The following is a 129270-nucleotide window of genomic DNA, read 5'->3' as shown; positions in this document are numbered from 1 at the left end:
TTGAAAATAATTGGAGAAATGTATAGAAATCATTAGAAATGAGGCGATTTTGACGCTCTACAAATCTCCACTTACACTCCTCCTTTGATTTTTATGTTCTTTATATTATTTTAATAATTGATTTTTCAAATTCGCCCTTGAAACATTTACTTTCTTGAATGCATTTATGTTAATTTGAGGACAAATTTGAAACTTTGGTTGATAAAAAAAATTAATGATGGATTGTAAGTGGGGTTTTGTGCAGTGTCACCTGATCTCATTAGAAACGTATATATTATATATAATCCATTAAAATTAAAAATAATATCTTTTTAATTAAAACTGTGGCGAACAATGATTTCTTTACTATATAGTATATATACTGAGTTTCATTATACAAAAAAAAAAAAAAAAACTTTGTTTACTGACAGTGTTGACCCTTGAAAGATAATTGGTGAGAGGAAAATGGTGGCAGATAGGTTGTTGGTTTGGGCTTATGCTCTGATCTTTTTTTGGTGAAGTGATCTTGGGTTGACTTCACTCCCCTCTCTCCCTGCTTGTATTGGGCCTTTTTTTGGTTGAGGATTAGGGTAGGTAGGCCTTGGGCTATGTTTAGTTGTTTGCTATGTTTTCGCTTGGGTCGTTACCCCCCACCCCAGTTCTCCCCAAACGAGAACAATGTTGACCAAGCTCATTTCGAACTGTAGTGGACGTGCCATTTAGTGTCAAAATTATCAATATATATGTTTTTGAAAATGGTTTCTATAGTTGTTAATTAGTTGTTCATTTTAATCACCATCTACATCAAATTCACTTTTCACTCATAAGGGGCGAATGATTCTAGATAAGGGCGCAATCCTATTGGTGAGTCGTGCTCGAATCCGTGTCGTGTTATTGACATGTTTATTATTCGTGGCAGTGGATTGTGTGTGTGTGTGTGCGCGCATGTATATATAGAGGCAGTTTCTACTATGAGATCTCTTATGTAAATTTATTTAAGAAATCCCTTATAGAACCTATTTCATATTGTAGTTTAATGACAAATTGTTTGTTTATACCTCTCTCAAAATTAGTGATGGCTCACATAAATAATGTTTGAGTTCAAAGAGAGCTTGCTGTGGGGGTTTAGAGTCGTAGTGTATGATGCTAAATTCAACATTTTACCTACTTTTCTAGTTGGATGTCAACAAGTTGAAATAAAAGGATGGTTATTAAGCATTAATCCAATTGCAGTATACCATGGTTGGACCATAGTATAGATATGGAAATCATTTTTTTATAAGAGGATAACGTCACATATGAGAGAAATATTTGAAAATAAATGATTGCAAGAAAGTTTTTTAGTGCCCCTTTTAGGCTCAGTTTGGTATTGATATCATGTGAGAATAATAATTTTAAGTTGTGCTATGAAAATAATCAACTATGTTGTGAAGCTGTTGAGTGTTTAGAAAACTCTGTTTTCGAAAGTTTTGTGAATATAAAAAGCAATATATGAGTTTTTGGTAAATTTTAGTGTTGTAGTTGTGTATAATGACTATAAGGGCATATTTATTTATCTGTAATCGGAATGGGAAGAATGAGAGTGATTCCATTCATGTGTTTACTTACATTTGAGAGTCATTCCCAAATGGATTCCCTTGTTTACTTACACATATTGAAATAAGAAAGAGTATGAGGTCCACATGAAATAATGAATTGATCGAATTCCTTCACTTGGAGGAATGGAATTCCATAGGGGGTCCGAATTAGAGAAGAGGGAATGAGAATAGATTTTTTCATGCCAAAACTACCCTCACCCATTTTTTTAAAATACAAAATTGCCCTCAACCATAAATAATTTAAATTTTTTTTCTTCACCATAAATAAAAGTATGAAAAATAAATTTTTTTTTTTTTTTTGCAAATATTTGAGGTAAACTTTATTTTTAAGCATTTTAAAAATGGTGACTATCATAAAACATATTTAATTTTATATAAGGGCATTTTAGTAATCAAACTGGTTTTGATTCTGATTCCTGCAAATAAGTAAACACGTACGTGTATAAAATTATATTGTTTCTTATTCCGATTCCTGATAGTTAGTAAACACATTAATGAAAATGTCTGACTCCGATTCCTGCTCACTCTGATTCATCCTCACTCCGATTCATTCTCACTTTGATTCCGATTCATCCTCACTCCGATTCATTTTCAACCCTACAATTTATGTCTATTCCAATTATGGGTAAGTAAATGTGCCCTAATAGACATGATGTTGAAGGTTCTTTTTACTAATTTGTTTAATATATAAAATAAAAAAAAGTATTTTCAATTGCATTTATGCATTTATTTTGGAAATATTTTCTTTAGAGAGTGTAAATCTTGCATTCCTTTGTTGTTAATAATGGTGGGGAATAGAGTTCCTGAGCAACTTTCATGAGCTTGCTTGAGCTGCATCCACTTGTGCTGCTTGTTTATTTCACTTATCCAAAAAGAAAAATATCAACCATCGAACAAATAATTTCTTTAAATATATTTTTAGAACAAATTTTAAATGAATTTGGACCCATCATTTATGCCTTGTTTGATCTTCAATATACATGATGAGATAGTTTGTCCTACTCACATTTAAGATGTAAGTAGAGAATTATCATAAACTACTTCAACCTTCACTTCTCTTTTTTTTTTTTTTTTTTTTATCTTCATGAGCCACAACCTTGACTTTACTTTTTTTTTTTTTTTTTTTTTCTTGATGAGCTTCAACCTTCAACTTAAGCTAAATAAATTGTTCAAACTTCTGGCAATGAGCCTTAAAAAAAATGTTGAACATACAATAAAAAAAAAAAAATCATTCATCTAAGATTTTTCTCGAGCCATATATGACAACTTTTACAAATTCATTAACGTGTTGTTCAACTTTGTAATCTTACAGTTTTTAACATATATGCATGTAACAAATGAGATGATAATGATGAAACCTTCTACCAAGACTCTAAAACAGGTTTTGGTAGAGGGAATTTCTATTAGAAGAAAGTAATCTTGATTACACAAATTAAGCATGCCTCCAAATGCACAATTACCAGCTCGAATGCTCGATCATATAGCTTGGTTTGCATGCTAGGCTTCTGTCTCGTAAAGTTAACATATTCCTAACCGTTAAAACTAACTTCTAATTGTTTCCTTACTTCTTCACACACTTCGATCTTACTGACCTGCATCATTACATCATGATACGACACCTCATCTTAGCGTCGTATAAGTTCCAAACTCAAAGAGAAAGGCCTTTTCATATTAGCACATGTCAAAAAAGAAGCAAGAGCAGTTAATTTTAAAAATTTAAGTGACACACACACTCAGCCTACTTGACACAAAAATATTTGCACACAAAGGAAAAATAGTTTCATAGAGAAAATTTTAATTGTGTAGAGTGTAGTTTCATAAAGAAGCTTGGGTTTTACACAAGACACACATGCTCTTTAATTAAGGGAGACTTAGAGTTCAGTCCATTTTATGAGTATTTCTTAGACTAAGGCCCCGTTTGGGATTGCGGTGAAGAACCCAAAAGCTGCTGTAGATGACAATTTTCAATCACCTACAACAGTTTTGGTGTTTGATAAAAAAATAAAAAACTGCTTTTCTCCACAATTCTCAACTCCCTACAGCAAAAACAGAAAGCAGGTTTCTAGAAGCTTTTGAAAGCTGCAGTAACTCACAACAACAATGAATATTTTATTTTACCTATAATACCCTCATTGATTTCTATAATCTTTATTTTTTATTTTAAATTAAAAAATATGTCCATTGTTAGTTATATTTTATATTATGATAATTAATTATGATATTTTATTTATACGATTAAAATGATAATATACCTAAAAAAATAATAGGCATACGTATTTAATAATGTTGTTCTTAGAAAAATTAATGCTAAAAATTTGTAGCCAAAAATTTCAAAAACAAGTAAAAAAAACATTTTATTTTTACCAAACAAATAAGTGAATGCATTTTCAGCATCATGTCTATTTTACTAATTATACACAGTCACAACATTTTTCTATAACATGTACCAAACACTTTGACACTGTTTTTTGCATTCACAGCACTTTTGAAAATATAGTTTATCAAATACTCAACTGCTTTACTTTACAGCTGACTTTACTTCACAGCTGTTTTTTCTCACAGTAATACCAAACTGGCCCTAAAACCGATAGTGATTTAGAGTTTTTAATCAAGTTTTTTTATTTTTCTTCTTTGACGGCTTTATGATTTTAACTCCGGAATTTTGGGCTCCGCCCAAAATCCCGGAATTAAAAGATAACATACAGCTTCTACAAAGCCCACTCTACATCTTAGGAGAGGAAATACTCTTCAAATCGGGGGAGGATTTTATGATGAATTAAAAAGATTTTCTTATAAATTAAAAAGACTTTATTATGAATTAAAATAATTTCTTATAAATTAAAGAACTTTATTATGAATTAAAAATTTTTTTTTATAAATTTTGAAATACCCCCAATCTTCATTTAAAAACTATTTTTTTAAAAGAATCCAAGTCTAATTATCTTTTTAATTAATCCACTAAGAGAATGAACTTATATGTTTGGGCTAAGAATCCATCCTTTTCATTTAACAAAGAGGTGTAATATAAGGATATGTGATCATGTTTAGAGGTCTTATCTTATGGATGCATTAAGAAATATTACTATCTTTTATATATTTTAACTTATCTACTGACGATCTTTTTCATCATAATCTAACGGGCTAATGAAGTTTCTTCTCTTGTTGGGTTTAAGCTTTAAACTTAGATGCCTCATATAATCGAACAGTTGTTTATAAGAAAATGGCGGAGGAATACAATTTTTTTGGTGGATTGACAGAGAATCTGCAATCCCAATGAAAGTCCAACAAAGCATAATCTTTGTAACCAAGAATAGTCAGAAACCGACCTGCTAAGTTTCAACACGTGTCCATAGATGATTGGCCACCTAAGAAAAAAATATCGGCATATATATACAAAAGTTCAATGATCAAAAACTCCCAAATGGGTGTCCCTTTCTACCTCAATATTGGTCAGACGATTTTATCAAATGAAAACTTGCTTCTAGTGGGTCACCTAACAATATCATAATGAAGATAAAGTGGGGGCTACCAAAGTAACTTTGTGCACATAATAGTGACATATCTCAAGGCATTGCTAATTTGCTATGCCCCAAAAAAACCAAAAACAAAGTTCCACACCTTATTAGACTTTGAATAGCCAAAATGAAGAAAAAGAGGGTTGCCAAAATTTCCATAATTCACATAATTAATGCATTTCTCAAGGCATCACCACACTCCTCCCCATAAAAAAAGGTTTCATTAATCAATACCTTCTTAGACTAGACTTGTGGTGGTAACCAACACATACACATTGTAATTCTCCTAGCAGCTACACACACACACAGATAGATAGATATATATATATATATATCGTGATTTGCGCGAGGGTTGCCATTGGATTCTTATGTTATCAAATGGGTGCTAACAAACATTTGACCAAAGGCCTACCTACAGGTGTCTTCATAGTCAAGCAATTCTTTTAGCTAGCAGTGGCTTATAATTGTATACATCTGTATCCCATGTTCTTGCATGTTGACATGCAATTTTCAATTTTAATACACACACACACACACCAACTCTCTCTCTCTCTGACATACAGAACAAAATTAAATATACAAACTTATATTCTGTACCATTTCTATAGGCAACTAAGGCAAGCTTTATCTATAGAAAAAGAAGGAATAAAGAGCAGGGTATCAAGGAATAAGAATTTTTCTTGTCTTGCACAAAGCTCCACTCTGCAAGAAAGGGGCATAATTGGGGTCCTTGTTAACGTACCTTTGCCTAAATGATAAATAAATATATCATCTTTTATCCAATGGCTTGGATAAAGAGCTTCCCCAAAATCTGATTTAAATTCTTGTGTCATAGAGCTTTTTTTTTATGACAGAATTCGTCACTACATATATGGTACGGTCCACAAAGAGTTTCTTTCTGGTCTGTGTTTGTCTCTAAGTAACCTAACATGCAACCTTGGTTTTTTCTTGATGTGCTTAAATACAAGTATTAGAAACCATAAGATACCAACCACTAGCTTTTCCACTTCACTTGCTTCAAGGATCTCCTACAATAATTAATAATAATGGGATAGCTTTGTCTATACTACAATCAATTGGATTATTTTAAGACAGATGTGGTTCATGACACATGTAAATTTTATGCCTTAAAAGAAATAAAAATTGTTAATTGTGTATATCTGGTTTGTTTAAGTTGGTAAAATTGAGTGCTAAGTAAGCTTAATTAAGGATTATCCTCTTGACGACCTCCCACCCTCTGCCATTGGATTTATGTATTGCTCATTTATCGATTTCTTTTTCCTCAACATGACAAACCCATAAACGAAAGCTTTCAATATAAAAGCAATGCCACACTAACCACATTATGAGGCAGCTTAGGTTGACTGCTACATCAATAAAAAAAGATTTCTGTTTGTTCTTCTTTTTCAATATTCTTTCATTAATAAAAACATTAAGACAAATTGAAGAAGCAAATGTCAAACTAGTTTTCTTCTATGAAGAACTTGGGTTAGGCAAAGCAAAGTCTTGGGATGCAAATTAATTAGCAGAGACAAAGTGGAGGAAACTTTTAAACTTGAGTAGGGATTTTAATACGACATCAAATACGACCTACTTGTGACTTTGTGAGAAGGGATTTTAACACCACCTCAGAAGTCTAGCGTTCATTCTTGTGGCAATGGGACGCAATGTGACTCCAATTGGTGGTAGTGCATGTATTAGTATCACCATGCATGTTGATTAAGAATAGAGTTATCTTTATTTCTTGTGCATGACACCTGACTGACTGGCTCTTTATTTTGGGACATGAAACTTGAAAGTACCTGTACAAGTTTACATACTTTTGAGCAAGAGATTCCGGCCGGGGACCAAAGTTACATAGGGTATGAGAAAAAAAAATATATCGTATGTTAAAAAATAGAAAAATAGAAATGAAGAAAATACTAAACCTCTTAATATAATAGCTGCTAGGAAATTGATTAATGAAAATTTGGATTAAATAAAAAGGGGGAAATTTTTAATGGGAAGGACTAGCTATAAAATTACCTTAAAGTTTAATGATTATTTTTTTTTTCTACGTACAATTATACTATGGTCTTCTAATTAAACTGTAATTCTTGTCATTTAATTAAATGGTTAAATGATCTCTCAATGTGTCTAATTGATTTGCAGAGATGATACTTGAATAAAAACTTTAAAAATAAATGGCTTCGATCATTGAACTACAATGCGAATTGACTCACACAAGAAATTCCTTAAAGAAACTTATTTAAAAAAAATTCTTAATGAAAGCCCCCTCTTAAGCATTTATAGATACTATGCAAATTAAACAAGTAGAAGTATGGCTATAAGAGAAATCAACATTGGGATAATATGATGATATAAATGATTTCAAAAATTGGATCTTAAACTGATCTTTAGTTAGTTACACTGGACTAGGTCTGACTGAGCTGAATTGAATTGGACTGAATTATGCTAACTTGTATTAAATTGTAATAAGTTAGACTGTATTTTATTGTGTAAAATGTTTTGAGCTCTCTAACACAATATTGTGATAATCTTTTAGAGTTGTGTATGGATATATATATATATTACAATTTTGCTCCAATAAAATACAATTAAGTATAGTCCAGTCATATCCAATACAAGCCAGTTCTATGTAATTTATTGTTTGTTTTATGCTTATATCATGTTACTCTAGATTTTTTATATATCGCCGAATCATTATTAATTAATTTATTGAAGCAAATAGGGTATTACATAGTTGTTTTAGAGTTTAATAGTTTAGTATTTAAAACAAAATTATAAAAAAGCCTATAATGAGAGTTTTAGATATAATTATATAAAGCACAAAAAAGTCAAGATCAAAACTCATTATTCCACTTTTGATTTCTTTTTTAACTTTTACCTTCAGTTTTTCTTCCAACTACTTCATGTCACATTGCTTTGCGTTCTATTCTTACTTAAATTCTATAGATAATAATCCAAAAGCTTAGCTTTAACTTTCAATTTTTTAATTAATTATGTTAATTTATTTATGTTAAAGTGTTCGTGACGTTGTTAAAAAGTGACAACCCGGTTCATATTGCAATATGTTGATTAATCGACTTGTTTTTTTTTTTTTTTTCCCCCTTCTTCTTCCCTTTTATGCATTTTAGTACCCGACAAATGGTGTACTCTCAAGTGTAGATTTGTCTTTTTTGAGCTTAGGGTTTAGTTTAAAGGTTTTGGGTTCAAAGCTAACACTAAATCCTAAGCAATGAGTGAGTGCCAATCGACTGGAAATAATTTTTTTTTTTCTCAAGTTTTGCTTCGTAGATCGATTGAGATACATTTTTCAATCAATTCATTTGTCAGGTAAGCTTGGCAAATCTGATTCATTGTATTATCGTTTATAATTGTAATTATGAGTCAATTATATGTTGTAAGTTGTAACTCACTAATAGTAGATCATAAAGTTACAATAAATGTATATAATTTCATATGCTTGTACTTTTGTGTTTTATATTGGTGTATTAATTTTTCATATGTATATATAATAAAAAACAAAAAACATTTTTATAAATATCATTTTTACGTGATTGTTCGGTCGTAATTGAAGGACAATAATTAGAGATTGTCACCGACGTCGGACAGTGACGGCCCTATAACAGGGTTGATCGATAAGCTGCCCTAATCCATTAGTTACCTTGTCAATCCATCAGCTGCCTTGTGATCAATCAGCTTGAGTGGTTCATCGATCCACCATTTAAAATGTGGAACGACGTGCTCCTTATTTCTCTATCTATTTTCCTATTTGTAACATGATTAGAATTTAACTCTATGATATGGTGTAGAAATTATATTACACACATTATTTTTTGAAAGAAGCTTTTATAATAATTGGTGGGTAGCTTAGTTGAAACCGGAAGAAGCCTTGTGTGCAAATAAATATGAAAGGACAGCCATAACCATTCAAAGCCAAACAAAAGCCGGTCAAGGCTCAAATACACACGCACAGACAGACAGTTTTTAGCTAAGTTTTTGTTAACTTGTTATTACTATGTTTGCATATGCAAGCCTTAGGCAACATATCTATCTTCGTTTTTAGGGATCAAAAAGGACAGGCTGGAAGGATCCAAAACCAAACCCCACTTCCATAATTATGATTATTATTATTAGAGAGAAAGAGAAAGAAAGAAAACAAAGAAAGCAAGAACAGAGTAACAGACTAGGAGAAACTCTCAGTCCTTCCCTCTCTCTATCTATGTAATGAAAGTGATATTGCCACACACAGAAACCATTAACGAAAAAGCTTACATAAAGTAGAAAAAAGGAGGCCTTGTGTTTTCCCTTTCCCTTTCTTTTCTTTTCTTGTTGCCTCTGCTAAGCATCTTTTTCCCCACTTTTTCCCTCTCATAGTCTCAATCTCATCTCATTCTTTTTTTTTTTTTTACCTCTTATTCCTTCCTTCTTCTTGGAAATTTTTTACTGGGTTTTCCCTTTGCTTTTGCTTCCCACCATCCTTTTCTTCTCTTCCTCACCTATAATTTGCTCAATTTTCTGGTGAATAACAGATGGTTCTCCTCTCTAGCATTGCTGGTTTAATCAGAAAAAGTTGCATTGCCTTTTCTCTTTAGCGTCTCAGATTGATTTTCCCTGTTGGGTATCTCTCTTTTGCTCTGAAAATTCCTTTGGAATTTGATTCTGGGACTCCATGCACTGAACCTTTCTGTGTTTTTTCTTCATCAACTCAGTTCTGCTTTTAGAATTCTCTTCCTTGAATATATTGTGTGTAATTTTCTTTCTTGAGTTTCAAATTCTTAGAATTTAGTCTCACTTCACCCTTCTAATGGTCTAAAAATTCTCTGCCTTTTCCTTTACACCCATCATACTTACTGAGCTGTTTGATTTCATTGTTAATTCCTGAATTCATGGGACTCTGTCATGGAAAACCCACTGAAAATCCACATGTCCAATCTCAAGACTCCACAAATCCCAGTGAAAGTGAGGCTTATGCACCCAATTCCCACACCACCAAATCCTCAAACTTTCCCTTTTACAGCCCAAGTCCACTGCCAAGTCTCTTCAAGAATTCTCCCGCCAACTCGAGCGTGAGCTCGACGCCTCTGCGCATTTTTAAGCGGCCGTTCCCGCCTCCGTCTCCTGCGAAACATATTCGGGCATTACTTGCTCGTAGGCACGGCTCTGTTAAGCACAATGAGGCCTCAATCCCTGAAGGAAGTGAATGTGATATTGGGTTGGATAAGAATTTCGGGTTTTCAAAACAGTTTGTAGCCCATTATGAGCTTGGTGAGGAGGTGGGGCGTGGGCATTTCGGGTATACTTGCTCGGCAAAGGGCAAGAAGGGGAGCTTGAAGGGCCAGGATGTGGCTGTCAAGGTTATTCCAAAGTCAAAGGTCTGAATTCATTTCTTGGTTCTTTGGTGATCTTCTCATTGTTGAACAAGTTCAATTCTTTTTGAATTATCATTTCAAATGCAAAATCATAATTGAATTGCTCTAGCCTTCATAAAAGTTTGATTAGATTGCGCATGTGCATATACATGTTTCATAGAAGAGTTGGTTAAAGATTATATGTAACTTAATATCTTGTTGGTAATGTTCTTTGGTCTTACCTCCTATAAGTTGTCTTTTGTTCTTTTACTAAAAATTTAGTGAACTCTGCTGCCATTTTTAGCATCTCCTGACGTTGAATAACCTTGGTTGTGTTGCTTTATGTTGGAATCATCGGAAGGTTATTAGGGGTGTAATATCTTCAAGAGGATCTTGCATACTCAACTTAGGTGTTTGTTAGTCCTTTGGGTATGATATAGACTGCATCATGTCAATCAGGTTTTAAGAGGAAGTAGTATTTTGCATTTTAATAAATATATTCTTGCCTACTCCTAATTGGTTTGTCATAGATGGCAGTTTATATCAAGGTGGTAAACAAATATGTATGATCCATGCTTTATTTTCATGAAGCCAGTGCAGCTTGGCGCTGTTTGGGTCGATGACTTTGGTGATTTTTCTTAGCTAACACGATCAGGTTCTTTTGGCTTAGTCTGAAGGAAATTAGTAAATTATGATATGAGTAATGATAAAGAAATTTTTTCATAACTTCAATGCAGACAAAATCCTTGTAAATTTTCTGTTGGTAATGTCATTTTCTTACAATGTAAGGATCTTTAGAGGACCCACTTTTCATTCCAAATCATTGGGGATGAAGTACACAAGTCTCTGTTATTACCAATACATCCTTTTTGCCTTTTTATTGTGAACACACTCTAATGAATGATGGCTTTTACAGTTGACAACGGCAATCTCTATAGAGGATGTAAGAAGAGAAGTGAAGATCCTACGGGCTCTAAATCATAAGAACCTAGTGCAGTTCTATGAAGCCTATGAAGATGATGACAATGTTTATGTAGTGATGGAGTAAGTTGTGATTGCTATTTATGTAGTGATGGAGCAAGTTTTGATTGCTATAAATTTCTGTGTGCATCTTACTTTGTTGCATTTGATGCTTTTGGCTTCTGTTATTCTCTCTGTTTTCTGTTAAGTTAATAAAGTTACTGGTTTAAGATTTTGAAACAAGTACCTGAATTTCTTCCTGCTCTTTGGTTGCATCAGTTTAGGTAGTGAATTTCTTACTGGTTTAGGTATCAAAGTTGTGTCTTGTTGTACATATGAGTCCCATTTAAACATCTTGGACTTGGTTTTAATGTGTGTCCTTGTTGATACCAAAACCATTGGGATTTAGATGCTATGTAATTATGGTGCATCGAAGCATAAATTTAATTTGACATGGCTGAGATACCTGTATGATCATTCTAAATATGCTTTGTAAGCAAATAGAGATGGACCCTAAAAATGTACAACTTTTATTGGGATAATGCGCAGTTCTAGTAATAAGTGCATAATAAATTAGGTCATTCCTTTTTCCTTTTTAGCTGGATATCATATACTGCTGAAGTAATGCACTAGATATATTACTAGTAAAAGTTTTCTAAATAGGTCAGCAAGTCATTTGATGTTATAATACTTTTAAGTTTTGGAGCTTACCCAATGTTATGTCTCCAGGTTGTGCAAAGGAGGTGAACTGTTGGATAGCATACTTTCAAGGTACCCATTCTTATAACTTTTAATTTTATTCCAAGAGAGAAAATAATTATTTCTTTATGGTAGGTAACTAGACTGTTCTATAAATTTCAAACTCGCTAAAATTTTAATTTCTCTTCTCTAGGGGTGGAAAATATTCAGAAGATGATGCAAAGGCTGTTATGGTACAGATTTTAAGTGTAACTGCCTACTGTCATCTCCAAGGCGTGGTTCACCGGGACCTCAAGCCAGAGGTAGTTCATTCATAAAGATTATCTTCTTTTATTTTTTGGGTATCAAGAGACTTAGCCCCGTAATTCATACTACTTTAGAAGTTTCGTAAAGTTAAAAAGAAAAGTTACCTTTCTTAGGTCGAGCCATCTGCATATGCTCAACAATCACAGTGGCACCAGCTGTTTATACCATTGAACAACATTTTGAATGCCTAAACAGCTACTTTCAACTTTTTCGGATTTTATGGATTTTTACCTTCCACTTTCTTTATAGAACTGGACTTTCATGTAGGGTCTTAAAGACTCTTAACCTAAAAGTTGGATATGTAGTGCTGCAATGCCTGTATTAGTGATTACGCTAAATTTTCCTGTATTAGAATTACACACATTGTTCTTTGCCCGACTTCAGTCAGTGATGCAATTACAAGTTGCTTTCATATTCAATTACTGATATCATGTTCTCACAAGCATATTTCATAAATTCTAAGTCTTAAAACTCTGCAAACAATATGAAGTTCCAGCAGAAATGAAATTGGGCTGAAGAATGATTTAGAAATTTTTTTTTTTTTTGTGGGAAAGAAATTATGCAATGGCCCATTTAAAATTCTTTGGCAATATTGTTTTGATATAATGAAGAAGGAATCACATATTTTCCTTACACTTTCTAAAGTCTGGAGATCCCACACTAATTGCAATCTGGCGATTTGTTATCTAATGTGGGAAAGAAAATATTACAAGCACTGCTGATGCTTCCTTTTTTTTTTTTTTTTTCCTATTTTAATTTTCTGGGATTGTGGTGGGGGGAGACTATTGATTGACTGTTATTAATACGACTCAGAGACATCTCACATCCTGCATCACCGAAAATTCTGAATACCAAATGATTCTTTTCTAACCACATCCATGCATGTTTTAGTACTAAATTCTTTATGGTTTATTTACTAACTGTTCCAGTAAATGTACCTACGTGTAATCTATTGATTGTTGATTTAATGATATGGCAGATATAACTATATTTGTACTCCTTTTGTGCCTTATTCTCCCTTTTCTTAACCTTGGTTTGGTATTTTCTGCTCCAGAATTTCCTTTTTACTTCAAAGGATGAGAAGTCCCCATTGAAGGCCATTGATTTTGGACTCTCTGACTATGTAAAACCAGGTTGGGACTCAGGACTACTACCTAAGATATATCCTGCTCTATTTAGTTTTGAAGACTAGATTGGGGTCTAACTATTAAGTTTCTGCAGATGAGAGGCTGAACGATATTGTAGGAAGTACATACTATGTAGCTCCTGAAGTTCTACATAGGTCATATGGGACAGAAGCAGACATGTGGAGTATTGGTGTAATTGCTTATATTCTTTTGTGTGGAAGCCGACCTTTTTGGGCACGGACTGAGTCTGGCATCTTCAGATCAGTACTAAAGGCTGATCCAAGCTTTGATGAAGCTCCTTGGCCTTCTTTATCATCTGATGCAACAGATTTTGTAAAGAGACTGTTGAACAAGGATTACCGTAAGAGAATAACCGCGGTTCAAGCTCTGTGTAAGTCACTATGGTTTCTTATTTGTTGGGGCCCTTTTTTTTTTTTTATCACTCACTAAGATTATTTTAGCAATGGGTACTTATGATTGACAACTTCCTTATGTTCATTCTTCGACCTTTCGTTAATCCTTTGTGAAACAAATTCTGGAAGAAAACAATTTGATAATCCGAGAGAAAGGGAAGGCAGCACTCTGACCTTCTTCCTTTGGATTCCTTTGGAAAGGGATCCTCTCCATTTGAAGTTCAAATGGAGAGGGCTGGTTGCTTATTTTAACAGTGACGTGCTGTGGGTCCTTCAGAATGGGAGTGTGCCTGAGATGCTTGAGCGGTGTAGATCAAATCCAGCCCTCTCCATTTGAACTTTAAATGGAGACAAGGCAGATCCTCTTCCTTTTTCTTTTATCAGTTTCATGGGTGGTGGGATGGATTTCATTTTCTTTAATTTTTTTGAATTCTGGATGCTGACACCAATTTTCGTATACAGGTCATCCATGGTTAGCCAATTATCATGAGGTCAAGATACCAATCGATATGATAGTGTACAAACTTGTTAAAGCTTATATATGCTCATCTTCTCTACGGAAATCAGCATTAGGGGTATGTAGTGATAAGTTTATTTATGTTCTCTTTTTTGTGTATGTTTTTGTTTTGATTGAAATTGAAATGTCTTCAAATGTTGCAACTGACCATATAAGTAGTGCCTCAATAATATGTTATTTTCCTTTTTTATTTTTCCTTTCTTTTTTTGTTGTTTTCCCTTTCATAGTATTATTTAATTGTCTCATGATGTCTCTTAGATTTTGCAGTTGCTTTAGTTTTTGATTGATTTGAAGCCAAGCTGTTCTTACAGTTGGATTCGAGCACCCAAATATTGTACTGGTTATCAGGGCTGACTTAAAATAGAAACTGAGGAATAACTAAAAGAAGAATAGAATCTCTGAGAATCTACTTTAACATAATTGTTTAGTATCTATCTTCATTTTGTAAGTTTAAAACAATAGTACCTTCCTTTGAGCGATGAGTGTTTTGGAATATTTTTGCACATTCATTTATCTTCTTTTCTGGTCATTTTCATCAAATGCTATTGATGTAAATTATCTGATGCTTCTTAAAACATTAACATATGGAGTGAAAATGTACTTCCATTGTGACAGACTCTTGCAAAGACGTTATCTGTAGCACAGCTGGCTTATCTCCGGGAGCAATTTACACTGTTAGGGCCAAATAAAAGTGGATTCATCTCTATGCAGAACTTTAAGACGGTCAGCGCTTTTTCTGAACTTATCTTTTTGCTATTTTAATAGTTTCTGAAGCCATTTAAAGTAACATTGGTATCAGCAGGGTGTAATAAGGAACTCCACTGATGCCATGAAGGATTCACGGGTTCTAGATTATGTCAACATGGTAATTTTGCAAAGTTGATATCTTTTTTCTTAATCAAAAAAATGTCTCCCGATTCCCAAGTCAAGTAAAATTTCAAGAATTTCAGTTGAGTGTGCGGTCTTATATATGTATCTTGCAGATCAGTTCTATTCGATATAGAAAACTGGATTTTGAAGAATTTTGTGCAGCTGCCATAAGTATGCATCAGCTGGAATGGATGGAGAGCTGGGACCAGCATGCAAGGCGAGCATACGAGCTGTTTGAGAAGGATGGAAACAGACCAATTATGATAGAGGAACTTGCCTCAGTATGCTCTCTTCTCCCTCTCTCTCTCTCTCTCTCTCTCTCTCTCTCTCTCTCTCAATAATAATAATAAAAATATAAGAAAACCATCTTCATGCTAAATCCTTATAAATTTTACTTTTCAGGAATTAGGACTTAGCCCATCAGTACCAGTTCATGTTGTTCTCCAGGACTGGATAAGACACTCAGATGGAAAGCTTAGTTTTCATGGGTTTGTCAGACTACTACATGGAGTTTCTTCACGCACATTTCAGAAGGTTTAAACTAAAACCCGGCTACATGGAGTTTTGCTTCTTCCATCCTTGCTCTCAATGACCTAAAACGTCCCAAGGGAACAAAATGCGTGCTAAACTGGAGAGATTTATTTTTTCTTGGTCCCAAGGAGGGTCTGCAGCACCTTGTCACGTCGGTTTTTTTACTTTTCCCCCCTCCCTTTAACTTATTACCTAAGGCTTTTCCTTCCCTTTCTTCTCTTCTCTCCATGATTGGTGCTGTTGAAGCTTAGAGGATTGTACAGGTGAGAGTAGATCACAGAATGTATGTAGGATAACAAAACTGTTCTAAACTGGAGTGAGTTTTGTGGTCGTTGAGGTTCATCCCTCGTGTACTTGCTGCACTTTAGTTTTCCCAATAAATTATTCCTGTGATCTGCTTGAAATAGTTATGAGATTAATAACTACATCAGATAGTTTCTTGTTGGTGAAAACCAGTTCGAAGAGTAGGCATTTGTATGTTTCATTGTCATTGTCTTAAAAAAGTTGAAGTAACAGTTGACAGAAAAAGAAAAAGTAAAAAGAAATAATGGGTGTTTATAGTTGGGTGTTTCATTGTTCATTGTATTCAATGACTGTTTTAAAGTTCTGCAAACGCGAGCAGGTGCATCCAGACATGGCGATCGAGCTTTTGGAAGTATCACGGTCTTTTGGTGGTCATATCTTTTTTTCAGATTTTTCTATTGGATAGACGAATTCTTTACCGTAAGATATTTAGACTTTAGTATTTCATGGAGATGGTGGCGAAGGAAAATCGTTACTTTGGCTCAATCTTGCAATGATGCTTTATTTCCTTCCTTCCTTAATTGTTTCTCCAAGGTTCATAGCATGAAGGTGAATTTTGGCGTCAAGAATCCATGATTGGTAGTTCTTGCCGGTAACATCAAGTGCGACGAACTCAAGCTTTATGAGATTCAACATTTTTCTTGACACATATATATCAAAGGGGATACAATATTTCAGAGATTTTATTTTCATATTTCCGAAACTTTTAAGTTTGGAGTTTTAAGATATGTAGGTCCAATAGGAACTTTTGTTTCCGTAGAAGAAATCAAGGACATTTAAATCCTGATTATATAATGAGGATATATCTTCTGGCCCCCTTTTTTTATTTTATTAGATTATAGATCTTCTGGCCCTTAATCAAAGTTTTTGGCTCAAGGAACTTTTAGTTCTGAGTACTGGTGATATTTATCACATCATGTCATAATTTTATAATGACATAATAAGAAATTAAAATCATGGTAAAAATTAAACAGAATCATCTAACTAAATAGAAACATAATATAAAGTGCAAGAATAAGAATGATCTCGCAGTAGTGCATGTATCGAATAGTAATATAAGATGCAAGTCTTTGAATAATATGTTAAGATGATATATGTTCTAAAATGTTAGTATTGAATAAAGAATTGTAAAATCTACTATTATTATATGTAGTCTATAGTGAAAAACAATAAAGTGACGTGAGTCTTGAACAATTGCAGAAGTATAGAATTGGCTTGGTCCTAGAGTCAATTGCCAACTCATGTTTATATTATTAACATGCATGGTATTAAAGATAAAAACCTTAGAAATGATTACTAGTATACCAAGAGCCTTGATGATGTTATACAATAGTAAAAGAAAAAGAAGTGATAAGAGAGAAGAGAAGACAGATAAGTGAGAAAAAAATAGCATGAAATTATAAGGTTGTATTTTCCTCTTACATATAACACCTATTTATAGGTGATGGATACTTGGAGGTTACTCCAAGGTGCTTGTAGAGATCATACTTGGGACTTGGAGACCAAGATTACTTGGTGACTACTCTTGGTACTTGGAAGCTACTTCTAGTATTTTACTTGTGGACATTCACATAATGTATGGTATTTACAACAGTTTATCAAATATTGACTTTTAATGAAATATCGAGTTTAATTTCTTTATTAAAATACACCGTAACCAAGGAATAAAATTTCAGATTTTGAGAAAATTTCGATGAAAATTTCGACAAAAATTTCAAGAATTTTTAAATTTCGACAAAAATTAGACGGAAATTACTATCAAAATACGAAAATTTTGAATGAAACTTTACCATATGTTTATTTAACATATTATCTACTACATTGATAAAACACATTGAAGAAACCAAATTATATGGTAGGTTTCATGTGATATGTGATAAATATCATGCGTGCTGGAGGCAAATATATAAATAAAATTAATACAATGAATAAATAAAATTACTATATTTTTTATACTCTATAATCTATACACTAAACCATATACTTTATATGCCCTAATATTACATTAAACTCTATATGCTCTATATTTTTTAGGATATAATATAAGATATTAGGATTTATGCTCTTTAGAGTATTTTTAATTATTTTTTATATAGAAATGTATTATGATTTAGAGTTTAAATATAATTAAACGAAATTCCAAAAGAATCAAACGAAACCCCAAACCCTTTTTTTTTCTTTCCAATTGCCCAAAGACCTCAAACCCTAATCAACCCTAAACATTTTGTTTTCTCTTTTTTTCTTTTGTTTTTTTTTCTTTTTCTTTCCTTTCCTTTTTTTCTTCTTTCCTTCCTAGTTTCCACTTCTTCACGTGACGGCGTAACCTTTCTTCTTCCCTTTTCTTTTTTTTCTTTTTCTTTCTTTTTCTTTCCTTTTTTTTTTTCCTTCCTGGCTTCCATCCCGTGACCTTTCTTCTTTAGTTCTTCCCTTTCATTTCTCTCTCTCCCAGCCGCCACTGTTATGCAACTCAACATATAGCATATAATTAATATATCTCTTTCTCTTCTGTCTCCTCCGGTCCTCCCTCTCCAGCGCCAATCTCTCTCTCCCAAGTCCCTCCCTGATCTCCCTTTCTCCCTCCCCGATCTCTTCTTTCTTCTCTCTATTCTCTCTCCTCCCTCCCCAATAACGCTGGTGGTTGAGTTTGTAACTGCCAAGGAGAAGACAAACAGAGAAAAATGGCTGGGTTTGTTCCTCGAAGCGAAATTTCAAAAAATTCGATAATTTCGGCGAAAAATTCATGAACTAGTGTTAAAATTTTTATACCCTCAAAAAACGAAATTTTCGGTGAAATTTCGCTGAAAATTTTGAAATTTAACTCCTTGACCGTAACTAAGGAATTAATTTTTTTTTATTAAAATTAAATTTTGTAGTTTTTAGAGATTCTGGTAAAGAGAGAACAACTAAATATATTAACTGACATATTAAATATTTGAAAAAAGATAGCTAAGAATCTAGAAACATAAATAGTTCTTAAATGAATAGTACGCGGCCGGGCCTTCAAATTTTCAAATCTTTAATTAAATTAAATTTTGAGCCCATTAATTATTAGGTACTGACAATTTTTTATTATTACTCAAACACACCTAAAGCCTCATAATTTTTTTGCGGGCCACCTTCTATATATCTGGGTGTTCTTGTTCTCGTTTGTATCAGACTCTTTCTCTCTCCCCCTTTCTTCTTCCTCCTCTATTCTTCCCTCTCTCTCCTTTTATCTCTCTTCTCTCCTCTGTCCATTTCTCTGCTATGTTGAAGAGGCCGGTGACGACCACCAATCTGGAGAGAAAAATCTAATTAATTGCGTGTGTAAATCTTCAACAAAGAAACTGGGTACCAGTGGTCCCTCCAATTAATTGAACTGGTTCATATATCTACAATTTCAGCTTTTTTTTTTGTTAACCTCTACAATTTCGGCTAAAAGGTTCAAATCCTAAACCAAAAAGCATTTATTTCAAGTCTTTTTTTTTTTTCTTTAGTTTCTTGTCTAACATTCTTCTAAGTCACTTAACACAACTGTAACTAGAGTTTCAGAAAATACCCATATTAAGTGTTCCACACCACTGAAACTGCAGTTTCTGCAGGTGAAACTGCAAGTTGCAATTTCATAAACTGAACTAAACAAAAAAAATCAAGAACTCATATCAAGTGTTTTATACCACTGAAATTGCAATTTTAGAAACTGTAGGTGAAACTGCAAGTTGCAGTTTCAGAAACTGACCTAAACAAAGAAATCAAGAACGTACCCATATCAAGTGTTCTACATCACTTAAACTGTAGGTGAAACTAAAAAAAAAAACTCAAGAATATGCTACTGATAAGGAAGGCATTGGGGTGGAGCTGGCTTCCCTAATCTTTGGGCGTTGTTATAGTGAGAAACTTGTCATGTTCTTTGGTTTTGGAGGGTGAGAGAGAGTGGAGTGAAGCCAACTGACCTAGATATTATAATAAACAGTAGTGCTAGATATACCACATTTTTATACCATAATTTCATACCACCTTATGTGGCAACTTACATGGCATTCATACATTGGATACTAAAAAATAAAAATAAAAACCCAAAAAAGAAAACAAAAACTCTGTCCAATAAAATAATGACATATGAGATGGTATAAGAATGTGGTAAGTATAGCATTATTGTATAATAAAGTGACCTAATTGTTAAATATTATAAATATGTGTATTACATATTACAAACAATAAATAAAGTGTAGCCCACAGTAATTAATTCTTAAATTTTATTCACAATCCTTTCCCAAACACAACGTACATGTTCAAATTCGAAATGTATCTACATGATGAAATTGTATTTTTGGGTAATTCATGATCACATTGTTGCATGCATTTAGAAGCCCCTAACACACCTCACCTTAGCTAGCCTTGATGGTCTCAGCCCAGCCCATTAAGGAAAAACCTTTCCACACTCAATATGACCCACCCAGGCCTGACAGCAGCCCATCCATGAAGATGTGAAGAGTTGTTCTTCCATCTCTCACTGTGACTCTGTCCGACTCTCTCTCACTCCCTCAGTCCCAATCTCGGACCCTTGTTTTGCTGATTTGCTACCAGAGAAAGAAAAGGTATTTGTTGTTTTGTTGCTCTAAATTTCAACAATTTGGAAATGAGACTATAAACATTGCAGTTTGGATCCAATACATTGTTTTGCTGTTTGAACAGAATATTAACCACTGGTCTAGCATAGCGGTTTCAAAATGATTAATTAGATCTAAATTTTTCTGTGATGACTAATTTTGATGGGTTTACAATTGTGGGTAATTTGTATATTCGTCAAATTCTTACCTCATTTATGTGCTAGTTTGCTATGCTAATTGCATTATTACTCTCTGATATTGCTCTATGTGCAAGCTATTTAAGCTAGAATTGCAATTTTCCTTGGGGCAACAAAGGGAGTGATGACTGGTAAACTCACAAGGAAGAGTTGTATAGCTTGGATGATTGACAGCATACACGATTTTAGATTATTGAAAAACCAGATTCTTGAAAAAAAATATATATTCAGTTTGAAGGTTTAGTCCACCCCAACAAACAATCCTATCCCCCCACCCTGTTCAACTCCAATGCCATTTCACAGAACCCCAAAGTCCAAACCAGGACCCAGATCCCCAATCATCTTCCTTGCCATTTGTATAGCTGCCATTGGATTCCTCTTCCTCTTTTCCTCTCTCATTTCCACAAATGGGTTCTCATTCTCTCCAAAAACCTTAGAAAGGGTGTCCGAATTCAAGAAGAAGAACCAGAAAAGCCATATTGGCCACGAGAAGTACCTCTACTGGGGTAACAGAATTGATTGCCCTGGAAAGCACTGCAAGTCATGTGAGGGTCTGGGCCATCAGGAGTCCAGCCTCCGGTGTGCTCTTGAAGAGGCCATGTTCCTTAAGAGGTACATTCTAAGTTTTTGGATAATTGAATTTATTTTTATTTGTTTCTTGTTTCTTGTTTCTGTTTTTTTGGGTTTATGCTCTGCGTGGTTGCTGGGAAAAGGTGGGAAAACAGAGAATTGTGGAAATTCAGATTTGTTATGATAAGGATTAGTTTAATGGGTTATCAATATGATTTGGAGAGCCAATTATCAAATAGTATCTAGGTGTGCTTCATAATTTTGGAATAGGTTCATCAGAGTATAGAGCTGCTCACCCCCATTGAACTTAGTGTGATTGCAAGCTCTGTTGGTTCTGGTTTGATAGATGGTGGTTTGTATTTTTATGTCATGGTCCTTGTAATATGTAATCAGTTATAATAATCACTAAACTGGCACTTTCATGAAATTCACCACCTAGCTGATATCTATTGAGTACCGATTGAGTAATTTTATGTAATCTTCTTTAGTAATTTACTGCTTTTGTTTGCAGAACTTTTGTAATGCCTTCCAGAATGTGTATCAACCCAATACACAATAAGAAAGGGATCCTTCTTCACTCAAATAATGCAAGTTCAGAAGAAATGTAAGTTTTTACCTCTTAATTGGGTTTCTGGAGAATTGTTTTTGTTTGTGGAGGGTTTCACTGCTAATTTTTGCCAAAAATGGGCCAATATGCTGCTTCAAGTTTGTGATCTTCTCAGAATTTGGAAATATAAAATTGAGACATGGGTAGAGTTAGATATGTACTTTACCTCCATATTCAATTTGTATATATATTTTTATTAATTGGAATGCATATAGCATACAATCTGAACTGGCTTCCTTTTATTTTGCAGGTGGGCAGCAAACTCTTGTTCCATGGACTCTTTGTATGATATGGACCTCATATCGAAAACTGTACCAGTAATTTTAGACAATTCAAAACTGTGGTATCAGGTGCTAACAACAAGTATGAAGTTGGAAGACAGGGGAGTTGCTCATGTGGAAGGAATTAGTCATGCTGATCTCAAAGAGAATAGTCGTTTCTCAAATATTTTGCTGATAAACAGAACTGCAAGCCCTCTTTCATGGTACATTCTTATTTTATTTTCTTTGTTGTTGAAAGCTTTAAGATTTGCTGTTTAGGGGGAATAAAACCTCTGCTTGTTGGTTTGAAAGGTGTGGTTGCGACTTGACTTCTGGAGATAAAAGTTGTGCATGTATTTTGGAACAAAGAAAAGTCAAATGTAGTTTTTGTTTAATGTAGATTAGCACTTTAATTATAGTTTGCAGACTCTTCCAGTACTTGTAGATATTTTATGAACCGTTGAATCAAACCTCTTGCAATGGCCCTAGTATATTTGTCAGATATGTTTTAAATAACAATCACGTACACTTCTAGGAAATTGCTCTAGCTATTAACCTATCGCCTTTGTAGCTTGGTATTTACTTTATTAACTAACTGAGTCAATTTATTGAAAAATTCTATTCGAGTTTATTTTGATTGCATTTTTTGTATATCTATTAATGAAAGCCAAGATATGTTTATTTTAGTTAATTTACGAGTGTTCATTTAAACTTCAATCTTGGTGGTATTCATAATGTTAGTCATTTAGGTTTATGGAGTGCAAGGATCGAAAGAACCGTAGTGCTATAATTTTGCCATACTCCTTTCTCCCCTCAATGGCAGCGAAGAAATTACGGAATGCAGCTGACAAGGTATGCAATATACGAATCCCATTAACTTTTTTTCCAAAATTGACAATTACATAAAGCTTCCACACAATTGCTTGTTCATCTGCTTGCTTATTGTGCAACATGATTCTGAGGTGTATTCGTGTTATTTATGACCATATTTAGGTACTAATATTTCAGCATGTCAATGACTATTATTACTATAGCCGAAATTGTGGTTGCGTAACAAGAAAATCTGGAATTATTGTAGGGAAATACATGAATATTTCTTGGCTCTGTAGTTACTTAAGTTAGCAGGTTCTGTTTAGAGTATGGTTATGAAATAGTATAATCAGTTTATAACAGCCCTCAAGTTTTCAATTTTTTAAGCTAAAGTGGCATATGTTTGATTGCTGCCCCAATTGTAGATTATCTGACTACTTGTACCTACCAAGTTACAGTGTGAAATTATTTTATTTGATCTATTCTTGGGTTTCATCTTCGTCAAATATCGAGTATCTTCTTTGTAAGATGTTTCGGAAATTGAAATGGATTAAGTTATAGTTGATCACATATTAAAGAAAAATGAATTCTTATGAGTAATAATTTCTCAGCACTTCCATTTTTGTGCATGTAAGAAGGAAGAAAAAGAAATCTGAATGAATCTGCAAACAAACAAAAACACAGGAATTCCTTTCAAGTACAGTTATGTAATAATTTTCTATATTATAGACTGCGTTGAACTCGCTTCAAGCATCAGGGTAATACAAGCTGGGTCTGAATTTGAATTCATTTATGTATTATGATTGTATTTTTCTTAAGTTTGTAACATGTAGTGTATAGTAAAGTTTGCAATAGCATTTCGACTTTTAAGAAAGAAGTTTATGTTTGTATGTAATTGTTTCTTAAAAATTGCTCTTGGTCATCCTTTTTCTCCTTAGATTATTTCCTGTGCATATCAGTGCTACTGCGGACTTTGACCAAGCCATTTCCACAGATTAAGGGACTCCTTGGTGATTATGATGCCATTCATGTTCGTCGTGGGGATAAAATTAAGACCAGGAAGGACAGGTTTGGCGTTGACAGGACCCTGCATCCTCATCTGGACAGGGATACACGCCCAGAGTTTATGCTCCACAGAATTGAAAAATGGGTCCCACCTGGACGAACCCTTTATATTGCTTCAAATGAAAGGACCCCGGGGTTTTTTTCACCTCTCTCAGTCAGGTACATCCCTCTCAGGCATGTTCAGGTTCTCTGCACCATCTACTTTAAAGATGAAAACCTATGTTTACGTGCCACAACTAACCATGTGTCATGCATGTTATGTTAAGGATTGCTCTCTCACATTGTTTCATGTTATTTCTTCTAGCAAGTACACCTTAATCTAGTCCCTCAAGTTTCACAATGGAATCTCAATTTTCATGTGTTTACCTTTCTTTAGTAGGAAGGGCAGAGGTTCTGTTTATCTATTTATTTTAATGGCAGGTGGGCTTACTGCATTTATTTTACCTTAACTAGTTTTTGGATTGTAGTGTCATTATAATTTTGCCAACCTGAAGGCCTTTTTGGCTCTAAAACAACTGTTCTAGGTAGGGATTCATACAAAGTCCCAGCTAACCTTGATTATTATGTTTGTGACCCATATATGCAGATACAAAATGGCTTATTCATCAAACTATAGCCACATCTTGGATCCCTTGATTGAGAATAACTACCAATTGTTCATGATTGAAAGGCTTATCATGATGGGTGCTAAAACATTCATCAGAACATTCAAAGAAGATGATACAGATCTTAGTCTTACCGATGACCCAAAGAAGAACACTAAGTTATGGCAAATACCAGTCTATACCATGGATGAAGAGGGAAGCTAACATTTTAACTTGTGGGAAAGGTTCCTAAATCTTTTGAACAGTATTGATAATCTATTACAGGAAATATAAGAAGAGGCTCACATTGCATCCCCCAAAGCTTTCCCATCGAAAAATCAAATATGGGTTGGAAGATAGTAGCAGGCTATTTTTTCAGTGTTGTAAATTGTGGTGTAAATTACAATGAGGTTGTGGGTCTGATTTTTTGTTACCCCTACATGTTTTTTTCATAATATTTATTGAAAACTAAGGTCCACATGTCCATTGTTTTTAATTACTTTTCCCTGCCATCCGTATTTTGGACTTTTTTTTTTGTTAGTTTAAAGACGATAGATGGAAACTTGTTTTATGAACTTAAAACGTAGCTTGAAGATCCAATTTTCTAGTAACTACAGGGAATTGGTTTTCCCTGTAATGAAGAAGCAGCCCAGAAGGTGAAAAAAGGGAGAACACAAAAGAGGGAAGAGGATCCTCACATTTGTTAAGAACATGGGATCAAATTGCAAAGCATAACAGACCATTTAGGAGAGTTTAGCAAGTTTTTTTTGGTCAGAGGCTTTGGCAAGTTAGCACTAGAACTTCTCAACTCGTCTGACCATGTCTAGACTGGAGCTATTAAGAACAAGCTGCTTCAAAGAAATTCTGATTTCAAGCAAATTTTGGGAAAATTAAACTGGCTTTGCAAAATTTGCAATCTTCCAACCAACAGCTCCTTAAATCCAGAGTGGATTCTAGGGAAACGGCAAAGCCTCACCTTGCAGTAGGAAGGTGTTCATTGTTGGGATGGTGACGCAGTGCGAAAGTTCAGATTTTGATTTTCAGTTTATTTATAATTTCCATTATGAAGTTTTTGTTTCATTATTAAATACTAGTATGAAAATATTTAGGTAAGAGAAATTCTATTCATACCCAACAATGTTCTTTTCTTATCCATTATCACTACACCCAACATTCATTTTATTTTTCTTAATTTTCTCATTATACCCAACCCACTTTACTATTATATCCTTATGTTAGTAAAACGTACATTAACATTATAATTTCTCTTCTTACCCAACAGCACTCTCACCCCAATATCCGACATTACTTTCACACCAATACCCACATCACCAAATACCCAACTTCTACAACCAAACCCTTTCCACTAAAAAAAGCAAGCTACAAATGATCAAGCCCAGCTGTGAGGACCTGCTGCCGGGGGCTAGCCCTCACTGCCGGTGCAACCACCCACTGCCACCTTCGGCCCATCAACCTTACATCTACTTCAAACAAACAGTGGCAGCCACACATATTCCCATTTTTTCATCAATTAGAGATATCAAACACATTTTCCAAGTTTTTTGGATTGATTTTTCATATTTGTTGATAAATATGTTTTGTATGAATTTTACAACAATTATTTGAGTTTTTTGCAAGTAAATGTGGTTTATTGGTATTCATGTCGGAGAAGTTCGTTCGGTATTAGTATGCCGAATACAATAACAATATTCGGTAGACAACTATCGAATTAGTTTAGTATTTTCGAAACACTCTCACTGAATAAATCAAAAAATGTTTGCTTCATATGTTTATTCGGTGGGAGGGTTCCGAATACTTGTGATTTTGTTCGGTGGATGGCAACCGAATGAGAGTATGTTGTTCAGTGACTGCCTGCCTAATGGCTCATTCAGTTGATACCCACTGAAATTTGTTATCGTGTTCAGTACAGGTCCATCAAACGGAACGCGAACCAGAAATTTTCTAGAGTGTCATATGAACGAAAAAGTGCAGATGCACATGCAGCACATCCCTAATTTGAAGGCTCCCAAAGAATGATTTCACTTTTCATTCATCTAAAAAATCTTGTTTGGATGATACGAGGACAAAAATTGTTTAGGGTTTTTAGAGTTGGTTTTGAGAGTGAGGTTGGAAGTGAGTTTGAGAGTTGGTTTTGAGCTTGCTTAGATCGGTTTGGCATGGTTTGCTTGGACCGATTGACTATTTCTGTTGGCTAACCAAACCAGACCACCGATGTTTTTTCAGGTTTTCTACCCACTGCCAAAATGGATTCGGTTGTCAATAAGGTAATTTCATCTTTACGCAATTTTTGCTTTCAACCCTTTTTCTTTTTTGTCAAGTTAAATGAATATTTTTCAAGATTTTCAATGCCCAACACAAAACCCAAACTGCAGCAAAGAAAGTGAGATGCCAATACTTGTAACTCCTACATTGCCATGATTTTCACCAACTCGTTCACTATATTCCTTCTGTAAGCTTATGCTGCTTCCTACCCATTGGTGACAAAAATATTATGACTTTAAATTAATGGGCTACCCAAAGTTGAGGGCAAGAATAGAGAGGAATAAGAATTTAGGACAAAAATGGCATATAAGAAGCAATTCACACATGAGAGAAAAAGATTGGTTGTTAGTCAGACCAACTTCCAACTGGCAGACCTTACCACTAGCCGGGCCTCAGGGCTTAAACAGAACACTAAAAGAGACTAGGTTTATACCTTCTAAAATACTTGAGATTTTTAGATGTATTTCATATGGTACTCCACTCAATATGGCTAAGAAGCTTTTAAATAACATTTTAATTGTCATTTAAATGAGCATGACATTTACTCCACTTGAACCTCATTTTGAATATCTTCCATCCTTTTGATCTTTTTGGTCCCTACATCATTTTCTATGTAAAAGAAGTGACAAATTATTACAGAATTTTTTTCATTTAAAACATAGAGTCCGATGAAAATACAAGGTTACACTCGAAAGTATCTATCAAGTGTAAACTAAACTTACATATTAACTTTTCAGGGATATCTTTGTTCCATTCGAAGGAAGAACCATACGAGGTCAAGCCTCATACCAGGTCCTCGCATACCCACAAGCACAAGCACTGTGAACCACTTGGACCATAAAACCTCTACCAACACAACAAACAGTCACTGCACCACCACCACCACCACCACCACAATCAACCAACCTGCAACAACTACCACACCAACAAACTTTCACACCCAGCTCTAAAGACCAGAAGAATCTACATGATAAAAGACATGAATTTCACGTGATGGATAAATAATAGATAACATATAGACCGATATCCATCGTTGTCAAAAGTGCAGTAGTTTCAAAGTTCACTGTGATAAATTAATGAGGAGGATCTGAATAAACTTTGAATTTCCAAAGATGCAAATCAACTCATGTTTTCAATGCCAACAAAGCAGGATCTACATTATCCTTAGACAATAAATCAACTATCAATTCCCCTTGATGCATCTGCAGAGAAACCCTTCTCCACCATTTCTTCAATAAGTCCCACCGCCCTTAATGTCTCATCATTGTTAAGAAACCCTCGAATAATTGTGTTATAGGTGCAACCATCTGGAGGACAACCTTTCGTTTCCATTCCTCTAAGCAACTTTTCTGCTTCATTTATTAGGCCCCCATTACAAAATCCACTAATCATTGCATTATATGTCCACACATTAGGTTCAAATCCCTTTGATGATAAACTGCAAAAGAGATCCCTTGCAGATTCAAGTTTTCCAGCTTTGCACAAACCTTCAATTAGAATATTGTAAATCAAAATATTCATATCCAACTTCTTGCCTTCTATCTCTCTAAACAATTCTATTGCCATAGAAAGTTGTTGGTTTTTACAAAGGCCATCCAGTAAAACAGCATAAGTTTGGACATTTGGAAGTTGGCCACAAGCTTGCATCTTAGAGAGCAAGTTTTGAGCATCTTGTGTTCTCCCCACTTTGCAAAAACCATACATAAGAGTGGTATAAGTAATGGTATTAGGAACCAGTCCTGTACGAGACATTTCTTCAAAAAGCATCATGGCCTCTTCGATCTTTTTATGCTTGCAATATCCGTTTATCAATATGCTATAACTATGAGCATTAACAATGGCACCTTTGCTACGCATTAGATAAAAAACTCTTTTTGCTTCCTTCAATTCTCCTCGCAAACAGTGACCATCCATAAGAGAACTGTAAGTAACCGTATTAGGTTCAATATCACTTTGAATCATCATTTCAACCACACTTTTTGCTTCCACAACTTTCCCCTCCTTACAAAGTGTATCCACTAAGACATTGAAGGTGTATACATCTGGAAAGATTTTTTTACTCACCATTTCTTTCAATAATCTCGTAGCTTCTTCCCACTTGCCTAATTTGCAAACTCCATCAATCAAAGAGGTATACGTAATGACGTTTGGAGCAATACCCCTACTAATCATTTCTGAGAAGAGATTCAATGCATCAGCAACTAGTGTGTCTTTACAAAGACTGTCAATGATGGTGTTAAAGACAACTACGTTAGGTTTACAGCCTTCTTGTTCCATCTTCCTAAGCAATTGAATAGCCGCACCATTATTACCCTTTTGGCAAAAGGCGTTTATTAATGCACCAAATGTGACCACATTGGGCTTACAACCTCCCTCCACCATATTTCTGTACAGTCCTGCAGCCTCAGCAACTCTATCTTCGAGAAGAAAGCCCCTGATTAGAGTGGTGAAGGTCGTGACATCTGGTTCAAAGCCAAATTTGAAGAATTTTCCCAAGACAGATAAACTATAGCCCATTTGTTTCAAATGACAAAAACAATTGATGACAATAGTAAGAGTATAAATATCAGGTGCAATTCCCAACAGGCACATTTGGTTATTCAAAGAGATGACTGCCGAATAATGTTTCAATTTGGCAAGTTGACCCAAGATTTGAGTGAAACGGACAACCGAAGGCAGAGGACGCATTTGAAGCATGGTATTGAACAAATTGAAAGCATCGTGGAGATTAGTGGGTTTGGGTTGGGGGTTTGTAGATTTTGTTGGGTTTGAGGATTGAGAATGAAACAAGGCAAAGTAATTGTTGAAGAAAAGAAGATGAGTAGAGTAGTGAAGACAAGGCAAAGGAATACCTCTGTGTCTGTTGCAAGAAGAAGAAGCACTTCTCCACATTGTCGTCTTCAGCATATCGGATCCCACGGTCAGAGAAAGTCGAGAAGAAAGCTTAAATGGCTTTCGTTCAGAAGGTCAATCAAGTCTGCGATTTTAGGGAGAGACGGAGAGAGGGCTTCACTCATACAGTCATACGCCCGATTTTTGTCATCTTTACCATTTGTTGTTTTTTATGTTGTGTCTCTCTTTTATTTTATATTTTTTATGGAGCTACTGGTTGTCTGGTACAGTTTTTAAACAACAAATGTTTTTTTTTTGTTGTTGTTGGTTTTTTTTTTTTTTTTTTGTGCGGATTGTTTAACTGTTATTTAACTGTTTTATTGTTTTAGGTGCTTTACGAAACATTAAATTTAAATTGGGACACTTGTGAAGTCTTATGTGCCTTGTAATCTTAAATTTTAGGAAAGGTGGGTTAAAAAAATAAAATTGCCAGTGAAGAAAACTCCAATTTAAGTTTCGTTTTTTCTCAGGTGTATTTTAATTTTAGATACTTAGACTTAAATTTTTTAAAAAAATAATTTTTAGATGGAGATCGATGATATTTTAAAATTTATAAAAAAATTCTTTTAATTCATAATAATTTATAAGAAAATCTTTTAATTCATAATAAAGTCTTTTTAATTTATAAGAAAATCCTTTTAATTCATAATAAAGTGTTTCCCTGATTTGAAGGGTATTTCCCCCTATTTGAAGGGTATTTTCCCTCTTAGGGTATAGAATAGACTTTGTACAGACTGCATGTTAAGTTTTAATTCATCAATTTTGGGCGGAGCCCAAAGTTTTGGAGTTAAAACCTAACATAAAGTTGTCAAAGAAGAAAAATAAAAGAACTTAATTAAAAACTCTAAATCACTATCGGTTTTAGTCTAAGAAAGACGTATAAAATAGACTGAACTCTAAGTCTCCCTTTTATTTTCCCCTCATCAACATCGTCACGTTCTTCCCCTCAACTGTAGTTTTCACCACTAAAGGCACTAACTTACGGTTTTGGTGTTCCCTTTTTTTCTTCTTCTCCTTTCAATCAAAAGCCCTCTCAGAGTCTTTTATTTTAGAAAAATGAAATGAAGAGCTCAAAGTCTGAAGGTGTCCTATATATTACCTAAGGAATTCATTTGGGTTCAAGGTTGCAATATGTAAGGTGTTAATTTGATAAAATGTTTGTCAACTTAAGGAAGATGGACGGATCATAACTTCGTTTCTTATGGTTAGATCATTTCAACCTGCACTTTGACCATCCAATAGTAGTTTTCTTTACTTTGCCAAGTACATTATTTATTAGATTTTTTTGCACTAATACTTTCCAGACTATTGGGGTGTGCACAATTAGCACCAATAAAAAAATTACAATTAACCATCCATACTTTCACATACGTGATAATGACACTTACCTTATAATTTCATCAATTTTTCAGTTAACTTTTAAGGATAATCCGTCAATTCATGTGATAGAGCATTTAAAAATCTAAAAAAAAATAAAAAAATACTTGTATACCCACCAATTTGCTTACTTGACCCCAAACAAGGTAACATTTAAAGTTTACTCAAATAAGAAAATAGAAAAAAAAAAAACACATATCCCTTCCGATTTCCGCCATGGAAGAGAGAGAGAGAGAGAAAGAAAGAGAGTGGAGGAGGGTTCGCCAGATCGCTGGAATTTGCCGGCGGTCGAGGTTTATTGCTTCAAAGTCATTGTAGTATTGCAAGCCATGCATTGTCTGCATTCTGCAAAGAACAAAATTTGCATATTTTTAGAGCAACTTGCATATTTTTACGCAATTTTTGCTTTCAACCCTTTTTCTTTTTTGTCAAGTTAAATGAATATTTTTCAAGATTTTCAATGCCCAACACAAAACCCAAACTGCAGCAAAGAAAGTGAGATGCCAATACTTGTAACTCCTACATTGCCATGATTTTCACCAACTCGTTCACTATATTCCTTCTGTAAGCTTATGCTGCTTCCTACCCATTGGTGACAAAAATATTATGACTTTAAATTAATGGGCTACCCAAAGTTGAGGGCAAGAATAGAGAGGAATAAGAATTTAGGACAAAAATGGCATATAAGAAGCAATTCACATATGAGAGAAAAAGATTGGTTGTTACTCAGACCAACTTCCAACTGGCAGACCTTACCACTAGCCGGGCCTCAGACCTTAAACAGAACACTAAAAGAGACTAGGTTTATACCTTCTAAAATACTTGAGATTTTTTGATGTATTTCATATGGTACTCCACTCAATATGGCTAAGAAGCTTTTAAATAACATTTTAATTGTCATTTAAATGAGCATGACATTTACTCCACTTGAACCTCATTTTGAATATCTTCCATCCTTTTGATCTTTTCGGTCCCTACATCATTTTCTATGTAAAAGAAGTGACAAATTATTACAGAATTTTTTTCATTTAAAACATAGAGTCCGATGAAAATATCGAAAGTATTTATCAAGTGTAAACTAAACTTACATATTAACTTTTCAGGGATATCTTTGTTCCATTCGAAGGAAGAACCATACGAGGTCAAGCCTCATACCAGGTCCTCGCATACCCACAAGCACAAGCACTGTGAACCACTTGGACCATAAAACCTCTACCAACACAACAAACAGTCACTGCACCACCACCACCACCACCACCACAATCAACCAACCTGCAACAACTACCACACCAACAAACTTTCACACCAGCTCTAAAGACCAGAAGAATCTACATGATAAAAGACATAAATTTCACATGATGGATAAATAATAGATAACATATACACCGATATCCATCGTTGTCAAAAGTGCAGTAGTTTCAAAGTTCACTGTGATAAATTAATGAGGAGGATCTGAATAAACTTTGAATTTCCAAAGATGCAAATCAACTCATGTTTTCAATGCCAACAAAGCAGGATCTACATTATCCTTAGACAATAAATCAACTATCAATTCCCCCGTTGATGCATCTGCAGAGAAACCCTTCTCCACCATTTCTTCAACAAGTCCCACCGCCCTTAATGTCTTATCATTGTTAAGAAACCCTCGAATAATTGTGTTATAGGTGCAACCATCTGGAGGACAACCTTTCGTTTCCATTCCTCTAAGAAACTTTTCTGCTTCATTTATTAGGCCCCCATTACAAAATCCACTAATCATTGCATTATATGTCCACACATTAGGTTCAAATCCCTTTGATGATAAACTGCAAAAGAGATCCCTTGCAGATTCAAGTTTTCCAGCTTTGCACAAACCTTCAATTAGAATATTGTAAATAATAATATTAATATCCAACTTCTTGCCTTCTATCTCTCTAAACAATTCTATTGCCATAGAAAGTTGTTGGTTTTTACAAAAGCCATCCAGTAAAACAGCATAAGTTTGGACATTTGGAAGTTGGCCACAAGCTTGCATCTTAGAGAGCAAGTTTTGAGCATCTTGTGTTCTCCCCACTTTGCAAAAACCATCCATAAGAGTGGTATAAGTAATGGTATTTGGAACCACTCCCTTACGAGACATTTCTTCAAAAAGCATCAAGGCCTCTTCCATGTTTTTATGCTTGCAATATCCATTTATTAATATGTTATAACTATGAGCATCAACAATGGCACCCTTGCTACACATTAGATCAAAAACTCTTTTTGCTTCCTTCAATTCACCTCGCAAACAATAACCATCCATAAGCGAACAGTACGTAACTGTATTAGGTTCAATATCTCTTTGAATCATCATTTCAACCACGCTTTTTGCTTCCACAATTTTCCCTTCCTTACAAAGTGTATCTACTAAGACACTGAAGGTGTGAACATTTGGAAAGATTTTTTTACTCACCATTTCCTTCAACAATGTCGTAGCTTCTTCCCACTTGCCTAATTTGCAAACTCCATCAATTAAAGAGGTATACGTAATGACGTTTGGAGGAATACCCCTACTAATCATTTCTGAGAAGAGATTCAATGCATCAGCAACTAGTGTGTCTTTACAAAGACTGTCAATGATCGTGCTATAGGAAACTACGTTCGGTTTACAGCCTTCTTGTTCCATCTTCCTAAGCAATTGAATAGCCGCACCATTATTACCCTTTTTGCAAAAGGCGTTTATTAATGTACCAAATGTGACCACATTGGGCTTACAACCTCCCTCCACCATATTTCTGTACAGTCCTGCAGCCTCAGCAACTCTATCTTCGAGAAGAAAGCCCCTGATTAGAGTGGTGAAGGTCGTGACATCTGGTTCAAAACCAAATTTAAAGAATTTTCCCAACACCGATAAACTACAACCCATTTGGTTCAGATGACTAAAACAATTAATGATAATGTTTAGAGTATAAACATCAGGTGCAATTCCCAACAGACACATTTGGTTATTCAAAGATATGACCGCCGAATAATGTTTTAATTTTGCAACTTGACCCATAATTTGATTGAAACGGACAACCGAAGGCAGAGGACGCATTTGAAGCATGGTATTGAACAAATTGAAAGCATCGTGGAGATTAGTGGGTTTGGGTTGGGGGTTTGTAGATTTTGTTGGGTTTGAGGATTGAGAATGAAACAAGGCAAAGTAATTGTTGAAGAAAAGAAGATGAGTAGAGTAGTGAAGACAAGGCAAAGGAATACCTCTGTGTCTGTTGCAAGAAGAAGAAGCACTTCTCCACATCGTCGTCGTCAGCATCTCGGATCCCACGGTCAGAGAAAGTCGAGAAGAAAGCTTAAATGGCCTTCGTTCAGAAAGGTCAATCAAGTCTGCGATTTAAGGGAGAGACGGAGAGAGGGCTTCACTCATACGCCCGATTTTTGTCATCTTTACCTTTTGTTGTTTTTTATGTTGCGTGACTTGCGTCTCTCTTTTATTTTATATTTTTTATGGAGCTACTGGTACAGTTTTTAAACAACAAACTTGTTTTTTTTTTTTTTTTTTTTTTTTTTTTTTTTTCTTTTGGGTGCTTTACGAAACATTAAATTTAAAGAGTGCTGCTATTTGCACACCCTTTTTTTCTTTTTGCACACCCCACTTAAAAAAAAAAAACCAATAAAAAAAAAGACCAAACACACCCTCCTCCCTTTCCCACTCTCTCTCGTTCCCACACCCAACACACCCCCCCCCATCAATTCAGACCCAAAAAAAAAAAAAAAAACACAAACCCACCAGCCCCTCCTCTTCCCTCACCGGTCACCCTGACCATGTCCCTCCCCCAGCCCAATCTATCTCATTCTCTCTTCTAAACCCACTCTCTCCCTCACCCTCTTTCTCTCTCCCAAGCCTCACTTTTCTTCCTTGACGCCGCCGGAAACAATGAACTCACCGGAGAAGATGGTGGCTGGTTCGGTAATAAAAAAATTTCCAGGTGGTGGCTGGTTTGGCACTGGCCCGCCGAACCAGCCACCATCTGCGTTTTTTTTTTTTTTAAGGTGGAGAGAGAGATAGAGAGGGGAAAGGGAGAAGGTGGTGGCAGTCGGAAGGGCAGAGAGAGGGTGGGCTGGGGTTGTTGTTGGAGCTGGACAGAGACAGATAATGAGGGAAGGGGTGGTCGGTGAAGGAGGGAGGTGATCAGGGGGTGATGGAGAAGGAGGGGCTGGGAAGGGGTGGGTCGGGTGTTGTCGTCGGAGTTGGACAGAAATAGAGGGAGGGAGGGAGGGAGGAAGGGAGGTGGCCGGTGAAGGAGAATGAAGGGCTGGGAAGGGGTGGGTCGGGGTTGTTGTCGCCGGAGCTGGACAGATTCAGAGGGAGGGAAGGAGGTGGTCTACTGGTCGGTGAAGGAGAAGGAGGCCGGGGTTGGGAAAGGTGGGCGGGGGTTGTTGTCGCCGGACAGAGACAGAAAGGAAGGGAGGGAGGGAGGTGGTCGGTGAGGGAGGGGGAGAGAGGGAGTAAGGTGGTCGGTGAGGGAAGGGGGAGGGGTGAGGGAGAAGGTTGGGCTCTGGTTTTTTTTTTTTTTTTTTGATGGGGTGTGTTGGGTGATGGGGTGTGTTGTGTTGTGTTGTGTTAAATTTTGTGAAATGAATAAAATAGGGACATTAGGGTAATTAGATGGGTGTGTTAAGAGAGTTTTTAAATTTTAAAAGAGGATAGAGGGTGTGTAGGAGAAAAAAATAGAAAAAATGTGTGCAAATAGCAGCACTCAATTTAAATTGGGTCACTTGTGAAGTCTTATGTGCCTTGTAATCTTAAAGTTTAGGAAAGGTAGGTTAAAAAAATAAAATTGGCAGTAAAGAAAATTCCAATTTACTTTTCGTTTTTTCTCACATGTATTTTCCCCCCATCAACATGGTCACGTTCTTCTCCTCAACTGCAGTTTTCACCACCAAAGGCACTAACTTACGATTTTGGTGTTCCCTTTTTTCTTCTTCTCCTTTCAATCAGAAGCCCTCTCAGACTCTTTTATTTTAGAAAAATGAAATGAAGAGCTCAAGGTCTGAGGGTGTCCTATATATTACCTAAGGAATTCATTTGGGTTCAAGGTTGCAATATGTAATGTGTTAATTTGATAAAATCTTTGTCAACTTAAGGTAGATGGACGGATCATAACTTCGTTTCTTATGGTTAGATCATTTCAACCTGCACTTTGACCATCCAATAGTAGTTTTCTTTACTTTGCCAAGTACATTATTTATTAGGTTTGTTTGCACTAATGCTTTCCAAACTATTGGGGGTGTGCACAATTAGCACCAATAAAAAATTTACAATTAATCATCATACTTTCACATACGTGACAATTTGATAGTTACCTTATAATTTCATCAATTTTTCAGTAAATTTTAAGGATAATTTGTCAATGCATGTGATAAGAGCATTTAAAAATCTTAAAAAAAAAAAAAAAAACTTGTAGACCTACCAATTTGCTTACTTGACCCTAAACAAGGTAACATTTAAAGTTTACTCAAATAAGAAAATAGAAAAAAAAAAAAAAAAAAACACATATCCCTATCGATTTCAGGCTTTTCAGCCATGGAAGAGAGAGAGAGAGAGAGAGAGAGAGAGAGAGAGAGAGAGAGAGAGAGAGAGAGAGAGAGAGAGAGAGAGAGAGAGAGAGAGAAGAAAGAGAGTGGAGGAGGGTTCGCCAGATCGCTGGAATTTGCCGGCAGTCGGGGTATATTGCTTCAAAGTCCTTGTAGTATTGCAAGCCATGCATTGTCTGCATTCTGCAAAGAACAAAATTTGCATATTTTTAGAGCAACTTGTTAACTCTTTCCTTCAATAGATTCCTAACTAGGTTTCCAATTTTCTGTACTAGTAAACTTTTAGAAAGAGGCAGCCTCTTGCGTCTTGACCTTCCGTGTGCATCATGCATCAGAATTCAGCCAACCAGAAAAACTAAAAACAAAACTCATCAAGCAGGCATTTACTTGCCTCTATTAACATATCAAATTAGCTGATCAGAAACTTCATACAAAACCCTCCACTTGATGTGCAATCCGTGACATCCGTCTCTGGTAACCTCAATGCAGCTTCACCATGGCTTCTTCTTTAGTTCTTTCTCGTTCATAACCCTCCTTATCTCTTGTAGTTCATCCCACTGCCCAACACTAGCTTGTGCATTACTCAACAGAGTATACTACCCAACATTGTCAGTTTCTAATTCCAGGAGCCTCTAGGCTGCATATTCCCCAAGTTTGCTTTGACTGTAAATTCTAGATCTTGAAAGTAGAGCACCCCAAATGCTACTATCTTGACAATCTATCAATTTCAAATGACAGAAAGGCGACCCAAGAGATCAACAATGCAAGTGTAATGATCTAAATCAGGTTTCTTAATACCGATTTTGGATGCAGCCAAACATCATTGCACCCCAAGTAATGTTGTTTCTGTTAGAGATTTCTGTTAAGAGTTTATCTGAGTTTCCCAATTCTCACAAAGATGTCTGCAAAACATAATCACAGAGCCCACTTTTGATTTCGAAACAACGCTGATTTAACCATAGTTAATGCCTCAATGGTGGGTGCTACTTCACCCTGCATTTTATTGAGCATATCTCTTACTTTTACAACATCCCTTGTTGAAGAATAAAAGGAAATTCAATTATTCCTGGAATCAACATCCTTTTATCAAATTCGTTGAAAAAAACATCAACTTGGTCAATGGTACCTAATTTGGAAAGATCCATCATTTAGTAAACCGCTCTTAATCACAAAACCATGAAGTTACTTCCTACAAATTGAACTTTCAATGTCACAACATCCTTGCAACATGACCAACATTGTCATGGAATTTGGTTCCAACTCCATCCTCTTTTCATTGCACAAATTAAACGAACAAACAGCATTCCATTCAGAAACAAACCCCCGAAAAAATCACGGACGTCCAAGAAACCAAATCTTTGTGGCACATCTCATCAAACAACTTAGGAGCGTAATCAAGATGTCTTCATTTCCCAAACACATCAATCTTTGTATTGCTAAGATATACATCCAATCCAAAACCCGTTTAAATTGCAACACAATGAACGAATTCCTGCATATGTAACATCACAAACAAGCAACAAAACAACCCTGTTTATAATAGGAAACGTAAAACAATCATTTGAAACGCCCAATTTACAACAACAAAGCTGAAGAAATCTACAATGAAAGAGGGGGTGCGAGGTTGTGATAGTGGTATTTTACAGAAGTTAGAGCTCTCAGTATCCCACATCGGAAATGTAGAGAGTAACGACGCGGGATATAGAGCTCAGCATATGACCATGGGTCACGACCTTACTTGAACAGGATCTGTTCTATAGAATCGTACCTCTGTATCCTTGAGTTCAAAGGAGACAGGAATCCCAACCTGGTGGATGATTCATGACCGTGCGATCAGAGCGTGATTAACAGCTTTGTGGTCTCTGGTCCATCTAAGCAGTAGAGGATCGTTCTCAGTCAGGTCTTCCTGGCTGGGGTGGTCGCAGGGTTGTCTGACAGGTTCCCCCTTTTTTTCTTTCAAATTTTTTTTTTTTAATTTGCAGAGATTTTTGTGTGCAGCTAAAATCAGTGGCGGAGCTACTATAGGGCCTGAAGTGGCCCTGGCCTCTCCAACGATTTTGAAGTTTCTACTTTTACACAGATTGGGTGACATATGAGAAGAAATTGACTAGAACAATACTTGTTAGTGTTGGTCACTTATAGTTATTGTATAACCTGATTAATACACATTAATACTTATAAAGACAAAGTATAGAAATCAATGAATATGTGAGTAGTGAAATTTTATGGTGTAGATACGTTGAAGTAGATTCCTACTTATTGCCTAATTCTAAAAGTAAATTAGCAAAAAACCAAAAAGAATTGTAAGTCATAAACTCATGTAAAAGATTTATTTATTTTAAAGTTATAAAGAGTGGATTAAAACTAAATTTTTTTTTTTCTAACGCCGTATGTAACCCTCATAAAATTACATTTTATTTTGTTTTGATGCAGTATGTAAAGAATTATACTTTATTTTGTTATGATGCAGAATGTAACTCTCATAGAGTTACACTTTGTTGAATGATATAATATTATTCTAAGGTTTAAGCAATTAGAATTTAGGTTTTATGACTTCATATTTAGGGTTTTAGGGCTTTAGTCCTAAATTCTAAAGACTATACCATAAACCCTAAACTCTCAAAAGAATTAAAAAAAAAAAAAAAAAACTAAAACTTGGGTATGCTTGAATACGTTACTTGGGAATATTGCTTTAGTTTGAATAGTATTGAATGCTCCATACTTGATTTTTTTTGAATTGTGGCTTAGAAATATTTTTTGTAGCTTAAAAATATATTTTGTGGCTTAAAAATAAATAAATTAGAAGTTTGGGTTTATGACTAAAAAATGTTGTATGTTTGTGGCTTATTAATAAAAAAAAAAAAAACTCTAATTCTAATTTTATTCGTATAGGTTGTTTAGAAGTTTATGAAAAATTCATATTTGAAATTCAAAAACAATAAAAGTTCAAAGAATAAATTATGAGCATTAATAAAAGCACCAAAGATTTAGAAAGCAACAACAGTAGTTACCAATACTAAAGAGTCAAATAATAAAAAATAAAAAAAAGTCTGACATGAGGTTGAGGGCATAAAAGAGATTTATAATATCTGAATTTTAAAAAACGCTGACTAGAAAAATATATACATATATATATATATGGAAAGTATTTTAGTTGGCAACTAATCAAAGAGGTTAATACATGAAAAAATAAATATGCGGGTTTTAATCAAAGAAATATAAATTTGATGGGGATTTTCCTAATTTTCTATTAAATTAAACATAAGTCTTCATCAACATAAGTTTTTTAGCACAACTTGAAATTAATATTCTAAAAGATCCACAATAACTACAAGAAAATAATTCCATAACAAAAATTTTTTACCATATTATTCTACTAAACTCTTTCTTTAATTGACTAATTAGTGGATTAGATAACCATTTCTCTCACTCTCTTTCAAAGGGCAAGTAAAGCATTACTATGAGAGAAAAAGAGAGATAAAGAGCTTTATTCGTTATTCTGTCATCGATCTCCTACCTCCAAACCCAACTCTCCCTGAGGTTTCTTTCTTTATAAGCAATTGAAGATGACACACTTCATTAGGGTTTAAATTGAACTTCAAGAATGCAACAAAGACATAGAGCGCTCAGGTATCAAAGTCAGCCCCAAAGGTGAAGGTAGTACGTGTAATGTATGCATATATGGCGTATATGTAAATTCTCAATATACATATCTTGTTTTAAGAACCTTAAAAAGTATATATAATATTTGTTGTTTTTTCATATTTTTAATGAGGTTAGAAACCCATGAGGGTCATCTCATGGTGGTGTTTCCTCCTCAACCTTAATGAGGAGGTTAGAAACCCACCATGGTAAGTTTCATCTCCACGAAATAAAATGCAAGAAATAAAATAAGGTATTACTAAATTAAAAAGAGCAAAAGAAGAAAATAAATAACTCAAATACCCATTAAATAAGAATAGAGTAAATGACTGCATAGACTAAAATAAAAGCATAAAAAAGACTCTCACAACTTTCTTAAATTCCAACCCCAAAGGGCTGGAAATTCCTAAACTTAGAACAGGAAATAAAAATGAACAAAACCAAAGAGATCCACAAAAAGAGGCTGAAAGTTCTTATTTATAGGCAAAAACTAGGGTAACTATCAGGTGCTGATCGGGGTAAGTCACGGAGAGAAGGAAAGGCTGGTGCTAGCTTTCTGCAGCCACGTGTCGCATTGGGAATGGCTGGGAGAAAGAGGGAACAACTCACAAAAAGAACTGGGCACAGCTGTGGAGGGACAGCTGTCCCGCGCGGATTGGAGATCAGCAAAAAAGTTGTTTTGGGCTTGGTTGGCTTGGCTGTGTGAGGGCACATAAGTAGAGAGAAAGAGAGAGAGAGTGAGAGAAAGGAAAAGGCACGGCTCGGCTCTAGCTTACTCGGAAAGAGAGAAAGAGAGAGAGCCGTTGGTTCTTGGGACGCGTGCCAACCTTCACCCTGAAATGGAAGAAAGAAAAGTGGGGAAAGCTTCCATGAAGCTTCCTTGTGGGCTGTGACCATTGGCCTCCCTTGGAGGTGGGCTGGGCCTGGGCTTTGACTTCCTTGGGTCTGGGACTAGAGGGCTTCTTCCTCTTTTCTTCTTTCTTCTCTCTTTTATTTAGGCTTTCAAATTTAAAACCTACAAAATTAAAATAAACTAATTAAAAATAAAAACACATAAAATTCTTAAATTTAAATCTAGTCTAAATAAAATAAATGCAACCTAATAAATTCTAAGAAATATGACAAAAACTAATAAAATCCACTAATTGACTAAATAATTAAAATAAGAAATAAAATACTAAAATTGCTAGAACACAAGAACTAAAATATAAGATTTAAGGATATGAAATATGTTATAAATTAAGCTCAACAGCGTAGGTAGGAACTTTACTCATTGGGACGAGTTTTAACTATAGTTTATTTTAATTTCTTCCAATATCTTAAATATATATATAACAATAATAAATCATTTCATATCAACTCAAGTTTTTTTTACATTGATAGTGTTTTTTTTTAAAGCACTTATATTGGTAGTTTTTACGCTATCTTATCACGACACACATTTATATTTGGTTATCAATTTATCATAAGTTAGAAAAGTAAGTTTATTATGACCAACATATCATGTAAAAGTGATTGACGATCACATACTTTTTCTTTAAGAAATCACATTTAAAGTGTTAACAAATCTTGCACAATTTAGTGGACTTATTGGCACATGTAATTGACACGACATTAAACTATAGCTGTTTTGTTTTAAAATAATTTAATGTATTAATTTATTATTAAATAATGCACTTTTAATAGTTTTATTAAACAAATGATATTTTTAGAGTTTCAAAAAATTTAACCAAACCTCATGAGTGCAACCTATAAAAAAGAGGCAAAATATAAAATTAATTAATACCTATTATATACTTAAAGATACGTAGAAAAAGTTATTGTGACAACTAGCACACTGACCTCTCTATAGCGTAACTTATATGAATCCATTGTAATTATAACATTTAGAGAGAAATTTTCCTGTAACAGGGATATGGCTGATTTGGTATCTCAACTCAATAACATGATGGCACAATGCTATTATACTTCTATCACATAAAATTTTCTTCAATTTCAAAACAAAAACCTATCTCATAGGATGCCAAGTTAGCCTCTATCCCTGTTATAGGTAAGTTTTTTCCTAAAATTTAACATTGGTATTTCAAGCCTATGTGAAATATGCAATTGTTAAAGTAGCTAAGTTAGAAGAGCCATATAAATACTCCCCATGCATCCAAGTTTAATCATCCCTTCCCCGTTTATAAAAAAACAAAAATCCACATAAAATATATGTCATGTTCAAAAAATCCATATACCTTTTTTAAATGGTTAAAGAGATCATCATTACCAAATAAACTTGGGTAAAAGCAAGGAATAAAATTTCGAGTTTCGAGGAAATTTCGATGGAAATTTCGACGGAAATTTCGATGGAAATTTCGACGGAAATTTCGAAGATTTTTAAATTTCGACAGAAATTAGATGGAAATGACGGAAATTGCTATCAAAATACGGAAATTTTGAATGAAACTTTACCATATGTTTATTTAACATATTATCTACTAAATTGATAAAAAACATTGAATAAATCAAATTATATAGTATGTTTCATGTGATATAAGGTGAATATAATGTCCGCTGGAGCAAATACTGTTAAATAAAATTAATATAATGAATAAACAAAATTAGTATATTCTTTATACTGTATAATTTAATTATACACTAAAATCTAAACCGTAATACTCTATATATTTTATATACTCTAATACTCTTTATACTCTATAATCTATACCTTAAACCCTATATACTCTATATTTTTTAGGATATTAGATTTTAAGCCCTTTAGGATACTTTTAATTATTTTTTATATAGAAATGTATTAAAGTTTAAGGTTTAAAATAACCAAAAGAAATCTCAAACTTTTTTTTTCTTCTTTCCAATTGCCCAAAGCCCCAAACCACCCCTCATTTTTTATCTTTCCTTACTTTTTTTCCCCGTGCATCTCTCTTCAGTCTTTTATTTGTATTTTTTATCTTTCCTTCCTTTTTTCCTGTGTCTCTTACTTAGCCAAACTTTGTCTTCACTAAGTGTAACAACCAAATTTTGGCTTACGGTAATTTTGTTACTTAAATTTTTCAAATTTGTTTTAAGGTTTTTTTAAAGGAATTAGAAATTTCTTTAAATTTATTTTAACTAACTTAGACCTTTGGTTGTGGTTCTAGAGCTTAGTTGTGTGGAAATGAATTTTAGAAAATGAAAATTCAAGAATTTGACAATTATTATTTTTTTCAGAATTAAATTATAAGAGTAGGATTTTTCATAATTTTTTTGAAATCAATTTGACTATTTTGAGGTTATAGGAAATTAGTACTCATCAATACGAGTTCGTAGAATTTTTCGGTGAATTATTTGGAGTCTCGAGCTATTTTTTGTGAATTTCTGAAGCTGGAGAAAATAGAAAATATGAAAATTTCGAAAATTTCAAAAAATTTCGGTAAATTTCGATAAATTTCGATAAATTTCGGTAAATTTCGGTAAATTTCGATAAATTTCGATAAATTTCGGCGAAATTTCGAAAATTTCGATAAATTTCGGCGAAATTTTCCCGAAAAATTATTAAATATGTGTTTCGATTTCGACACCCTAAAAAAACGAAATTTTCGGCGAAATTTCACCGAAAATTTTGAAATTTAATTCCTTGGGTAAAAGAGATTTTTTCTTTTTTCTTTTTTGATAAATAGTTAAAGAAAAGGGAACTCAAAATGATATGTGAGAATATATCAAATCTGTCCAAGTTTATTCTATATTTATCAACTTCATTGTCAATATATTCTAAAATAAAAAAATATATATTATCAATAATTATAAAAAAATGCTTCAATATAATTTTTTTTTTTTTGGGCCAATGAATGATACTCTTATCAATGATATATGTTGATACATATATGTGCACCGAGCAGAACTAATCCTGACAAGGAGACGAACACCCACCGACCGCAAGGTGGAGACCTTTAAGAGTGTGAATTTGGGTCTTCATGTTGTATTGGGCTTCTATGTTGTATTAGGCCTCTATATTGTATTGGGCCTTAGTTGAGCCTTACTTATGTAAAAGTCTCACACTTGGGCAATTGTAAGGGAATGACTCTCTATTCTCTATCTATAAATAGGGACCCTTACCCACATAGAAAAAGATCTTTCATATCTCTTATCTTCCATTTTTAGACCTAGCTCTCATTTTCTTGCTAGAGCTTTCATGCTCTCTTGTACATTGTAAACAACTTTATTCATAATGAGAACCCAAAAAACCTAAGTGGACGTAGCCCGATCACATGGATCGTGGTGAACCACTCTATACATCTCGTGTTTATTGTGTATATGTTGAATCGACTACCGATCCAAATTTGTGCATCAACAGTGTAGATAACAAAACTACCTTTATGATGATGATCTGCAGCACCCATGAAGTAATTTTTATCAGTATTCAACTTGTTAGCAACAACTCTTGATGGGTATGAAATTTTTTTCCTCACCAGAGCAGCTTTCTTCTGCCACTTCCTAGCCATTTTTATGAGCTTCTTGGGGCTGATCAGAAATGTGTCCATGAAGATATATAAAATGACCTCGGGCAAGAAGATCAACACTGCTATTGGTATTTGAAAATATGTCAAATTTACGTCTTCTTGTTTAAAGACAAAGGAGAAGGAGCTTATGAGTTAGCTACAAGGTCACAAGAGATTCTTTCAGTTGGTTACTAGGAAGTACAAAACAGATCTTATCAGTTGGTTACTAACTAGGACTTGCGTAAACAAGAAATCTTTAGTTCGAATGTTTAATTTGGCACATTCTCATTGTATTTACCTTCTTGTGTATTAATTTCCTACCCAAGTACCTATATATGTTTCCCACCAAAATATTGTTAGATCCAAAAATAAAATTGTGAAATAGTAAATGATAAATTGCTCCAATTGAGTACTGAGGCGTGGAAATCTCACTCTCTTCATTCTTTTTCAGAAGCAAAGAATTCATTCCATCAATTTTGTAAATTCGTTACCGGACAGTCCTTAGCAATACATTCCATTGACCAAGGAGGAGCTTCATCATATCTAAAGCTAGTATGGGCTACTTCATTACTCTCTCCTGGACTTGAATCTCAATGAAGATCATCCTACAATACATGTTCAAGAATCACCGCCTTTAATTTGGTTGTGAGAGTATGCTATGTCACCATGTCATGTCCAGTAAAAGAATGCAGGAGAAGAGCAAATTTAAGTTAATGGCCGCCCTCTAACACATCATACAAGTTCAAAATTCATCTCTAATTAACATGAAAGACAATGAAAGTTTTGAATGAATCTACACTTTGTATTCTATATTTCGGCCACTTTAGTCTCCAAAGTCTCACACATAATTTTAGAATTTCTTATGAATGATATTAAATAAAAAAAATTAGAAAATGTCATATGTCTTTTTTTTCTTTTTTCTTTTTTGAGAAAGAAAATGTCATATGTCTAGTACCAACTTTTTCTAAGTAGAAAATTTAATTTCATCGTCCAATTAAACACACTGCAAGATAACGGGGCTGGGGCTTGGAAGGGCCAATACTTTAGGCTCAATTCATGCCTACATACCGGCTTCAGTATTCTGAGCATCAGAAACACAAAGGGAAACACACTTGCAGTTGAGTTCAAATTCGACTTTGGGCAGACAATTTTTCAAACAAGGTTTTCCTTCATTTTTCATTTGACAGAGAAGAGCAACACTCTCGCGTAGCTCTCTTTGCTTCATTTAAGGTATTTCCCCAGCTTCAACTTCAAGACTGAATATTCAATACTAATACTCTTCCATTTTCAGCATTGTACATAATAGAACAATCAAGCTTTTACGTTTTACCTTGATGGTTCAGTGACTGAGTGTTGGGTCTTCAATATTTTTCATTTTTTCCTTTTTGGTGAAATGTATATCAGCCTACTAGCTGTTTGATGAAATGGGTCTGAGAATCTCTTATTCTTTTCTCTTTTTCTTATGCCAATTTCAAATGGGTACCCTTAATTCTTGTGTTCAAGAGAAAAATTCAAATACCCATTTTTGGAGACCCATCAAATCACATTACAATGTTCTCAATGATTTAAACATGATTAATATTAGTTTATGATGGTTTATAGGTGCCGTGCTCTTTTTGCCCTTCTTGTACTATAGTTTCTTTTTCCATTGTTACAACCTCAGTTCAATTCTCCACTTTAAGGCCCAACCAGGCATTTTTGAGCTGCTTGTATCCATTATATTATAACATATGATTGTGGGCAACTTCTTGAATGAATGTAAATTGAGCATACTCATAAAAACGTGCTTGCATGTGTGTGTTGATTTTTGGAAAAATTTTCTCAACTGCCTGGTCTTTATTGCAGAGCTACAATAAGTCTCTACGATAAAGAACGATGCCACATAGAACTCAACCTATGACTGCCCTGTTGGTGTTTACGGGACTGAATGTTGTATTAGTTTCAACCATTACTCCAGTCTATGATTTCGTCTGTTTCCTTCCTTATTGGGAAAGAAGGGTATGTTTTCTGTTATCATTTGTTAAGCAAGTTATTTTCAGAAAAAAAAATTGAAACTTTTTTAGGGTAGATGATATCTGGATCTTTCCGACATCATCAACAACGTTGACGACACATGCAGGATACAACTTAAAAGTTAAAACCTAGTTTTCTCTACTGTTTACTTGATATTGTATAACTATGTTTGTATGTCTTGTTATTATATTTCTTTACGACGTTGAATCTTGGTAAATATCATTTCGGGTTCTGATTGTATATCGCTCTTCCTTGAACCTTTCTCTTGAAATGCTAAATTATTGCAGTTGGGTGATTGCACAAACTTTTTCCATATACCACTATGCATGCAGAGTGTAACATGGAGTTATATTATTATATTATGCACACCACATAAATTGCTCAAGCTTTTTGAAATTTCTTCACAAGGTGCTTAGAGGTTGAACTGATATGATGTGAGTTGGGCCCAGTCTCTTAGGCTCTAATGCATCCTAGCAATGATATAAAAGTTAAAGAGTATTAAAATGTAAACCATATGAGGCCTTGTGCTTCCATCATATCAATAAGACACCAGAGTAGTGAAAAGAAAGTAACAAGAGGAATGCTTTGTTGGTAAATTCTTGTCTGACGAACTTAGGTTTGGGATACTCAATTTCTTAATTTCCATGAAATTCAGTGAGAGGGAAGCAAAATTGGAGAATGAGAAATAAAATTTTAATACCCCATACTGAAAAAGGGAGAAATGGAATCAGAACTTTTTTGGAAACTTGAGCCAAATTAACTTCCTCAGACTTGTAAATTCTTTTGTACCTTTGTCTCATCCCAGTATTCTCCTTCACCTTATATTGGTTATATATGGTTAATTGACAAGCTCAGCTGATATAGGAGCTTTACTATTGTATTTTCCTCTTCCAATTATAATAGGATGCAGTGAAAAAATCCCAAGAAAGTGAGCCATTACTGTAAAAAGAAAGCTTTATTGACTTTGTATAAGATTAATAACAGTAATGGCTCAATTAGTTTTGAGCCATTAGTGAAATCCCCTACAACACAGGGTGACCCTAGAAAGGGTGACTTGTAGTGAGCCATTACTGTAATAAACTTCTGAGCTTTATCCAGTTTGACCCTAGAAAGAAAGCTAGGAATTCACTAATTTCTCCAGCTTTGTAGCCTTGCAGTGAGCCTCTACTGTACATACTATTAAGAATTACGCTATTTTCCTTTTAATGCAAAGGTAGAATTATGAGCAGTGAGATAGGATTGTTCCCCTGAACAATTAATAGAGAAAATAACTGTTTAACATCTGTATAACAGAGATAAATTCTCATTGGTTGCTTCTGGAAGAAAAACCTAAGGTATCTTGATTTTATGTTTTATATTTAAAGTACTAATACAAGAAAATCTTATGGTTTGGTCTGACCTCTAACAGCCAGTTTATGCGACACATAATCAATTTCAATAACATAGCACTTTTCTGAAATCTGAAAACCAGTGTTTATTGTCCAGATTGTACCACTTGACATCCATGCTTTTGATAAATTCTCAAGTCATGCTATGCAAACATCACTTTGCTTTCTGCATTTAGTTCCCAAGGGTGGTGTATTTTGTCTTGTTGGCACTAGTCAAACTATTCACAAAATGCACCAACCTCAATGTCTTATGAATGTGTGAAAACTGAAAACTTTATAACATGCATATCTTTATGGGTTTTGAAATACAAATGCAAAATTTTGTGTGCATGGCTTGGATTGGTCAGTTTTGGTGAAGGTTTTGCATAGAGTAGTGCTAGAGGTACCACATTGTGTATCACATTTCTAATATAGGTGAAGCCCACCTATACAAAGGAATCCCACCTCTTGTAGAGATGTGATACCAAAATGTGGCACAAATAGTTTGTTTTATCCTTTTGCATGTCAGTTTAAGTGAGTTAGTCAATTCGGATTGGCTTTGATTATTGAGCTTTTTCTAGTTTTTGTAATTGCAAGTTGTTATGGGCTTAGGTTTTTAATTCTAAATATCATTTTCTCTGGTATGTCCACCTAGAACCGTCTATGTTACTAAAGAAAATCCATTGCGTCTACAGAATTTTGATTTAATATAACATCATCCATAGTATCATCAAATTACAATTCTGGCTTCTAAATGCAACCATCCATAGAGAAAAGTGTTCAAGCTTTTAAGAAAAAATTAATTATTTAAAACAAATAAAGACATGTCATAAAATAGTAGGATACTAACTAGAAGACAATTTCATCAAAGACACATAGTTTTATCGAATTGGAGTGGTTGTGTTATTCAGTTCTTTAAAAATTAAAAATATGGTAATCCCTCCAATCCAATGCAATTGGTTATTTATTTTCATATATAATACAAACTAAAAAGATAACCAATCCAAACCGCTTAGGTTAGATTGGATTGAGCCAGTTAGTCAATCTTTTTGGATTTTTTTTTTTTTTCACATCTCTACATCTCATATCCTTTTGGTTTTTTTACTTTGCAGAGAGAACGACGTCGTCAGGAACGTGAAGCTACTTTAGCAAATGGTTCTAAATCAACATAGAAGTATTTATGAGGTCAAACCTCTTGAATTATAAGTTTTTAAGATTTTCTAATATTTATTGCAGTTTGAGGTATCAATTTATTCTAAGAATTTAGTAAATGAAAGATAAGAAGGTACATGAAGCTTTTGTATGCCTATTTATGGATCTTTTTTATATATATCATAAATTTTAATTTTGAAATATACTTTAAATACAACCTCAAAGATTTGCAGGAGGTCACAGTCCATGTGTCCCAATCAAACAAGTTTCTTTGTTCTCTTAACATTGCAAATTGTTGTTGCAATGCAACAGCAATATCTCATGTTAGTTTTCTCTCTCCTTTTCGGCTTGGTGCTGTACTTGCTATCTTATTGGAGAAAGATTTGCTTCCTTAGATTGCGAGAACTTGTTAGACGATTTGAAAAAACATGGAATTTAAATGAATCCATTTTCTAATATACAAATATTGTACATTGATATCTCTGGCATGTAATCTCATATTTTAACCAAACCCCGTCTAAGTACACAGTAGGGAAGTCCTTATACTCCTTTTTCTCCTTTTTGTTTTCTGAAATAATTGTGATTTGGCCATCGTATTGAATTACAAATGTCTGGTAATACATAATTGACCAATATATGAAGGGTTGCTTGTGATGTTCGAAGGCACCATTTCGGTAAGCAAAGACTTCCATTTGATGCTTGTTTGATGTTCCAAACCTTGACATTAATGGAATGTAGGATATGCTTTAGTTTGCCTATATATGTACTCAGTAATTATGTGCATGTATATGCTCTTAAGAAAAGGAAAAAATGAACTGCCATCATATGCAGTTATTTGCATGTTGATGTTTACTTTGAAATGAGAAACTGGAATGAGATCCTATACCATAAAAAGGGATCCTCAAAGTAGGATCCATGCCCATATAGACTTTTTTTTATCATAAACGATGGGTTGGATTGGATTCATTATATAAACAATGGATTGGATTAGCCAATATAGAATGGATTGGATTGGATCACCCAATATAAACAATGGATTGGATTTGACCAATATGCATCCAATATGTCCCTAGCAGTCTAGCACCACCAAACTGTTATTCTCATATTCTTGTTTCAAATCCAATCAGATAGAGAGCTCCTATTAAACACTAGACCAAAAGCAAATTAAGTAGTATTCAATCAAATTCAATTCACATCAATTTCAGATCAGGTAATTTACATCTGGTACACTAGAAATTAACTTCTAGTTTTGGGCTTTCACTATGGGCTTTTACTATAGGCCATTAGAAGGCTTGGCTGTGACTGTGTGAGCCTGTGTCCAGAGTCTAATCGCACTTGGTACTAGTGAGGTTGGCTTTCTAGTTTAAATCCTAGCTTGTCATTTTTCTCAGTAATATAGTTCTCTTGAATGTTGAACCTTCCAATTTTGGGTCCTTGTATGTGTAGTTGGGTCTTTATGTTCTGTGATGTACAAACTAGGTGATTTCTTTTTCAATGTTGGTACATATACAAGCAAAGTTTCAGTTCAAAAGCCTCAATAATGAACTTTAATGCGCAAGAACATTGAATGCAGGAGAGCACCTGATGATCGATCCATATTGAAATTTTGTAGCTGATTAAGTTGGTCCAAACTACCATCCTTCTACTTCCCAAATAAATGTCTCAGCTCCCATACTAACTTATTTATATGTAATATAATTATCGTCTACTGGTTTACAGAAGTGTCAATTTATTGCTCATCACACATAAACTGCCTCTTTGTCTTGGTTATGGTGGGAACACATCCTCCATGTATAAGTTCAATGATTCTTAAAACCTTGGGATCTATAATCTATAAAGACATTAACTGATCAAGCACATGTAGTTAAAGAAAGTCTGTTAGGATCATAATCCCGTGATTAAAAAATAGACATCTTGGGTAGCTAGTAAATAAGCTCTTGGGCTCCATTCCTTTCTAAGCCGGTTTTTAAAGGTAAGTTCTATCACGCAAATGGGACAAAGTTCACGACCTACAGCCTGGTTTAAATGACATTAATATTATGTATGAGCATATTATCAAATCATTAAATATTTGGTACATAATCAAAAGAAAGGACTACCATTAGATAGTGAGCTAGAAACTGCTTTTTTCTGTTTTTTTTTTGTTTTGTTTTGTGAATTAGTGATCTAGAAAGTGGAGTAGATAATTTACTAGCTAGGCATAGTTGGAATGAGCTGAGCTGTAGGCTTACGATGGTCTACATTTAAAATATACAAAAAGAATTACACAATATGTTTTTTTTAGAAGAACAACGACATGTATTACAGCCCATGATCCCTTGCATGCAGTACCTGTATGATCGACACAACGATCCATATAATACTGAATCTGTCAATGGTTGACAATCGCCACAATATTTATAATAATAACAAGAAAAAAAAAAAAAAACTAATATGTATGCATGCAGGGCTGAGGGCTCTAGTATTCCAGTGGAATCAAACTTGATTTGACCCAAGTCAGAAATCGTAGAGATGACTAGATGAGATGAGGCATGTGTCAGAGATCAAGAGGCTGATGCCACGTGTGAAGGGGGTGTGTGCATGGGTGGCTGGCTGTTTGTGATTTGAGAGAGAGAGAGAGAGAGAGAGAGAGACTTAGATAGGGCAGAATTGCAAGCAAGCAATGGTGCAATTCACGCATTGTCATGTCATGTGCTGTCTACGCTTTCTGAGTCGCATGTGCATGTGCTGTCGTCCCACTCCCACTTGCCCTTTACGATATGATATATATGCCATATGCACAAAGCCACAAACACACCCCTCCTCCCCATTCCCTAACCCCCCAATCCCAATCCCAATCCCATTGCTCATTGCTTTCTCTCTCAGCATCGATCCCCCTCATTTCCTACTTTTGCATGCCACCACATCTTTGCATATTCTCTTGCCTCAACATTCCTTCACCAATAATACTACATACCCTATCAAATGTGATTGCCATGCATATTTATAAGGTCTCACAGTATATCCAAATTTGAATAAATGAAATAAATTTGGATCCATATACTTATTTTTTATTGACTTCAATTGTGTAGGTATTATAAATATAAAAGTATTCAAGCAAAACAGGAAATAGATTGATTTTAACACTTTTTATATATGTGTGAGATTGAAACAACTTCTGTACGTGGACAATCCAAATCCAAGTGAAATACTATCTGTGAATAAATTTGATAAATGTGATAATACTTTTTAGTGATAACATGGAAATGGATCGAATCATTTTTCCATCTTAATTCGAACTCACCCTCCATCACCATCACTTGAATGCAACAATACTCTTCTTTCACGTTTGATAATGCATCTTCATCATATGCCATATGAGCTTGCTTGCTTTCAAAATTGTTCAAATGGGTCTGTCTTCCTATTTTTGGAAAATCCTCATAAAAACGATTTATATATATATATGACAAAAAATGGATACTTATAACTAATTATGAAAGCTGCTTGTTGCATATATTTCGATCCACAAATACTAATTGCCTGAAACCATTTAATAAATCATGTCCATTTTGTTTCCAAATGGAGAAGCAAAGGCAACTAGCTCTTTTTGCTTCACAATTGCCTGCCCTTGTACATATAATTATTAAAGTTGTTGCCATTTCCCTTTCTGAACTACAAATTTTGATGACTTTGATTGATTTCATCATACCGTCTGTTTGCTGTACAAGTGATCGATAATCCTAGGGATTGGGATTTGACCTATATCATCGCTATTCACTACAACGGTAAAATTTAGGGACTGAGGTAAAAATTTTCGTGCTATGTGTATGGTGCAACCCTATTAATGTACTATCATGTGTTTTTTTTTTTTTTTTTGTTGAAACTATCATGTGTCTTTATTTTAAGTAACATTTACAATTTTAAATAAGTAGAACACATGACACCACTCAGCTCGCACCATACACGTGATATGATTACCCCATTCAAGACATTTTTGTTTAACTTAACTCCTATTCCCAACTTTTTTTATCCGCCCAAATGGTATGTTGACTCGTCACATTACATAAGTGTTATTTCCCTTTTATGAATCTAAATCATTAGGTTGTTAAATCCGGCCTACAACATTCAAAGACATAGAATTGAAGATAAAAAAATTATGATAGAGAGCTGAAAATGAAGGAGATTATTGTAATAGAAAGTTGAAGATGAAGACTGAAGAAGGTTCCTTAGCCAAACATGTGTTGGCTGGTTTCTATTGTTTCTCTCTGTTGAAGAATCCTAAACAAAGGTTGCATATATGTTTCGTTTTGGAAATTAAACAAATGTCTTTTTTCTTTTTCTTTTGAGGAAATTACAGATTTAGTCCAGTTATTTTATACCTAGTTCAATTTTGGTTTATAATCTTTTTTAAGTTCTGTTTTGGTTCATTAATTGTTTCATTTGTTCAATAAAGGTCCAGATTTGTTTTTTCAAATTTGGTCTGCCTTTTGCCCTATTAAATCTCACCTAAATTCAGTAAACATATACTTATTTTAAAGCTATGCATTTCTTCTTTACAACCATATAAAGATCATTCAAATTGGAGTTATAAAACTCAAGATAATTGACCCCAAAGTAGGGTATCCGAAACTGCTAATTTTTCAAACTTCAGCCAATCTCAATTCTTTTAGATTATAATACTTCAAATTTATTTTTATGACTAAAAAATGATGAAATATAATTTATACTTCAATTATAATTGAAGAAAACACAACCCAAAAGATTTAAAGTCACAAATCTGGACTTTTATTGAACAAATGAAATAATTAGTGGACCAAAACAGAACTTAAAAAAGATCGTGAACCAACATTGAACTAATTATAAAATAAGTGGACCAAATCTGTAATTTCCTTTTTTCTTTTTTAGCCAATCTAACATGCCATATAAGTTGGTAAAAAAAAGTTGGAAAAAGTGTTAGCTAGCTAGTTAAATAACATATTCCTAAATTAAGAGTTAGTGATGATAATACTCAAAGCATAATATAACCGCCGGGCGGTGCACTTTAATGAATTATTTGGATTAAAAATTTAGAATAGTCAAGATAAAAAGAAGATCTAGATCCCCCCTGGTCGACCACTTAATTTTGTTTTGGTAGAACTAGACCACTTAATTAACTTTGACCCTTGTAATATTTAAACAAAATGACATCACTCCATCTATACAGAGAGAGAGAGAGAGAGAGTTGTAAGTAAAATGCATGGGGGTATGGAAGAGCTAGCTAGCTGTGGTCTAACCGGAACATGGGTCCTCTTGGTCAGAACTTCAATGACAATATATATAACCAGCTGTTTTATTATTGAAGCCTTGTTAGTATTGGTTTCCCTTAAGATCGAGTGCATTCATTAATCAATTTCATCCAGACACAAACTGCATGTATATATACTTTTTCTTGGTCTGAAGATAATTCATAAACTGCATGTATACTTTGTCAACGTAAATTTACATTTTACCCCCTCGTGGTGTACTACTTTGCATTGGGAGGGTGGGGTTTGGTGTTTTGATTTTTTTTTTTTTTTTTTCTCTTTGTTTTTAGTTTTGTCAAAGGGTAAAAATTGAACTTGGAGTTTTAAAAAAATATTGGTTATAATGAAAAACTTGTAGGGTACATATAGAAATTCACTTTGGGAAGTACTTGGGGCTTATCGAACTTTTACTTGACTTGATAAACTCCAAATGCGGATGCAGTTTGCATAATTGCAAACATACATTACACAGTGCTCACACAGTACACGTGTCATCCCCCTCTGTCCAAAGTCGGAGCACTTTTGGATTATCTTTCTCTCGTATTTAAACCCCGCCTAAACCCCTTCTTTAATCCTCGCCTTTATATAAACCATCAAACTTAATCCTCTCTCTCGCTCGCTCGCTCTCTCACAGTAAAAGAATTGAAAAAATACTCAGTCTAAGTGTCAACTGTCAAGGTGTCATCTCCATAGAGGAAGAGACTCCCCCTCTTCTCTCTCTCTCTCTCTCTCTTCCTTCCTGTACTTCAGGGCTCACTGGGGCGTTGTGTGAGCACGGCACCAGCAGATCTCTCTCTCCCCCAAATGGCGAGCAGTACTCACATTAGCAGCGCCGAAGCCGACCCCCCGAAGCCGCCGCCCAGCCTCTCCTCCTCGGCGTCGTTCAAGGCTCGCAAGAAGACCAGCTCCGCCGGAATCTCCCGAGCCGGCTCCGAAGTCGATGACTTCATCACCCTCATGCACGGCTCCGATCCAGTCCGTGTCGAGCTCAACCGCCTCGAGAACGAAGTCCGAGGTATGTATGTTGTTTCTTCTCCGGTCTCCCTTCTCCCGGAAAAAAGTGTTTTCCGAGAAAATTTGGAGCTCACATTTTCTTCCTATCTAATGAGAAACGATATTATTATCTCGTCAATTTGATCAATTTGTCTAATTTATAGCCTCATTTTCTGGAAAAAATAAATTTTCTTCTAATTTTCTCTCCATTTACTCGGGAAGTGTTTTCCTGACCATAAATTTCAGACAAACATTTGCTAGCTAGGAGAAACGATATTAGTATATTATTAATTTGATAAATTTGTCTACTTTAGAGCTTTAGAAAATAAATTTGATCAAATTTCATTTCTTTTAAAATTTATAAGGTCAATTTTCACTCAATTTTGTTTCTCTTTTATTTATTTATGAAATAACAGATAAAGATAGGGAATTGGGAGATGCTGTTGCAGAAATCAAGTCGTTGAGGAATTCAGAGCGCCTTAAAGAAAAGGCCGTTGAAGAGGTACTCTATTTTAATTGCAAAAGCCATTTTTGTGCTTCTACTTACAGTAATTTCAGTTAATTTTGCTTATGGCATTAGCGATTGGATTGATTTTTGGGGCAATTTGCATGACGATGTTGTCAATTTCCGATACTTTTATAGTCTGTGATAGCGGTCAGTTTGGGTAGTAGTTATATAGGTTTCTGATTGTGGTCATTGATTGTTGTTGTATTGATAAAGTTGCAAAATGTGCGGTGATCGATATATGTATGTCAGACAAATGAAGAGCAAAGAAAAGAATCTTATTGTTCCTCATGTATTTTTATTTTTTTAATCATGTAACTAACTTGCCATCATCATACATACTAGAATATATGAATGTGACAGATTGTATCAGACTTTTATTTACCAATGCTTTCTTAAGTTGCTTCTCTAAACTATCAATAGTTTACATCTTTGACAAATAACCTTTCACTTCTTAGAATTAAAGAGAAAAATATTGTCATACAAAATTATATCATACTTCTTGTAAATACGGCATATAATTTAGTATGTGTATCATTTGAGTTAAGCGGGATTTTGTTCTGACACACTAGTTCTAAGTCTTCTGACTGAGATTGTGCACTGTTTGATATGTCTGTAAGTGGAATTTCTGTGCAAGCAAGATGAGATCATGATAGTCTTATGTGTTGATCTTCAGTCTAAAACTGAAATCTTCAGTCTATTTATAGATAAAACTTGAAATCTTCAGTCTATTTATAGTTAAAAGCTGAAATCTTCACTCTATTAATAGTTAAAAGCTGAAATCTTCATTCTGCTATGTTACCTACTGGTTACTGGCTTTTACCTTTTGCTAAATTTTGAAGAAATAGTGCTTTTGGACCAATGGTATTATTCTATTCTAAGTTTCTGACATTTAGTTATCTGAAATTTATCAAGGAAACCTACTTATTAAACTGTTGCATTGTGGATGGAAGTTTGTGAATTTCTAACTTTTCAATCTTTTGGATATTATTTTCTTTTATTGCAATTGTTCTGTGTTTTAATTTTTCTTAAAAGCTGATCTTGACATTATTATATCCAGTTGCTTCACCAAACAAACAGGTGGATGACTAGAACACCCACCTATTGGGACATAAGCATGGGGCAAATTTTATAATGCCACTTTCTAGTAAAAGCTTGAAACCTTTGGTTTCAAGAGTCTTAGATAGTGTGTTAAAACTAAGTGATTTTTAACCAAAGCTTTATAAGAAAGATTTCCAATTTAAAAAGAAAAAACTTGAAATGGAATAGGTTATTCATGTTTTTACTGACAGTGGGTACTTAATTTTGAAAATATCACTGCATATTCATTTGGAGGAGATAATATTTCTCCTTTGTAATTAAACAAATTAAAAAAAACAAAAAAACTCCTTTCCCACGTAATCATATTCATAGCCATGTTGTTATCCTCAATTTTGTTTTGTTGTATATTATATCGATGTCTTCTTCTCAGTGGTATAACTATATAACATTACAAAACTATCAGCATTCTTACAAAACATACCGAATTTTATTTATCCTCTTTATTACGATCTGACAAATATGCTCTGGTGCCTTGCATTAGATCATAGAACTATGTGACAAAAATCATTCTCTGGGATATACCAGCAATTTGGGGGGGAGGGAGTATTTGGTGCTTGTGGAGATCAAATAGACCAGCTAAGTCTGAAATTTATCAACAATCTTGCTATCTCAAACAGATGTTTGTTGAGATCTAATATAATCATCACATATAATCTCTCATATGAACAATGATACCTGGGCTGCTGAACACCACCAGTGATAAATAATTTTAAATTTTATTTTGTTGATACTTGCAAGTGATGATCGTTTTGTTTTACTAGAGATATTGAAAATCCTGAACTTATTTTGGAGATATCTTGCGAGAGCACTTAATAATGTGAACTATTTACTCTCTTCAATTATTCTGAATCAGTGTATTGAGAAAACATTAAGTTAACAGGGGAATTGCTGATTATTTACTGTTGGTTAATAATTTCAGTTGACAGATGAACTAAACAAGGTGGATGAAAAGCTTAAAGCAACTGAAGCCCTTTTGGAAAGCAAGGTACTATTTGTAATTTCCTTTGCTTTCTGATTGTATTGTCTTCTTTAACCAACATTGAATTACTTTTCTGCTTGCAATAATGAGTACATTGTGATTTGCAGAATCTTGAGATTAAGAAAATAAATGATGAGAAAAAAGCAGCTTTGGCTGCACAATTTGCAGCAGAAGCCACACTTCGAAGAGTTCATGCTGCACAGAAAGATGATGAAATGCCACCCATCGAAGCCATCATTGCTCCACTGGAGGCAGAGCTTAAGCTTGCTAGGCAGGAGGTATATCCTTCTGTAATACTATGACCTCCTTTTCTGTGGCATGATGTTGTATATCTGTGCCTTGGTTACTGTTTTCATGGATATTTTGATTCCATGAACATGGAAAAAAAATAAATATTGAGTTCAGTTTTTTCTAGTGCTTGATGTTTTGGTTTTGTAGGTAGCAAAGTTGCAGGATGACAACCGAGCACTTGATCGGCTTACTAAATCCAAGGAAGCTGCTCTAGTTGAGGCTGAAAGAACTGTTCAGATTGCTTTAGCAAAAGCATCCTTGGTTGAAGATCTGCAAAACAAAAACCAAGAGCTGATGAAGCAGATTGAAATATGCCAGGTTTGTACTTCATTCAGAGTTTTCCTGCTGCAGGCAATCAGTATATGTGGATGAGGGAATGTACCATGGGATGTGTACAAGCATTAGAAACAGTTTTACATTACATGTCTTGGTGATTTATCAGGAGGAGAACAAAATCCTCGACAGAATGCACCGGCAAAAGGTAGCTGAGGTGGAGAAGCTAACCCAAACTGTTCGCGAGCTTGAGGAGGCTGTTTTAGCCGGTGGAGCTGCTGCCAATGCTGTTCGTGCTTACCAGCGGAAAGTGCAGGATATGAATGTAATAACCGTTTCTTGGAACTCCAGTTCTTCCAAATCACTTCGTAGTTGTTCTGAGTCTGTCACAAATGCAAACTGCCTCTAACCTTCAAGCTTGCGTAGGACGAGAAGAAAACTTTGGAGCGGGAGGTGGCTCGTGCAAAGGTCTCTGCAAATCGGGTTGCCACTGTTGTTGCAAATGAGTGGAAAGATTCCAATGACAAAGTGATGCCGGTAAAGCAATGGCTTCAAGAAAGGAGATTTTTTCAGGCATGTTATGATTCAAATGCCACCTCATCATTTTTATTTACAACTCCTTTAATTTATCCAAATAGTTCTTTGCTTTCATTGTTGAAAGTTGCATCCTGAACCCAAGAGGTTACGTTATGGCAAGTTAAATTGGGATTAGGTGCTTCATGAAGCATTATCTCAAGTTTGAATCCCACCACAACCTCTTTGATGTCCACCCCTAGGAATTGAACTTGGCAATTGCTGCTTCAGTTGAGATGTAATATAATTTTACATTTTTTGTAGGGAGAAATGCAACAGCTTCGAGACAAACTGGCAGTAGCTGAGCGTACTGCAAAGGCAGAAGCACAATTAAAGGTAAGCCAACTGTTTGATTTTAGTCTCTGCTTACAACTTGTAAGCTAACTGTTTACTTTTAGTCTCTTTTGTTGTGTGTTTAAGCCTCTTCTTAATAGTTGATCATTAATTGGTTCTTAGGAAAAATACCAAGTAAGATTCAAGGTGTTGGAGGAAAAGCTTAAAGCATCTAATGGTAATTCCCGCATAGCTTCGGAAGCAAGAACCACAAACAATGGACCTTCAAGGCGTCAGTCTCTTGGTGGAGCTGAGAACTTCTCTAGATCATCCTCTAATGGCTATCTATCTAGGAGAAATTCAAATTTTCAATCTGGTTCCAACCGTTCTAACAGTGCTAGTTCAGTATTAAAACAAGCCAAGGTTTCATCTAGATCATTTGATGGTGGTAGTAGATTGCTACATAGAGATAAGTTAATCCCAGATGCAATGGGGAAAGATAACACACCTAACAGTACCAGTGATCAGACTCAAACGGATGAGATTATTGGTAGACATGAGGAGAGCCCAAATGGGGCTTCGGCTGAACAATCAAGGACAGAACATGAAGATTATGTTTCTGGAGTGCTGTATGATATGTTACAGAAAGAGGTCATATCTTTGAGGAAAGCTTGCCATGAGAAAGATCAGACTCTCAAGGACAAGGATGATGCAATTGAGGTTAGATAGTAGATGTCACTAATGTTGCATCCTAGCCCCACTCTTGTTTTGCTCTTAATTTATGTTTCTGATGTGGAATCAAGTAGATGTTGGCAAAGAAGGTGGATACACTGAATAGAGCAATGGAGGTTGAGGCCAGAAAAATGCGGAGAGAAGTAGCTGCCATGGAAAAAGAAGTCTCTTCTATGCGTGTCATCAAGGAGCATGATCAGAGGACACGACGCTCAAGTGCTCCCCGGGGGGCTGTAAATAGTTCTCATACACTTTCTGCAAGGTAAATAATTGTGTACAAGTTGTAATGGCATAAACATGATGCACTAGTTGTGATAATGCGTCTGTGTGTGTGTTTCTTTTCATTCTGGACGTCTGCACATTGCTAAAGTCTGGTTCTCTCTCTCTCTCTCTCTCTCTCTCTCTCTCTCTCTCTCTCTCTCTCTCTATATATATATATATATATAGGGAGAGAGAGAGAGAGAGAGAGAGAGAGAGACGGACTTAAGCTACTTCCGGTAGAAATCCATTAATCAGTTTGACCAATGTTTTTGCTTCTTTCAGGAGCGCACGCAAGTCATAGGTGATTGACATGGACGAGACAAGATGACAACATCAAGGGTGACACTCATATTCTTCAGCTCTGCAGTCCATAGAATTGTATGATTTTGTCATGATTTGCCGGTCCTCTCAATCTATATTTAAGCCGTCTTGGCCAGATAGGCAATTTGTAAAGAAGTGACTCAAGGTTTTTCAGGAAATCATCCTGCCTTGTATATTGCCTGTACTAATATTTCCAGGAAATATCATCTAAGGGTGGCATGGAAAGTTATGAAAGAGATGAGGCTTGTTAGATGTTTCTTTCAAGGAAACTGAACACATAATAAAGCAAAAGGCTAAATTACACATTTGGTCAATGTGGCTTGGCTGACATTTTACTTAGGTTTGTATTGCTTCGTTTATATTTTATTATGAATTATAGGCTTGTGCTTTACTACTATGGTTAACAATCTCAAAATAAATTTTATTTTCCGTGGATTTAAACGACCGAGGGACCCACATACGCACGTGCATGGATATCTCGTCAGTTCAGTTGGTATACGGTATATACCATGTTGAATTAAGTTGGTCTAATACATCTCATGCAAGAATGAGCCCAGATCCTTTGTTGGCATCCCCATTTGATGGATCATGAACACTCCAAGAAATCACACAAGTTAAACATTAGAGCTACAGAGCCCTCAATCTCTAAGATTGATGGAGGTCAATCACCCAATTTAGGTAGACCCTTCCCCCACTGAATGTGAAGAACTCCATATCTAGTCCTTAAGTTTTCCGAAAACCCTTTGATCCCAATTCCCAACCCATCTGAAAGATTGATAGCACAAAGAAGCAAGCTGTGTGGGAAAAATTTGAGAGATTGGCAAGGTGGTCCTTAAGGTCTTGGGCCGTTTACTTGCAGTATTGGTCGGTCTCAGTAAAGGGGTTTGGGTAAAAGAGATGAGATGGAAGAGGAGAGAGAGAAGGAATGAAAAGGGTGGTATGGAAATTGAGGGAGGTTAGATAGTTGTAGAGCTTGATGCATGGTGGGGGATGACCCTGCCCAGCAACTGAAACTACAAAGATTTCACTGGCCATATTTGTTTCTCCGTTGGGTTTGATCGTTGAGGATCATTTTATCGGATGGTCATGGGTTTGTTAATGGGCAAATTACGTTTGTGGTCTCTATGTTTGGAGAACTTATGGAAAAATTATTGTGTGTGACCCGGTGATAACAATCCAATTAAATTATAAAATGTGTACAATCATTAATATATAAATACTAAATTACTAAAAAGTCTATTTTGTAATTTAAATTTGTTATTGTCTCACAGTAACAACAATAATTGTCACTGCCAAATAGTAGTAATTAATAGAGTATTTTTGAAATTTAAATTATTACTGTTCCACATTAACAATGATTGTCACTAACAAACAATAGTAATTAATAATTGAAGAATGCTAGCCACAGTCGACCAAACTCGAGTGTACGTGGCTCAATCTCTCTTTTCTCTCATTTCTCTCATTTCTCTCTCATTTCCCCATGACTTTCTCTTTCTCTTCTTTCTTTCTCTCTTCTCTCTTTCTCTTCTTCCTCGCGCGCGGCCTCTCTCCCTCATACTTACCTCTCTCTTCACCGCTTCTCCGTCTAGCCATGGATGGCCATGTAAATCACTGCGTTCTTCATGCGCCAGGATCGACTTGGTACATGTTTTTTGCAACCAGGCCAGGTTGTATATTGGGGTCTAGATATAGATTTTTTAAAAAAAAAAAAAAACCCCAAATATAAGACCGTAAATCCTAAATAATACTCATAAGAATTGTACACGTGTTATAATTTAAGTGAATTAGTAATACCACGTCAGCATGCCATGCGAAATCAATTTTGGTGTCGTGATTTAAAAATTACTAATTTGGTCCCTATGTTTTATGTTGCTTACAATCTAAGACAATTTTGGAATTTTGTGAATTAATTAAAAAACTCATATTTTCTATTTGGAAAATAATGATATGTTTGTTTTTCAAAAAAATGTGGAATGAGGGATTGAAAGACCATCTTATCAGTTTTCTAAAAGTAATTACAATTTTCATTTTCATGTTTACTTGATATATAAATCAGTCTCGCAAAATTTTAAGTTTTGATTTACAAATTTGGGATTTTTTTAATTTATGGTTTGAAAATCAATTTCAAGGCTTTATAGATTATTTTTTGTCATCATTGAGTGAAACATTCGAGTTTAAACAAGTTTTTAGTTGTAATTATAAGTGGATTTGAGAAAAATTAAAATTTGCATAAGATTGTTAACAATTTAAACCACAATATCAACTTTAAATCCACAAGGACCAAAATTGATTTTGGGTCAAAATACAGTGACCAAAATGCATAGACTTTTATTAATTATGGAAGAAGCTCATTGGTTGATGTAGATCTAGGGTGTTCTTAAGTCCTTGGAGTTAGTCCAAGTGATGAGGGTGTGTGGGATAATGAGTATGGATTATAATATGTTTAGGGTTCAATTTCCTCCAATATAACAAAAAATAAAAATCTACTATTTGCTTAAAGAAAGTTTTCCTTAGTTTTTTTCTAAATGTTTCTTGTTTGTTTGTCTACTTTTGTTAATTCCAAAATTTGGTCATCATTGAGTGATGTGGCAAATAGTTTGACCTCTTTTTAGACAAAGTTCTCTTTACCTTTTGCTCAAAGTACTAACCATAACTTCTATGCTTTATCCCCTATAAGGTAAACAAGAGAGGTAAGGTAAACAAGAGAGGTAATTAGAAGAGTGTCGAGTGCTGATGTGGAACTGGACAAATACTTTTTTGATGCCTAAACTAGCAATATGTCATTCACGTGTGTTTGGATGCGAAACTTAAACTTGGTATTTAGAGGAAGTTAAGTTTGACAAACTCTCTTGGCCAAAAAAAAAAAAAAAAAGTTTGACAAACTCTAATTTTCTTATTTAGTATCATCAACACGAAAATCTTGGAATTAGTATCGGAAAAGTGTAAATTTGGGGTCATAAACTCTGACTTCAAGTTCCTTTAAACAACATAAATATTTATTAATTGTAACATTCTAAGATAGTGAGATTTTAAGAAAAAAAGCCACACCTACCACAACACCATTTCCACTATTGCCTCACTAGCACCGTCACAACCACCAACCTGTTTCCAACTTCGTCCCCACCACCACCACCACCACGATACTTTCCATCATCACCTATACCCCAACCTAACCACCACCACCTCACTCCCAACACCCCTAATGCAACTACCAACACCTTGCCACTAACACAATGTTGTTGTATTATACTCTCGTCTAACCATCACTACCTTACTCTTGATGGAAATTTAAGATCTAATTTAGGCCCAGTTTGATATTGAGGTGTGGCAAAAATAAGCAGCTTATTTTAAAAGTTTTCATCCAAAAGGTGTTTGGTATAAAAAGTAGAAGCTGCTTATTTTCAAAAATGGAGTAAAAATAAGTTGTTTTTGGGGGGGTTCAAAAATAAGCAAGTGGAGAATTGCTTTACCCCACAACAACTTTTTCTCACAACTGCTTTACCTCACACCAATATCAAATTGGGCCTTAGGGGTGTATTCAATATGAAGTTTGATAGATTTTAAAAGACTTTAATGGAAATTAAAAGTTTAGGTGTATACAATCTAGACTTTGAAAGAGTCTATAATTGTTACTATTTGACAATTATAAGAAAAAACACACCAAGCGCTTGGCCTTGTCACGCCCCATTAATTTTAAAATCCTGATTTATCACCTTAGAAAAAGGTAGGTCGGCTTAATTGTGTTTTTACCACCCAAAGTTTGAGATGATTCCCACTTTACCACCCAGAACTTTATTTGTCTCACTTTACCACCCAAAGTTTACATTGATTCTCATTTTACCACCCAGAACTTTATCTGTCCCACTTTACCACCCAAAGTTTACATTGATTCTCACTTTACCACCCAAAATTTACATTCATTTCCACTTTACTCTCTGAATCTAGAGTGACAGAATAGACGGAAAAAGGTTAACTGGGACACGAAAAATAGTTTTTGGGTGGTAAAGTGGGAATCAATGTAAACTTTGGGTGGTAAAGTGGGACAAATAAATTTCTGGGTGGTAGAGTTAGAATCAATGTAAACTTTGGGTGGTAAAGTGTGACAAATAAAGTTCTGGGTGGTAAAGTGGGAATCAATGTAAACTTTGGGTGGTAAAAACACAATTAAGCCTTTTATTTTTTGGTTACATTGAAAGGAATCAAACTGTAAACCTAGCCTAATCTTAACTATTGGTATAATCCAAAATGCATTAGGTGAGTTATTTTATCAACCTTCAAAGTGGATTAATGAATTATTTATGGACCACGGCTATTCCGATCACCCTAAACTGCTAAGATGACCACCCTTACTTTGTTCACCACTCACAAATTTGAATTTCTTAATTTTTGCTGAGTTGACCACCCTACTATGAGTCTATGACACAAATACCCCTAATTTCATAAAAAACACAATCTTTACTCTTTAAACCCACCAATCAATCCTACCCCACCCCATAGGTGCTTTCTTCCACCACCGATTCCTCCATCATCGGTGTCAATTTTTTTTTTGGGGTCCCAGTGTTCGACGGGAAACCACCGAATATATGGTATATTCGGTGGCAAACTACCAAATATACTTACATAGTTCAATATGTCACTCGAATGAAACAATAAAAAGGGGATACGTTTATTCGTTCGACAAGTCACTACCAAAATATATACATTTATTCGGTGACCATCTACTGAAATATATTACATATTTTGGTACTAGTTTACCAAATAAAAACGCTAACCAATAGTTTTGAGACGCGAACAAATTCATGAAAACTAAAAAAAGACCAAACTTTCTTCATTTGATGACTCCAAATTGTTGTTCTGAGTGTCCATTCGTCACAAGTAGGTGATTTAGGTACAATGAGATTGTTTAAAGCAATAATTAATCTATGTCTAAGGTTTTGGTTGAAGATGGTGGTTGTGGAAGAGAGTGGAGTGTTGTTTGAAGATGGTGTACGTGGGTGGAGCCAGCTGGTGGGATTGATTAAAGCAACAATCTATGTCTAGGGTGAAGGTTGAAGATGGTGGTGGTGGAAGAGAGTAGACTGTGAAGATAATGGTGGTGTACGGGTGGAGCTAGCTGGTGGTTGAAGATGGTAGGGGGTGTAGGAAGAAAACATGTTCTAAAAAAATAAGATGTCTTTTATGGTCCATTTGCTATGAAGTATATATATCTTTAACTAAATTAAAAATAGGGTGGTCAACTCAGCAGTTTAAGGTGGTCGGAATAACCCCGGCCTTATTTATGGGTACAGCTATTCGAACCCAACTTTTTTATTTGTAACCTCAACACACTCTTTGCCGAACATGTTGCGATTTCAATTTTTGAAAATAAGCACTTTGTCTATTAAAACTCAAAGGAATGATGAAAATATTTCATTTAAAGACTCACAAACCACAATTTAACCATCCGTTAGTCAAAATTAAACTTGTTTGCATCAATATGGAGAGTGTTATAGTGTGTTTAGGGTTTTGATAGAGAGTTGAGTGACGATGTAAGTGGAGAATTGATGTTGGGTATTAAGAAATGTTGGGTATAGGTTCAAGTTAATTTAATTTAATTTTAATTTAATTTTTCAGTCCTTAAAGATTAATTTATATTAGGGTAGAATTGAAAATTATATTTTTATTAAAGTGTTTGGGATAGAAATAAAAAAATTGAGTTCAAATAGCAGGACTTATTATTTATTTATTTTTTGAGTTTTGGAAGAGAACAAGCTTGTTAAAGAGGCAGGGTTTAAGAGGGAGGGGAAGGAGGGAAAGGGAGTGAATAGGGTTTATCTTTTCTTTTTCACACCTAATTAAACGCTAAACAGGTCAAAGAGACAAAAACAAAGCCAACAGAGACACAAAGCGAAATGAAATAAAGATTGGAAAAAGATTGATGGCGCTTCTTCTTCTTCTTCGACCTCCTCCTCCTCCTCCTCGTCCTTATCTTCGCTTCATGGCCCTACGCTTCCTCTCACACTCTTCTCTCCACCCTCATTTTGCCTCTTCATCATCATCTTCTTCTTCCTCTCTTGCTCGTCCCACCATCTTCCTCAACGCACAACCCAGGTACTTTTCCCTTCCCCATTTTGCCCCTCACTTTCTTCTTATTTCCCGTTTGGTTCCTTCGAAAGCGCGGGAAATATGGAAGCTAGGCTACTCTATCAGTATCCTTGTTCCAGTTTTTTATTTATTGAATGTGAATTTATATATTTGCTGAGAAGATATTGGTTTTTGAATTAGTTTTAGTTATATTTCACTGCATTTTTTTTTTCTGGAAAAGTGGAAAGTATTGTAGCTTTTTGTTATTGGTGGTGACAGGACTGGGTTTCGATTGAAGGACGTTTCTAGCTGCTTTGCGGTTAGAAATGTGGTTGCTCCGCGAGCTTTTATGTCGTCCAGCCCCGCAACCGAGACTTCTCAAGCAAGCGCTGGCTCCAAGGCTTATGGGTCTGAGCAGATTCAGGTAATATACCCCGTGTCAAGACGTCTGATTTCATCAAAATTGCTTTTTGAATTTCAAAATCGATATGGTTATGTTAATAAGCTACTTATGTTGGTTGGAAATTGTTGTTTATTGGTGGGTTTAGTTAGAATTGTTTGAATGGGGCTTGATAAGCTGTCAGTTTCATGCTATAATGGCTAACATGTTTAGGTATTGGAAGGCTTAGACCCTGTCAGAAAGAGACCAGGGATGTATATTGGGAGCACAGGACCTCGTGGTCTTCACCATTTGGTATTGTTTTCCTCACTTTTATCTTTCCAGTTTTAATAATATGCTTCTTCTAGGTTCGTTGGAGCTAAAAGAGACATTTCTGATCATATTTTTTAGGTCTACGAAATATTAGATAATGCTGTTGACGAGGCTCAAGCCGGATTTGCCTCAAAGATTGAGGTCATTTTACTTGCAGATGATTCTGTGAGCATCAGTGACAATGGTCGTGGGGTATGCTCCATTCTTTTATGCTTTTGAGTCAAAAGCTTAAATATTTCTTTGCTGTATATATTTGAAGTAAGAATATAACATCATGATTTCTTAAGGTAAGGCTTGCCAAGATATTCTAATTTTGACATGTAGTTTGATGTGCCTTTTGCACCAGTGCATGCCTTCTGTAGTCCCTTGATATTTCTCATATTGGATAGTCAATTTGTCCAGAGTCTCTAAATTATTCATCAAACATTGATAGGTTGCTACCTAAATGCTGTAGCACAATAAACAGTTTAGATCACATGACAGAAATACCTAAATTTCTGGGATCCTTTATTCACCATTAATATTTTCATTGATATCTAATGGTGATTGCCTGTATCTGTAATGCATTCTTAATACCCATTGCAAGAGTACAGTTGAGACTTCAGAGAACTGTACTTTAGCTGCAGGCACCACATATTGCGACTAAGATCTTACCCGTGCAGTTTCTTGATTTTGAAAATTTATTCTTTAGTAGTAATTAGGAAAAACTACAAAAGAACATCTGATTTTGTTTACCTTCTTATAATGCATTTCTAGTGTTTAGAATTTTGCGACTGACCATGCATTAATTTAGAAATTTTCTTGAATACACTTCTCAATAATTATAGGTTTATGTACACTTTCAATATGTTTTGCTACTATCTTTACTTGCTTTGTTGATTCTCTTGTTCACTGCAGATTCCTACTGATATGCACCCAGCAACTAAGAAATCTGCCTTGGAGACTGTGTTGACGGTATTTTGCATAAATAATCATTCTCATTTTATGTGCTATGATGGCAATTTTCTGGGTTATATGGGTGGAAAGGAATATAGAGGTCTTTGATGATAGAAATGGTGAGGACGTGCATCATTTATGGGAAAGGGTTCGTTTTTGGGCTTCTTTTTGGGCCTATGTTTCTTCCGAATTTAGGGATTCTTCTTTTTCTGTTATATTTTCAAATTGGGAAGCAGCTGTGTTTAGTGGTTGTAGTTAGTTGATTCCTGTTGAGGTGTTAGTGTTTTCTAGCATGTGGAGTTGTTTTGTTGGTGTGTTGTATTGTTTTCTAGCATGTGGAGTTGTTTTGTTGGTGTGTTGTATTGTTTTCTTGTATTTCAGTGGACTCCTTTGTCTTGTACGCTTTCATTTTATTAATGAAAGTTATGTTTCTCATGTAGAGAAAAAATGTGTCTTTTATTGTGTCACTTGCGACCTATTTTGAGTGTAGGAATTGTTTTCTTTCTTTTTGCCATAATTCTATTATTTTATAAACTATTTGTTAAATTATAGGTTTTACATGCTGGTGGCAAGTTTGGTGGTTCAAGTAGTGGCTATAGTGTGTCTGGTGGATTACATGGTGTGGGGTTATCGGTTGTCAATGCCTTATCTGAGGTATGCACTGCTTGTTCATCTAATTTTATTTGGTCATTTTTCTTATGATTTTGTAAATATCAATGTTCAGTAATTCATTAGGTTTGCTTGGGGACCATTAAATCATTAAATCATTTTGGTTATGGGTCAGATTTTAAAATCTCTCTCTCTCTCTCTCTCTCTCTCTCTCTTTCTTTTCTTCCAATGAAATAAAATGATTGCACTTTGGAATCAAATTTTCTCCACTGTTAGGAGGCCTATGCTTTTCTGCTGCATTTGCTTTTAATTCCATGTCTTATAACTATCACTTTAATGAATGATGAAATGAACCTTAAAATACATTGTAAGACACTGGAAAAATTTTGAAACTGAAAGGCATGCCTGGTATAAGATCAGATTGTAGCACCTTGACATTTCCTTCTGATGATAAGAATATTTAAGTTCTTTCCATTCTCATTAAGCCTTAATTGATTCTATTTCTTATGTCATCTGTTTTCCCATTCCGATGTGCTGATCAAATTATAGCCTTAAGTTTTAATCACATCTATATATATTTTTTTAAATGGATAAGAGACAGAACAGCTTTATTAAAATAAAATGAAAAAGTATGACGTCAGTGAACAAGCAGTCCACCAAAGGTATTGTATAGATCTGTAACAGCCTGCTAGCTACTCAAAACTATCACAGCAAATGCATAACACAAAACACAATTGTCTCAAGAAAGAAAAGCCCACCAATCTGTACAAAGAAAGAAAAATGGTATAACTCAACTATTTAGAAACGATGCCCACAATGCAGCCCAAAAATGCACTCCATCCACTAGAAGTCTGCTTCCTCCGCAAATTTCCTTCCAAAATGCTAAAATTCCTTTCGAACCAAATTACTCGAAATTAGCCAACACAACAGTTCCACAATACTTTTGCCCTTTTCACCTTGAGGTTTTTTTATTTTTAGTTTTTTATTAACTTGTTAGGTCTTATATGCTTTTGAGGATCAATACTCTGGTTATAAGTGTCTAGCATGCTAAATTGTGATGCTTGGTCGCACAGGCATTAGAAGTTACTGTTTGGCGTGATGGAATGGAATACCAGCAAAAATATTCTCGTGGAAAGCCTGTGACAACTCTATCTTGTCATGTGCTTCCAGTTCAATTTCAAGATCGACAAGGAACACGCATCAGATTTTGGCCAGACAAAGAAGGTTTTTCATTTACCCTACAAGTCATAATGAATTTGATGGTCATTGGTTTACATTTATTCCCAATTATTTTGGGGATTATTATATTTGGTGATTTACCTCTACGATATTGACTCTCATCCCTTCCTGCAGTATTCACAACTGATATTCAGTTGGACTACAACACAATAGCTGGACGAATTAGGGAGCTAGCTTTTCTAAACCCTAATGTAAAGTCATTTCTTTTGATTGATAATTATCATGCTTCACTATATTTTTATTTGTCTTTTAACAAATATATCTTTTGCGCTTGAATGTATATATTTATTTTAAACTAATTTATGGATTTTCATTTCTGTAGTGGTATTCTGGCAGCACAATAAAGGCTCATAATGTTTTTCTATACTCCACATCTTATTGTCTTCTGCTGTTTAACATTTGCAGCTCATGATCACTCTTAGACAAGAGAATACTGATCCAGAGAAGATCCAGCGCAATGAATACTTCTATGCAGGGGGTCTGGTTGAATATGTGAGATGGCTAAATACTGATAAGGTATGCTCGACCTTTTCCCTTTGCAATTTTTATGATTCCCCCTTTGCATTTGTTTGTTGTCCTAATTTGATGACCTAGGATTCAGATTGGAAGAAGTCCCAAGTTCGAATCCCCCCACCCCTAAGATCACAAAAAAAAAAAAAAAAAAAAAAAAGGGATTTAGATTGGATGCAATCCAATCTGAAGCTTGGTTTGTTTTTTGTTTTTTTTTTTTTTTGGCATATGTATTACTATTATTGATGTTGCATAAAGGTTTTCAATTGAGTGAAGTGGACAAGTAAATACTAACTCTGGCAATTTCTGCTTTTGAACTATGGGCTGTACATGGCTTTGTGCTTTATTTGAATAATTTAATTTGTAAGAAAGGAATACATCAATTACTGAACATTATTTCATTTTTATCTACATAGGGTGCATTCAATTTTTGTACCCATTGAATATTCTACAATCACATAATATCAACTTTCCATTGGGTTTAAAGGCTTGTGCCTAGCAACTCCTCGAGGGGCAGTTAACTACATGTCACTGGGCCACAAGGCCCACAGTGGATATGATGTTCTGATATAAAGGATAATTACTTCATAATGTGTATCTATATGGAGTATTTAACATTTGATATTTATGCGTTTGCATAATGTTGTAAAGATTTTTGATTGGTGGTTCTTGATTCAGAATCCGCTTCATGACGTGGTGGGCTTCAGAAAAGAAGTAGATGGAATGACTATTGATGTAGCTCTCCAGTGGTAATTCATATCATCTTCCATTGTGTATTTTACAATCCCTTAATCTAAAACGAAATAAATATTATCATAAAGATTTCTTGTTATAAATTATTTTAAAGTGAATTTTACATATTATTGAAAGCCATTTCTTGTATTACTTGTGACAATATGGTTATTTCATTTTGTACTAGGTGTTCTGATGCATATTCAGATACAATGCTAGGTTATGCTAATAGCATACGTACTGTTGATGGAGGAACCCATATTGATGGAATGAAGGCTTCGTTAACAAGAACCCTTAATAACCTTGGGAAGAAGTCAAAGATTATCAAGGTGCATCCCTGCTTGGTTCCTTTTGATTCTTCTAGAAGTGGCTTGATAAGAGTATGGTTCATAGCCATTAGAACTGATATTGAACATTGAGGCCATTTTTGTTTGGCCGAAATCAGATCAGGAATGAGAATTGGTTTCCCATCCCATCAAGACATGATGTTTGGCTGGTTTGGAAAAGAAACAAAACTAAGGAATTGACTATAGATGAATGGAATCAATTCCATTGAAGAGGCAGAATAGAAATACGGGGGGGGGGGGGGGGGGGGTGTATTTCTATTCTATACAACATGGAATGAAAAATTACAGCAAATGCCCCTTTATTTGACAAAAAAATTGAAAAATAAAATAACTCACTCCTCCCTACGTCCTCCATTGTACCCTTTCTCTGTGCATGGCAGATCTGCCATGGTCGCCATCGCCTCCACCCATCCCCTCCATGAAAAGAGAAGAGATGATACAAAAAGAGTTTAGATTTGCCTTTGAATAAGCCTTCTGTTGTTCTTCTTCTTCTGTGGACTCCTCAATTTCTTTTCTACTTCATTGTTTCTGTCTTTAACAAGTAAACACCAAAAGTACCACCTCTCTTTCTCTCCCAGGTGACTTTAACTTTTTTAATCAATTGGATTATGGTATGGCAAATTCCTTACCATAGAAAAGGTAGCAACAAACATTTTGTATATGAATCTTCTCTGTGTGTTATTGGTAATCAAGACGATGAAGGTTCCAAAAAGAGTCCAGGCGCCACCATCTTCTCTGTTTATGGTTGTTATATCAATCTTCTCCCTCTCGTGGATCAATTCAAGTTTCCTACCATCGGCAAAAATTAAAATTAGAAATTCTGCCCAAAAAAGAGCATCCACCTCCATGCCCTTGGTTCATCGGACCTGTATTGGACTGTGAAAGAGTTCAAATCTGACTTTTGGGTTCATCATTGGGTAGGAGAGAGGAGAGGGATAGAATTGAAAAAGTGTTAAATTATTTAGTTAATTCCAATCAATATCAAACATTAGATTGGGAATAGTAAACTATTTCCTAATCTCAATTTCTGATCTGTTCCAAATGTAGGAATGGAAATTTCAAAGTCATTTCCTTCTGGAATAGTCAGGAAATGGATTACAATTCCTATTTCTAGTCTGGCATTCCAGTCAAACTAACATGGCCATTTTTAGGAATTGGGACTTTAACATATTTATGTGACTGTTGGGTACAAATACTCCTCTATGACTTCACCTCTCTCTCTCTCTCTCTCTGTCTCTCTCTCTCACACACACACACACATGCGTGCACACACACACACTTAAAAAAAGTAACTGTTTTGATGCTTATTAAAACAGAAGTCAAAAAACCTGAATAATTTGTTATGAGCTTCTTATAAAAAATAAAAAAGAGTTATGAGCTTCAAGTATATTTTACATCAAATGTTTGCCCCCTTATGCAAGGTTCATTGGATATAAGAATCTTATGTTTAGAAGATTGATTAGCTACAATTAACTCATCTCAATAATTAACCTAAATATTAATACAAAGTAGATAAAGTAGCTAAAAATTCATTAATTTAAGGCATATTATATTTTCTTTTAGGATAAGGATATTACCTTAAGTGGTGAGCATGTAAGAGAAGGATTGACGTGTGTCATCTCAGTCAAGGTTCCCAATCCGGAGTTTGAAGGCCAAACCAAGGTACTGTGTTTATCATAATCTTGATGTGTACTGTTTGGGTTGTATTGTTTCTACGGACATCTTGGTTTTTTGGCATTGCACCCTTATTTTGTTGGTTGTTTTGTTTTAAAAGACTAGGTTGGGAAATCCAGAAGTGCGGAAGGTGGTTGATCAATCTCTTCAAGAATATCTAACAGAATACCTGGAGTTGCATCCAGATGTACTGGATTCAATCCTTTCAAAGTCTTTAAATGCTCTCAAGGTATCATTCTTTGTAAATTTAATATCACTTTGATCCACAAATCTTACATATATTTACTATACTTTTTCCTCATGTCTAATGTTTCACTGTGTAGGCAGCTCTGGCAGCAAAGAGGGCAAGAGAACTGGTGAGACAAAAGAGTGTCTTGCGATCATCTTCTCTCCCCGGAAAACTAGCTGATTGCTCATCAACAAATCCTGAAGAAGCTGGTATGTTTTTCACCATCTTGTATGAAACTGATATGAGCTTCTTACAGTAATATCAATTTGATTTTTTGATTATTAGGTTCTTAAGTGTTTTTTGATGGTATATGGAATCATGTTTTATTCTACTTAAGTTTATAAATTTTATAATTTTGGACTTACTCGTGTAACTATATCAAGAATGATTGAAAATGCCAATTGTGTAACTTGCAGGACTTTCAGAAACATATTCCATATACTATATTTTACTTACAAGTTTTTCTTAATTTTTTTTTTAAATTTAATTTAATTTTATATTATTAGAAACACAATTTCACTGAGGAAGAAAAATTACAACACTTGTCCCCTGACAGATCTTCCTTTTAGACTACATCTATTACTAGAAAAACAACAAACAAGAGTTACATGATAACATCATTTCAATCATAATGAATTGCATGAAAAGACCAATGCCTAAATTTAGAGGAAACTGAAGGGCACAATGATGTCCAGAATCGAACTCTATCCCACAAATGGTCTTCCTCCTATCCCACAATGATGTCCAGAATCAAACTCTGTCCCATAAATGACTGAACCATTATATTCAGTCACTTTTGTATGAATTATGTAGTCCCATGGTAATGATAAATGGCTCCAGCTTTATTTGTGACATTGAGATGCTCTACTCTTTTATGTTAACTTCTAAGACATGAGACATTTTTATGAGTTGATATGATTAAAAGGACTAGTATGCTATATTTGTAATTCATAATTGTGGTTGTAAAAGTGAATTGTAAGCAATTTTCCTAAATTTGGATTTCTTCTGTCTTTGGTGGTCTTAGTACATAGTAGGCGTTCCAAGCAACTATTGCATTATTTTGTGGACCATTAAAATTTTGCTCCTTGTTCTATGTTTACAGAGATCTTTATAGTTGAAGGAGATTCAGCTGGTGGAAGTGCAAAACAAGGTCGTGATAGGCGCTTTCAGGTAAATTTATAAGTTTGCTAGTTTGTAGCTTTTGGCAATATTGTGTCTTTCAATCACCAGATGCTTTTAGGAGCTTATGCAATACCTTGCAAAGTTATATCGCCTCCTTTCGAATAAACTTTTCAGTAGCAATGTAAATTGGTAATTGTTTAATATTAAGCATTGAAGGAGAAGGAAGCAAAGATTTATAGAAAACATTCTTGTTACTCTTGGAAGCAAATATGTGAAAGGAAGCTTTTCTTTCTTTTCCTCTTTTTGGTAAATGGGAATGGAAGAGAAAGTTATTAGAAGTTTTATCTTGACCAGATGCATCAAACATTACATGATTTTCTTGCCGTTCTCTGTGTTGGCATTCTGACATTTAGCTTGAGTCGCTTGACCAAAATATTGTTCTTGCCATTGCTTCTTAATGCATTGGGAAATACAATGTTCTGAAAAGAGAAAGCTTTTTTCTTTTCATAAAATTATGAGATAAGTGTAATATATATTGCAAAAATCTTATGAGACAGGTGTAGAATATATATCGCGAAAATTATAGAATATTTAATTGGATTGCACACTTTTTCTTTTCATAAATTTATGAGACAGTGTAATATATATCGGAAAAATCTTCACTGCAGGCTATCCTTCCACTGAGGGGAAAAATTCTGAACATTGAAAGGAAGGATGAGGCAGCAATGTATAAAAATGAAGAGATCCAAAATCTAATTCTTGGTCTTGGACTTGGAGTGAAGGTTGATTTTTATTTTATATATTTTCCAATCCCCCCTTTTTTTGAAAATAAATATCATGTATATAATCGTTTTTGTTTCAGGGAGAGGATTTTAAGAAGGAGGCTCTGCGTTACCATAAGATTATCATCTTAACAGATGCTGATGTAGATGGTGCTCACATCCGAACTCTGCTACTGACATTTTTCTTTAGATATCAGGTAGGAAATGGATATTTCGTGCAGATTTTTTTTTGCTATGAAAAGTAATAAACCGAAAACAAAAATGAAAGGACATAACAAACTCCACTTATTTACAATGAATTCAAATGAATATCAAATGATGCAGTAGTTCTTGCTTGCAGAGAGCCTTATTTGATGAGGGTTGCATATATGTTGGTGTTCCACCACTTTTCAAGGTTTGCATTGTATATGAATTAATCAGAGAGCTTAGAGAATAATATAGCAAAGTCAGTTAATTTTTCTGAAATGACCAGGTTGAGAGGGGAAAGCAAGCATATTATTGCTATGATGATGCTGAACTTAAAAAGCTTCAGAGTTCCTTCCCTCCAAATGCATCATACAACATTCAGAGGTTCAAAGGTGAGATGAGCATTATGAAGCTTGGGTTTGCATGCTTCCCTGCATGTTAGTAATCATAGATGGATGCACTGCTAAGGGCATATCTATTTGCAAGTCAGTAGGTCCATTATATCCGTTCATGGTATCTGATCTTTCCTGCAAGTTAACACATGCTCATTTTAAATAATGTCGTTTTAAAACATAAGGTGCGTCTTAAATTTTTTTATACATTATATTTTACTGTTGCTGGCTTAAATATTCTCAAGCATGCTTTGTGTTTTTTTTGTCTTTCTTGCATAACCACATTATGCACACATTCTTTATCCGGTGCAAGATGAAAAGTAGACAAGATAAGTTTAAGTTATGCTTTATTTTTTGGAAAAATCTAAAACCTTGCCCTCCAAAAAATTGAGTATCAGACTCAGCCTTGGTGGATGAGGTAGTCCTACTGTCCATCTCTGCATTCATGGAAGTCCAGAAGTAAAATTTGAAGATCTGTTTTTCTTTAGTGCATACCTACTATCTATCTCTAAATGGCTGCAATCAGGGCACTATTGACTCCTAACATCTTTTAGTAAACCACAAGAAAATGGGTACGAGTGTACGACGTAGGACAGCAAGGGAGGTCTGATTTAGAGGCTTTCTAAAAAGTTATTTCAAGGCCAAAGGGGTTGTAAAGTTTAAGGTTACAAGATTTTAGAAGAAAAATGAAAGTTTTGTCTTGGGGATTGTTTGGGATGGACTAGGATAAATTATGGGGCTGTTCCATGGCTGTGAGTAGCATCCACAAACAGTAATTAAGAATATGAAAGTGGCTGGTTTGTGGATGTAGAGCTATTTTGATTGTGGTTTGGATTAGGATTTCTGTGATAGGATTTTAGGGTTTTAATGGAAAAAGAACAGAGAAAAGAAAAAAACCTAGGGGTTCCTTGGGCATCACATATGGGTAGGGCTGCAAAACAAGTCAAGTTAAGGAAAGCTTGAGCTGGAGTCAAGTTCGAGCTGTAGTCAAGCTCAAAGATTGATGGTCAAGGTTATACTTGATATACCGTTTGAGCTAGAATTTGATCATATTTTGAATTTAATTAGCTAATTTATTTAACGGGTAACTTCCTACCTGTTAGATAACCATAAACCTTATAAGTTTAAGCTCTAGAGAATGAGTCAACAATGTATATTAAGCCAACATCGTCCCTCATGTGTAACTCCAATCTACACGTGGAGGGGCAAACAAGTGCAAACATAGAGAAACATATTAATACAACTCCACCATGCACTTTGCAAATTAATAGATAAGTGGGGGATGAGATTAGGGGTTCAATCCGAGAACCTTTTAAACAGAGTTGTGATACCATGTTAAACCATTGGACCCTATAAACTTAAGTTTAGGGATTTGACCAACAATGTATATCAAGTTAACCCCCTCCCTCACATGCAACCCCATCCTGCATGTGGAGTGGCAAAGAGATGCAGACAAAGAAACAAATAAGTGCAGCCCCACCTTGCAAATCCACAAGTGTGGAATGAAGATTGGAGCTTTCAACGGAAGACCTCCTGCAACCAAAGGTATGAGACCATATTAAACAACCTAAAAAATTGCAATGATTTAAAAAATATAGACTGAAATAATAAACCTAACTGCTTACGAGCTTGTTCACAAGTCGTATATGATGAACTGGCTCAGCAAGCTTTTTTCACAAGCCTAAATGAGCCGAGTTAGGTTTAAATCAAGCTTGGCTTGTTTATTAAAGGATCCTCAATATTAATGTTTTGCTTAAACATAAGAGCCTTTCTCATAAAACTTGACGAATGCGGCTCTACACATGAGGTTCCTCAACTTCCTTGGCATCTTTTTTTTTGTGTAGCCCCAAACTTGTTCTCCATCAAATTAAAAGATTAAAACCATATATATGGGCTTATCCTATCAGTAATAGGACTTAGATTTCTAAACAGGAATGCAGGGTGTCATTCTTTATTAAGTGAAAAGGCAAAAAAGGCTAAAGCTCTTTTGGACTGCAGCATTTTGGCTGTGATTTGGATCATTTGGATGAAGATTACAAAGGGGTAGGGCTTGAGGAACTTTACGAGCGGTCAAGCTTTGCTCTTCTTTGTGGGCATCTGTTTCAGCAGATTGTAAAGATTTATCTCGTCTTTTCTGTTAAATTGGAAGGCAGCTGTAGGATAGTTTCTATTTTGCTTTGGCTAGAGTTTGTTTTCTTTCCTGTCTGTACAGAAGTGTTGTATTTCTGAAGTGAACTTCTTCTTGTTCACAATTATTGTATCATATTCATAATGATCAATAATTTTTTTTTTTTTTAAACAACAGGAAACTATTACAACCCTAAAAAAGCACAATGTAAAGCCGAAGGACATAACCCAACATAAGACTTATGCATAATAGCTCCTCTCATCTCCTGCAAATCTGAAATAACGTAAATATCCCTGACTCCTAAATCTTAAGAAAACATTGATCTACATCAGCAGCTTCCTCAGGGTAAGAAACAAAAAAATAACATTTAATAGTAGCTAAATAATGTGCTTGATCTTTAATTTTGCTTTTCCTTGAACTTCTCGTATCCTTCAATCACAACTCTAAAGTTTCCTTGATAAGGATAAGTTGCTGTTGTGCTGGCCAGTTATATGGCTGTTTGTGGATTTCTTATGTGAATGAGAATGAGTTATGTTGTGATATCCTCTGCCATCTATTGTAGACATGGTAAATCCAGTGTGAGAAATGCTCACTGTATTGTTACAACTTAAAGGGGCAATCTGTGTTTTTATGGTTCCATATAATCAGTATGTTTATATTCCATGGAAAGTTATTATGCTACCAATGAATTCAAGCATCACTGACCTTTTTATTGGTACTAGCTGTATTTTTTTTTTTGGCCACGTTGGAACTAGCTGTCTAATTATGTCCGTATGGTTGCAATGCAGGCCTGGGGGAAATGATGCCCTTACAATTATGGGAAACAACAATGGATCCTGAACAAAGGCTACTGAAACAATTACAGGTTGAGGATGCTGCTGAGGCCAACATTGTCTTTTCCTCCCTTATGGGTTCTCGGGTAAGTTGAGCATGCATAAAGGTTATTGCTGGGTTATGATTTACTGAAGCTGTGGTTCTTATATCTGAGGGCTGACTGCTCCTCCCTCCCTCTCGGACACTCTGTTATCTGCAAAATCCTTATCATGGCAATTCCTCTCTCTAGCTTGCATGCTCTTTGTGGTGTCTATATGTTTCTGAATTGTTAAAAAATTTGAAGGAATTGTGTGACTTATGCACAAAACCGAGGATTTGCATGATGGAACTAAATTGCTTTTAATTTTGTATCACCATATATTTACCCACTTAGGTTAAAGTCAATCAGCTGCCCAGCTTCCATGCATGTCATAACATATTATTGACTTAAAATACAGGATTTAAATAATATGGTGCTTATTTCTGTTTTTAGGTGGATTTCCGGAAGGAACTCATAAAGAATGCTGCAGGCATGATCAACCTCGACCAGTTAGATATTTAAGGGAGCCATCAATCGTGGGAAGACAAGTTAAACTGTATACCAATATGCAGACAGGCAGAAACTCTTAGCAGTTAGCACAGCGATCATGCAAAGGGTTTTTTTGATGCACCTTTAAATTCATTGTGAAACTCATTGAGCATACGGCAATGTATTGAATTGCCCTTTTTGAGTGGGGCAGAGTTTAGGTAGGCTTTTAGAGGTTTTGTAGTTAGTGTAAAAAATGCTGTTTATTTTCTGTATTGGACACAAGATATATGAAATATTTCCTTAGTTTCAGTCCAACCTTTATTCTTATTTTTTTACAAAATGTCTACGATGTAGCCAGTTATGTTCTAGGTTACTTGAAAGAGGTAATAAGAATTCTAAATGAGTACTGTAGGCATCAACTCTTATCCAAACTTTATAAATTCCAACTTTGTAAATTGCAACTTTATAAAAAGTAAATGATTATAAAGTTCAGTTTTGGACTCCTATTCCCTCTTAGACCCACTTATTTAATTGGATTTCCCAGCCGGTCCACCTTTTTTTCTTCTAGCCCAGTTTTAATTTTTCATCCATTCTCCGTCTCTCTTCATCTCTCTCCTACTCCCTCTCTCATTTCTCTCTCCTCACTCACGCCTAGCCACCTCTCCTCCTTGATTTGTGTCATCCCACGTGGGCTTGGAGGTTGAGCGATGGTGCTCGGACGGCGTTGCGACGCTGATCTCGAAGCAGCCAGGTTCAGTGGCTTAGCTGCCACCGTCGAGCTGCTGTTTTGAGTCCGATCGGCAATACCGAAACAACTTGCGCTACCTTCGAGTTTGGTTAAAGTTGGTAACTCATATGTCTATCCCTCTTCTTTATGATTATGATTTCTGGTTAGTTGAATGGCTATTAATTCGTATATTTGTCATTGAAGTTTTAATTTTCTTGGAGGTCTTTGATTTGGGTGTGATTACTGTTGTGGATGTTTGATTTATGATGAAATGATTGTGGGTTATATATGTTTTTGATTGAGTTGGATATTGATATGGTTCAAGTTAATCATTGGTTCAAGTTAATCATTATATATATTTGATTTAATGGCTTTACCTTTCTACAGTTGCTAGTTTTCATGGTTAGTAATGGTTATGAAAACTGCAAGCAATCCCATAATGCAAATGAAATGCAATGGAGCCTCTGGTACTGTTGCTATTAATTTAATAGCTTTACCTTTCTACAGTCAATCCCAAAATGCAAATGAAATACAATGCAACCAGAAACATTCAATAGTCAATCCCAAAATGCAAATGAAATACAATGCAACCATAAACATTCAATGGCTAAAGTATGCCCATCTGTTTGGTTGCTTTTAAAATAGAGGAATTTTTTGTATTTTATTTTATTATTATTTTTTGTTGTGGAAGTGGATTTTCTAAGTAAGTATTTTGAAAATTGTCTTTGTTTTCAGTTGGGAATAATCTGTGGACGAAGATGGCTATGATTGTTACTGTCGAGTAATAACTATTTGGGACAATAGTTACTATCAAACAGTTGCAATTATTATTAGACTTATTATCAATTTTGCCCCCTGAACTATGATTCCATTCCTAATGTGCCCCTTTACTTTTTAATTCTATCAATTTACCACCTAACAGTTACAATGTTATTCTAATGTACCCATTCGGCTCAATTCCGTCATAACTTTTGTTAATCTTACTGACGTGGCAGGGCATATTGGTCATTTTGACCTCTCTAGACCACTCAGCACCACTCATTTTGCCACATAGATCCAAAAGTGGAACCCACCCCTCAAGTTCTTCTTCTCCCTTATTTCTTCTTTTTCTTCTGCAATTCCCACCCCACCCCACCCCCACCTAGCCCCTCTCGGCCCCGTCGCACCTCCCCCCAACCCAATCTCCCAGCCCCGTCACACCCCCTTCCCACCCAACCCCGTCGCACCCACCCACCCAGCCCCACTGTCGCACCCACTCACCAACTCTCTCGTCCACCACCACAACTTCACCGTCACCCCAACCTAGCCCCTCTCGACCCCGTCGCACCTCCCCCCCAACCCAATCTCCCAGCCCCGTCACACCCCCCCTCCCACCCAAACCCGTTGCACCCACCCACCCAGCCCCACTGTCGCACCCACCCACCAACTCTCTCGTCCACCACCATAACTTCACCGTCACCTTCATCATCCCTTCCGACGGCCACCCACCAATTTGCAAATCTAGAGAGAGGGGAAAATAGAGAGAGAGAGAGAGAGAGAGAGAGAGAGAGAGAGAGAGAGAGAGAGAGAGAGAGAGAGAGAGGGGGTCATTGGCCAGAAATGGTGGTGGGGCCGGTGCAAGTGGGTGATCGGGAGGAGAGGGTGGTGGGGTGAGTTTCTGATCGGGAGGGTTTAGGGAGGTGGGGGTGGCCTGGGCACGGGTTGGGGAGGGGAGGGGATGGAGGGTTTGGTTTTTTTTTTTTTTTCTTTTTAAATGTTAGTTTAAAATATATTTTTTTTGTTTTAAATTTTAAGTTTTGAATTAAATTAAAGGGGTGGGTCCCACTTTTTATGTTTATGTAGCCAAATAGGCGCCACATCAACAAAACTAACGGAAATTATGACGGAAGGGGTACATTAGAATAACGTTGTAACTGTTAAGTGGTAAATTGATAAGATTAAAAAGTAAGGGAGCACATTAGGAATGAAATCATAGTTCAGGGGGCAAAATTGATAATAAGCCTTATTATTAATGTGGGTGCGATCTGGAGGCGCTGAGCGCAATTTGGAAGAGCTGGGCTCAATTGAGAAATATAGTAACAATCTCACTTATATATTGTTACCGACAAGCAGTAACAATAGGTGAGTGAAACTATGATTGGTTACTGTTTGTCAGTAACAATATCTAAGTGGGGTTATAGTTGTTACTGTTTGTCAGTAACAATATTTAAGTGGAGCTATAATTGTTATTGACAAACAGTAATAATATGTAGGTGGGGGTATGATTGTTATTACTTGTTAGTAACAATATATAAGTGAGGTTATGATTGTTACTGACAAGCATTAACAATATGTAAGTGAAGCTATAATTGTTACTACTTGTCAGTAACAATATGTAAGTAGGGCTATGTATGTTACTACTTATCAGTAACAATATATAAGTGAAACTATAATTGTTACTGCAATATGTAATTATGTAAATAGGGCTATGAATTCGGGAGGAAATTGATTAATTATTAATTGCTATGCTACAATACCACACCAATTAATTATTAAAAAGAACAAAAAGAAAAGACACATGACTAAGCTTTTGATCAAGGACTTGGTGCAGTGAAACCATTCTGCTTTATGACTCCTTTCAAGCCACAAATCCAATCACAAAGTTAATTTTGGCTTTTGATGAGGTGATGTGTGGCATATATGGAAAATAAAATCAAATAAAGTTGTACGATGGACTTTGATTGGTTTTCATTTTGATTATTTCTCATCTCTGAACATAAATTTAGATGCACCAGTTTACAAAGTGATGGATTCATTTGTTGGAGTTCGGGAGAAAATCTATGCCTTTTTTGCCGTTAACGCTTCTGTTTAATTTTTTAAAAAATGGGCTGCTACAGTAGCGCGTTATTGCTGGTGGGCCGGATAATCATGGTTTTTATTGAACTGGACTTAAAAAAAAAAAAAAAAAACCCCTTTATAAATCCCAACTTATATGTAAGTTTTTCATTTATTCAATTTTCGGCCCATACTGGACCTTATTTATTTGCAGTAAGTAAGAAATTGACACGTCAATTGCCATATCAGTTGGAATACAAAGTGGTGTCTCCAACATTATTGCTAACTAAGTAAGTAAATTATGAAAGAACAATGTTCGGCTTCTTACCAGTAAGGTGACTATCCCTCACTAGCCGATCACAATTTGACATGTATTTAATTGAAAGCTAATGCTTAGCACATTTAGGAGATAACTCTTAATGCTGATTAACACTAGCAAGCCAAAGAAAATGGGGACGACAATGCAATAAAGAGACGAATAGTTTTTAGTCATTTATAGATTAATAAGATAAATTTTCTTGTAGTATTATGGTATTATGTTAAAATTATTGATCAATCACAATCATGGTGTTATTGCCCTTTCTTTTCTATTCAAATTCAATGCTGATTAGACCATCTACATGCATTCTTTCTACGTGTAAATATTATGTTGTCGTCTTTTTTTGTTTTTTTGGGTAAGAATTATGATATTGTCTTTGAATAGTGGGTTAATTTCACACTTTTAAATTTTTCGTGTTTTCACATATATCCTTTAATGTTTCAAAAATTATAGCAAGATCCCTTGAGGTTTTAAATCATTTTCACAAAATTCCGTCCAAAAACATCTCTAAATGACAAAGTTAACTTTAGAGTTCGTTTACCCATTAAGGCTATTATGTTTTCACATAACGTACCCCCGAGATTATAGCATTTTTTTTTTTCATATTATCGCTTAATCATAAACACGAATGGCAGATTCTTATAAATAACAAAATAACATTTACAAAGTTAAAATAATGTTTCTCAATAGTAATATCACTTCATTACATACTAAACAATATTGTTTTCTAAATTTTCAACCATTGTAATTTTTTTGTCCTGCTCGTTTATGAGAAAAGGGTTATATGCAAATGCGTTGAAACTGAGGGTTTATTTCTGCAATTGAGTTAAAACCTCATAGGGTGTTCCTATAATTTCGGGAACCCTAGAGGGGTTATGTGAAATGATAAACCTTATGAGGTATGCATGTAAATAACTATAAGGCTGAACTTGTCATATAGAGGTATTTTTATGCTCATGTTAGCAATTTTTGGACAGAATTTTAATGGAAAAGGTTATGTGAACACAATTCAAATCTCATGGGGTCTTGTTGTAATTTTTGAAACCTCATGGGGTATATATGAAAATACGAAAAAACTAAGAGGATGTCTGTTTATTGACCATGTGCAATGGTGGGTGTCAATTGACAATTTAATTCAATTATATTAACCCCTATTTTTCAACTATGTCAATTATTGACTTGACATGAAATTGTTTTCCTGCAAAAATTGTACTTCCAGGTGGAAGCCACATCCATCTGCTAGTGCAAGTTGACAGGATGGGGCAGGGGGCAGCTTCTTTGCCAATCAAAGCTTGCCACCTGTTCATTCTCTTTCTCAAACATGAGGCTAATTTCTCAAGTGGAGCCGGTTGTTCTCTTAGCATTTGTGAGGTTAATTTGCAATTTTCATATCAATTTTTTGACGTGCATCTTGACTTTTGACATTCATTGCAATTCAATTTTTAACATCGACTCTCTATTGCAAATCCTTTTTATTTTATAAAGTCAATAAATTGAAATTAACTTGACATTGACACCACCATTCCACATGCTTTGAATAGCAAAGTATAATATGACTCGAAACACAGCCGTTTAGCCAAAAGAAACGATAGAAAATGTCCTTGGGACCGATCATAAAGAGAATATCCTGCAAGTATTCGAATCCGTTGGCAAGAGAGAGAGGGAAAAGAAGTCATAAAATATGAACTCTTCCTCATTTTGAGGAAACGCCACCGAACACCAAAACTGTCCCAAAATGCCTAAAACATTCCTACCTCAATGCCTCAGCTGTAAGACTTTAACTTCAAAGTGATCCAGTAAAGCCCTTCATCCAACCAATATGCATACACAATCCTTCATGTAAGCTTTATATTTATGTTTGTTTATACATCTGAATTCTTAACTCTTTGAACTTAAAGCTTTTCAATGCATTTGTATGTGCTGTGTCTATATATCCTGGTACTAATTTAAGCTTCCAGGAAGGAGGTGTTCGTTATTTTCTTTACTTCTTCTGGAACTGAATAACATGCTCTAGTGTATATTTGGGAACTCCATTACTTTCCAGAACTTGTCATGGGGTCACAAATCTAGAGGGTCAGTATAAGGTATCCCGCATGGTAATGTTATTGTTCTGTGCTTCCATGAGCTAAATGACAAATTTTAACATTTTGGTTCAGTTTTAAGGTTAAATTCATTAACTGCATGTACAGAAATTTGAAATTTTTTCTAATTCAACTATCAAAATGGAGGTGTCATATTCAAGGATTTCAGCCATTCCTTTGTGGATCATGATTTTTGTGTTCATAGACTAACCTGGAGAAGAATACTTAATAAGCAAAAAGAAAGATCCTACCCCAGAATACTTAAGAAAAAAAGTAACACGTAAATGATTATGGAAGGTATATTTTGTTATGTGAATGTAGAATTAGATTTCATTAGCACATGCAATGATCATGCCTATGCCTTTGTGTGTGGAATCAAATAAGAAACAAAATAAGCATGCCTGTGAAGCACAAAACTGAGAAGTGCCTTAAGAAATGAGAAGGTAATATAATTTGAATTGTCCTCTTCGAGGACTGCTTTTCTTAAAGAATTTTCAAATCTGTAAGATTTTTCACAAAAGTCTCTCCAACTAGGGAGCCAGTCTTAACAAATACAGCAGGGTAGCCAATTGGAGCTTCTACTGTGGCTTCAAAACCCTGTTTTGTAAATTGATTTCCAGTCCATATATGTTGCCAAGAACAATTTTCTCCTGTTGGAAAATAGGCCTTAACATTATTCCTGCCTTTGTCAAGGACAGGCACCACTAGAATCTCGGTACCAATCAGAAACTGCTGGTAACTCAAATTATGCACATGTTCATCATCTGGGTAATGCAGAAAGAGGTGGCGGCATACAGGCATACCCTTTTGAGTGGCTTCCTGTAATGCAGAGAGAGAAGTTTATCAGATTTTTTGTAGTTAAGTTTAAAGATGCTATGTACAATTAGTATATAATAACTTCTGGAATTACCTCTACAAGCTGGATTCTGTAGAACTTCCAAGCTTTGTAGACTTTAGCAAAGCGTGCAAAGTGAGATAGAGTTCGGTCGTTTGAGTAGAATTGGCTGTTGCAAGATGGTTTATTTCCCTGGTTTGCAGAAGATAGTTAAATCAGTAGCTAATAAGGTCATACCTGTTATAGCCTCTAAGTGGAGGAATTCAAATATTCTGATGAAAATTCATGAGAAGTGTTATTATAGCTGTCAAGCCTTGATTCAGCATTTTGAAATTATGAGTGTGTGCTGAGAATTGGAAGCTTATGGAAATTAACTTATCTTTGTACCAACCTTCTATTCTTTGATGAAATTTTACAGATCATGTTAGAGTTATCAAGGTTCAATTAATATCAGTCATGACAATGGTACATGTTCACTAAAGGTTTGATTCAGTGGTGCCAGATTGTACTTATATTTTACTTAATAATGATGATGATCAATGAAAATGTTGATGCTTTTGTATTTCAGGAGGCAGATGTTGAACTTACTTCATGAGTCCGGAAAACAGTCGTGAAAGCATTTAGCTCCATCCATCGCAAAAGTAACTCTTCACTTCTTCGGTACTTAATAATAGGTAAGTTTACAGCACAGTATCCTCCAATATCACTGTGATTAAAAGCATACCCAGAAAGCCCACTGCTGAGTAGACCAACAACAGCACTCTTTATCCCATCATGAGCCTGCCAACTTACCATCTGGTCTCCTTCCCAAAATAGCATCCCCCACTTGGGACTATCTCTGAAACCAGCCCTCATAAAAAAGACCAAGGCCTCTTCTGGGTCTTCTTTCTCCTTCCCCACACGGTTAGCTTTCCATTCTTCCACAAACTCTCTGTTTATTTGGGCCCACAGCTCTGGGTATTTGTTGTGGGCTGCAATAGGATCTTCACCTAAAACAATCAATTATAATTGTTAGCATATCCTAATTTTATATGAAAATAATATTCAAGATGCCAAATTCAGGATCTTAGACTTTTGGTGATAAAGTTTCAAAACAAAAGGCTATTAGCTTTGCTCCCTGTGTCAATCTGAAAGAATATTTTGACAGTTCTATGTGACTGTATGAAACTTTCAAACATATGGGGATGTGATGTGTTTTTCTTTTTTGGGTGAAAAATGAACTAGCCAATTTGAAGATGATTGAAACCCTTATTAGAAGCTGTGACAGAAAACATAGTAAGTGTTGGGACAAGTATAGTTATTCTTAATGCTTTGATTCTAAAAAAGAGGTTACACTAAGAATTTTAGTGAGACTGCACCATTGGCACCAGAAAATAACCCCTCCAGGGACAAGAAGATTGGAAAATGGATAACAAATATAAAGCAAAGCCTGAGGCTCCTTTTAATGTTTAAGCCTTCCACTATTGCTTATGGCACAAAGCTTCCTGTTTTCTTCTGATAAGGTAGTAACATTGGATATTATGATAAGTGTGCAACCATTATATAACATTTCAAACCAATGAGAGGAGCCAAATTGGAAATGCTTGACCTTTTTTAGATAGCCAAAACACTGAGCCCTCTTGGCTCTTGTGTGTTTCCAAATTTGTTCACTACTAAACTAAACACATGTGAATTCATGCAAAAAGTTTCTAGTTCGCTCATTCTTTGGCAATGACCAAGGTCATTGTAACCTTAAGAGAACCCATTCAAGGATTAAGTTGAGAATTATAACCTGAATATAGGGTGGCATCCACAGGCAGCCCTTCACCAAAATCAGCCATCCATCCTCTGACTCCATCATCCACCATTTCCTGCAGAATCTGCTTGAACCAACTTGCAGTACCTGGATGTGTCAAATCCAACATTCCTACATCAAAAGCTGTATTTGGAACCATGTATGCTTCTCCACGCTTGTCTTTCACTAATATGTCCAACTTCTTTGCTTCCTCAAAGAGGTTCCTCCTTCTGTTTGGCTTATCATGACACTGTGAAATCAAGTAAAAGCTTTCAAACACAAATCACAGTATTGATTCCTATCAGCACAGATTTTGCCCGATGGGGGGCACTGCCATCATTTCATATAAAAAGGAAAAGAGCAAGAACATAAAAGGTATTTTCCTTTTAGAAAAAGTGATGGCATTGCCCTTCTTCAGTGATCCAACACACTGATTGGTAACTGGCGAATGATTGCAGGAATTGTACTAGAAGAGTTTATAGATGAGAATCATTGAAGGAGGAGATACGTACTGGAGCTAGACACGGGTTGCAGTAAGTCATCACTTTAATATGCTGAGCACTAAGATCTTTAATTAGTTGTTGCCATCCCGTATACCTTGTTGAATCCACTTCCCAATTCCACCAGAGTTGTGATCCAACCAATGTCTCTCTCTGGCCCACCCAATCCTGTGCAACAATTATGACAGGGTTAAAAGGCATACAACTTACAACCAATTACTGAAATTTGCTAAAAATTAGAATTTTATGTCAAATATACATACAAAATTCTGTGAAAACAGATTAGAATTTAAATTGTTAGAATTTGAAATGGCTCAATAAATTATGTGGGTGTTTAATTTCTAATAATTGTTCTTAACATAAAGGAAAAATAAATCATTGTTCTGCTACTTCTGTATGTTCTCAACATGTGTGTGTGCACGCACAGGTTTGTGCATGAGTGTTTGTGTATGTATTTGTTTACGTATAAGTATATTATTTTGGTGCAGGGATGTGCATTACCTGCAACCAAAATGAGGAAATGGGAGCATTGTAAGCCTTGAGCTCATTCCAAATATGGCGTACAGATTCTGTTCCACCCTGCATGCCAACAACAGCTCCAGAAATAATCCAGTCAGGAAGTTTAGGAGGTCTCCCAATGGTTTCAGTGAAGCATTCAATAAGCTCAGACGGTGAGTTCCCATGCAATATCCGTCCTTCAACTGAATTTCCGTGTATCTGCAAGCTCCAGCATACAGAAAATGGGAAACTGCAAGTTTAAGACCTTGAATGAGCCAACTAGCCCAGTTTTGTCTTTTTTCATCAAAAAAATCATGGCAAGTTTAAGACCTTGAATGAGCTCCAGTATACAAATGTTAATATTTCGCTTACTTCTTGCTAATAATTCGAATATGACATAGAACACCTTGATCTTCCTTTGTTATCTTTTTTATTCAAACTCAATTTCAACCTTACAGTTCCTACACCCTTCATTCATGACTGGTGGCCTCCAAAATTGTTTTGAACAATTCCCAAATTTAAAATGGCATCATTACTTCAAGATGCAATAGTTATCTAACAGTACCTGTATTTGAACTCTATCATGCTTCGTTAGATCAAAAACGGAATAATCATATCCTTCAAGGTAAAGAGACCTCATCTTTGAAGTCATATAGAATGGAGAAGGAGCATAGGTTGTACTCCAATCACCCCCAGCCCTGCAATGGAAAAGAAATGCATTAAATATCAAAATCTGTACAGTCAATATCTAATTGGAATTACATGGTTGAATAGCTGAGCTAGCCTTTAGTCTACCTGTAGCTGATCAAGTTGGCTGCAAAGGTAATAGGTTGATCCCCTCTCCCAATACCTTGTTCCTGAACAAAAATGGGTACCCTTTTGCCTTTAAAATCCATATGAGAGAACTGCTCTCCAAAACCATAAAATCTCTCATTTTCTTCACTTGAATATGTCAAGCACACCCTGTTGAATTCTGTGACTTCTTCAGCCTTGAGTTCCGCAAACTCTTCCTCTGATGAGGAAACTAAGACAAATCCTCTTGGCCTTGCAAAAGACCAACACCACCTAAGTCTGCGCTTCTGAAACCGACCCAGCCTTCGTCTAAACCCCTTGTATCTTCCTGAAGAAGTTGGGGAAGCTTTTGTGCGAAACTCAAAGTTGGGTTGTCCAAGCTTCACTTGGAACCCAATTTGATCATTGCCTTTCTGTTCAAACCAAACCCAATACCTTGCACAAGTAGAAGGCTCCTTTCCCTCAAATTGTGCATTTCCAAGAAAGCCAGATTTCTGAAAACGCTTCTTCCTCATTTTCATATTCAAAACCCAACCAGTTACAAGCACAATAGGGAATCGGGTACCTTTAGAATCTGTTTTCTGGTCTAACCCCAAATACCCAGATGGAAAATCTTGACCTTGAGCCTCTAGAGAGTGATCAAAGTGATTGATCACCCTTATATCTTGAATGGTTTGGTGTTGACAAACCAAATGAAGATTTCTGTCTTTCACAACAAAGGAGCCCCTGCTTTCTTCCACCTCTGTTTCAGCCAATGCTGCAGAGACAAAGGCCAGTCCTGGGATGGTGGACCATATGGCTCGTTTGGGCTGCGATTGGTGACAAATCGAGAGAGACCCACCATTGATGGAGCTCCAAGAGAGCTGAAAATCATTCCCAACTGAGAAATGTTGTTGTGAAGGCAGTGTTTGAGAATTGAACAAGAGGCTTCCTTGGATGAGAGGGAGAGATTTAGGTGTGGAAGGGAAAGGATTGTTGAAATGTTTGTGGTGTTTTTTGGTGATCTTGAGGGCTGCCATATTGGGATTAAAGAGAGAGATGGTGGTTGGTGCATCAGTGCATGCAATCCTCTGTGTATTATATAATTGAAAATATCAAATTTCTCAATAGAACTGTTTATTTATGACTCTTTTCAAGGTTTCCATGAATTAGTTTTCTTGGAGATGATCATAGACTGCAAGAAAAGAACTCTACTTTAACGTTTACAGAAGTAACAGAACAGTCAACCTTGGATGAGAAAGCCGAAAGGTAGTGATTTGACTTTTAGAAGCTTTGCTTTGATTTCACTGGTGGACATGTCAAAAAAATGTGGTCAGACAGACCAAACTGCACCAATTGATTAGCGGGTATGAATTATGATGTCCAAATTGGATTTTCCTACTTGTTTTTTCTTTTTCTTTTTGAAAGAATTGGATTTTCCTACTCCCCACTTGATGGTGTGTTTGCTTCTATGATTCTATCCGTCTTTTACAGGCGTGTTGGAAAATACCCAAAGTTTCAAATCAAATTAAATCGATCGGATTTAGTCTGGTCTTTTATTTGTTTGTTTTTGTTTTTGGATATTAAATCAAACCAATTCGAATTTTGTAGTTTGATTTTGGTTTTTAATATGGAACTTTTCAGTTTTAACTGAACCAAACCACCACTAATAATATGTATTAATTTTTATATATTAATTATTTTATATATGATTTTAATACCTTTAATTATAGAGTAAACCAAATTCTCAATTATAGTTTATATATGTTTGTAACTTTGTATATGTTTATTATAGTTTATATAGTTTATAAATTATAATTTAGACTATATGATTTTAATATCTATTAATTATAGAGTAAACCAAATTTCTTATTACAGTTTATATATGTTTTTAAACTATAGAAGGGTAAGAACTTGTCACTTGTTCATTCTGCGTGTTGTACGTTCATTTTGTTTTTATGTTGTATAACTGGTTAGAACTTGTCACTTGTTTATTTGTGTTGGAATTTGTTAAAACTTGAGTAATTTGTGTTTAAATTTCTGAAAAGTTCTTAGATTGTCAAAATGAGCCTTTGTATAACCATATGAAGTGTGCAAAATGAGCCTTTAACTAGCTAAATTAGGCTTGAAAAATGGGTCATTATCCAAAAAACTCACAAAGTTGGACTTAATATTTTGGCTAAGTTGTTACCTGGTTTCCGGATAACCAAACTATCTGAACCAATATTCACGATTAACCAACAAGATTTGGCTAGGCTTGATTTGGTTTTGGTTCTTAGATTGGTCATTTCGTAAATGTTGATTTAGTTACAATTATTCCTTTGGCTTTGTTTTTTCGTACCATGCACACCCCTATTCTTTTCCTATTATTAAAAAACTAAAAGCTTTTGTTCAAAAGAATTTGGTCACTTATTAGTTGAAATTTTTAGGGACTTTTACTAATAGTATTAAGTAACAAGCTGAGACATTTTTATATTTACTTATAAATTTAGATTAGTACTATTCCCACCCCCTTCAAAATTGTTAAAAAATTTAATCTACTTATTCCACCCATGTTTTCCCTAAATTACCCCCACCTCTTTCCTTTCCACTTCAGCTTCCCCTTCTCACCCAACGTAATCCTAACCTTGAAAAAGGAAAACAAAAGAACACTGCCATGGCTGGCAGCGCTGCACCTGCTAAATTATTGAATGGTTGTCTCCATGAGTATTTTTCTTTTGATTGGTCATAAATATAGCTTCAACATTCTACATTAGAAATATCATTTCTAATGCTCTTATAAGGTGGGGGTTCTACCGATGTACAAACCCATCATATGAGTTGCCATGGAAAATAGACTGTCATGGCTGCAGCCATGGCAACCCTGAGTTTTGTTTTTTTCTTTCTTAACAAATTTAAAGAGTTATTTATACTTATATCCTTGAGGTTTTAAAAATTACACATATACTTACTGGGATTTCAAAACTGTTGCATATAACCAATAGCGGAGCCATGATCTTCATCCAAGGGAGGCACGTACTATATAAACTTTTTGAAACACACAAAATATTTAGTATTGATTAATAATTTTTTTTGGTTATAAGCATAATATTTTTTCTTTTATGAGTCTTTAAATTTTAAGAATGTTGTATGATAACTTCATTGTTTTGAATGTATAATTGTTTCCCTCAAAACATTCATAATAATAAAAATCATTTTTACATAATTATAATTACTTTCACAAACAAAAAATTCAAGAGAATTAACTTGTTCTTAAGTTAATTAATCATTAAGTATTTTCTACAAAAATAAGGATTTTTTTTATAAAATGAGCAAGATAGATCAACTTTTACCAATAAAAGAAAAATAATGATCATCTGGATTTACACATGTTACACAAGAAACTATTTCATTTTTTATACAAAAAATAATTTATTTAGAAAATGTATGTCATATATATTAACAAAAATAATAGAAAAATCAACAAGAAAAATCAATTAATTAGAGTTGAGGGGGGCCTGTGTCCTCCCTAGTCCCTATATGGCTCTGCCATTGCATATAACGAGAAAACAAAAAAGAAGATATTTGTATTGAGGTTGGATTTTAGTAATCTTATTAGGCCATTTCACTTCTTTAGTATGCATTTTTGCATATTTTCTCATCATATTTGTCTCAATGTAGGGGGTTAATTATGTGTAACAGTTTTAAAACCTCAGGGGTGTATGTATAATTTTTGAAATTTCCGGGATGTATGTGAAAAGATCATAAATTTCAGAGAGTGTAAGTGTACGTTTTTTTAATTTTATAAAAAATAAATCTTAATTTTTAAATAAAAGGGGTGAGAAAATATGATTGGTGGGTGAAAATAATGCCACTCTAAATTCATCCATAGAAGTTTTAAATATAATTTGACGAATGCTCAAACAAAAACATAGAACTTTCTAATGCAATTACACCTATTTATCCAAAATGTAACTATAAACCTTAAATTGTAAACTCCTAAATTCTTAAACCATACTAAAGTAAACTCGCTCTCACACACCAAAATAATCTCAAATAACCCAAAACAAAAACAAAAACTTATGTAAATGCAACTTAATTGTTCTGTTTATTATCATTTTCTACCAGATGCTATAAAATCCAATTTTTTAATATTTTCCCAACTCTCTCAAAGTCTCATATGAGGTGATCGAGTCGTACATGCATACCATAGTATCATCAGTCTCACCTAGTGAAATCGATGATTTTTGTTTCTTTTCTAATACGTTGGCTTTTGGTGCGATGATTGAAGGCTTATGCATTATCCAAATGAATCTTGACTCCATCAGAAGAGATTATTCATGATAATGCATCGGGACCTATTTCTGCATATAGGTTCCTTTGAGTGAACCCAGACATAATGAAAGGCAGATTATTCCATCACATGCATGCACACTGCACTTTTGTTGTTGGTGAACATTTCGTGCAAGTTTGAATATTTGCTTATTCTATATTCATGCATGTATATTTTGTCTTTTATGCAACTGAAAGAGCATCCACCCTTGTTCTGCGAATATATACAATCCATACATACACAATAATGATGCAATTCCAAGTTTGTTGGGTAGACGCCACATGCATCTTCATAGATTGATACAAAACAAATTTAGATTGTCACATGTTGCTAGCAGCCTAGCACTGTGTATGAAATTTTCAGGATAAAAAATTAGTGTTTATATTCTCACATTTTTGTCTTATTTTTTCACACATGACACACCTTATTTTTATACCTTTTATTAAATTTCAAAAAATATATAACATGTGTAAAAATATAATAGAAGGCGCACATCAAATGACTTAAGATGAGAACAACAATTAAGAAATTTCATCAAATTATAAATATTCACACTATTTTTTAAAATTTAACAAGGGGTGCAAAAATGAGATGGGTAAGAAAATAGAACATAAGGGTTGTGAGTATAAGCACTCTAAAGAATAAGACGTGAATTCTCTGTTGTACTTGTTTTTACAGGTATTGACGATTCTACAACATTTACCATAGGGAGCACCTTAGACAATTGAAACAGTTTTTTATTATTTATTTATACCACAACCATATATGTATTAATATACAAGTACAACTAAATTTTTTTAAAAAATAATTAAGAAACTCGAATTATAGTCTATATGGCTACAAAATTTAGATCTGGAGTCAATGAGCAAGCATTAACCAAAGACAAGAAGAATATTGTGATTAGATTGCGAAGAATAAAGTAAAAAAAGAAACAATATTATATTCTCATATTAGTCAAGAGTACAAAATATATGTTAAAATTATAAAGAAATTGAACACAAATAAACTGATTTGAAAATTATTGGTGGCATGGCTCCATGCTGGCTTTATGAGTTTGATTGTTGAGTGTGAAGCATCCTTAGTGGTGGCAGCTGTGAATTCGAATGTGGAAGACTTGGGACCTTATGGGATGCTTGTGGAAGAAATTCAACATTTACTTAGTTCTTTCACCAGCATATCTATTACTTTGGTTTCACATAATTCTAACCATTTAGCTCAATTTAGTTTGGGTAGTCACCAATCCTTATTTTGGATGGAAGAGGGGCCAATCGGGCTTCTACCTTACCTCCATGTCCATGTTTCTGCTTGGATGAGAATGAATAATTTAGGCATGTTGCCTTTGATTAAAAAAAATAAAATATAGAGCTAGATGCATCTTCAGCTAATCCCAAACTTTATTTATTAACCACATTGTGGTTCAACCTATAACTATTTGATCTAATGGATGTTATGTAGTCTCTATTTGTCGAAACAGGGTATGATTTCAAAATTTATAGATGTCAGTTGAGTAATAAAAAATAACAAAAACATATTGTGATTTATATTTAGTGGGGCACTAAATGTAATACAAATAGTTTTACTCTACTATTTTTCTTCATTTTCTTTTATATTATTATTTTCTCAGAAAATTCTAAACTAGGATTTATGTACCGTTCCCACCTATTACCAATTTCTTTCTTTTGTTACTGAAATAGCTTAGGAAAATTTCAATCAGTGTTAGAACTGCAATGAACGCCAACGTTTTTTATTTTGCAGATGGTACTGATACCACCAAACAAGGTTAGCAGCAGACCCTTTATTGAACAGTGGTTAACAGGCTTGGGTAAAAAATTTGGTTTTAGTTTGAGGTTACACAAAGCCAGTCAGATGAGCCTACTGTCAAAAAGTTTCGCTCGTCTTCTAAAATAAATTGAAAAAAAAAAAAAAGGAATCATTCAACCATGAACCAAGCTGCAGTTAATAGAGAGCTAATGAATTATACTTCAGAATCAAAGTCACACATTCATGATCTGCAAACCTCGCAGAAGCATGATGGTAAACGGCTCAACATCCATCAATAGCCACAAGGTTTTTCCATACACAAAATACTCTGAGCATTTGAACATAAGATTGCAATAGATAGCAGAACATAATGCTGAACCTACAAATTTACTAGTAAATAGTTGTTCATAGATCAAAGATTCAAGAGGAATTCCTCAATCGAGCAAATCCGACACTGCTGTCTTCCTAAATGGATCAATTTGAGCCAGCTGTCCCAGCAAACCTTTGTTGGGAAAGATATGATCTGCCTTCATCCGGTCCCAGATTCCATAAGCTGGAGCCTTGGCGTTTATATAGGCCTGAACAAGAGATTGGAACTGACGAAGTCGAGCGGTATAACCAGCCTGTCTCATCCTATAAAATATCTTTTCGGAGTTATGGATATCACCCCTCCTTGAATATTGATCCAAAATAGCCATAAAGGAATTGAACATTGGCTTTTTCTGGTTCTGCTGGGCAGCCTTCTGCAAAATAGAATCAGCTTTTTCGACCTCTCCTGCTTCCACATAGAGTTTGACAAGTGCATCCCAAATCAGTGGGCCAATCTCACAATTGTTATCTCCCATACGCTTAACGAGATCTTTACCCTTGGCCAGCATCTTACGGTTTGCATACACCTTCAAAAGCACAGCATAATGCTTGGAAGAGAGTTTCTTCCCTGTTTTTAACATCTTATCAAAAACTGCCTCTGCTTCTTCAAGTTTATTCAATTTTCCCCAAGCTTCGATTGCAGCCATGCACTCTTCAAGCCGAGGATTAGACTCACAAGCCTTCCAAACTCTGTCCACTTCATCCGCCTCTCCCAACTCTGCATAAAGGGGAAGCAGGGCTCGACAAGCCTGACGGTTCTCCTTTAAGTTGCCCCCTTCCATCTCCTTCAAAACTGCCTCAGCTTTTTCTCTAAGCCCGCCATTAGCATAGTGCTTAGCCACGATGGCTTTAGTAGTGAGGTCTGGTTCAACGCCTTCAGCCTTCATTGTCTCATAAACCTGATCCATTCCAGTAATGTCATTGGATTGGCCTTTGGTATCTATTAAGAGTTTATAAGTGAAGAGAGTTGGCTTGATATTTTCTTTCTCCATTAGCAGTAATACATCTGCCATTTTCTTCTTGTCTAGCCTCTTGTAGAGGAGGAGCAACTGGTTGCAAGTAAATGCTGTGACTGGGAATTCTAGGTCCTTCATTTTGTTGAAAACTTCCTCAGATTTCTTCAAATTGTTGGCACTTACACAGTTAGCCAATAGGGTCCGGTACATTACCTCACCTCTGAAGGATTTTGGGACCGTCTCAATGTATTTCTCTGCCTTCGAGAGGCCACGTACTTTGGCAATTAAGTCAAGGCGAGATGCATAATCTCTTTCAATAAATTCAATCTTCTTATTTGCCTCCAACCACTCTGAGAGCTGCAAAACCAACCAACCATCAAAGAAATATTAAAAATTCTGTGTACACGAAATTCATGCCTTTGAAGGAACTGGCAATCAAATACAAGAAAATATCATCCACTTGTGGTGCCAGAGAATACTATTATCCTCATTACATATCTAGTGCCAAAACACAACTGAACATGAATTACAACCATCACAAATTCATTCTGCTTTACTTCTAACTAGAAGATGGACAAATGGAAGTGTAAGTGCCCAAATTAGAACTCATGGCTTCAGGGCCAATTCTTCTTTTACCCAGCACTCCAAAAAAACAGAATCAAAGCAACAAAAATTTAATTATATGCCCATCTAATTTATCACCCAAAAGGAAAACCGAACAGGACCAGCTAAAGCCAGTGTCATTGGCAATCATGTTTCAGTCCGACTCATCCCGCCTTCAAGTGCAATTGCATCAACCGACAAAAGGAAGAAACAAAGAAGCAAAGGGTGTCATGTTTACAAAATAATAAGTCGAAACAAGAAATTATTCTTCATGGGGAAGACCAAATGAGTGAATGAAGTGCTAGAATAATGCTGCAAAGCACACATTGATAAAAGGCCTCAGTTAGATTATTTCCTTGGTGAAAAATAAGTCGGTCAAAGCAGACCTGTCTTCCTAAAATCCTTGCTTGAAGTAATAATTAGTGAAGCCCTCAGCGACATTTCTGCAGTGTTTATAAATATACAGAACAGCTAAGACTAAAGACATAATATCATACTACAACTTCATCAACCCACTTTGATGAAGCTGTAGCATGATTAGTGATAATCCTTGCTTGAAGTAATAATTAGTGAAGCCCTCAGAGACATTTCTGCAATGTTTATAAGCATACAGAACAGCTAAGACTAAAGACATAATATCATACTACAGCTTCATCAACCACTTTGGCAATTTCTACTAAATCACACACAAAGATGTAACAGCTGTTATGTTGGGATATCTTTCTTTTTTGCTAACCAGCTAAATCAGGATATCTATATGCACAAACAGCAACCTAAGATTTGAAAAACAACTAAGTTCAATATATAACCATATAAGGCAGTTAAGACCGTAGTAAAACTATTGAATTTATTCTCTAATTTACAAAATCTTTATGCATAGATAAGAAAACAAGTCAAAGCACCTGCAATGCCCTCCCAAACATTCGTCGCCTGCGAAAATTGAGCATGGCCAGTGAGATCTCTGCACGGTTTAAATCATTTCCTTCTTCAACCCACTTATCAAGAGCACTATGAACAGAGAAACCTGGGAAATCTAAGATGGCCTTGAACAATGCTGAAGCATCCCTTTTCCTTCGTGATCTTTTCTCACTTGGATCAGTCTCAGTCTCTGATAACTCCATCTCAAGTTGAGAAGGTTCAACTTCATCATCATCAGAGAGTTCTGGTTCAGAAATTAATTCTTCTTCATTTTCATTGCTCTCTCGAATTGCCTCAGCAATAGGTGGTGTTTCAAGTTCAGAAAACCCGTCTTCCAAGTCATCTTCCTCTCCACTGCTTTTTGTCCCAGCTTGTGAAGAGAGGCAGCGTCTAGCAACATAGAAGTTTGAAGAAATATGTGTTGTGGAGTATAATCTCTTGGAAGAGAGACATCCATAAGATATTGATTGAGGGGACTCGAGAAAACAAGCCTCATCTTGTAAGTGAGTAATCAGTAGCTCTGAATTAGTACAAGCAGCACGAGAAACTCCTATGCTAATCCCTCTGTTCCTGAAAGCAAAGGAAAATTAAGTATCACATAACACCGAAAAAAGTAAAGAATGGGCAACATAAAACGACAAAATTATGTATAAGTTATTTACACGCCACTTGCCAAGAAAACATACACACTCAAACAAACAAACAAAAACAAAAACAAATAATCAATAATAACAGGACATATATAACTAAAAGTGATATATGTCATAAAATTCAGAAGGAATGGGAGTCGAGCTTCTACTATTACAAGCATACTATGAATTCCTTTGAAACAGAAGAAATACAACAATGGATCTCTAAAAATTGTTACAGGAAGAAAGGTAGCTTCTTAGCTGTTATTCTCTAAGCGTGGAAAAAAATTAATTAATTATAAAAGGACATATATAAGTAAAGCAATATAAATCATAAAATTCAGAAGGGGTATGGGAGTCAACAGCAGGAATGATGTTGGTGTAGAACATCCCATTATGTCACAAAAATACAAAGGCCTAGGATCAGAAGCAAATCACTTCTGTTTCCTTTTTTTTTTCTTCCTTCACTTCATGAATTCAATTTTCTCCTCTATTTTTCCTTTTGCTTTTAGAATTTCACATGCACAAAATTTCATTTTATTCCCTTTGAAGAAAAAAAAAAGTTTATCTCTTTCATTTCTCAAAGATGAGACATGTAACTAAACAGATTCCTTTTTGTTTCCTAAACCTACTAATTCAGCATGAGTTCAATTTGTTCTTCAAATAGTTACATACATTTTTCTGAAACTGAACTTTGATTTCAAACTTTGAAGGTAAAATGAATCTTTGTAAAGCATAACCAAAGAGACCCTGTATTTATTGTACTTATCTATGTTAAGTGCATATAAGAGATCAACTAAAACTAGCAACAAAAAAAAAAAAAAAAAAAGAGAGAGAGAACGCCATAATCCACACTCTTACAAAGGAGGCCCTAAAACCAGTAAAACCCATCATTCAAACTCAAACTCAATCCCATTTCCCCAGTTTCTCAGTAACAAACTGACGATTAAGATGAACCCAGCGAACCCAAAAACAGAGAGAACGAGAGATAAGATACATATATAAATATATATATATACCTGAGAGGAAGAGAAGCACGACGAAGAGCCCACATGACGATGGCGAGGAAGCAAGAAACCCGTAATAGGGAAAATGGAAATGGCGGTGTTCGTTTTGAAGAAAAAGCGAAACCTCACTCTCTTAAACCCTACAAACCCTCCCCCTTGGGTATGTAGCTGATTTGGGATGTACGAGGATTTTTTTTTAATTCAATAATCGCAAGAAAATTTGTTAATATGGGAGTGGGAACATTTTGGTTTGGGAAATTCTATTTCATACCCTAAAATTTACTCACTGTAACACAGTTACAACTATCTTTAAAAAAAAAAAAAAAATACCTACTTACCTTTTAAGAAGGTTAAATTTCATTTTTGTTCCATATGGTTTAATTCAAGTTTCACATTGGTCACTTAATTTTAATTGTTATGATTATGGTCTTGTAGTTTATAAATTATTGTAATTCAATAATATATTAGCATTTTTTGTTTATTAAATCATCAAATTTGTTAAATTTTTAGTTATGTACTTCACAAACCATTGTGATTTTGGTAATACACTTTACATATTATTTAGCGATTTAATAATGAATTAATTGACAAAAATGCTAAGAGTCCTTGAATTGCAACGATTTGTAAATTACAATACTAAAATAAAAAAAATTAAAACTACAAGAATCAAAGTAGAACCTGGCCCAAACTAGGGGTCGGCAATGGGCCGGGCTAGTTTCCTGGTTCGGGCCAGGCTCGGGCTTGAATTAGAAGAGCCCAATAGGGCTTCGGGTCGGGTCGAGCTGAGCTTAGGTCTTAATACACAAGCCCAAGGCCCACCCATCAGGATCGGGGCTTACGGGCTTGGAGGGCCGGGCTAGGCCCGAACGGGTGGCCCATAATAGACCCAAAGCCTATTTACACACATATATATCTTCAATAAAAAAATATAGGATTTAAAAACACGATTGAGATGTAAGCTTCTACATATAAATAAACTTGAAAAGTATAATTCTAACAACTTTCCCGTTGAAACCCTGTCGTTTTCATAATTGTGAAGACCACAACGTTCATTTTCTATATTCATAGTCAAATATCATCCTTAAAAAAAATCGGCCAAATCAGAATTCATTTATCCATTCGATTATCATTAGAAAAATCACGATCATTCATAAGTTGGACCACTGTTACCTAACTTTTATATCTCCGATTGAATTAATTTTTTGCAGGAATGATATTTGAGTGAAGAACTAAAAAATGAACGGTTCAAATAGTTGAAAATACAATTACATCATATGTTTATAAAACATATGTAATAAAAACTCTAAACCCCAAATAATTCATTTAAATATTTAATACAAAACTTGAGATTTCTTATATATTAAATTATTAATACATTATATTAATTATATAAAAATTATATAAAACTTAATTTATTGGAGTAAACAAACGAAAAACCTATTAAATATGTTATGATTTACAAACTACACAAATAAACTAGTCAGCTTAGTTGGTTGAGAGTTGAAGCTAGTTCAGTGAAGTTTCATATTCGAATCAAAACATAGTCAAAATCTTATATGTTCTTTTATTGAAGATATATTTGTGTGTAAACGGGCTTTGGGCTGGGCTTCGGGTTGGCCTAATCGGGCCGGGCCATGGGCTTCAAGAAGATGGCCCAAACCCAGCCCAAGGGACTTTCGGGCAGGGCCAAGCCGACCTAAATTTCGGACTAGATTGGGCTTCGGGCCTTGGACGGCCTAGCCCAAACTACAATGACCAAAATAAATGAAGTTTCAGTTTGTAACAATTTCATTATTCAATTTAATTAAACCAATTCGAATTCTTTAATACAACATGATACACTTAATCAACTATGAATCATTAATTAGTTAATTATAATCTCCAATAAACATAATTTAAAATGCTTAATTAAATGATTTTTTTTTTAAAGTCCATTTTTTAAAATGCACTGTTCATTCGGCCCACTTTTTAACTGCCCAGTATTGTTTTAAATGAAAATTTGTTTTTCTTCATTTCAGTGCCAATTGATACACAAACTAAAAAAAAATCATAATTTAAGTATTTTTCATTCCATAAACATGTTAAATAATAACCAACATATAACACAAAAAATCAAGATGAGGGAGTCACATCCATAACTTAATCATTTGCGTTTTAATTGTATATATAATTGATACTATCGAATAGTAACAATTCATAACATTAATATTATTGTTACTATATAGTTATTACTTGACAGTAATAATTGCCCTAGCTGTACTTTCAAATCGCGCCCAGCACCTCCTAATCGCGCCCACAGTAACAATAAGTGTCACTGTATGATAATAACTATCATCCAAAATAGTTACTACTCAACAGTAACAATAATTGTCACTGTATGATAGTAACTATTATCCAAGATAGTTATTACTCAACAATAACAATCGTCTTCCGAGCAAAAGAATAAGAATCTGACAATTAACTGTATATTCTTTATAATTAATTGGAGGAATGAAGGGAAATTAAAGCGCAACAAACAAGCCATCAAGGAATGCTTCATCAACCAATTTGACATCTCTGTAGGTGGCATTATAAAACCAACATTTCTAATACCGAGCATCACTTTATGTTCCACCACCTAATGAAAATAAAAACTTTCTTCTTTTCCTTTTAGTGCAAATTGGACAAAAAAATGTGCAATGTAATGAGTATACATTATTGTACAAGAGAAACAATAATCAGTATGCATAAAACATCTAGTTTAAGCATGGAAGTTATGAAAAATGATTCCTAAAGATTTCTCTTTAGACATTAAATTGAAGCCAAAAATGTCCATATAGACAAATAATTAGCTAGACAAAATATGCTATATAGCTAGTGGTAACAATCATAGCCTCATTTACATATTGTTACTAACAAGCAGTAACAACCATAGCCCCGTTACCACTTGTCAGTAACAATCATAGCCCCATTTATATATTGTTACTGATAAGTAGTAAAAAATATAGCTCCATTTACATATTGTTACTACTTATCAGTAACAATCATAGCCTACTTACATATTGTTACTGACAAGCAGTAACAACCATAGCTCCCACTTATATATTGTTACTGACAAGTAATAATAACCATAGTCCTACTTACATATTGTTACTACCTGTCAGTAACATTAATCATAGCCCACTTACATATTGTTACTAGATCTCAAAAGCAGCTCCAATGAATCCAATTATTGTACCAACTACAATTTTCCAGCCAAATTTCATTTCCTGCATATTCAATTTCACCACATTAAAAGAGCACTAATAACAAGTAAAAACTATAAAAGTTGGATTTATTCAATAGTTGGATTCACCTTCTGTGGTTCTAGGGGTCATGAGTGATTTCTAGTGTATTTTTCTTTTTAAAATGAAGTTATTACTTATATGTATGTGTTGTGTTGCTCATTTCATAATGCAATTGTCAACAAAGGTCAAATGTTTTCTAGCTGACTTACACCAACAATAAGACGAATGCTCACTTTTTTTTGTGGACTTTGACATTCTTTTCATAGGAAAGCAATCTGTTTTTCTTTTTATAAGATTACTTATGATATATGATGTGAGTTAATCATTAATAAATTAATACCCAAAATTAGAAAAGAAACTAATGGGAAATTAAAGAGACATTTATATTACAGCGGGACTTTTTGAAGCATCTTGTTTCAAAGATTCTTGTGCTGAAGCAACTACTGTAGCAACTATAACAACAAGAAAACCAATCACAACCATTGCAACCCACCTTAGACTCCATCATTGTAATCCAACTTCTGCCATCTGATTTCCAAAATATCAAACTTCCTTAAACTTGTATTTCCTCAAACTCAAACCTGCGAACAAATAAAACCTCTACCAAAAAGAAAACCTAGTTCCTATATGGACCCATCCTCTACTTAGAGCTAGTTGATAACTGCATAACCCATAGATGAAAGTACTAAAAAGCTTCATTCCATAAAGAACCAATAAGCTATCAGAAATAAGCTATCATAATTTTTAGCACAAGTACAACAAAACTAAATCCAATTTTTCGCACAAGATACAAATCTAATTGAAATCGAACAAGGTCAAATTGAATCGCAGATCAAAATGAGTAAATCAACAACAAAAATAGAGAATCGAAGCTATAGAGAGAGATGGATACCTGGATACCGTGCTCGATGACTGGTCCACCACCAGCCTCATCGACGCCTATTGGAATGTTACTTGGTAATTAGAATATTACTCAGTAATTATTCTTTGTTCCCTATCATTAAATGGACTATTGGCCTTATACCTTAGGAAGGCCAAAGGGCGTTGTTGGCTTGGGTTGTGTAATAGTGCCATTAGTGCATTAATGATGTTCAGTTGGCTGCTGGTGCAGACCTCTATTTGTACCAAGAGAGTGTTTGTTCTCTCTTTATGATGTTAATGAGAAGTTGATTATCACAATGGATGTAAGCTAGAATTATCTCCAGCTGAACCACCTAAACTGCTTGTCTTCTCTTATTTGTCTTTGTCTTTTGCTTTCTATAACGCCATCGACGATTCGAAGCCTACTCCATCGAAGACGATTCAATTCCCAAGGCCTGCATCAGGACCGTCTTCGCCAGTGCGAAGAAGCTCTGCGAGCAAATCTTCCAGGGCATCGGCTATGTTTTCAAACGCAAAAGCGTCACGCGAGGCGTTTGCAGTCTAGCAAGGCGAGGCGTAAGCCTTGACGCGTATAGCGTAAGCCTTTCGGGCATAAAAAAATATAATAATAAAAAAATTATAAAAACAATTATATAGCTAAAAAATAGCATTAATTGTCATTCATAAATAAAAATCATCCATATTACATATCAAATTCAATAATATTGTCCAAATTAAATAGAAATCCAAATAAGCATATTGATCTAACAAGATCATTCACAAAAACATAGTAAAAACAACCACTTCATTCATCCCATAATACTCAATATTCACTATTCACAATACTCTGCCCAAAACACATCACATATTCATTATTCACTGCACTTCACAATTCTGTGAATCTCACAATATTCAGTTATTCACATAATCACAAATTCAATTCAGTCATACAAATGAGAAGAAATCAAGAAAGTTAAAAACAAACATACATGATAGTTGTGCCACATAGATGAATGGGCTTCTGCCTCTGCTGCCGAGAATGAGAGATCGAGATTCGAGACTCTAGCTGCGCACAAAGATGAATGGGCTCCTGGCTCTGCTGTCAAGAATGAGAGATGGAGACCCCTTGCTACGCACAGAGAGATTGAGACTTGAGAGAGAAAAAGGCTCCTAGCTGGCTAGCTGCCCAGAACAAAGATTGAGATTTAAGACTTGAGAGTTGAGACTTGATGAGAGATCGATTACAGAACATAGATGACTAGATCGATTCAAGTCAGAGACCACCCAGCCGCCGTGTCGCCATCACAGAGATAAGTCTGGAGAAGTTGAGAGAAGTGAGAACGACTGAAAGGGAAGGACTGATGATCTGAAAGAGTTTATTAAACTTTCAGCCCAAAACGAGGTCGTTTTGGGACTGAGAGTTTTGAAAAAAAAAATCACGCCGAGCGTCGCCATTCACGCCTTCAACGCCTTGCCATCGCGAGGCGTACGCTATCTGTGCCTTGCCGTCGCTTTTCAGTCATTTTACACAGTCCGGCGACGTCGTGCGCAATCGGTCGCCATCTCGCCATGACTCGCGCCTTGAGGCGCGCCTGAAGCGCGCTTTAGAAAACATTGGCATTGACACAACCATTCAACAACGAGCTCTGAGCCAACAAGGTGGGAGAGAGAGAGAGAGAGAGAGAGTGAGTGAGGTCAGAGAGAGTGAGGGAAACAAAGATAGATGGAGAAGACGAAACGGAAAAGAAGATGAATGTTAGAATGTGGACTGAATTAGGTGTTATTGGACCTCCTTCAAAAAAAAAAAAAACACATGGGTCTTAAAGGTGTAGAGAGCCCAAATTTGGATTTTATAATCATTTACTTTAATTAAATTAGCAAATTACAAATAAATTAATAAAACATTTGAAAATTTCATAATAGTCAAAATAACAACTTGCGTTCCCAGTGGAAGAATGGTGTCATTTTTTTTTAATCAAGATGGGTTGGGCTTAGTTTTTAGTGACATACTAAAATAGGTTTTTTGAAAAAAATAATAATAATAAGATAGGCTAAAGCTCATCTGGCCCTCTATGTACATTCGTCCCTGTCAAGAAGAAAAGTAGAAGTCTACTTTTCCAGGTGAGGTGTGAGATGGGTCGGAATATTGGGCCGGGTCGATAATCTAAACACCGGTCATCTTACCTAAAAGTTTTAAAGAGAGAATTTTAAAGTTTTTAAAAGTAAATGGGTTTTTACAAGTCAACCACCTGGATTATGATATCGTTTGCACTTCAATACCAAAATTAAAAATTGAATCAATATCCACCTTAATATTTAAAAAAAATTGCAATGTACATTCTCTATCATAATTGACTCTATCAAAGTGATTACGTAACCATTTTACATGATTATTTTTGTTAAATCAATTATGATACACTATTTTTTCATCTTGGTTTTTTGTTTTAAAGGTTTTAGAATGCCCATATGTGATCCTTCTCTCCAGTCAGTATCGGAAGAGTTTTCGAGCCGTAAGGTCAAGAATGATTGAAAATTAACTATGTAGCCTTAAATTTTATTTTCAGACAAAAATTCAAAGAAATTCTAAATTTAAAATTCAAATCCTGAAAAGTTTTTGAGCCTAATTTCTTAAGTAAATTGAAATTAAAATTAGTTTTAGAAAGCTCATACAACAATATTTCAATCTTGCAACAAAAATTTTCTAAAAAATAGATGGTTAGTTTATCCATAAATTGAAATCTAGGATTTGTCGAATTAATTGACGAAATTTCTTAATTGTCCTAAGATTACAAACAACATAAAACAAAAGGACTAAATTAACTAAATTTATACCATGAGAATCAAATGTGATTTCGGGTCAAAACACATAGATAAAAAAAATATAATTTACCCAAAACAAAACCAACTAATTTTTAAGTAAATTATTAAAAAGTTTATTTTAGAGTCCTTTGTACAAAAAAAAACTCATCTAAAAGTTGGAATGATAAATAGGACTACTTTATACAAATAATAGTGCCTAATTTTAAACACCCTACTCACCAAAAAAATTTGTCTAAACCCCCACCCATCTATAAACTCTTTCAAAACCCCCTAAAACTTATAATCCTAAATTACCCTTCTCACGCATGCTGACGCGCGCTGACGCATGCTGACGTCACTGTAACTGTATTTTGGTGAAACTGTTTTTTTTTTTTTTTTTTTTTTTTTTTTTGGAATTGAAGTTTTTGCTAAAACTCAATATTTCACTAAAACTAAAATCAAACACTGAAATTGAATTTCATTACACTAAAACTGAATTTCAAAAATTCAGTTACACTGAAACTGAATTTCAAAAATTCAGTTACACTGAAACTGAATTTCAAGAATTCAATTACACTGAAACTGAATTTCAGAAATTCAGTTACACTAAATTGAAGAATTCAGTTATGAATTCACTTACTGAAACTGAATTAAGTGATAAAACAATTACACATCGACTAAAATGCAATTACACCTTAATTAAAAAACAATTACACCTTTACTAAAACAATTACACTTCACTAAAACAGTTACACCTTTACTGAATTCCGTTTCACTAAAAAGAACACAGCAACCTTATCAAAAAAAAACCAACAATACAACAAGTCATTGAGATGAGAGGAGTAGCCAACAATACAACGTCGTCCGATCACCTCACGCGCGACGAGTACACGACAGTCGCCACTGCCTTGATCTATTTCTACCTGCAAATTTGATTCATCATATTTCAGAACCATAATTTCATTCAAAGTTCATTTAAAACTCATGTTTCACGAACTGAAACTGTTTCAAGAACTGAAACTGTTTCAAGAACTGAAACTGTTTCACGAACTGAAACTGTTTAATCAATAAATTAAGTAAATTTGTATATACTTATAAATCAATTAAAAAACCCACATTTCTATCCGATTAACATAATTAAGCTAGAACTGAATTTGGGGTGAAACTGAATTTCACAAATTGATTTATAAGTATATATAAATTTACTTAATTTATTGATTAAACAGTTTCAGTTCGTGAAACAGTTTCACGAACTGAAACTGTTTAATTTCAAGAATTTCACAAATTGATTCACAAAATCAATTTCGCAAACTGTACATTTCAAAAATGTTTGTGAATCAATTTCACAATCAGATTTCACAACATTTCACAAATAGTTTACAAACATACTTACAAATCAGTTCACAAATATACTTATAAATCAGATTCACAAGAATTTCAATCTCATTATCTAAATCAAAGAATTGATTTAACAAACATAAAGAACTTAGAGAGATGAGCATTTTCATACCAAAATCTTAACCATGGGTGGTCGGAGCCGCCGAATTCCGAGAGTGGCAGCAGCGGAGGTTGGGGTTTTCAAATTAGGGCTTTTGAAATTCGAGGCAATTGAACACAAATTTGTATACCAGTAGAGAGAGAATGTCGAGGGGAGAAGAATGGGACCGGAACCACTTCAATCCGCCGTCGGAATCGCCGGCAATGGCGGCGGTAAGTCTCGGACCTTCTCGGAGTCGATTCGCCGTCCACGGTGGTCAGTTGGAGAATCGGAGACCACCATCACACTCACCACGTCGAGAGGAAGCTTCTGGAAGTGGAGAGCAGCTGCGACGTCGCCGGAGTCGCAAAGTCACCGCCGGAGATGACGATCGGACTTCGGGCTGCATTTGGTTTTCTGTGGATTTTATGGGAAAGAAAAGGCCATGAATAGATAGAAGAGGAAGAGGCGAGAAGAACCCAACCGGTCCGACACCTCGTCGCCGCCGGAATTGACGGATCGCTGGCGAGAGAGCTCAGATCTGCTTAGACCCGATCTGGCGTCGACGTTTAGTTTCACGGCACGTGGAGGGCATAGGGAGGAAGAGGAAGGAGAGGCGAGTGTGATGGGACCGGTCTCGCCGGCGACGCACGCGCCGGCGACAGCAGCGGGGAGAGAGAGAGACGCAGAGGGGAGAGAGGCAACAGATAGGAGAGACCGAGAGAGAGAGAGAGAGAGAGAGAGAGAGAGAGAGAGAGAGAGAGAGAGATAGAGAGAGAGAGAGAGAAAGAGTATTAGTTGGCTGAAAATGAAAATAAAACAAAAGGGGTAAAACTGGAAAATTAAAATATGGGGAGTCAAAGTTGACTAGGTATTAGTTGACTAGGGGGTTTAGGAAAATATTAAGTGTAAGATTGGGGGTTATGAGAGTTAGATTTTGGGTGGAGGTTATGAGAGATTTTATCTCTAACTAGGGGGTTTATAATTATTAACATTACAAATAAAGTCCACATTATGTTTTTTTTTTCATAAATTCTATTTTTTAATTAAGCAAATTTTCACTGTTGCACTGTGACAAACACTATAATCTTAATTTTCCTAAGATTACAAACAACATAAAACAAAAGGACTAAATTAACTAAATTTATACCATGAGAATCAAATGTGATTTCGGGTCAAAACACAGATAAAAAAATATAATTTACCCAAAACAAAACCATCTAATTTTTAAGTAAATTATTAAAAATTTTATTTTAGAGTCCTTTGTACAAAAAATATTCATCTAAAAATTAGAATAATAAATAGATCTACTTTATACAAATAAAGTCCACATTATATTTTTTTTTTATAAATTTGTTTTTTTTTAATGAAAATTAAGTAAATTGTCATTGTCGCACTGTTCGACCATATCGCCGGCAATGATTGTGACTTTGCGATAGTAACAATAATTGCCACTGTTGCACAATAATAATTAATAAAGTATTTTTTTAATTTAAATAATTACTGTCCTATAATAACAATGATCGTCTCTCACCACCGAGGCATCTTCTTCTTCCTCCCTCTCCTTGACCTGCACCTATGTCCCTCCTCGAGCTCATCTTCTTCTTCCTCCCTCTCTCCCCTAATGCCGCCCCCTTCCGCCCTGCGCACATCTGAACTGGCCACTCCTTTCTCTCTCCCCCTCAGTTTCTCTCTCCTCTCTCCTCGCTGCCCCATCCCCTCCCCCTCCCCCCGCATCCTCTCTCTTTGCCTCTCCTCTTTCTCTCAGTCCCGATGCCAGAGGACCGGCTTGGTACCGGTTTTTTGCAACCGGGCAGGGTGGATCTGTGGGTTCTAGATTTGGCCTTTAAAAAAAAACCTAAATTATTCACTTTTATAATAATGTAGTATATTAGTAACTATGTGGGGGATTATGCACACAATAAAAATATGTGGGAAGCATTAAGCATTTTTTAAAAATTAAAAAGGAAACCGAAAGAAAAAAGAAAAAAAAACGAGAAGTTGAACTGGGAAATCCCTTGAGGTGGCCACATGGACACGGTAGACTTAGGCTACGTATGAGGGGGTTTAAGTTGCGCCAAAGGAAAATCCGCACAGCAACTCTGTCTCTGTCTCAGGCTACATTCATTTTCCAGGTATTACATTCCTATGAATCTGTCATCCATTTCTCTTCTACTTTGCGAGAATCCTAAGTGCTATGATTTGAGCCATCAGTATTATGTCTGTTGTTTTGAGCTTCAGCAGCACTAGTTTTGCTTGTGTAAATCTTGTTGACTGGATATTCTGGCTTACCCGTAACTGAACATTAGCATGACTTGATGAAGTCGCGTCTACTCCCAACTCTAGCAGGTTCTGTAGGTTGGCCAAACAAGTATTTGAATTCTAGATATCAGCCACTCAAACATATTGCATCCTTGGATTACATCTGATCATATGTCGATCATATGTCCATATTTGAGCTGTTGCTTAATTCATCTGTTTGTATTGGCTACCTAAATACTCCCTATACTAAGAATATGTCGAAGACTTTTCATGCTTGTTTGTGGGTGATTTAGAAAAGCTTGTTCACCATGCAGGAATTGTCTGTGGGGTTGCAACATCTGTGTTGGTTGCTGTTAGAGCTGGAGGAGATGTGAAGGTGATGAATTTGGAGGAGTTTGTGGAAGTTGTACTTGGCCGAAGATACACAAGTTCTGTCTTGTAACTCCTCCTTTTCCTTTCAATCCCAACAAAAGAAAAAAAAAAAAAAAAAAGATAACCTCCCCTTGTTCCTTTCCAATGGCTTTTCGGGTCATGCCCTTGCCAATGCTAATGAACTATTATGGTTACATCTAAGTGCCTAACCATTTAGGCTGTGTAGGGAGATACAGAGTTATCATTTCATACATATTACTAGCTTCAATGCAATGTACACAACACAATCAGAGATCATTGATCCGGTCTTTAGTACCGAAAATCACTTAAGAATGGAGGATATATTTAGCTATTAAACTATTGTCGGTGACATGGCCCAAAAAAAAAAGAAACTATCGTCGGTGCATGCAAAGAAACCCATAAGTTAAAACTTAAAACATAAGAAATGAAATATGTTAAAAGGGGCAAATTTTACATTTAGGGCATAAACTTTGGAGTGAATTGGGGTACCGTAAATTGCACTGGAGGATTTATCTTGGACCGTGCCACTGGAGGATATAAAATTGCATTTTGTGTCATCATGGGACATTTTATAATTCGTTAAAAATAGATCACGTGTCCATCACATGATCATTTAATGAGGATAAATTGATCTTTTCATAATAAATTATAGATATATTCTATTCAAACCCTAAATTTACCACTAAAAAAAATGAAACTAAATTCTTTCTGTACCTCATTTTCACAATAAATTTGCATTCAAGGACAAGAATCTAGTTTCCCGAAAAAAAAAAAAAATCTCTATTAAATTATTGGTCAAAAGTTCCTACGTAGACTGCAGCAAAAAACATTTGGACATCTCACTTCTTAGTCTCCTTTGACATGATGCTGCACAAGTATAAAGCCAAACGATGCCACGATTCCAACCAGGTACCCAACAATGGCTCCAAAACTCACACAAATAGGCCATTCCTGCAGAGCAACCCATCAAGGCAGATGCATTCAAATGATCATACAAGTTACTCAAACACGTACAAACAAAATAAATTATCTTGCAAGTTAAAACTTATTAAATAACCAACTTGCAACACTATGCCTCGTTTGATACTTGGGGTTAGATTGGATAGGTTAAATTGCTAGATTAATGTGTATTAAGGAAGAAGCATTTAACTCGAAGGAAGAAGATGAGAATAAGATTTATTACTCATAAGGGAAAACTATCCCTTCCTATCCCACAAAAATGGTGGGACTAGTGAGGATGAGTTTTCCTTTATGGCTAATCCATCTTCCTCCCATCTTCTTTTTTCAAGTTAAAAGACACATTCATCTTCTTCCTTGAATATACATGAATTTAGATATTTAACCCATCCAATCCAATTATATGCATCAAACAAGACCCATGACTTGTGATTGTGAATGCCCACTGTTTTAGAACAAACCTTCAAAGCTTTTTTAGCGCTAAACTGTAGAACAAAAGTCCAAAGTAGTTTAAGAGTGGTTGTGTCATGTATCAATAAGATCCACCACAACCTAAAACAAAAAACTGATGTTGTAAACCAAGTTAGCATCTGTGAATTGGCAGCCCAAAAGAATCATCCTGTAATACTCCATGTTACAGGACACACGTCAATTTTACAGAACTACATTTGAAGTTGTATTCCAAAGTGGTGAACAGTGACTCCAAAGTCATTTTGGGTATATTTATAAGAAACACAATAAATGGCAGAAGATTCCGGTCTTGAGAACCCAATCTAACCCAAACCAACTCAATAGAATGTGTATCGTGAAATATTCTTAACATGGTTATTATATGGGTAGGTCTTAATTTATTTGGAACTTAGGAAGCTGCCATGCTCATTTGATTATCACCAAAAAAAAAAAAAACAAACTTCCCTAGAATCTCCAGCCATGTATAGAGTCTCTACTGCACCAAAATTCCTGTACTCCCTCTAAAATTACCATGGTCAACTTTTCTCATTTTCTCAAATATTTTCTCAATGGTTTGGTGTCTCTGGTGGCAGTGTTGGTGCTTATCTTTTGACAATGGAGATCTCTACATACAACATGGCTTTCCTAGCGTAGACTTTGGAGTCACAACTGCGAGATCCCCAAGTGACACTCAGAAGGGTGTGACCCAATTAGTAGAGAATATCAACATTCTCAATAAGATTTCTTGAATGTTAGCTGGAAACTAGAGCTCTTCAAGGAACTATAACAGACACTAAGACAGAGAGTCCAAAAGTTTGTTGAAGAGTCATCTACAAGGCATGATTACCCCAACTCCCTTTCTCTCTTGTAACAACACAAAGTCATTACCCACTATTTTGTCCCACTAGAGTGTGAGGTTTTTTTATGGAAGTCATGTTTAACCATAATATTTCAGAGCTAATTAAAAACCTCATCAGATGATCAAGTAATACATCTAGATGGCACATTTATTGCTAAAGGATGCTGCTGATAGCCAAGTGCCGTAATAATATCTCTTCAAAACAATCCGTGAAAAAAGATTGATGAGAGCACTCGGATGAAAGATTGAAAAAGAAAGAAACTTAGAGACAGGTACTCCTAAAGTCCCTAAAACTTGGCCAGTTTTGCACAGGTACCAGAAGGCCGACTAATTTTGCAATAATAACTAATGCAGCAATTTATTTAGTCACCTAATTAAGGTGAATTTAGAATGATCTTTTCTGACATAATAGTACAAGTACATATGGGACTTCAATATTTAAATTCTAATTATGTGCAAAGAAAAAACTTAATTATATTATTTGAAACGAACCATCATACATGAAAAACACAGAAGAAGAAGATAATTAATTACAGATAAGATTCCACAAGAAGAAAATAAATCTTACAAAACAACGACAAGCATAGTAATATAGGGGAAAAAGAAAAGAGACAATTAGTACCTGCCATGGACGTTCCCAGTCAAGCGGCATTGGAAAAGCCCCAAACCAAGCTCCAATAACAATTCCATGTGCTGGTAGACAAATCATATAATCTACAGGTTTGATAAGCCTGCAAGTACATAATTGAACCTATAGCTAGTATTAGTTTAAAACAAATACATTCTCTGCTGGAATCATTTTTCATCATACCCAAATAACGATTACAACTAAAAGATTCATACGGTTAAACATGAGAAAGAAGAGGGAACTAATGATAGGAAACTTGCTTTGTACATGCAAATATGCGTTGCCAATCCGTCCATGATGAACCAAAAACAGAAGCTGCAGGCACAATCTGAAAAAACACACAAATTATGTTAATAAATGTATCAAAAGCATAGCGTGACCAATAAGGGAATGAAGAACTAAAAAAGGGAATAAGAATCATTTCAGTAAATAGAGGGCTGTAACTAAGAGAATAAAATTATTTAATTCATTGACAAAAAAAGAACTGCATTTCATTAATAAATAGATGTCATTATAAGTTACTCCAGACAATGAGTGCGAGATAATAACAAGTAATATATAACACTGGAGCGAAGCTTAAAGAAAGTTAAGAATCCCGGCCATAATACTCTAAAAGTAGAAGTTAAACATTGTAAAACATACATTGAACAATGACATCGCAAGAGACCAGCTAATGGTCTTTGGTAGATACCTGTGTCAGAAAAGGAAAGGGGGGAAATCATGACAGATCGTAATACAACTAAATTTATCAAATGATGAAATTGTGATCAATGGACCATTTAAAAACACATCTTTCTTGATAATTCTGAAAACATAAATCACACCAAATCCTCAACAAGTCAAACTTGCCAACTAAAAATATCCACCAAGACTAGATTTACATTCTTTTCTCAACCAAAAAACAAACATGTCAAAAGGGATTGAGTTTTAGAAAGGAAGGTAGATAATGTACCTTATAACGATGATGTTGATGTGATGAAATTCTAGTTTTGTTCAAAGGGAAAAAAGGGTGTAAATCTATGCCCTTCCAACCTCAAATGTGACTTCTACTTTCAAAATTATACTAATTAATGACAAAACATGTTGAGCTCTTAGTTCACATACTGGATGCCAACAGGTGCACCCAACGCAATTGCTCCTAATCCATTCACCACAACCCCTACAGAGCGTAAGACACAACAACTTGTGATATTTTCTTAATGAATATTGTTGCAAAAGAAAAGCTCAAAATAAAAAAGACTTTGCACTTCCTATAGTAAAAATTCATAAGGAAATTCTAGAAATGCAACTTTGTGAATGCATGAAGCAGGAATCAGAATTACACATCTCTAGTCATGGATATAACTTACATTTCCTTAGTTAGAATTTTATTGATACCATTTAAAACCAAATTATTATATACAAGAATGCTTTTAGAATATATACAAATAATATAGCATAATACAAAGTTGAAGTGCGTACTAACCAGCAGGAAGCCCAAGTAGGCCATGTCCCACAGCTTTCAAGTACTGTAAAATGACATTAAAGACTATAAGAGAAACCACAATTAATCACAAGTCACAAAAAATAGTTTTATGATTTCTGAGAAAACCAAGGACTACCCACTTCTCACACTTCCCATCAGTTTCTCAGCAACCGAACAGAACAGCAAAGGCATAAAGAGCTTACGGAGCATCGTTCATGGTTCTTCCGATACCGACTGTAGAGAAGGATCACAACTGGGCATTCGTAAACCTTCAAAACAAAAAAACCCAGATGAAAAAACAGTGTAATCAGCCAAAATCGATAGAAAATTCAAAATTTGGAGATGAAACAGAGAAGTCAAGTCAGAGTGTGCGAGAAGGTACGCAGATCAGACGGAGGGTATGAGAAGGATGGGAGACGAGGTTGATGGAGTGCACATTGTAGGCAACCCAGAAAGCTACAGATAATCCTAAGCCGCAGATCAGGTGGACTACGAGTGCCTCTGTAGCTGTTATTGGTTTTGAGGAGGCTTTAACGGCCAACTCCTTGTTCTTCTTCTGCTTCATTGTTGTTGTTTTTCGTTATGTTGCTTCAGGAAGCAGGGACAGATCCAAGATTTGAAACTGGGGAGGGCTAAAAAAAACCTCGACGGTACGAGGAAATTTCATTAATAAACAGAAAAGATACACCTAGCAACCTTCTAGCAATGTGAAACTAAGAATTTAAGATTGAAATTTGCAGCTTACCAAACCAACAATAATGAAATATACAACTTGTTTTCCAAACTTCCACTTCCAACAATCAAGATTGAGCTTAATGAACTTGGCACCTGAAATTTTCAAGCAATCCCACATCAATCAAGTTGATCACATATGCTTTTACTAATGAAATCTGTGTCCATATGTTCGGACATCATATACTCTCTAACACTCTATGGGACCAAACTTCGTCTTCTTTTTACTAGAACTCTATGATTGCTTTTATGGCCATCGGCCCATGGCTTGTTCTATTCAGGAACTGGAGACAATACATATACAAGTTAGACTTTACTAAGTAACAAGAAGGCAAATAAATATACAATAAAATTGAACTGGAGTAATGGACTTGCTCTTTACCCCACATACATATACAACGCAAGTATTGTAACTGATGATTGGTAATGGAGAACCAAAAGCTATACGTTTAACAAAAAAATAATGTGATTTGATAAGAATTTGGGTAATATTGAAATGGGTATGGCTCAGGTCATTGGGAATTTGGGCATAAAATCCAACAAAATAAAAAATTCCTAAATTTAATCCCTAAATTCAAATGGGGTTCTCAGTTCTCACATTTAAACCTAAATACTCAAATTTAATCCCTAACTAACTAAATTCATCCCCAAACATTGAAACTAAAAATAAACTTAGAAACAAAAAAAATGGAAGAGATTCAAGAGAAATACCAGCCCATACCGAAAATAAAAATTGAAGGCGATGATTTGGATGGCTGGTGAGTGGTGAGAGCGTGAGACTGAGTGAAAACTGAGAGTTGAGACAGAGCGAGCGACCCTCCAGAGCAAGAACGAAGAGTGGTGTGGTTTTTTTTTTTTTTATATATAAAATAATGCCCTGCACGTGTGAAAGTATGCACGTGAGTCACGTGACACGCTAGAAGGAGCACTTCCTAACTAATCCTACCACTAGTCCTCCCTGAAAAGCCCCAAAGTTTGAGAAGAAGCAGAGCGCAAGGCCAAGGGTTCCTCTCACTCTCAAACCCTCACACATCTGCGTTTCCACTCACTCTTCCAATCCAGTTCACAGGTTCTACTCCTTTCAATTCACTTTTCTATTTCTCTCTCGAATTTTTGAAACCCTAGATCGGGATTATTTTCAAGTCTTGTTTTGTTTCTTTAGAGAAAAATAAAAAACATATTGAATGATTAGAAATGGAAATAAGGCGTTCGTAGGAAAACCTAGATTCGGATTATTTTTTATTTTTTTTTCAATTATAAACCCTAGATTAGGTGTTTGCGTTCTTGGGTTATCGAGAAAACCTAGGAAGATTTAAGGGAATTTATATTCTGGTCTTAATTTTTGTCATTTCTGTTATTGCCTTCGTCCCACGTTTGTCGTGGTGTGTGCTTCAGTTTTGGAAAGTAGAGGTTTATTTGGCCTTAAGTAAGGTTCATGGATCAAACAACAAAACGTTTAAATCTTTGATTGCTTAGGATTTCAATGAGTTTTCAGGAATTTTTATCCGTTTGAGTGTTGATAAAACACAGTAAACAATTAAATTCATATTTTTTTAGTTTCTCTTGTGCCATGTTAATTCTTAGAAATAAAATGGATATATAAATATTGTTAAGAGGTTTCTAGGTGGTTGTCTTCTAAGAGTTGATCCTGGCCGTTGGATTTTTTTTTTTTTTTTTCCTACTGTTGGGATTTTAATACTGGTTTTGTGTGTTCTAATTCCGACTGCAGGAGTGTTTTAATCTTTAGATCTAATGGCCTGAGATTAGTTAGTTATTTTAGCTATTTACTAGGGTTGAACTGTATTTATATTGTTGGCAGAGCATTCCATTTTCAAAATTTGTGTAAATTAAAGGATGCTGCTGATTCTAACCTACATGTATGTGTGTGCGTGCGGCGTCTATAATATCTTGGGATTTGTGAGTGAAATGTCTACGAGGGTCATAAGACTATAGGAAATCACAATGTTGGGTTACCATTTTCTTTGTTCTTTTCAGTCATATTACACAGTACACAAACACAGAGTTTGGAGCATGGATTTAGACAGTTCTTCACCTTTCTAGGAGTAGGAGAAATTATTGTTTGTGACTGCATGGATTTAGACAGTTCTTCACCTCTCTAGTTGTAAATAATTATCTCCATGAATTGTATCCCTCAGATGCTTTTTCTTTGCTCTTAAGCATTGGTTCTCTCTCTCTCTCTCTCTCTCTCTCTCTCTCTCTCTCTCTCTCTCTCTCTCTCTCTCTCTCTCTCTCTGTGTTGGGAATGGGGGTGGGGTTGGGGGTGTGTGTCCGGTACCTATAAATTACTTTAATTTTAAGTTGACTTCAATAAAATCAATATTCATGCTAACCTAATGATATTGGTGCTGTCATGTGGTAGCCATCATGGATTCAAACTTAGACCCTCCACCCATTGATAAAGGTGATGCAAAAACAACATTTCGCAAGCCTTCAAATGATACAGCCAACAGGAAGTATCGGCGTCGTTCTCCAGTTAGTGGGTCTTCTTCATCTGATGGTTAGTTTTTCAATTTTTGTGTTGATTTTCAGTGAGTTTAAATGGTCCTCAGGAGTTATCCTGGAAAAAGTCACAGTAAATTTGACAATTTGCCTTAGGTTCTTATACCTTGTTTAACGAATAAGTAGAAGGGGTTGATTCTACTTTCTGCTCTACAAATTATAAGCTGATGCTTGAAGTTACTAGAAGACAGCGTATATCAATTGATTTCCTTCTTTTTAGGGTTTTTTTTTTGCATTTTTTTTTTTTTCATAAGTATGGGTCAGGTGGCTTAGCTGCATAATACTTGTGTTCTTATGTTCATCAAAATTGATTCTCAGTGAGGTAAAATAGTGACTCCGAATTGGAATGAAATGATTTTTTTTTTTTTTTCTGGGTCAAAATATGGGTGAGACCAACGAGGGTTTAGTCGAGTTGGTCAGGCTCATGGTTTGCTCCTACGTGGTCCGAGGCTCAATTCCTCAAAGGTGCCTATCTAGCTATTTGCTAGAGTTTCCTGTCTCCCAAGGATTGTAGGGTTTGGCAAGGGGGGGTGGGGGGGGGGGGGGCAGTTTCGAATCAGGGTTCACCTAGGGGATTTCTGGGTATCAAAAAACTAAATTAATATGGGTGAGGGAAAGAGATTTGTATTTTTTGGTGATGGTCTTGCAAAACTTTTTCCGGTGATACTTGAAGCAGTTTAAGGGTGGTTTGGTTAATTTCCTGTATATTTTGGTCCTTATGTAGCCTTTGGAAATTTTTTCAGGGAGTCCTATGCGTGACCATAGCTCTAGCCCAAAATTTTCAAGGGAAGACCCTGGAAAAGTCTCTGAATATCGGCCAAGGAAAGATGATGGGAGGGAATTAGACAGGGTTTCAGACAGGAGCTATTATGGAAGAAGCAGTAATTCCTACAGGCATTCCGATAGACAATCCTCCAGAAGTTCACATGGTTACTATACGCATGATGACTACATAAAATATGACAAGCATTCGAATGATGAAGAAAGAACATACCAGAAGTCAAATTCTCGGTCTGGTAGGGACTCAAGGGGTGGTGCTCGTTCTGATCATATTAGGTCAAGAGACTATTCACGACATTTGGACAAATATTCTAAATATGATGGTCCTGGTCATAGGAGCAAGGATAAAGACAGAGAATCTTCGTTTCTTGAGAACCAGAAATATAAAGAAAAGGACTCATCATCTGAACGAGTTGTATGTGGCAGGAGACATGGACATTTTGAAGATATGGAAGGGGAAAAAGACAGGCATATGGCGGACAAAGAGGTTCAGGATGAGAAAAAAGATTATCGTAGGAGTTCAGGAGATTATAAAAGTGGACGGAGAGATGATGATAAACATCGTATAAAAGAAGGTTATAAGAGTGACTTGAAGGAAATGGATGATGAAAGCCTTTCCAAAGAGCAAAGGAAGAAATATGATGACAAGGAAACTAACAGGAGCAAGGACCGAATCATTAGAGAACCAGCAGAGCGGTCTGAAGATAAGGATATTTTTAGGAGAGAAAATCAAGAATTTACTGCAAAAAGACCAAAATTGTTTAGCTTGGATAAGGACATTGATGGTCAGAAAGATGGTAATGGATTATTTATGTTTCTCCATTTAATGTTAATCCTTAAAAAATATTTACTTAAGTCTGTTCTCCAATAAGTTTTACTCTTTGATTAGTTTCAAAGTTTACAACTACAGCTGATGGAAGGGAGTCTTCAAGTTCCAAGCAAGTGACTCTTGGGAAAACCCAGGCCAATGATGCAGATTTTGCTAATGATATAAATGCTGCAAAAGTTGCTGCGATGAAAGCTGCTGAATTAGGTATGTGATACCTTCATCTAAATATTACCTCCATAGGATGATATTGGCGATATTCTATATGAATGTTATAAATATCTATATCAATACACACACACACAACAGAGTGGCTGTAGTAAGCAGTTAAAATAAGTTGTTAACCTTAGGTTGCTGCATCTCCTTTTACGACTAGGATTAAACACTTAAGGTGGAAGTGTTTAAATCCTGGTTGTGGGAGTATTTTTTTGGATCTAATGGTTGAAGATTAATTAATTTAGCTTCTTATTTTAAATCGTTACTAAAGTCTATATATACAGTAGCGTTTTAGTGAGGAATTTAGTTGAGGTCTTGCATCTCAAATGTTAGATAAGATATGAATGGTGAGATGCATCTCATCCTTTTCACTCAACTTAAGTCCTTATCTATCTATTGTTTAGTTTCTTATTATCATTAGGGTGCTATGTTGCTTCCCTTGGCCGAAGCACTAGTTTTTAGTCTGTTTCTAAAATAAGAAACATGTTTGTATGTATTGTTAAAAATCTTATTATCTTTAGGGTACCATGTCACGTCCCTTGTCCCAAGCCTAAGGTGTTAGCCTTTCGCAAAGAAGAAAAATAAAGACAATAAAGTTACTTCGAAGGTAGTCGCCTCCACTAGACGTTCTACTCTAATTTTAATTGACTTTCATTTACTTTTAATTATTAATCACAGTGAACTCTTAAAGACATAAAGGATAGAGTTTGTTGCTAAACAAACTCCTACGCACAAGGAAACACATCTGCTAAACAAACTCCTTTTTTAACACAACTTTAATAAAGGCCAAGTAAAAAAAAGTAAGGAAACTTGTCCAAACTAATCCAAGGAGTAAAACATAAACAAACTTATCCAAAGAGTAAAACTGAAAAACCAAAGCTGCTCAATTAATGAGAATATGACTGCATTATGAAGCTCATTAAGGAGATCCTTTGCTACTGGTATTGGGCAACCAATCTTTAACTGCGGCATTGTTTTCTTTCTTCTTTTGGTAACAAACTTTGGCATTGTTTGAAGAGCATTTAGACAATGTGCTCCAAATATGACATCATAACCTCCAAGAGAGAAGAAATTTGTTGCGATCAGAACTCCTTGAATGTTAAGATGAATATTAAGACATTTTCCTTTACTAAATAATTGATATCCATTAGCCGCCATAAAAAGAAATTGAACAGATAGGAAGACCAACTTAGATGCAATGGATGGATCCAAAAAACTGTGAGTTGAGTCTGAGTGGTGAATGTATTTCTAAATATATTTCCTTGACTAATTACTAGTTGACAATAATTTTTCTCAGGGGGTGGCTGTTTGAATTATTATCTTTTCATTCTATAATTTGAGCAAAATTAATTTCCTTGTTTTTTTCCAATTTTTTTTGCTTTAGAGTCCTATTTCCAGTAGGTATTTAGCTATGAAAACAACACATGCAGATGTAACACGAAATTTTGTACACCTATCCTACTCAGTGAAATGGAAATCCATATTTGTTCACATTTGCATGGATATGCGGCAAAATAGGTTAAAAACTGTAGAGTGGAATGTGTTCCTACAGTTTTGATGTAGCATCCAGCTAGAAATATAGCATAGATAGCTCATCTGTCTTGGTGGATTTTTAATTGTGTCTCAAGCATCGTAATTCTATATTACTTTGATGGAATAATCAGACAGTAGATACTAAATTCAACTACTGTGTAGATTCAATGAATTGAACCTCCCTGGTTCTGTTTACTTGGTTAAAAAGTTGTTTTGCATATTGGCAGTTAATAGGAACCTTGTTGTTGGTGTGGGTCCTGTGGGATGTATGACTGCTGACCAGAAGAAAAAGCTGCTGTGGGGAAACAAAAAGAACACAACTGCAGAAGAGGTATCTCTTATGTTATCATTATAATGGGTTTCCACCAATAATATCTCCTAAGTTACAATTGTGGCATTCATGCTTATTAGCATCACTAACTATTATCATGTGCTCTTCATGTGAAACGTACTCCTATGACAGTATTGTTATGTTGAATATAGCACTTGTAAATATCAATAATCTTTTGGTATGCAACATACAATATTTTTCTCAAAAAATTGGCATAAAGTTTGTATCTGCGATATTAGTTCTTATTTTGAGAAAAAAAAAAAAACAATTAATAATAGACTAATTAGCATAGTAAGTATCAGCAACTAGAAAGATAATGGAAGTTGTTGAGAGAAAGTGCTATTTACTTTAAAAGTTTTCTACAAATATTTACCATTAATGGATTTGGGTTTATTCTGCTGTTTCTCGGTCTAGCTTCTCTCTGTATAATTTGATAGATGCCATTTTTGAATAATTACAGGCTGGTCACCGTTGGGATACAACTTTGTTTTCTGACCGGGAAAGACAAGAAAAATTCAACAAACTCATGGTAAATAATTTTTCTTTTATTATATTTATATTTATTTTGTGAGTACAATTAACATCAAATAGAATTCTTCTATCTTTTTCTGAACGACTGGCTTACGCCCCATAGAATTTCCACCTACTAACACAATTTTAGAGTCTGAGGTTGCCTTGGTGCCTATGGCCAATTGTAGGGTGTGAAGGGCGACTTGAAGGTGGAACACAAGCCCGACAATCAAGAAGAAAGCGAGCTCCTCCAAGCCGAGAAGCAGAAGGAACTCCATCTGGATTTAGAGAAGCAGTACACTGCTGGACTACGAAGAAGAGATGGCCGTACTGTTGGATTAGGTCTTTAATCTTCAGATTCTTTTGTACTGCCAATACATCGAGACGATCTGTTGTACTATATAAGAGTCATGTTTCTTATGATTCTATGCTGACCCATGTAAGAGATAATATACTTTCCTTATTGGGAGGCCCAGATCTTGGAGGAAAAATGGTCTCACATGGCAATTTTGCAATGTGTAAAGATAGAAATTCCAATTGCAATATGCTTGGTATGGTATGGAATCAAGCTCCATATTTCCCGTTTGTTTTCCAGCAATCTGAATTCATGTGTGTGCATTTTGTGTTTGTTTTTCTCATTGTTTGTAGTAATCTATATCTGTGTGACTGCAAGACAACTTTGGGCGCAGGATTAGAATTTTGTTTTTTTTTTTTTTTTAGGAGAAAAACGCAGGATTAGAAGTTAAGAGCCCAATCTCAAGGCCATTATTGTGTGAGCAATCTTTTGTTTTATTTTTTCTGAAATTAGTCTTTTGGTGATTGCAAAATTGTATTGTGAATATTTTTTCTGTATGCCGTTTTTTATTTTGGAAGTTATATATATATTTTTTTTTATTTGGACTCAGCTGGGATTTAGTTGAATTTGTTATTCCCATTCTAATTGTGGTGTATGGATTTTAATATTCGTCTGATTAGTGCAACGAGCCCGTCATGCCTGGCAACCCCTTATCTCTTTGCACCTCAGACCTAATCCAACAGCATTCACCTAGAACTAAAGGCATATATGCATCTAAACTACATTGTCCAACCCACAATGTAGTTGAACAATGCCTTCTACTAAGCAAGAGCTTCTTTTGTTTGTTATATATAAATACATATATGTAAATATATGTTTGCAGCTGAAACTTTCATTCAATGAAAGGTAAGTTGCACATAATATCACTATCTAACCCTACCAGTCTACCACCAAGGATTCACGTTTTCTTTTTTCCAACTGACCCACCTAATCATTTTAAGATTACACATATAAGCTACATTCTCTCCCTTTTTTCCCTTTTTTCCTCAGAAAGATAAAAGTCTCCCTCTTACAAACCTCCTAAGGAAACGTTTGTACTTTGTTATTTTGTTTATTATTGTTGAGTACTTAATTTCTTTTTTTAAAAAAATGTACTTAACTCTCTTATAGTAATATTACTATTTTGCATTATTTTTAATTATTTAATCTTTTTTTTATTAAAATGATTTAATCTTCTTTAAGTAATTTTACTATTGTTTATTAATTATTTAATCGTAATTTTTCTATTTTTTATTAATTATTTAATATCCTCAAGTAATATTATTATTGTTCATTACTTAATAACTTAAAGTTTTATTTATTTTTTATTTGGGCGGAGGGAGGATCGAATTTGAGTGCATTGTGGGTAATTAATTCTAAGGCCCTTCCAACTGGACTACCCAACAACTACACTTAATAACTTAAAGTTATGTTATTGTTTTATGTATTATTAATAATTACTTAGTTGTATAAGATGATTTTTATGTATATATACTATTGCTCTTTACTTAATCTTTTAATGATAATAGTTCCTTTAACATGGGAAAGTGAATCCCTTATAAAGTTCCAACAAGGGTACAAGTACTGGATCTAGTGGTGATGCTAGTGTCCTATTGGGGACTTTATGTAGGTGCTCTCTTTCCCCTATTGACTGTTTGGGGGCTCGCATTGCCTCCAGAATTATGCTTGCTCTTTAAGTCCTTTGTTTAGCCACTCTTTTTTCTTGGAACTCTGCTTAAATATCTTCCATATTATGTGTCTTATTTGCCCTTTGATATTTTGTATTCTTCAATAATGCTGAGATGTATATAATATTCCTTTAGTTCTAGGTGACTGCTTTGCATATCCATTAAGCTTTGGTGCTTAAGCCGTACTGTCACTCCATCGATCTCTCTTTATTAGGGTTCTACACAATAACTACTCCTAACTGGTGCCGAAGGAGCTAACATGAATTACATCGCCATAGACAGCTCTAATACGCATATTATTTTCATGTTTAGCCTCCAATGGGAATGCTCATTGGCACAATCGCCTCCCAAAATGAGCTTCATGCAATGTTGTCTTTTTATTGTTCAGTTGAGTTGAAAGAAAATGCATAATTAAGGAAAAAAAATTACCTTCTCAATTTGTGTCTATTAATTGCATTAATTATATCCGAAATAATAATTGTATTAATTAGCATGTGTTATGAGTCGCATGCTATTTTTGTCGATCAATTTGATGAAGTTTTTTTTTTTTTTGGCCAAGGATCAATTTGATGAAGTTAACTATTAAAAAACTATGCTTAAAAGGCAAAATTGCCACAATCAAAACTATATAAGTTAATCTTAAAGGAACTTGGTCCAAATGGAATTTAATCGCATTATATTGTACTGTTGTACATTCTATAGTTACTGGGTTCCAAGTGATATATATATATATATATATATATATATCTCTATCTGAGAGGTTAGGGTAAGGGCAGCCACAGTGGTGTAATGAGTGTGTGAGTAATACAGTGACATAAAAAATGATTTTGTGATCTGCGAGTGATAGTCATATGTGCTGAAGCTGCATGCTGAGAGTCATAGACTCATACTTGAGAGAAATACAGTTGTACCTAATTAAATTAAGCCTAATTTAGATTAAGTGATGGTTCAGTTATAATTTATGACTTAAATATTTATAAAAATTATGCTATTGATTTTATTTTAAAGAAATCTTTAATATAAGATCAACATTGAATATATTTGGATTTATAATTTTATTACCCAAATTATAAATTCTATATTTTCTCTCCACCAACGGTTTTTCAAGTTGTTTGGTATTTTTTAATGTTTGAAATGCATAAAAATGATAAACACAACACAATTTATTGTATTTCATAATATGAATGACGACAAATATATAAAGGAAATCACACTAACAACTAAGGACTAGCACGTACATAAAATTAACAGCAGCAACACCCAACAATAAAGAACGATGATGAAATAACAAATACAATCTTAAGTGGTTCCCACGAGTGGACCAATTCTTTCCCTTTGGATTGACTATGATTAAAAAGAAATTTTTTTTACAATAATTTAATATGCAAAAAATAGATGAGTGAGTAAAAATATGAGGTGGGAATGACAAATTTATAAAGTAAATGTTAAACTAACCGTTATCAATTTTTTGTGATTTTGTGGCATTTTTTCGAAATTTTTCAGAATTTGTATGGATTTTTTATTGATTAAATATGATTTCTTTAATGAAGTTGTAACGAATAAATTATTTTAGCCATTGGATTACCAATGACTACTTGATGAACGGCCCAAATGTGCACGGCTACAGCCCATATTTGAAAAAAAAAAAAAATTAAATTGCGCACGGAGGGAGCCATTGATCCCCAACGGTCGGATCATCTGATTCGTCCGTGTGCGCAACTTGCTGGACAAGTTTTGTGCTGCTTTTCACACACATTAGGCCCCACTTTTCTTTCACATTCAACCGGACCCATGTATCACACCTATTTTTTGGACCCAAATGATATAACGCTTATTTTTCCGGCCTACTAATTGAGTTCCAATACCAATACTAGAGGTGGGCATTAAGACCGAAAATACCGAAACCATACCGTTCTGTGTCATTCCGTATCATTTGGTCTCATTCAGTTTTTCTGTTTTCAAACGCCGTACCAATCTCAAACGGGATGAGATTGGTCCTGAAGGTTCAATACCGATATAGTCTCGTCCCGTACCAATTAATTAAAATTTAATTAAAAATTTATTTATTTCATTTAATTGGGCCAAATAACACTAAGCCCAATCCATTTTTTAACTTGTTTTCATTTTTTAATAAATAACACTAAGCCCAATTCTTCCTAAGTAACACCACTGCCAAACAACCGAATTGGACAAGCAAATAGGGAACATATGTGATAGGCTTTTGAACTCTTCTGTTTTCATAATCTTTGCTACTTATTTGGACACCCATTTATTCACAACTAATCAATGCATGTCCAGTATTCTGTGCAGCTGTACACTGCAAAGCAGTCAACTAGTCAATTGAATTTTTATTTTTTTTGTCTGGGATCGAGATGGTACCGAACCTATACCAATTTAGTTTGGTACGGGAATATGAGGGCAAGACACATTGATGGTACCATAATCCCAAAACCCCCATCTCATCCCGTACCGATCCCGAACTCAAATCATAAGATGGAAACGGGATGAGGTAAGTCTCGTCCCCCTTCATCCCGTGCCCACCCCTAACCAATACATAACTCTCGCACTCACTCTCACTCTCACACTCACCACAGCTGAAGGCCTTTGGAGCAACAAGTAGTTAGCAGTAGCTCTCTCGGATATTCATGCATGGCAGCATATGGAAACCATTATGCCGTACGTCTTCATATATAACCATGACAATAATTCTGACAAAAAAAAAAAAAAAACATAACCATGACATTCTCGAAAGTTACCAATCATGCCTATACAAAAAGCCATATATTATCAATATTGTTGTCGTTGTCCATTTTGCTTTTCTTTTTTCTGCAATCAAACAAACTATAATTTGAGGCTTCAATTCTAGCTAAAATGTTTTCAGTTCTCTTTCAAATTATAAAGCATGGGCTCAACACCTCTTGTGGTTCCCTAACCCAGAAATATTGGTACGAGGCAATCACCAACTACCGAGTAGTGAAAAGCTTCTTCAAATGGAAATAAAAATTTTCACCTAGAAAAAGATGGAGAAATAGTAGTTAGTACTTAGTAGTGGAATTATTAATGAGTTAATTAAGTGGTTGGGTGGTGTTGGACCACCCCCCACAACCTGAATTTGACCCAACTTCAACCACAATTGTTGCCAAAACTCTTTTTCACAAAAGGGCAAAGACCCCACTTGATCCCCTAAAGTCTAATTCATTGTTTCCTCCTAGTCCCCTACCATGCCAACACAAATCCCATTTGGGCAAATTTATTATTAATTAGTAAGTTCACCCTTTTGGTGGAGTATCCCACTATAAAATTATATTGACCTTCACAACATACCAATA

The 129270-nt window shown here is 35.0% G+C and overlaps 10 protein-coding genes, 1 long non-coding RNA gene, 1 other non-coding gene and 1 pseudogene across 16 annotated transcripts; 8 read left to right on the top strand and 5 right to left on the bottom strand.

Annotated features, from left to right (window-relative positions):
* The first annotated feature begins 9303 nt into the window (after positions 1 to 9303).
* LOC147282678 (CDPK-related kinase 1-like) lies at positions 9304 to 16309 on the top strand. The gene is made up of 11 exons (XM_086246556.1): positions 9304 to 10470; positions 11363 to 11490; positions 12136 to 12177; positions 12299 to 12407; positions 13466 to 13544; positions 13633 to 13929; positions 14414 to 14526; positions 15084 to 15191; positions 15271 to 15333; positions 15452 to 15619; positions 15741 to 16309. Exons 1-11 carry the CDS (start codon positions 9985 to 9987, stop codon positions 15876 to 15878), a joined length of 1731 nt encoding a protein of 576 aa, XP_086102682.1. The 5' UTR covers positions 9304 to 9984; the 3' UTR covers positions 15879 to 16309.
* Positions 16310 to 20638: 4329 nt separating this feature from the next.
* Positions 20639 to 25338, top strand: LOC147282677 (plant/protein). 2 transcript variants are annotated; one of them, XM_086247894.1, is made up of 7 exons: positions 20639 to 20749; positions 21045 to 21570; positions 22040 to 22132; positions 22386 to 22619; positions 23145 to 23247; positions 24200 to 24429; positions 24857 to 25338. In XM_086247894.1, exons 2-7 carry the CDS (start codon positions 21248 to 21250, stop codon positions 25077 to 25079), a joined length of 1206 nt encoding a protein of 401 aa, XP_086104020.1. In that variant the 5' UTR covers positions 20639 to 20749; positions 21045 to 21247; the 3' UTR covers positions 25080 to 25338. The 2 variants fall into 2 exon arrangements, with proteins under 2 accessions (XP_086104020.1, XP_086104019.1); XM_086247893.1 differs by having other exon boundaries at positions 21036 to 21570.
* Positions 25339 to 28002: 2664 nt separating this feature from the next.
* Positions 28003 to 30102, bottom strand: LOC147282676 (uncharacterized; annotated as a pseudogene).
* Positions 30103 to 32895: 2793 nt separating this feature from the next.
* On the bottom strand, positions 32896 to 34739 carry LOC147282675 (uncharacterized). Its single transcript, XM_086248465.1, has 2 exons — positions 34626 to 34739; positions 32896 to 34235 (listed from the first exon to the last, which is right to left on the bottom strand). Exons 1-2 carry the CDS (start codon positions 34678 to 34680, stop codon positions 32896 to 32898), a joined length of 1395 nt encoding a protein of 464 aa, XP_086104591.1. The 5' UTR covers positions 34681 to 34739.
* Positions 34740 to 38690: 3951 nt separating this feature from the next.
* LOC147282674 (small nucleolar RNA U3) lies at positions 38691 to 38903 on the top strand. Its single transcript, XR_015123192.1, has one exon. It is a non-coding gene; the product is annotated as a small nucleolar RNA U3 (small nucleolar RNA).
* Positions 38904 to 46061: 7158 nt separating this feature from the next.
* LOC147282673 (uncharacterized) lies at positions 46062 to 49769 on the top strand. Its single transcript, XM_086248840.1, has 3 exons — positions 46062 to 46312; positions 46928 to 47080; positions 49575 to 49769. The coding sequence occupies exons 2-3, from the start codon at positions 46958 to 46960 to the stop codon at positions 49632 to 49634; spliced, it is 183 nt and encodes a 60-aa protein (XP_086104966.1). The 5' UTR covers positions 46062 to 46312; positions 46928 to 46957; the 3' UTR covers positions 49635 to 49769.
* Positions 49770 to 55496: 5727 nt separating this feature from the next.
* LOC147282672 (microtubule-associated protein 70-1-like) lies at positions 55497 to 61505 on the top strand. The gene is made up of 11 exons (XM_086246520.1): positions 55497 to 55890; positions 56285 to 56370; positions 58394 to 58459; positions 58561 to 58731; positions 58892 to 59062; positions 59187 to 59342; positions 59444 to 59590; positions 59855 to 59926; positions 60047 to 60583; positions 60670 to 60857; positions 61139 to 61505. Exons 1-11 carry the CDS (start codon positions 55680 to 55682, stop codon positions 61155 to 61157), a joined length of 1824 nt encoding a protein of 607 aa, XP_086102646.1. The 5' UTR covers positions 55497 to 55679; the 3' UTR covers positions 61158 to 61505.
* A 5512-nt stretch (positions 61506 to 67017) lies between these two features.
* LOC147282671 (DNA gyrase subunit B, chloroplastic/mitochondrial-like) lies at positions 67018 to 80483 on the top strand. Its single transcript, XM_086246640.1, has 21 exons — positions 67018 to 67267; positions 67520 to 67664; positions 67854 to 67934; positions 68031 to 68144; positions 68850 to 68906; positions 69441 to 69542; positions 70571 to 70721; positions 70851 to 70927; positions 71142 to 71252; positions 71925 to 71995; positions 72166 to 72307; positions 73889 to 73987; positions 74100 to 74228; positions 74323 to 74437; positions 75331 to 75398; positions 76019 to 76132; positions 76213 to 76329; positions 76473 to 76526; positions 76605 to 76710; positions 79627 to 79757; positions 80145 to 80483. Exons 1-21 carry the CDS (start codon positions 67095 to 67097, stop codon positions 80211 to 80213), a joined length of 2226 nt encoding a protein of 741 aa, XP_086102766.1. The 5' UTR covers positions 67018 to 67094; the 3' UTR covers positions 80214 to 80483.
* Positions 80484 to 85760: 5277 nt separating this feature from the next.
* On the top strand, positions 85761 to 89849 carry LOC147282670 (uncharacterized). Its single transcript, XR_015123113.1, has 5 exons — positions 85761 to 85879; positions 87375 to 87438; positions 87525 to 87630; positions 89189 to 89263; positions 89719 to 89849. It is a non-coding gene; the product is annotated as an uncharacterized LOC147282670 (long non-coding RNA).
* On the bottom strand, positions 86446 to 91934 carry LOC147282669 (uncharacterized). Its single transcript, XM_086249276.1, has 8 exons — positions 90524 to 91934; positions 90294 to 90426; positions 89732 to 89947; positions 89243 to 89398; positions 88728 to 88980; positions 87545 to 87945; positions 87032 to 87148; positions 86446 to 86940 (listed from the first exon to the last, which is right to left on the bottom strand). The coding sequence occupies exons 1-8, from the start codon at positions 91537 to 91539 to the stop codon at positions 86605 to 86607; spliced, it is 2628 nt and encodes an 875-aa protein (XP_086105402.1). The 5' UTR covers positions 91540 to 91934; the 3' UTR covers positions 86446 to 86604.
* Positions 91935 to 96762: 4828 nt separating this feature from the next.
* On the bottom strand, positions 96763 to 101217 carry LOC147282668 (pentatricopeptide repeat-containing protein At1g80270, mitochondrial-like). 2 transcript variants are annotated; one of them, XM_086247277.1, is made up of 3 exons: positions 101067 to 101217; positions 99403 to 99988; positions 96763 to 98254 (listed from the first exon to the last, which is right to left on the bottom strand). In XM_086247277.1, the coding sequence occupies exons 1-3, from the start codon at positions 101099 to 101101 to the stop codon at positions 97007 to 97009; spliced, it is 1869 nt and encodes a 622-aa protein (XP_086103403.1). In that variant the 5' UTR covers positions 101102 to 101217; the 3' UTR covers positions 96763 to 97006. The 2 variants fall into 2 exon arrangements, with proteins under 2 accessions (XP_086103403.1, XP_086103404.1); XM_086247278.1 differs by having other exon boundaries at positions 99403 to 99982.
* An 11391-nt stretch (positions 101218 to 112608) lies between these two features.
* Positions 112609 to 118055, bottom strand: LOC147282667 (glycosylphosphatidylinositol anchor biosynthesis protein 11-like). Of its 3 annotated transcripts, XR_015122846.1 has the most exons (11): positions 117915 to 118055; positions 117217 to 117299; positions 116854 to 117103; positions 116675 to 116740; positions 116472 to 116514; positions 116111 to 116165; positions 115649 to 115697; positions 115267 to 115334; positions 115001 to 115109; positions 113531 to 113634; positions 112933 to 113063 (listed from the first exon to the last, which is right to left on the bottom strand). XR_015122846.1 is itself a non-coding variant. In XM_086246935.1 (10 exons), the coding sequence occupies exons 3-10, from the start codon at positions 117034 to 117036 to the stop codon at positions 112959 to 112961; spliced, it is 678 nt and encodes a 225-aa protein (XP_086103061.1). In that variant the 5' UTR covers positions 117037 to 117103; positions 117217 to 117299; positions 117915 to 118055; the 3' UTR covers positions 112609 to 112958. The 3 variants fall into 3 exon arrangements, 2 of the variants coding, with proteins under 2 accessions (XP_086103061.1, XP_086103062.1); XM_086246935.1 differs by lacking the exon at positions 113531 to 113634 and having other exon boundaries at positions 112609 to 113063; XM_086246936.1 differs by lacking the exon at positions 113531 to 113634 and having other exon boundaries at positions 112609 to 113063; positions 117925 to 118030.
* Positions 118056 to 118141: 86 nt separating this feature from the next.
* Positions 118142 to 124505, top strand: LOC147282666 (pre-mRNA-splicing factor). Its single transcript, XM_086247849.1, has 7 exons — positions 118142 to 118272; positions 119584 to 119721; positions 120467 to 121300; positions 121393 to 121536; positions 123306 to 123409; positions 123870 to 123938; positions 124108 to 124505. The coding sequence occupies exons 2-7, from the start codon at positions 119589 to 119591 to the stop codon at positions 124267 to 124269; spliced, it is 1446 nt and encodes a 481-aa protein (XP_086103975.1). The 5' UTR covers positions 118142 to 118272; positions 119584 to 119588; the 3' UTR covers positions 124270 to 124505.
* The last annotated feature ends 4765 nt before the right edge of the window (positions 124506 to 129270 follow it).

Source organism: Dryas octopetala, chromosome 6, assembly GCF_963921425.1.
Source record: "Dryas octopetala chromosome 6, drDryOcto1.1, whole genome shotgun sequence".
Taxonomy (NCBI): Eukaryota; Viridiplantae; Streptophyta; class Magnoliopsida; order Rosales; family Rosaceae; genus Dryas; species Dryas octopetala.
The sequence above is the reverse complement of the archived record's forward strand: the minus strand, read 5'-3'. Positions and strand labels throughout refer to the sequence as shown.

Coding starts and splice junctions, on each gene's coding strand:
- LOC147282678 (XM_086246556.1), top strand. CDS start 9,985: ATGGGACTCTGTCATGGAAAACCCACTGAAAATCCACATGTCCAATCT. Junction 12,408..13,465: donor ACCGGGACCTCAAGCCAGAG/GTAGTTCATTCA, acceptor TTTCTGCTCCAG/AATTTCCTTTTTACTTCAAA. Junction 15,192..15,270: donor CTATGCAGAACTTTAAGACG/GTCAGCGCTTTT, acceptor TGGTATCAGCAG/GGTGTAATAAGGAACTCCAC.
- LOC147282677 (XM_086247894.1), top strand. CDS start 21,248: ATGCCATTTCACAGAACCCCAAAGTCCAAACCAGGACCCAGATCCCCA. Junction 21,571..22,039: donor GAGGCCATGTTCCTTAAGAG/GTACATTCTAAG, acceptor TTTTGTTTGCAG/AACTTTTGTAATGCCTTCCA. Junction 24,430..24,856: donor TTTTCACCTCTCTCAGTCAG/GTACATCCCTCT, acceptor CCATATATGCAG/ATACAAAATGGCTTATTCAT.
- LOC147282675 (XM_086248465.1), bottom strand. CDS start 34,680: ATGCTGACGACGACGATGTGGAGAAGTGCTTCTTCTTCTTGCAACAGA. Junction 34,236..34,625: donor TTCTTGCAACAGACACAGAG/GTATTCCTTTGC, acceptor GTTTTGAACCAG/ATGTCACGACCTTCACCACT.
- LOC147282673 (XM_086248840.1), top strand. CDS start 46,958: ATGCCACATAGAACTCAACCTATGACTGCCCTGTTGGTGTTTACGGGA. Junction 47,081..49,574: donor TTCCTTATTGGGAAAGAAGG/GTATGTTTTCTG, acceptor TTTACTTTGCAG/AGAGAACGACGTCGTCAGGA.
- LOC147282672 (XM_086246520.1), top strand. CDS start 55,680: ATGGCGAGCAGTACTCACATTAGCAGCGCCGAAGCCGACCCCCCGAAG. Junction 58,460..58,560: donor AAGCCCTTTTGGAAAGCAAG/GTACTATTTGTA, acceptor TGTGATTTGCAG/AATCTTGAGATTAAGAAAAT. Junction 60,584..60,669: donor ACAAGGATGATGCAATTGAG/GTTAGATAGTAG, acceptor GGAATCAAGTAG/ATGTTGGCAAAGAAGGTGGA.
- LOC147282671 (XM_086246640.1), top strand. CDS start 67,095: ATGGCGCTTCTTCTTCTTCTTCGACCTCCTCCTCCTCCTCCTCGTCCT. Junction 75,399..76,018: donor GTCGTGATAGGCGCTTTCAG/GTAAATTTATAA, acceptor TCTTCACTGCAG/GCTATCCTTCCACTGAGGGG. Junction 76,711..79,626: donor CAACATTCAGAGGTTCAAAG/GTGAGATGAGCA, acceptor GTTGCAATGCAG/GCCTGGGGGAAATGATGCCC.
- LOC147282669 (XM_086249276.1), bottom strand. CDS start 91,539: ATGGCAGCCCTCAAGATCACCAAAAAACACCACAAACATTTCAACAAT. Junction 89,399..89,731: donor TTTCCTCATTTTGGTTGCAG/GTAATGCACATC, acceptor ATTGTTGCACAG/GATTGGGTGGGCCAGAGAGA. Junction 88,981..89,242: donor GCAACCCGTGTCTAGCTCCA/GTACGTATCTCC, acceptor TTGATTTCACAG/TGTCATGATAAGCCAAACAG.
- LOC147282668 (XM_086247277.1), bottom strand. CDS start 101,101: ATGTGGGCTCTTCGTCGTGCTTCTCTTCCTCTCAG. Junction 99,989..101,066: donor CGTGCTTCTCTTCCTCTCAG/GTATATATATAT, acceptor CTTTGCTTTCAG/GAACAGAGGGATTAGCATAG. Junction 98,255..99,402: donor TGTTTGGGAGGGCATTGCAG/GTGCTTTGACTT, acceptor TTGGTTTTGCAG/CTCTCAGAGTGGTTGGAGGC.
- LOC147282667 (XM_086246935.1), bottom strand. CDS start 117,036: ATGAAGCAGAAGAAGAACAAGGAGTTGGCCGTTAAAGCCTCCTCAAAA. Junction 116,515..116,674: donor AGAACCATGAACGATGCTCC/GTAAGCTCTTTA, acceptor GTCATTTTACAG/TACTTGAAAGCTGTGGGACA. Junction 113,064..115,000: donor ACTGGGAACGTCCATGGCAG/GTACTAATTGTC, acceptor GTTGCTCTGCAG/GAATGGCCTATTTGTGTGAG.
- LOC147282666 (XM_086247849.1), top strand. CDS start 119,589: ATGGATTCAAACTTAGACCCTCCACCCATTGATAAAGGTGATGCAAAA. Junction 119,722..120,466: donor TGGGTCTTCTTCATCTGATG/GTTAGTTTTTCA, acceptor AAATTTTTTCAG/GGAGTCCTATGCGTGACCAT. Junction 123,410..123,869: donor AGAACACAACTGCAGAAGAG/GTATCTCTTATG, acceptor GAATAATTACAG/GCTGGTCACCGTTGGGATAC.